At 46.6% G+C, this 133,377-nt stretch overlaps 3 protein-coding genes across 11 annotated transcripts; 1 reads left to right on the forward strand and 2 right to left on the reverse strand.

The window, feature by feature from the left end:
- Positions 1-37,383: 37,383 nt before the first annotated feature.
- On the reverse strand, positions 37,384-42,303 carry LOC135896901 (dynein light chain Tctex-type protein 2B-like). Of its 8 annotated transcripts, none has more exons than XM_065425460.2 (8): positions 42,148-42,303; positions 42,009-42,045; positions 41,536-41,669; positions 41,409-41,478; positions 41,112-41,175; positions 40,968-41,029; positions 39,254-39,426; positions 37,384-37,534 (listed from the first exon to the last, which is right to left on the reverse strand). In XM_065425460.2, the coding sequence occupies exons 1-6, from the start codon at positions 42,158-42,160 to the stop codon at positions 40,982-40,984; spliced, it is 366 nt and encodes a 121-aa protein (XP_065281532.1). In that variant the 5' UTR covers positions 42,161-42,303; the 3' UTR covers positions 37,384-37,534; positions 39,254-39,426; positions 40,968-40,981. The 8 variants fall into 8 exon arrangements, with proteins under 8 accessions (XP_065281532.1, XP_065281523.1, XP_065281540.1 ...); XM_065425451.2 differs by having other exon boundaries at positions 39,254-39,453; XM_065425468.2 differs by having other exon boundaries at positions 39,254-39,473.
- Positions 42,304-44,801: 2,498 nt separating this feature from the next.
- LOC135896891 (integral membrane protein 2B) lies at positions 44,802-80,090 on the reverse strand. Its single transcript, XM_065425400.2, has 6 exons — positions 79,800-80,090; positions 70,126-70,287; positions 66,763-66,933; positions 57,608-57,820; positions 56,758-56,908; positions 44,802-47,275 (listed from the first exon to the last, which is right to left on the reverse strand). The coding sequence occupies exons 1-6, from the start codon at positions 79,878-79,880 to the stop codon at positions 47,151-47,153; spliced, it is 903 nt and encodes a 300-aa protein (XP_065281472.1). The 5' UTR covers positions 79,881-80,090; the 3' UTR covers positions 44,802-47,150.
- A 209-nt stretch (positions 80,091-80,299) lies between these two features.
- Positions 80,300-110,159, forward strand: WDR79 (WD repeat domain 79). Of its 2 annotated transcripts, XM_065425380.2 has the most exons (10): positions 80,300-81,002; positions 81,117-81,231; positions 81,936-82,024; positions 83,511-83,601; positions 84,687-84,819; positions 87,902-87,988; positions 97,418-97,536; positions 101,096-101,199; positions 105,599-105,748; positions 109,865-110,159. In XM_065425380.2, exons 1-10 carry the CDS (start codon positions 80,776-80,778, stop codon positions 110,037-110,039), a joined length of 1,290 nt encoding a protein of 429 aa, XP_065281452.1. In that variant the 5' UTR covers positions 80,300-80,775; the 3' UTR covers positions 110,040-110,159. The 2 variants fall into 2 exon arrangements, with proteins under 2 accessions (XP_065281452.1, XP_065281460.1); XM_065425388.1 differs by lacking the exon at positions 80,300-81,002 and having other exon boundaries at positions 81,141-81,231; positions 81,903-82,024.
- Positions 110,160-133,377: the final 23,218 nt, after the last annotated feature.

Here is a 133,377-nt window from a genome sequence, read left to right on the forward strand (position 1 = left end):
ATTAAACTTCCCCTACTGTCTGATATCGTCTTCGCTGTCACGCGACAGGTCCCTCTTTATCGATGCTTCGCTGTTTATTTTTAGGTTAGCACTGTGCTAACTTCAAACCTATATTAAGTTGTGTTCTTACATAGAAATTAGTAACGTGATGTTCAGCTTATATGATGTACTCTGTGTCCTGCTTTATAGCAACTTTGGACGGTTTCTTGTAGTTGGATCAATGACAAGGACTATAGTTGTGAAATTTTCCAACTTTTCTGAGTGCCTGAGTAACTCGCAGTTGAATTGACAATAGTGAATAACGTTACAAAAACTTGATGTTGCATATTTGATTCGAAATATTACGAGCCTCACCTTACTTGTACGAGATCAGTCCTTTTAGGGACGGAAGTCGCTGCGTGATAACCGCCTCTAGCTTACGTTTAGCTGTAAAAGAAAACGACTGAGTCATGCCACCTTGCGGGGTGTGAACGATGAAGTTACTTTACGCATTTTCCTTTTCTTTGGTGAACTTGAAGCGTATGCAGCAAGCTCCATTCTACACCGAGAATAGTTCCTTACTACAGCGCGAGTACGGCCGCATACCTTTTATACGTTTGCTTGTCTCCGGCGCAGAAAGCAAGATTAATCAATGCGTCGTTCAACGAACCCCTTCCTGAAGCATTTCACAGCCCCGTCACTCCACCAGTATTCCTACGCACCAGCGCGCGAAAGACGTACGCGACTCCGTTTACAGCATTAGTCCAGCCGCGCAAGTTCTCACCTGTCAGAAACAAGGAGAAAACGCTGCAAGGGCACGGACACCAGTCAGGAGAGGCTACGCAAGACCGCGCCTCCCTCCTTCGCCTCGTCACCCGAGCGGGAGATCTACGACGCAATCCGTCTCTCGACGGCCGCTGCCTGGGCTGGGATCCCCTCTTACACTACGCTGTCAGAGTCACTCGGCTCGTCGCCATCCCGCTACGCGAAGACAGTTCGCCGCACATCATCAGGTCCACGATCACAACCGCGGGACGGCGCCGAGAGACCGAAGAGTTCGGCAACCGCACTGCTCGTGTGCCCTGCCGGGAAACGTGGCACGAAGGCGTCAAGCAGCCGCCGTCGCGCGAGCGGGATGATCGACCAAAGCGGTCGGTCGGCGCGATGGAATGCCCCAGTGCCGGACGAAGGGTCCCTTCTTTTTTTTTTCCGGCAGGTATTGGAGCTGCCCGACGAGAGGGCGACAGGGAGGTGAAGGGTGAGAATGCGTGCGGGAAGGGGCAGTGGGGGGCGGGGGGGGGGGCTGTTCTACGCGCCGACGCCTGCAGCTAGTTCAGTGAGTGGCACGACCACAGCGCGCGTTGCCAGGGGAGACGAGGCACGGAACGGTCCAAAGCCGCCACGAGCTTCGGAATCAATCGGGAACCCCCGCAGAAAGGGCTGGTGTCTAGAGAACAAGAGGCGGCTGCACGAGAGAAAGAGAGGGTACAAAAGAAAGAAAAGAAGAGAGAAAGAACGAAAGTGAGACAAGGTGTAGGGTGGCATTGAATGCCAGCACTGAGCGCCGGGAAACAACAGATAGTTTTAAATTACGCATACAACCCTTGTACGCAGAGCGGTAGGTGCGTAGAAGCCAATAAAGGAAGTCCGCAGGGGCACGAACTTCCGTTTAAAGTTGGCACTCCATTCGAGCTCACGCACTCGCTCACGCACCGCACTCACGCACAAAAAACGCCATGCGACATTCAAACACATGACGGCTGTCGTGCCCGGCGAGATTCCCGTTTACACAAATGGTGTGTTACCTTCCCCCAGATATTTCTTTTGCGTCAGTTCCTTCCGGGCAAACGAGAGCGCAGTGGCCTTCCTTTTCGCGGATTGATCCCTGCTCCCTGGAACTCGGGGCTGCCCCGGAGTTCGCTCAAGTGGCGGTCATTGCTTACGGGCCGGTGGTTTTTTTCCAGGGAAGAGTACTTGCGAAAACAGGACTATGGGCTTCACTCACATATTGCGCATTGTTTATGCAATAAACGGCGCAGGCAATAGTGCAAGGATAATGAGCTCGATGATCTTGGAAAGAAAGTTTTGTTATTGATTGATTGATTGATTGATTGATTGATTGATTGATTGATTGATTGATTGATTGATTGATTGATTGATTGATTGATATTGAACAGAACCATTTAAGATGGCGATAAGCAAGGAGAAGACACTACATGCGTTGGCTTACCAGCCAAATTTATGACATGAAAATGGTAGCGTATAGGCCCTTTTCCCGGCGATGATGTGGGCACCGCCATGTTCGACCTCGCCGTGACGCGTCCATTGTTTGCCTCAGCTGCCTCCGTTGCCTGCGCGTTTACAGTGGATGTGCATGACGCCAGTGTGGCTCAGCAAACCTCTGTTTCGGCAGATATTGTAGACGGTGGCTGAGTGGACGACACGAAGCCACAGCTTCGGAGGACATGTAGGCGCTTTCGGAGCTCATTATGCCTTGTCAGAACGGCACGAGCAGTGTATATGATGCTTGTACAAAAACCAAGGCTAGAGATGCATGCCAAGCGATCCGAATTTTCAAAATCCCGACCATCGTGTTTTGCTCTTCGTTCTCTATTTGGCAAATATTGTGAAGCAGCGGCTTGTCATGCTTCTGACTCAGCAATGTTTTTCAGTGTAGTCCCTATCTGATTGTTTATTTTCTGCCTAATCGCTCGCGGGTGTGCTCAACTGCGACAGACTTGTTCTTGCTGCGCACAAAGGCTTGAAACGTAGATGTTCTGTTCTTCGCAATAGCTTCGTACCAGGGACGCAGTATCGCTAGTGACTCGCTTGCTCTGAGCACCGTCACGAAATGTTCAGCTTCGAACATTCGATCATGTGCTGTCGGTTTAGTCGCTGTTACCCACGCTTCGGCGCATTGATTCAAGTGTGCACCCATTCACGTATTCATGATATGTTGGCGATATAGTGGGCACAAGTTTCGCTTTTGTGTTGGGATGGATGTGTGTCGATAACGTGCGAGAAACTTGCTATGCCAAGAAGCGTCTCTGCGTCACGGTGTAAGGATCGGCACTTTGTTCTCTGTTCCTTCATTCGGGAGAACCTGTTGCTATTGTTTCTAGCTACTGCGTCATATTTTATTATTTATTTTTGCTACATCCTCTGTTTTGACATTATGTTTCTTGATAAGAGTTGTTTCTGAGGTCTGCCTTTGCCTGTCGTGCGCATGCACTCGATTGATGTTTGAGAGGCAGGATATTCTTCCTTCTTATCTCGTAGAATGAGCTTCCCTGTGTGCCTGCGCTGCTTCTGTCTTGTGCGCTGTCTCACTCTAGCACGCTGGTCGTATTAAGTATTCCCCGAGCTATTTGAAAGTGTTGCCCCTGGGCAAATTAACGAAATCAGGATCAACGCTCGCAAGAACATCCTGACAATAGATGTGAAAAATTCCGCAATACTTGAGAAGTTAAAGAACATTCCACAGTTAAGCGCAATCCCCGTCCGCTCCTTTATTACTTACGGGAAGGAGACAACAACTGGAGTGATTTCCGACGTAGAGCTTGAAATCATGCATGCGGACCTCAAGAGTCTTTTGAGGTCATCGGTGCGCATTCTTGACATTCACCGCTTGGGGAACTCCCGATGTATCAAGTTAACGTTTGCTTCTTCGACATTACCAGCGTCTGTCAAAGTGGGCTACGTTATACACCGAGTACGACCATTCGTTCCGAGGCCTATTCAGTGCCGGAAATGTCACAAGATAGGACACGTGAGCGCCGTTTGTAGAAGCAAAGCCACCTGCTCGCGTTGCGGCGGAGAGCATGATACCACCGACTGTGAGGCGTCCTCATTTAAATGTCCCAACTGCACTGGCTCTCACGAAGCGACTTCGAAGGAATGCCCGAAGATAAAACAGGAGGTTCGTATCCTTCGAAAAATGGCAAGAGACCAATCTTCGCGTACAGATGCTGCTCAATCTGTTCGCCAAAGTGGCCAACGCTCGCGACAGAAGCATCACAAAACCATTCCAGGAGAACTACCTAGCGTGGCAGGTAGGTCGACGAGAGCACGCGGCAAACATTCACCTCCACCGGCTGATACAGACACGGAATGGCCTTTGCTGCCCTCTAGGCCCACGGCCTTGCCAGCGGGCACTAGCGGTCCTCTGCGCCATGAAGCCAAGAATCATAGGGCCAATGAAACCGGCGACACTACGAGCAAGCAAAGAGATGAACACAATGAGGAGAGTGTACAAAAATGCTGAAGCACCTAGTAGAATCAATGCGCATGATTCTCGGTGGTCTCGAGACTCCGGCCGCTAAAAGTGCCCTACAAGTGCTCGCCGTGCTAGAGCCGCTTATCGCAGGTCTTTTTCTATAAATATTTTGTTTGGCGCTTGTGCTGTTCACGCAGGGGAGGCCCCCACCAGCTTCGTCCTAACCCCTTTATTTTATGTTCACTCAAATTGGTGACTACAAACTTGATGCGAAGCCTGATTGTGGCTTCATGGATGACATTTGTGAATGTTTATCATCAGAGTGTTGAACCTGCTTTCGCCTTTGCGCATCTCTCTTGCTATGTCATCATCATCCCTCATCACATCTTTATGTCCCCGTTCCCCCTCCCCCTGTGCAGAGTAGCAGGCTAGAGCACCTTAGCTCAGGCCGACCTCTCTGCCTTCTTTCAATTAAATTATCTCTCTCTCTCCCCGAGCTATTCAATGGCGAAACGCACTTTGTCCGCCATTCTAGTGGAACGCATTTCATTTCACTTCCTCAGATACGTCCTCCACGGAGCTGACGTTGAACCTGCAGGGGAATACCAGAGGGTGTTAGGGTGCCTTCGGTGCACTTGAACCGAGATTGCAGTGACACCATTTCTGCAAGCACGCATAATCATCCGGCTGACAGAACAACAAGCTACACGTCCGTATTGCTCTAAGCATGTGGTGTCAGTCAGTTATCTCCCTGGATACTGTTCGAGGGTGCAGCAGCTTAGGGGGAAAAAAGCCATACGCACCTTTCCCAATAAATCACGGCCGGCCACTTACGAGGAGTGGCTTCATACCTCGTTAAAGAAGGAAGGCACCAGCACCCTAAAGCAATCGTTGGCTCTTTTGGCAAATATTGTTCGGCGGCAACCCCAACGGCAGCATACGTCATCACTACAACGAACATGCATGCCACTGGCGTTCGCTTAGATTTGGACAGCTCGACGCAAATTCGCACTCGAGGATTAATCACCACGTGAATCGTGAATCACGACGTGAAACGTGAATCGACGCATTCACCCAAGGTGAATCACAGCTTCCAACTGACGAAAGCAGAGAAAGACTGTAAGCCTTCCAATGCCACCGCGCGCAGCATTCATTCAGGCACCCACGGTTCCTCCACTGATGACAGCGCTCTTGGAAAAAATCTTGCGGGAAGATACCCGTCAGGCCGTGTCCTTCACCGCACAAGAAATTCTGCAATCCCTTTTTGGCAAAGATTTCTTTAAATTCTGCAACTCGCGAATCCCCCTTCCGTAAGCCAGTAAAAATGCATAAATATATAAATAAAAATATATGGTTGATCGATCTCCGTAACGACCGTGGTTCTTTTGTCAGTGCCGTGAGCTATTCGAATATGCCGTGGTGGATTAGCGGCTAAGCGCTGCTAAGCACGAAGTCAGAGGTTTCTATGCCCGGCCTCGGCAGTCGCATTTCGATGGTGGCAAAATAAAAAAAGATAGAGAAAGAAAAAGCGCTCGCCCACTTAGGTTTAGATGCACGTTAAAGAATGCGAGGTGCGGTGGTTAAAATTCATCCCAAGCCCGCCACTGTGGCGTACCTCATGTTCATATGGCGGTTCTTGCGCGTAAAGCTCCAGAATTTAATTTTAAAGTGAGTGCTATTTGAAGACCTTCGGCTACTATCTCGATCCATATCATTTCTCCCATTTGGTCATCCGGGATGCTGAGAACGAAAGCTACTAGCTACGAAACCCAAAAGAACCAGCGCAAGAATTACTTACCAGCACTTCTTGGAAATTCTGGCACGATCGAGCCCTACGCATGAGAAGAAAGAAAGAAAGAAAGAAAGAAAGAAAGAAAGAAAGAAAGAAAGAAAGAAAGAAAGAAAGAAAGAAAGAAAGAAAGAAAGAAAGAAAGAAAGAAAGAAAGAAAGAACCCCGCACGAAACACCGTCGTACTCGCACTTTAGAGACAAGCGTTATTTTCCTTGCGTCGTTCTTTTTTTTTTTCTCGCAACAAATCTCGCAAAATGTTTCCAGGATGTTCTTTGTCAGCTATCGATCTGATGTCGTCTCGCATTTCCATCACAAGCCACGGAGAACCTTTCGTGGTGTTTGGTCAGCAACACGCACGTTATCGCCGTTTCCTTGACCTTCTCTTCTGAATGCTTACCTGGCACGCTTCGTATACCACTTCGCCTTTTTTTGTTATTATTGGTGGTGGGGGTGTTGCTGTTTTTCGTTCTAGGAAATGAATACTTTCGCAAATGCCTCGTACGTCGGACTCCCGTCATGCTCTTTCTCCTTTCTTTTTTTTTCCCCCTCCTAGTGAAACGGTATGCATGTTGTCCACAAAACTGAAGGTTTGCTTACAACAGAATGGTTGATGAAGTTAGAAAATTTTACAATACCTTACTGGGAAGTTTTCCGATTCTGTTACCCTCCCGCTATATATATATATATATATATATATATATATTGCTGCCAGTTTCTTTTTTTCTGGTGCTCACAGTTAACGATTGCAGCAAATGTAGCAGGGTATTATTATCGCCAGATCAATATCACCTTAGGCCCGCTGCAAAACGACTGTTTCTCGGTTGCCTATTGTATTTCTTTTTGTCGACGTATGCTTCATGATAGCAACGTGCCGTAATGGCCTGCAGCGAATAACAACACAGCCACTGCCCGGTGGGAAAGAAACGGCGCGTTCTAATAAATTACGCATGCGGAGAATCGCAAACGAAGTAACCTTTCCGAGCCAACCACTATTAGCGTTTTTCGAGGGGCCCCAAATAATGCACGTAAAGAACAACCACGCAGGGCTTCCCATTTTTCGCTTGTTTTGGCCCCGTAAGAGACCATCAAGAAATTGAAACTGGAAGCTTAAACGCGGGTTATAAAACGTCTACAAAAGAAAGAAAAAAAAACGCGTCATGTCGAACGCCTAGGGTAATGTAGTCACGAGGCATTTAGAGGTCGACAGAGGGTCGAACGAAACATGGGAAAGGTGTAGAGACGCAAAAGCAATACAGAACAGGGACCGGAAAACGCGGCAAATGAAGCGGGGGAAAAAGAAAGAAGAAAGCGATGAACCCAGACACCGCGGCACTGCAGCGGGCGATGCAGCATGAGACGGCCCACAAATGACGCACTGTATACGACACAGTGAAAACTCGGAACGACACTCCCTAGTAATGGAGACAGGCGTCGCCCAGCGCACCGCAAATGACCATACATGACAATCACAGTAAGACGGAGGAGGGAGATTAAAACAGCATCTTCGTGCGCTCGTTGGTGCTTGTGCAGTACGCATTAAGCGAGAAAGCCCTCTCGTAGCGAAAATACAGCGGCAAAGCGGTATTTAGTGGGAGGTTCCTAGATGGTACGAGGCCTAGATGGTTGGCTGGGCAAACAGAACACATTAGTGAACGCCATATTAGAAGCTGCAAGCAGAGTGTTCGCGAATAAAGCTCTGCAGAATAGTTCAATATCGGCGCGCGAATCGATAACGATCAGCTTGTGCGCGCTCGTAATAAAAATTTACCAGACGTACAGTGCAAGTCTTTTCTTTCTTCTATTTTTTTTAGATTCACGAGCATTCAACGAAACGCGTACGCGGAACTTTTCGTTTGTAGGTCACCTGTTATAAATATTTTCATGTTTATCTCATCATTTCGAATATCGCCGCGCCTCTTGTCGATGTTCGTTCCCAACGTTTATCGGAAACATTTCGTGAATTAAGGAAGCTATACAACTATATACAAGAAGCATTACCTATCATCATTGTCATCACCACCACCGTCACCACCAGCATGATCATAATCAAATATTAATCATCAACATAATTTACGTCTACTTGTGAGGAAGTCCAGCGCCAGTTGACGCCATCCTATGCTTGCAAATGTTCTCATATCATCCCGTCTCCTGTTTATCTGCCGTCCACGACTGCACTTCCCTTCTCTTGGCACCCATTCTGTAACTCTACAGACCACCAATTATCTGCCTTACCCATTACATGGCCTTGTTACACTCCCATTACACTCCAACTCCACTTCTGTTAATGCTACGCTTCTGTTAATGCTATCAGGTAAAGTAGAAGCGCGAACCAAAGTAATGGAATGGTGGGACTCAAATTCAAAATTTTTCTCCTTGATGAAAACGCAAATTACTGTGATTAAAATTTTCGTGACGAAAGTTATTCTTCTCAATAATATCCGCTTTTCTGCTTATCTTTTCATGGACCACTTTAGTGTTTTAGTGACGTCTAAACATAGGCCAAAATAGCGTATTTTTCAAATTCAGCCTTTTATTTTGTAACTTATGGGCAGCACATAGGCAAAAATAAAATTTTAGAAACAGTTTAAGGGTAGTTCTATAAAAATAATTGGAGGTTTTCAGCCGTGACAGTTCTTTGTCAAAAATTTAGCAAAACGGTGGATATGAACCCGCGCCATAAATGGTCAGACCAGATCGCGTCTGAGTATATAATCACACACGCGCCACGCGCGGATTTCGCTGCGGCGACGCTAGATGGCGCATAGTGTCCGCAGGGAAGTGCCATAGCGCGTCCCGGCTGCGTACACCTTTTCATAGGTGGTGCGTTTCGGAGGTTGGAGCCCGGTGTGTCGATATACTGCTGCAATGCCTAGTCGCAGTAACGTCGACATTAATCGCGAGATAGGTTCCGCTAGACTTTTGTTTTTTTTCGTTCCATCTCTCGTTGCGTGGTCCTGAGCTTCTTCGCAAGCTTGCTTGTTAACCTGAAAGTTCCTACATGCCTCATATGTTAGTACCAGTAAAATTCAGTCGCCGTACACTTTTCAATTTTAGCGTTAAGCTGACGGTAGTGATTTGGGAGTGCTTGTTTAGTACGCCTCAACACATTGTTTTTTTTTCTGATAATTCCATTCTCATATGGAACGGGTCCCCTTTAACTAAATTGCCTATATATACATGTATAGGTATGCCTACTGTTGGACCGCCTCTATAGAGGCTGGCTGCAGGTCACGAATTCTTGTTCCCTTGCGTGGCTACCGAACATTTAGTCCTCTGCAATTAATCCTAAAAGCTTCTCTTAGGCTTTGCACTATAGTTTTCCAATTATTTGTTGCAAGTCATTTGCAATGCTGCGGAACAGGAGAATGTCGTCTAAATACCTCGTGTTGCCGAGATGTTCTCCTTTTATACTCATACCTGATTCTCCTCAGTCGAACTTCTTAAACATGTCTACCAAGCGCGCAGCGCAGCGCACATTGGAGAGGTTGTGTCATCTTGTCCGTCACCCTTGCTAATCAGTATTTTCTCACTTTTTCTTTATAGAGAGAGAATTAAGGTAGCTGTGCGACCTCTGTAGATATTTCCTGACGTATTCCTGTATGCTTCTACTCTTTAACTGCACAGCGCCTTCATGAGTGCTGATATCTCTTGAATCAAACGCCTGTTCGTATTATATATTATTATATAAGGCAACCACATTATGTGGCATTCGCATAATATGGCTTGGTTACATTAAGCCTAATCCTCCATTACCTGATTGATGATATGAGTCCGATATATCGTTGAATACAAGTTTTTAAAGCCAGCCTCCTTTTCAGATTGAGCGAAGTTAGTCTAACATCGACTGTGTCCAATGTAACTCAATTATATCAAATTTGCATACAGCGTCAAACACATCGCTGTTGCTAAAATCTAGTACCGAGTTCCCGTTCCCAATGCACTTGATTTTTAATTCATTTATTAGAGAAAAAATGAAGAAAACAATTCCCGGTGGCTTTAAGGATTAGAGGCGTGTATGGATGCACCCTACGGGAGCCTGGTTATTCATGCCTTCGTAGGCGGTGCCCAAGCAGACGATGGCCTGATCCGTTATCATCACAGACGAATTAGGTACGCTCCGACCACAGATGAGAAACACCTTCCTGATTGATGTGGAGAGGTCGAATCCAATCATCCAAAGTGGCTGACTGGATACTTCGAGGTATTTCCTTCATGATGCGCTTGAGAATTGCCTCGTACGTGTCTAGGATAATCCCGCATCGAATGCCTTGTAGTGGATAATGCTGGCGTTTTGTACACATTCCTTCGTTTTGCTCGTCACCACACAAGAGATGGCTATTCTTGGATGACATCGTTGCATTGGTGGCCAGCCTTATCAACCCGATCGCGATGGGGAATATGAAAAACAATTTAACACAAAACATGTTATGAAGGAAAACTTCAAAAAAACGTTTTCTTTAATTTAAACAGAAAAGGTGGGGGTCACGTTTCGATATAGAAATGAAACAGGGAAGTTAAAAGCAACGTTGACTACTTTCTCCCCCTTTCCCACTTTTACCACTGCGGTGCAATGAGTCCTAAACGTGTTTGAAGGTAGCGTTGGGTTGAGCATTCGCCAGCATGGCTTGCTGAGATGAAGTATGCCTGTGTAATTCACGGAAACATTCTCGTCCTCGCCACAGAGCTTTGTATATTTTAGTTCCGACAACATTCCCTTCGAATTAAATATCCCATATGACAGATATGCCTCGTATCTACTAATCTCGTACGAACACATTCAAACAAGACCGAGGTGCCATATGAAGATGGAGGAAGAGAAATTGTTGCAAAGGCCATCGAATATAAATGTCAAAGTAAGCGAATATCGGTTTCATGCGAACGGCAGAAATAAAATGAACATACTAGCGATACTTCCGAAGTACAAGGCTAGCGTCGATAACGATGTCTGAGGGCTGAATATTTTTATCGTCGACATGCTTTTAGTAGACCACGTGACAGCGTGATGACGACGTCGGTGTGACGAAGATGGACTGCACTGTTGTCATTGGAACTAGTTCAAAATTGTTAATGTAAAATTAGGCATGAAGAATTGTACTAAACGAAAAAAAGAAAGACTATACAACGTGTAATACGTACAATTATTTTCGTAATTTATCTCTAAAATCTTCTAACCTTAGCGCTTTCACTGCTATGGGCGACATTTTTCAGTACCTTTAATTAACACCAGTTCATTAAGTGAGCGCACTTGCCTTCGGCAACTAACTTGGGGTAATCAAATAATCGATTATCGTAACATCAAACGCGAACGGCCAAAAAAATACGTAATCGCACTTATTGCATTTTTTTATATGTAAATGAGATGCAAAACCACTTTTGGACGAGTTTCTTTAAACATACTATAAACCCGAAAACTCTGTGTGTCGAACACTACAGTGCGCAGCGCCACAAATGCCCGAAAACTGAAAAATGAAAAGAAAAATCACGCAGGAACTCCTCTCGGAGTTGTCTAAGCACACGTAAGCATTGTGCCACTTGCTCATCTCCACGCAGCCCGGTGTCATTATCAAAGGTATGAAACTTGATCGGACCCGTGCAAACGACAGCGCAATACGGCGACGCGCGAACTACTGCGGACGGTGGCGCAACGTGATTTGATGACGCAAGCAAACTACCTCTGCGCCAGGTGCGCTGATATGATGCTCCGGTCATTATAAGCCGTTATCGCTTTTCAGCTCCGTATCCGCCCGCGATGATCATTATCAACCGTGACCAACCGTACTCCAGCGGCGGCTGCGTATGGCGGGGCCGCGCGGGCCCTATATTTAAAGCGATCTGCGGTGGGGACAGAGTGCGCCGAGTTCTGATAGCTTCGTGTGCGCTGTGTCCTCGCCGCTTAATTCGCGTTGAAGCGAGAGGCAGCACGAAGGTACCTTGAAAGGAATTGTCTTACGTGATGGAGGGCCGGACAGATGGACGGACGGGTTTCATCGTTGGGCAGGCATAGAAATGCTTGCGCCGCATTTAAAAGTATTCTCTATTATTTCATCCTGCATCCCCTTAAAGTTATGCAAACGAAACGGGTGATAACGCAAAGCGACAGTCCGGACATGACCGGATGGCAACAGCAGTAAATAACTGCTACAGCTGCTCGTTACAGTTGCAGCGGGAATCTCGGTCATTGAACTTTCCTAACTCCATCACGCTAGAACTTCCCACATACAGAACGCTATTCTGCAAATAACGCTGTTTACATTACTCGTCTGGGCGTGATGGATACCCGTGCGACTTAATCAGAATGAAGGCGTGTCTGGCTGCCGTGAGCTCATTCACATACGCCCGACGGCTTCAGTGATGGATTGGAAACGCCGGGTCACCGTTTGAGATTTGAATAGAAGAACTCACCGAGCCCATGATGGCTAAGACTGCGATAAGAGGCTAAAATTCGCAATAACGTACGCTGTGGATGATTGGCGGCCTCTGGGCCGGAAAGGAGGGACATTGAGGAGATTAATGCTGTGGCGTTATCTGCGCTAACGTGCGTCCGTGCATGTGTGTGAACGTGTCTCACTCTCGCTCTCTCTCTGTGTCTCTGTGTCTCTGTGCTTATGTGCTTGTGTGTGCGCGTGCATGCGCGCGTGCGTGAACCCAACAATTCGATTCTTTTTATTCTGCCCATACAAAAATTTTTCTCCTCTTCTCTGCTGCACCAGTCAGAGGCAGTGTATTTAAATTTACCTTTTAATACTTTTGCAGGCCTTAAGGCCCCGATTCCCTTCTTTTGCTCAAGGGATACATTCTCTCAAGAAGCTAATAGTCACCACGTTATACTTTTCTGCTCGCACATTGATGTTACACTTACAAAGCGTTTTTGTAATGGATCCTCAACTATGTATTTCGGCGCTGGATACAGATGCTGCAACAGTCATTTGCACGGCTTTTATGCGATGAGCATTCTTCTTCTCTTTTTTTAAACGTTAAAATAAACCAATTGCAAAAATAAACAATTTTCCACGCACTTCAATATCACTTTGATTGTCTCTCCATTCTGGGCCAATTATCCAGAGTGGCTGTATGCCATTGCCAGTGAAGACAACAACAACAACAACAACAACAGTAACTACTGAGGTGAGCTGAGGTGAAACATCTAAGGTCACTCGCCCAGGTTCGACGATGCACCGCGGCCATCGCTCGAACCGTTGCGTGTGGAAAACCAGCCGGGTATACCTTCTCCGGAGCAGCGGCGGTTTCGCACCAGGCGGATGCAGCGGAGCACGCACCGTTAGTCCACGCTGGCGGAACGAACGCGGCTACAATTTATGGCGCTCCGTTGTGGACCTTGTCGAGGCCCTTTCATCGATTTCACTCTCCCCGCGTGAAATAGGCTTTCGCCTCGTCCAAAATCGTTGTTTATCGGTCACTGTCCTTTATACTACCGTGATACCGGGTTTCACGAGTGTGCATATTTAAGCAGGCTGTTTAGGCGCAACTAGTTTGCTTACGAAACGACGCGGTCAAGCCTGTCTGCGTGCGCGTGGCCACCTCCCGCTGAGAGAGCCTGTTGGGCAATGCGTAATTGCGTTTTTCCATCCTCGCGATAACTTTGCTTTTGCCGGTTGTTTTTGCGACGCTTTGTATTTTTTAGCGCGGAAGCGATTTTTCTGCAGGTCTCCCACCGATTTCCGCTTCACGGAAGATGTATCATCGCCCGAAATGGCTCAACACAGAACAGAAAACACATAAAGAGTCAGTGTATGCAGGGTGCCCCAACTATCATGCGCCAAGTTTTTAAAATACACAAATGCCACGTAGCTGGACAGAACCAAGGTAATGTTGTTTGCCGTCGCTTGGAGACCCTCAGAAAATTGCCGCCTGAATGGCCACTCGAGGCACTTTGCGTGTATTCGCGGGCTCCTTTCACGCTCGGAAAAAGACTTTTATATAGCACGTATTGAGCAACAGAAAGCTGTATCGGAGTTTTTCATGTTGCTCTACAATTTTCTCATTGACACTTTTCATCTAATTATAATATTTGAGAAACTGATTAATTAATTAAGACTAATTATGAAAATTAGGCGGAATGCAAGAAAGAATAATCTATCTCTGAGTGACGGCAAACAACATTATCTTGGTTCTGTCAAACTACGTGGCACTTGCATATTTTTAAATCTTTGTGCATGATATTTGGGACACACCATGTATAAGTATAGTCATCTGTGCAATACCACTACGAATGCGCTAGTCTTCGGCTCCATTCTCTAGAGAACGCTACAGGCCGCAGCTTCTGTTGTTAGGTAGTTTGACTCAGAAATCCAATAGTCGTTCAATCTTTCTTTTTTTGTTACTCTTTAGGGCACTACGATTTCAGATAAAACATCGATTTCACCGAATTTTTTTAGCTTCGAGCCCTTCCAGTAACACCACCACAAGCAAAAAAGATAGAACCTAATTTCCACGCGCAATGCAGTCTGCCAAAGAACGCTATTGTGAGCTGGCACGGTTTAAAGCAATAACAGGTGCTCGAACCTCAAGTACTGAGCATTCGTCACGGATATACGGATATTTGGCAAAGATTTTAAAAGAAAAATCCGGCGACTTCTTGCACTGTACGTATCCCGATCCGATCAAAGTTTGCATCGTACATTCTGCTAGACGATTTGGCTACGTGCGCCAGACTGCGCGACTGAGAATTGTTTCACAAGGGCACAAATAATTTTAAAGGTTAGAGAGGGCATCCCAAATCCAGGCGCATGAAACGATCATTTCTGCTGTATTCACCTTGTGCTTGAAGCTATAGTGACGTCTGCACGGAGGTAGCAGCACTCGTGCCCATATCTGCAGGGCTCGTTCTGAATGAATGAATGAATGAATGAATGAATGAATGAATGAATGAATGAATGAATGAATGAATGAATGAATGAATGAATGAATGAATGAATCTGTGTTGAACTTACCGGTCATAAAGCGCACTCGAACGATGGGGTTGTTACGAAGCAGACTAGCACTGCCATGCCACAACAAAAGCAATTCGAAGAACATTAGAAAGCGACTTCTACTTACTTGCGGTTAGTTCGAGAAGTTCCCGCTCAAGTCGAAACTATAGGCACGGTTGGTTGTATTTGTTTCGGCACTAGTGGAATTAATTTCGGTCGGTGTTGAACACGCACGGTGTATCATCAAGCGTGAACTCATTGCTATATTTGTGAGAACTCGTGGCTTAGATACTTAGTAGGATATACAGCTGGCATCGCGTATAGCTGATCTCACATTTGTACTAATGTCACGTTGAACAGGCCCCTACGTAAAGTCGGCACAGGGTTGCTGGAACTGGAACAAAGCAGGACCCAGCGTTGACTCATTGTCATAACACACTTGTTTATAGAAAAAGAAAATGTGTTTGACATCCGATACCCTGACCTGGCAAGACCGTCAAAAAACGAGGCCATCTTCTACTTTTGTTTGCCCAAGTACGCATTTCGCGATGCGGCTTCGGCGCGAAGAGCGGTACCTTCGTATTATTCTTCACCCAGTGAGCGCTAGCAGGGGTCCTATTTGTAGCTGTACTTCGTTTCGGCACGTGTCAATCGGTATTCCGACGCGATCCCACGACATAGCGACTCCTAGTGACGTCGACGTGACGGTCATGCCCGGGTTCCAAATGTGAGATCAAAGCGTACCTGTTTTATGTGTCGTTCTTATCTGACACTGAGAAAGCGAGCAGGCGAGTGGGATTCGGCAGCAAAGACCACGAAGCTGGGGTGTGGAAGCTGTCGAAGAGTCCGCTTTGTCCCCGCCTTTTTGTATACGACAAGCCTGCTGCTATGCTCGTCACACGAACGATGAGACAGGCAGCCGCTATGCAAAACTGAAATTTTGCCTAGTTGACCTCACGTGATAGGTAAATCGCAACGCATTAACACAAGGGGCAACCGAAGAAACAAGACACATGGAGCGCTAGCTCTACGTGTCTTGTGTTTATATTATTTTTTTATTTCGGTCGTCCCTTGTTCAATGTGCTGTGATTTACGAACTATCCTATACAGAAAAACAGATATATACCGGGTGTATTTGAGAATACTGAAAACAATTTCTGAGCGCTCAAGATTTTAAAAATTTGACATTTCAGAAACTGTATTATCTGGATCGGCAGCCGTCAAAAAAAGCAGCTTATGTGTCCCAATTTCCTCGTTAACTAGTTAATTACGGTAATGAATATATTGAATTAGCGGTGGTTTTATAAATTGATATATTTGCTGCACTGCGCTCGGAAGCGATAGCAGTGCAGAGAACACCGCGATCTGATTTCGACTAGATAAAACGAGAGCGAAGGTCAGACTGCATGCAATGCGCCTTCGTTTCGTCTATCTGCACTTATAATCAACGTCTCCTAGACAACGAAACCCCTGAGCTGTCCGATAGGGACGATACAGGGAGGCCCGTGCTCCTACAGAAGAGCACGCTTTCGTAATCAAATGAATGCGATCGCACTACGTTTCCGTCCTGCCCACCAATCAAACGGTTCAGTTAGTGGTTATTTGTAACAAGATCTCAACCTAGAACGGACCCGCATCCAATCATCCGTTAGCTACGTATAATTTGCGACGTACGGAATACGTACATACGTGCCTAGCTGGCACGCAATTCATACCACACGGCGTTTTTCTGCGAGTTCAATCCTGATTTCTTTTCTTTTTTTTTTGTTCTTTCTTTTTCATTACTTTTTATTACTTTTTTTTGTATCTCCACTTCCATATCTCAGAGCGGCACTTCTCTCTTTCGAGCGCTAATATTTGCACTCGGGAAGCCGTAAAGTTTGCCTCCAGTTAGCGGTCGCGCAAATTTCACCCCGACTTCCGGCACCACCCGTTTCTGTCAGCGCAGTTTTCTTTTGCTCAGCTTTGTAAAGCACCACGCCCCATGCATATCAGAAAAACACTGACCGATAATCGATTATGTAGTTACCGTTTGCTCATACAGTAACGCCGATATGTATTTAAAAGAAACCAAGGACACCTAAGCACTTCTTATGAGTTGTGACTGCGAAAGCATTACTCTCCAATTGGACGCCGCTCAGCAATCCGAGTTACGAACTCCTCGAGCGTGTATGGTATGGTATGGAGAACGTTATTGGGTCCTGAAGGTCAACCCTACGTTGACGTGGGCCGCTCCCACGTTGGGACTGTCAGGCCGAGCCCTTCAGCCACATCGCGGGCCTTCTGGACTGCCCGTAATTGGTCAGAGAGTGATTCACTGTGTATCATTTGCCGCCACCATTCTTGTTCCTTGTCACAGTCTGTGAAGACCGCGGGGCACTGCCAAGGATGTGGTCAAGAGTAATGATGCCATCGCACTTATGCTTGGCGCGTTTTTATTTGGCCTCAGGGTCATTCCACGCAAATTCAAGCAGCTAGCGTTTTTTCGACCGTCACAAACACAGTTGAAAAAATTGCCACGTGTTTGCTGAAGTTCAAAACTCTCACTCCCCGTTTATTTTTCTTCACAAAAATGTTCTAGTATTTTGGCGAAAATTTTGTGTTCTTGCCCAGCTGCGCCAGGACACACCAATCAGCAATTTTTTTTCAAAGGCACATTGTATGATCCAGTCGTTCAAATGGCGTGTATGGGCAGACAATTAAGGGATGTGACCGCCAAAATAATCTACACTTCGAATATTTGAACACTTCGAGTGCTTTTGGCACCGGCAAAAGCCGGCAAAATTGCAAAGTATTTTTTTTTTTTGGCGGGTGGTAGGGGGGGTGGGGGGACGCAGGAAAACGCAGACACTACAGTTTAAACATAGACTGGTAGTCCGGTTGACATAGTTTAGCCGAAAAATACTTCAAGCTTTGTATTTTTGGAAATATGTGCTCACAGTAAGAGACTCTATGGTGCAGACTCACGTTCTAAAATCAGGTGCAAGCCATGGAGCGAGTCTCTAGGCCTCCATGTAAGTCAAACAGAGAGCTTTCCTTTTGAATTTATGATTGTGCTGTGAATATTTTTATAGAAATAGCAATTATAAGGACACTCAAGCAGTGTTTTCAACGTCGCCGTGGGCGCCGTCGTACAGTCCCGAGTGGGCGGCATATGCACGGTCCAGGAAGCGAAAACCCCGTTATTTTATTTATTTATTTATTATTATTTTGTTGGTGTTGTTGGCCATCTGATATGCTGTGGATACGAGGGAAGGCATGCGAGGGCGAGTCGAGAAAGCGTATGCCTTGATGCGTGACCAATGTTGAATGTCACGTGATCAAGGCGCTGAGCCGTGTCTTTCGAGAGGCTGCAGAATATAGCGCCTCTTCTTCTCCGCAACCACTCTCTCACGTGATCGAGCCCACTCGACCGAACGCATACGCTGGATGCGGACCGTGTTTTGGGGGTCGTGTCGTCTGCTGCAGATGCCAGGGCAATAGACGACCATGCAAGGGCGAGCGGGAGAGGATGGCGGCTTCATGTGAGTTGTCCCCCCGCGTGCAGTGTGTTGGAAGTCATGTGATATGCCGAGTTTCGGAGGTGCGGCACAGATGGGTGGCGGGAGCGGCAACATGGAACGTTCCCTTTGGGACAAACTTGCGCGCTCTCCGCAGCCGGCGCTTATCATGCCTGCCGCGCTGTAATCGTGAATGCTCGTGGTCATCTAGAGAACTCTGTTCCGGTGAGTCTTTGGGCCCGTAACGCCCCACTCGCTCAGCCAGCCATTGTTTAATGCAGTTTATACTGCCCATAAATCTACGAGCATTACTTCGTGCAATAGTATAATACTATGCTATCTCTGGTCAGTGATTCGCTTTTCGAACGAAACTGCTACGTTTCTTTACTATACGTATGTTTTGATGGAGTGTCACCGGTATACAGTCTGGTGCGGTTTTATCCGCGGGAATCAGCGACAAAATAAGACCTGCCACGTTCAGCATCAATGAGTCTATATTGGCCTGAGTACACCGGTATCCGTATAAGAAGAAAATATGTGAAGAGCGTTGATTTTAATCCATATGGGTAATTTGTGTAATCTACATTCGCTGTACATAGATTCGCTGTATGCCTATACACCGTAACCAATATTCGCTCTAACCGAGCGGGATTCGAGTGGCAAAACCTCAGAGCGCAGGTTGCGTCTGTGCCTTTCCCCCACCGTTGCGTTTAGCATTATTGACCCTGCAGCCCGTCTGCAAGGAGCGTGCTCTGCCAGAGGTCGTCGAACAAGTGATATACATGCGTTTGCCTATGCGCCGCACAGGCGAGCGACTATCGGTGACACAGTATCTCACAATGTCGGCCAAACGGCTACTGTCCGAAACTGGCGTCTTCTGCGTCTGGCCAGACCATCGGCATGGTCGCCACTTTCTCAAGGCTGTCGTGAAGCTCCTGCATGACAGCGAACTGAATATAGTAGAAGACTCCACACGATGTAGTACAATCAAGCCATCGTTACTGCCTCCGTCGTCATCCTTTTTCTTTCTTTATTACTTTACTATTTTTTACCCTTCTCCAAAGCTCAGTAACATGACAGAGCTGTATGGTTGAGTCTGAGCTCCTAGATATTTTTACGCAGTAAGCCTTCACCTCTGTTTCGCTATAATTAAAACTGGTTTAAGATAGACGCTGACGAAAATATTAATTTTCAGAGATGCAGGTATCAAGTCCGAGTTGCTCACATTTCACAAATAAATATTTGGAAAAAAGCCACAAAAAAGCGCAGAACAGTTGTACAGCATGTATGAAATTACAGTAGGTAAAAAAATATCCATGGGTTCAATTGTGGTCTAGTATTGTTGGACAAGTCAATATTTTACAAAAAAAAAAGAAGACGTTCCGCATTCGTGTCATAGCGTAATGATTAATCCGTTTGCAACAGATTAACCCGTGGCTTTCCTTACGGCGTCGCAACAAACGGAGGAGATAAATCACGCGCACTAGCGCATTTGCTTCTCATTATTACGATATAATTATGCAGGACGTTCACGTTAGCGATATTGACGCAAAACTCCCGGCGGACCCATCCCGGAGGTAGCGTAATCAAAGCCGTGAGTGGGCCCATCCTGACATCAGCGCACGATGCGGCTCCTCGCAAGGGTTGCAATGCGACAGACACACGCGAACCAGAAAATCAATGGAGTGTTTAATACCGCGCAATGCGTGACGAACTGCAGTTGTTGCGCTGTTGCGTTACTGGGGGGTTACCGAGACTGGCGAGTTAGCTAGTCTGGCAGAGACGTGATGCATCATAATTAGAATCAATCGATCAAAAAGCCATGACAAGCAGCGTCACTGGATCGAAGCCGTAAGGGGTTGGTAGAGTTGCACGAGAGTACGCAAACGACCATACGAGATGAGAAAATTTCACGAAGATATCGATGAATAATCATTGAATAAGAGGACTCCTCTCCATAACGCTGTCGATCAGTATATACAGTCGCGATCAGGCGTAGCGTGATCGACTGTGAATCTTTATTCCTGTGCGACGGCACGAATTTCGGAAACTGTAATCGTTGCGGACGTCTGACCGACGAGAAACAACTTGATCGCAGACTACGGTCTCCTTTGCGCACCGGAAGCCACGCGGTGCGATCGATTTATAATTAAGAGAGCCACGCGACGTGTCCATAAAAAACTGGACACGTTCCCTGTCCAGTCCATCCCATATTGCGAGTCTCAGGGAAGAAGAAGAAGGCGCATAACCGGTGGGACGCGCTTCGCATCGGCTTCGCAGTTTTTCGATGACTGTGCCGGATCATCACCTTGTGCTACAAGAATTCTTGCACCACGTGTTCCGTGTCGTCATCAGGACCACGAGGATACCTGCCTTTAAGGTAGGGGACCATTTTTTGGGACTTTAAGGACGATTGTGTGCCCACCCAAGGCGAGTCGTCGCTAAGCCTAGGCTTCCTCCGCCGACCGCTTGGCCTAGCCGCCGCGGCCGACGGGCGGTCGCTGCTGGAACGCACATTATTCCGAACTCCACCTGCATCATGGCCACTCCCATGAGTGTTGAAATAGAGGGGGAGGATATTCACCCCGAAGAAGTAACCAGGACCCTGGGCTGGCGCATCGCCGGTGAACGCAAGTCCCGACCACGTCAGCGAGACCTAGGTCTACCCAATGCACTTCAATCAAAACCCTCCGGTGCCGGTCGTAGACCCGAGAACGCCAAAGATACGTTAATCAAGAAAGCGCGCATGCCTGCACTGCCCCGAGACGATACCAAGATCGTGGTGAGACCACGCGGTGGTCTGAATATCAGCAAGGTCGGCCATATGGAAGTTGGCCGGGCCATTTACGCTGCGGCGGGAGTCACCAAAGAAGAATGGATCCGGGACGTGATATGCCCAAATTACCAGCAAAACATCGTTGTCATCAGTACTTCAAAAAGAGAAAATGCTAACCGGTATGTTGCAGTCACCAAGATTATCGTCCAAGGAAATGAGCACGAGGTCAGCGCCTACGAATCGGCCCCCCATGGCATGACCAAGGGAGTCATACGGGGCGTCCCCCTCGGAGACACGGTTCAAGAAATCAATGAGAACATCGTCAACGAATATAATCCCACTGCTGTAGAGGCCAACCGCATCGCTAACACGACGTCTGTGGTGATCGCCTTCAATGGACCCAAAGTGCCGAACTACGTTCGTTACGGGGGCCTGCTCGCCAAATGCTCGTTATACAGAAAACAGATAGATATCTGTTATCAGTGCGGTCGCCTCGGCCACCGCATGGACGTTTGCCCTGATCCAACAGACCGGATCTGCCGGGGATGTGGTGCTCGAAATCCCGATGAACAGCACAAGTGTACCCCCAAGTGTGACCTCTGTGGAGGAGAACATTTGACCGCAGACAAGGTGTGCAGAGCTCGCTTCAAGATCCCGTACGTGGTACGGAAACGCCGGTGGGAGCGGAAAGATACCAACTACACGCCCGCAGAATCCTCCAAACCGCCACATCGGGAGGGAGCAGCTACGTCAGGGTGCCGGAATCACTCTCTTTCCTGTGAAGGCGGACGAGGGCGGAGCAGCAGCTGCGCCTCAAAGCCGGGCTCGAGAGCGTCGTCGCCGGGTGACGTGGCCGGCAGCAGCTGCAGCGGGCGCCGCCGGGAATCGCGCTCAAGGTCGAAGACCCGGAGCCAGACACCGTCGAGGAACGCCGCTAAACAGGTGGGCTGGGCAGTTAGATCTCCTATCGCTCTTAGCAACAAAGATTTCCCTCCCCTTCCCCAGACTCCCAAGAAAGATTGTGAGGAATGTATGCAACTCAAAGCGCTTGTCGTTAAGCAAAATGAGCAAATCAGCGCGCTTCTTGCGCGCATGGAGGCATTAGAAAAATCGAAAAACAGCGAGGATGTCACAAAACGCAAAATTGCCAAGAGGGACGCTCAACCGGAGCCCCCGGTAACAGCAATGGAGGCAGAGAAAATTGAATCGAGTCCGTCTGAGGAACCGGCGTGGGCCAAGCCCATTGAAGCCCTCACCGAGATGGTCACACAGCTTGCCAGCCAAATCGGCCTGATAACGTCCAAGATGGCCAAGTTCGACGCGCTAGAAGCTAATGTCAACCAGCTTATACTAACCACTCAAAAAGCTAAAAAGGGAGCCCCGTATGGGAAACCGTGCATGGCGAGTAGTCTCACGACTACCAACCTGAGCCAAGATGGCGGCCAGGCGTAAAAATAGGAAGGAAGATACAACGATCTTAGCCCAATGGAACTGCCGAGGAATTAAAGACAAAATAGGCGAATTACAACAATACATAGATAATGCGGAACACAAACCGGATATCCTTGCAATTCAAGAAACGAACTCGCGACCAAAACTCGCGGGGTACGTTACATACACCGATCCCAGTGAGAAAAGCACAGCCATCCTAGTCCGAAGCAACATTGCTGCAACGCAGCACATTACCATTCAGAGAGGGTGTGAACACGTTCTCTTGGAAATTCACAGCAGAGGCATAGGAAGCAAAAACAACATCTTTATACTCAACGGATACTGTCGGCCCTCCAAGAAGAACCTCGACATAGAGGGCACATTACTCGACAGCAAGAGAGAGGCGGGCAGCCGACCCCTATTGATATTAGGAGATTTCAATGCGCCTCACACAATATGGGGTTACAAATTTTGCTCCAAGAGAGGCAGGGTGCTGGCGAACCTCATGGATCAGCACACATTAGCTCTACTCAACGAACCAGACACTCCCACCCGCATGGGCACAAGTACAACCCGGGACACCACTCCAGACCTTACCCTGCTGAGTGGAACCTTGGACGTGTCGTGGCAGAACACAGGCGCGAACCTGGGGTCGGACCACGATATCCTCAGTATTACGATCAGGGGGCCCGCCTTCAAGGCCCGATTGGGAACAACAAAGATAACTGCCTGGGACAAACTTCGAAAAAGGCAAGCAGCCGATGAAGACGAGGACACGAACAGCACCAAATCGTATGGGGAATGGGCTAAGGAACAACTCGAGCTGGTAGACAAATACACCCAGAAAATTGCGACCACACTGCAGACACCCTGTGTGGACGCAAAGCTTGCCCACCTTTGGGAAGCACGGCACAGCCTCACCAGACGCTGGAAGAAACAACGACACAACAAGAAACTTCGCAAACGCATCCATGATCTCAACAAGCAAGCAGCTGAATACGCGTCCAAGCTGTGCAGAGAGAACTGGCTGAGCGTGTGTGATGGACTGCAGGGCACCCTTTCTACCAGGAAGACGTGGTGCCTCCTTCGTCACCTGATCGATCCTCTCGGCAGCAAGAGCGCCACTAATCGAAGCCTCACACGCACCCTCAACAACTATACTGGGGGTGCCGACAAACTCATCAAAGACCTGAAGGCCAAGTACCTGAAAACGGAGAAGGGTGATATCGCACCTCCCGACTACGCAGGACCTACTAATGAAGCGTTAGATAAGCCATTCACTGACACCGAGTTGATCTCAGCAATCTCCGAGAGCAACAGGGGCAGCGCGCCGGGACCCGATTCCATTACCTACAAGTTACTTAACAACCTCGAGCACAAGGCCCACAGACAGCTGCTCGGGTATATGAACCGGGTCTGGGAGTCTGGCAATCTTCCACACGAATGGAAAGAGGCAGAAGTCCGCTTCATACCCAAGCCTGGGAAGACACCTCACATCGACAACATGCGACCGATATCCCTCACGTCCTGCGTGGGGAAGGTCATGGAACGTATGGTACTTAAGAGGTTGCAGCGACATCTTGATGCCACCGATCAGATGCCAGAGACAATGTATGGCTTTAGGCAACACCTGGGCACCCAGGATGTTCTCGTACAACTCAACGAACTGGTAATTAAGCGAGCAACGAAGCAGGCGCCGCGAGCGATACTAGCGCTAGACCTCACAGGGGCATTTGATAACGTCACACATGAAAGTGTCCTCCGCAACCTGCGCAACACGGGTTGCGGAGTGAAAACTTACAACTACATCCGAGACTTTCTTCGTGACCGAACGGCAAGGATCAGAATAGGAGAGGAGACATCCCAACCGATCTACCTGGGGGATCGAGGAACGCCGCAAGGTTCGGTCCTTTCCCCTCTGTTATTTAACATTGCTCTCTTGCCGTTGCCCAAGCTTCTCGAATCAATAGATGGTCTGGGCCACGCATTATATGCCGACGACATCACCCTCTGGACTGCGAGGGCAGGGTCGGATGGCTGGATAGAAAACACGCTCCAAAAAGCGGCTGACACGATCAACAGCTATGTGAAGACATGTGGCCTTTGCTGTTCGCCTCAAAAATCGGAGCTGACCGTTGTCAGACCACGTGCATCAAGTACCCAAGCAGAAAATATAGAAATCACTTTGGAAGGGAACCGGATCCTCCCGGTACCACAACTCAGGATCCTGGGCCTCCTGATCCAGGCAGACGGCAAGGCAACAGCCATGATTAGAAAAATGAAGCTCACGTCAGACCAAATCTTGAACATGATCAGACGAGTGGCCAACAGGCAGAGGGGTCTGAAGGAATCGGACACCTTGCGCCTCGTTGAGGCCTTTGTTATATCACGAATCGTCTACGCGGCGCCGTACCTGCAGCTCCTCAAGAAGGACGTCTTACTACTTGACGCAATAATCAGGAAAGCCACGAAGCAGGCCCTGGGTATTCCCATACATTCATCCACGACAAAATTACTTCAAATGGGAGTGCACAACACAGTAGCCGAGCTCGTAGAAGCCCACCTATCCAATCAAAGGGTACGCCTTAGCCAGACCAAGGCGGGCAGAAGCGTCCTCCGCAAGCTAGGATGGCAAGAATCGCACTACACCCGCCACGACCAATTACCCGAAAAGCTGAGCGAGAAGTTGGAATGCAAACCACTACCACGCAACATGAACCCCACAAGGCATGCCGGACGACGCGACGCCCGCGCAAGAGCCATCTCCAGGACCCTGGAGGAAGACGACACTGTTTTATATACAGACGCCTCTCTATCGAAACGCTCCACGAGGGCAACAGTCGTGGTCACCGGGCTAGAAAAGCTGGTCACCTGCGCATCAATCTACACTCCGTCTTCGGAGGAAGCAGAAGAAGCAGCGATAGCTCTCGCACTCCTGCAACCAAACGTCACCAAGATCGTCACGGACTCACAGGCTGCATACAAGAACTACAGATCTGGCTGGGTGTCCCTTGGGGCACTAAAAATTCTTGGTAAAGCTACGCCTCCTAAACAAGCAATCGAATTAGTTTGGGTCCCGGCTCACTCCTTAGTTGAGGGCAATGAATATGCTCATCAACAGGCCCGAGCGCTAAACTCCCGGGCCAACGAGGAGGAGGCAAGGGGATGGCAACCCATCACAAACTACAGAGATATAATCAGATATTACAGGGACGGCAGGAAGACTTTCCCGCACCCCCACCACTCCTTGACCAGAGCCGAACAAACAATATACAGGCAAATCCAGGCAGGATCCTTTCCCCACCCCTGCCTCCAGAACAAAATGTACCCAGAGAGATATAAGAACACATGTCCTCACTGCAATGCATTAGGCACCCTTCGGCACGTCATAGGAGAGTGCAATTTTTCCATTGACCACCCCCCACCTATACCCATAACTAACCGCCCTGCTATCCCCACTCTTTCCGAGCGATGGGAGATCATGCTGTCCAGCCCCGCCCTGGAAGACCAGCTCCGACTGATCCACAGGGGCCAGGCGGCCCTGGAAGCATATGGAGCCCGCGAAGAGGGAGCCACCCCATCAGACGCTTAACGCATTTCAGTTCACAATGGACCAGTAAAGTTGTTTCTCTCTCTCTCTCAGAGAAACCGACAATCGGTGGCGCGCTGGATTGTTCGCTCGTTCCGAGCACGCTTAGCTGAGACGACTCGTGGAACGGGCAGCGCACTGACCACGACATGAACGAGAGATCGATTCGGCGCGGCGGTTAGTCCGGCGCCACAAGGGACAGCCAGCAGCTCAGGCGCGCGTCGTATACACAAAGCGCGCGCAGAAAGAAACGCGACACGATCGAGTGATTGTGCACTGCGCGCAGCGTTCCTTCTTTGCACATAGATATATTTTAAATTGTTGCTTTGGTGTAGTTCTCCGAGAGAAAACCGGTAGATGAAAGCTCAGGCCGGCCCACAAGGATTACTGCCGCCGAATGTCGAAAGCCTAGCTCCTCCGATCGGTGAAGCTCGTAAAACTACGGGAACGAAGAACAGCGGTAACGCCCGCGGAAATAGAGAACGCCAGTCAAAGCGCGCTGCACGGTAAAGCATTATGCGCCCTTTCGGTGATGCCGATGTGTACCATCGTTACTGTCGTGTCCCAGTTGCACGCTTTTCTATCGTTCGCCTGCTCTCTCTCTCTCTCTCTCTCAGTGGCTTGAATTATGAGCCAACATGCCCAAGCAAGTATATGCCGCTATAAGGTAAAACTCAGCGTCCGTATACACGACGTAATATTGGTCTCATAATCATCCGCATGTATATACGCGCAGAAGGGGGAAGCGCAATTACTCCCGCAAACAGCGTGACGAGGTCGTTGAACCCTCGGGCTTTTGAAACGCGACAAACGGGGGCCTGTGCTTCCGTGCACGCTGACATGACGCGTCGACATGACTGCAGCGTGCGCGGTTGTGTACGGGGCCTGCGCATAATGAAGTGCGCGTCTGTTTACCTCGTGCTCAGCAGTGAGTGCCCGTGTCGTTCCTGCACACTCGGGAAACGAGGTCTGCTGTATGTGCATAGCGGTCTGCTTTGCCGAAAACAACGCTGGCCCTCAAAGAGGCATTATGTTATGCAAGCCTCTCGCACCTAAATCGTTTCGCACTTGCTAGCATGACCTACTTTCTTCCGTCAATTCATTTGTGTGGGAAAGCTGTACCACACAAAGCGCATCCGGAGCTTCTAAGGCTTGGTCGCCGACGCCTGAGCGTAATGAACGGGAACCTCATCAATCAAGACGCAGGGAGAAAGAAAAAATTTTACGCCCTTATGTGGCCATCTTGTCCCCAAACAATTATCGTAATCTGTCTTGCGTACATTTTCTTTCTTTCTTTCTTTCTTTCTTTCTTTCTTTCTTTCTTTCTTTCTTTCTTTCTTTCTTTCTTTCTTTCTTTTAACGCTGATACCACTAGTATGCGCATTCCGCTCATGCAGACGTTCCAGCCGGCGGCGGCGGCAGACAGTCTCTCGGAAGAGCTCGTCTCTTCTTTTATTTCGCGCTGCTTTCCGCAGGAAGGAATAAACGTTTGCTGTGTGATTTTGTCTTATATAAGATCATTGGCACGCGAAAATGAATAATACTGGCTAACGGAGGTCCCAGGAGAGCCCATAAGATTATAATAGAGGGTTCATGATTACGTTGCGCTTAGTGTTACACTGACGATTTTAAGTGAAGGACAGGACGTGGTCGTACGTAGGCCAAACTACCAACTGTTTAATACTGCTAAAGAACTCGTTTATATACAAGGAGATATGGCGCGGGAGGGGGCAGATATAAAAAGATATGACAAGGCGACGACATGTGATCATACTTTGGGCCAGGCATACATCGTTCACTTGCACCCGTTCGCTCTGGCAAACTCGACCTCAACTTCGATAAGCGCGATGGACGGAGTGCTTACGCACATCTCTTTTTCTTTAGCTATCGAAACTGTCAGCTTTAGCTTTAGAAACTTTCATCAGCATGTTCAAGAAAGCGCATGAAGGTCTAGAATTCACGTACGAGACTCCTACCGAAGGTCGATGGCAGTACCTTGATATAAACAATAGGCTCAGAGGCTCCCACATCTGCTGGTGCTACAAAACTAGAGGTGAAAAAGAAATTCTGAGGTATGACTCTTGCCATTCTATGATTTGCATGAAGGTCTAGAATTCACGTACGAGACTCCTACCGAAGGTCGATGAAGTACCTTGACATAAACAATAGGCTCAGAGGCTCCCACATCTGCTGGTGCTACAAAACTAGAGGTGAAAAAGAAATTCTGAGGTATGACTCTTGCCATTCTAACAGCATAAAGAGAGCTATCGCCAATGCTTGCATCAGTCAAGCAGTTGATAAATTATGCCGCCATGCTATGGGGGAGAGCATCCATTTGCAAGTAAGCCGGGTACCCGAACAGTATGGTGGTACAAATCTGTGAAAACATGTTGCCCGAAATCAGAATCAACAGAAAACTGCAAAAAACATAGGAAAAAGAAAAATTGAAAAAAAAAGAACCCGTGGTGTTGCCTCACATCCATGGCTTGTCACATAGGACAAAAAAGACAGCCCAACGCCATGATGTTCAAGTACTGTTCTCCGCTCCGCAAAAACTAAAAGGCGTGTGCAAGAGGGTGAACGCAGGATCCAAAGAAAGCAGTCCAAACGCTACGGCCTGTCAGACTAAGCACGTGAAAAATTACGTGGAATGTGCCACTTCAGTGGTTTACCAAATCCCACTAGATTTCGGGAAAGTATACATTGGGCAAACTGGACGTTGTGTAAATGATAGGTTACGGGAGCACAAATACACGTGCCAGCTACTGACAGCACCTAGCAACTTGGCTGCACACTGCAAACAATGCAAACGCTCTCCGCTACTAGAAAACACCACAGTCATTGGCACATCAAAAACGAAAATGGGAAGCGCTTGCGATAGCTAAAGAAAGAGAGACGTGCGTAAGCACCCCGTCCATCGCGCTTAGCGATGTTGAGGTCGAGTTTGCCAGGGCGAATAGGTGCAAGGCGAATAGGTGCAAGTGAATAGGTGCAAGTGAAGTGCAAGTGAATAGGTGGCGAATAGGTACAAGTGAACGATGCATGCCTGGCCCAAAGTATGATCACATGCCGTAACCTTGTCATATCTATTTATATATCTCCCCCCTCCCCCCGCGCCATATCTCTTTGTGTATAAGCGCGTTCTTTAACAGTATTAAACAGTTGGTAGTTTAGCCTACGTGCGTCCACGCCCTATCCTTCACTTAAAATCGTCAGTGTAACACTAAGCGCAACATAGTCATTAACGTTCACCAACTAGCCCCCTTCATTGCTTTACTATATATAATAGAGGAGGAGGCGCAGGATCTCCAGGGCATCCAATGGGGCAGTGGACGGATCAAAGCTGGGACCAGGACGGTGCGGGTTCCAGCTTTGGTGGCCGCTTTGCCTCTCTGTGTCCTGGAGGCGCCGCCAGACTATACCAAACACGTTGGCACGTTGTTTACTTGCACTTGCGGCTCGATTTGCGAGCGGTGCGAAAAGAAGGAAGAGGCACGCCGGCTGCAGCGTCCTACAAAGAATTGCAGCTGCTATAACAGAGAGTCCGCTCCAGGGTGCATGGACCAATCCCGGAGTCAGTGCAATACCGGGTCGACCAGGCGAGGATGAAGCTGAGGATGAAAAATGTGGGTGACCCACCATGATTGCTCAGTGGCTATGGTTTTGGACTGCTGAGCACGAGGTCGCGGGATCGAACCCCGGCCACGGCGGCCGCATTTCGATGAGGGCGAAATTCGAAAACACCCGTGTACTTAGATTTAGGTGCACGTTAAAGAACTACAGCTGGTCGAAATTTCCGGAGTCTCCCACTACGGCGTGCCTCATAATCAGAAAGTGGTTTTGGCACGTAAAACCCCATAATTCTTTTAATATGTGCTGACAACGATGGCACGATACAACAAGCAAATGACGAACGGGCGCAGCAAATCCGGTTTAGAACTTTCACTTGTACCATATTGTGACACCTCTTACAATAGACAAGCCCCCACAAGATGGGCCCAGAGCAATTTTGCGGTTGAATCAAATTTCCCAAACCATATTCGACACAAAGTATGCAGATACGTAAGCGTAGATTCACTTACTATTGAGTTCGAATTTTATCGCCTGCTCGTAGTAGGCACATCCTTAACGAATAAACTGCATCAACATAAAAAAAAAATACAAGTGCACGCCAGTAACGTTGAGTAGCAGCTAGCTTTCATGCTCATTTCAAAGGTCGACTAGGCGTCGCAAGAACTTTATTCAAGCTAGAAACTAAATAAATAAATAAATAACACACTAACCTTCGTATGCAGACAATCACACGGAAACTTTTGTACGCGAAGGCTTAGCACTGCTAGAAATAACCCACGAGATAACTCAACAGTATTAATAATAACCAAACAGTGAGATAATAACCCACCAGTATTAGATTCCTTGACAGTATACTTTTATTTCGGGACGAGCAGGTTTACTGGAAGTACGAACCACGTGCCAATAAGCCACTGCTTCCGTACGACTCTGCTAATGCAAAACTGGTTAAGAGGGGCATTGCAAAATCATGCCTTTCTAACGCATTGTACAAGTCTTGTCCTGAACTAATGGCTGCTAACTTCAATGAACAAACCCTCTGGCTGACTGCTTCTGGGTACTGTTACGGTTGGCGTGTACCACCAACACCTCTTAGACAAGTTCCCTAGAGGGTGTTGGTACCACCCCGTGCAGGAAGGATGCTCGAAAGACACTGCTCTACCGAAACGGAAGATGGATTCCTAATTTGCTATGGTTGTCTCGTGGGGATGCCGATCTGGCAGGCGCCCCGCAGTGATGACGGGCCCCTTTGTACACGTGACCAAGGGGAGAACGCTTTCCGCGAACCAACGCCGCCTACGACCCACGACGCACGTGTAGCCGCCAGCGGAGAGAAGCACGTGCGAACGTCACCTGCGACAGGGATCAGCAGCCCATCCACGACCAGACTCAGTGCCTGTCATGTGACATTGACGTGAACACGATCCCGCCTACGATTTTAGGGGGCCTATTTAAGGGGCCCCGCAATGTACTTTTGACTTCATTCATTCTATTCTTCTTATCCTTCACCGAACTTTGAAATAAACAGTGCGAGTTTCGCACTGGAAATCGTCTCGTCCTTGCCTGGTCGCCATGGTCTACCGGACGCCTGCAGCCCGCCGACAACGCCACGCTACCCAATAGTAATGCCGGTCGAGCTTCGAGAAACGGCGTCGCAGCAGTACCCCACTCATGTACTAGTCCGTGTCGCCGAAAGCATCCTGAAACGGAGGTCGTCAAAACTACCGGATGTCTTGCGGGCTTCTGTTAGGAAACAGAAGTTTGCGGTGATTCCACGGCTTGTCACGTCGAATAAAAATGATTGGGCAAAAGGCGAATGTTCAAGTTTTTTTTTCTACTCCTGACGAGGTTCAAAAAATGTGCAAGATGAGCAATCCGGGCGCCTCGCACAAGATTGGGTGCAACAAGAAGCACAAGGACGAGTTCATCAAATTTGCGGTATCGATCGTGCAGAGTATACCGATTTCTTGTGGTAAGACAAGGCCAAAGTGGGAGGTCTGTAAATGATCGCCTCCGTGACCACCATGGAAATGTGAGGGACAAGTGCGGAGGGTTTCTTGATCTGCACTGTAGGAAGTCCGAGTCTAGTGATGATGGTAGTGCTGTTTTCAATTCCGGCCAAAGCGCGATCTCCGCTGCAATATCGAGCTGCGTGCAGATCTGTCAAGACTGCACCACCGTCACGAAAAGCAGCCGCCAACTGATGCGTGAAATTATCGAGGCAGATATAATAGATAGTTTAGGGGATAACTTTGCGTACCAGTTTTCGATTGCTTTAACATCGAAGAAATTGCGATGCTTGCAGCGTCACTTATTGTTTCGCTAGGTGCGCTTGCGTGATGTTCGGCCACAAAATGCCTTTGCACACCGCGCTTCGCGGGTCTCAATGAATTCTTGCAAGTTAGCGCTCGTGCGTCTCCTTTCACCGTAGTCGTCTGATTATGCGCTTGGAGTTTTTTGTCACCTCATACCAACACGCCCAAACAGCCCCGTTATTAAAGAGACGAAATAACTAATTAATTATTAGACAAACGGCAGACAAGGAGGTGGAGGGAAGGTTGCCATGGTGTGGCATCTTCCGCTCCCTTCGTTCCGTTTCTCTTCACGCGCCTTCCGCCATCCCCCATTTTCAACGTAACTGTCGGGAAAAACGCTCCATTTTGGATTTGAGTTTATTTGTTCTGTTTTCCAGGTATGAGCAGAAGCTAAACACTCTGCTCGTTGAACGCTCCTTCACACAGACAACATATGCTGTAGGCAAGATATCTGCTCAGAAATTAGGATGGGGCATTTTATACACAATAACAGAATTAACAGATTAAAAAAAACGAAAAAGAAACAAGGAAAATGGAGTACACTTATTACATTTATAATGCATATAATGCAAAACAAATGGATAAATCACACAAAAAGCAATCTAGGCACAACATTACTTGACTAAAAAGTTATAAGTGCAATCACAAATGTTTTGAAAAACGATTGTAACCTGTCTGAATAACTTGCACGTATACCGTCTCGTGTATATTACACGGCTTAGTTGGTGACAAACGCACACTCCAATTTCTCGATGTATTTTCCAGCCGCGTTTGCACTCCGTCGGCGCTTCCGGAATCTCGGTGACCACGGTCGTGACGTCTGCTTCAACGCCACTGGTGGCAAACACTGCGTGAGCTGGCGTGCGTGAACGCTTTTGTCTGTAATGCTAACAGAATTTATTGTTGTGATGGTGCACAGTTACGTGTATAGGCGGCTTGTGACGACCTATATACGCTGTCAGTGCCAGGAGCCGCCAGTCTGCACGTGCAATAAAAATGGAAACAGTTCTCTCTCTCTGTGTGTGTGTGTGTGTGTGTGTGTGTGTGTGTGCGTGCGTGCGTGCGCGCGTGTGTGTGTGTGTGTGTGTGTGTGTGTGTGTGTGTGTGTGTGTGTGTGTGTGTGTGTGTGTGTGTGTGTGTGTGTGTGTGTGTGTGTGTGTGTGTGTGTGTGTGTGTTTAGTCCGACCGCCTCGCGATTTACAACAGAAAATGTGCAGTACATGTGCCTGATCGACTAGCATGGCTACCCCATGCGGATGGAGGTGCTGAGAGCGGTTAGAGCCTCCGACAAAACTAGAACAAAGACAACAACGAAACCGCCTTTATGTTAATCGTCGACTCGGGTTCCGTTCCTTGATGTGCACGGTAGAAACGGCACCGCCTTTTTTTGAAATATTAACCCTTTGAGACGTTGTCTATGTGCGTAGCAGGAGAGTGCATCAATAGCAAAATCACTGATGAAAGTAATGGTGTTTAAAATGTGTTTCATACAACTTGAAACAACTTTTATTGGAACTGTGCTGCAATTTTCAACAACGTGCGCAATATTTTAGCAAAATGAGTGGGAAGGTAGACGACTGGGTGTTCTTACTCTGTGTCAGTATGATGTATGCAGCGGGTTCACTTCTTTCATTGTTTTTCACAATGCCATGTACCAGGCATAATTTTCAAGTGGCTGGATAAGTGCTTTTCAAGCTTTTCAAAACACAAAATGGTATATGTTCTCATATTTGATGTTCCTGTAGTGATTTCTCGCATGGAGTCGAAATTTTGTAACTTTGACAAAACTCGCTAAACAATCTAAAATTATTTATCTTTTCTGCAGCTGTACGCTTTCTATGATTCTGAAGATGCAAGAAATGTGATGAAAGCAAGTTTTCAATCAACGGGATAGAGTGGCGCCTGAAAGCGTTAAGCATGAAATGCTTTTCGCTCCTGTTGTCGGTGACCTTCACATCACCTTGAACCAAAAGCCAGAGTCGTCATCCGGGCACTCAAACGAGATCACCCGGGCAACCATTGACACCCTTAAAAAATGCGGTCTCTGCCCCCCAACCTTCGCACAGCACCGCACTACACACGCTACTTACTGCCCAAACAAGTTACAAAAGATATTGCTTCCGAGTTCTTCCTAATGTTTGTTCACAATATCACTCAAGCTTTTAGTAAGCTTCTATTACGCTTCTAGCAGTAACTTCTAGTACGCTGAAGTTTTATTTGTCATTTCCAATAGCGACGTTCAAAAGGCAGATACAGGGCACCATACACTTCATTGTCATCTTCTGGCGCTGAGGGCTGAAGCGTGGTATGAAATCTCGGTAGGGGCAGTTAGTCAAAAGCACAAAAAATATTTAAACTTAAATTTGTTTTCTTCCCGGCGAGCTAAATGAAAACAAATCACAAATGTACTCTCCAACACTTACGGCCTTTTGTGCAATTCACAGGCTCCAAGTGTTCAGAGCAAGCACTTCAGAGCAAGACGGAGGGCATTTTTACGAGGGCAGGGAGTGCGGGGACTGTGTTCGCCCAGTTTGTTGCAGTGCCGTAGCGCAGCGCAGCGCAATTTGGGCATAAAAGGGTTGCATGCGAAGTCTCTAACTTCGCGCACAGGGGGCCACCGCTTTCCTTCTCTCTTTCCTCCGAAGGCAGCGTGCAGCAGCGGAGAGGAAAACACTTGCTGCTGTCCGCTCCTAAACAGACCAGGTAAATAAGGTGGAAAGTTTTCATCTTTCCGGAGGGGGGGGGTGCAGGAGGGGGGGGGTGCAGGAGGGGGGGGGCCTAGGGCCCGATCAACTTTCTGAACCCCACACATAAGCAAATAAATAAATAAATAAATAACTTTTAATAACATCCGCTCTTGAAGAAACTTCGTGTACCCTTGAAGAATTGTTCACTGAAGTGACGGCCTTATAAGAGCAATTACAAGACCTCGCAGTAGGAGACAGTTCAATTTCACAGCCCGAGTCCCCTCACTCCACCAAGAGACAGGCGTCTCTTTATGAACCGTACGACAAGCGGATTCAGTGAAATACGTTGGGAAGACATGTGCTAATAGTTTTTTAGCGCAAAGAAACTATTAACATGCAATACTAACTAGCCCACCAGTCTGTTTTGAAGACTGATTTTGAATGCGTTTTGTGCGCATTAGGTCGCACAAATACACATCAATGATAAAAGCCATGTGCGTCTTCTGAAAGTTTTAATGCGCATAGATACAATCAAGAAATTTTTTCCAGAAGAAAGGTCACTTGAGAAGACAATACATAACATATATAAAAAATTACACAACAATATAATGTCTAAATAAGTCTTCTGACTAGAATTACTAGCATAAAGCAACGAAACACCATAACACAATAGTTTAATTACTTGTCAAAGCATGCCTTAGGTCATTGATTTCAATTACAGCCCGGGAGCACAATAAAGGCTTGTAGGGTAATAAATTATCAAGCATACAAATAAACAATCATATTAACAAATAAATAAACAAATAATAAGACAGCGATATCTCAAAAGTGCGAAAGGAAACGAGAGGAAGTAGGAATAGCGTGGATTGCGTTATTGAGCAGCTGATACAGCATGTGACGAATCAAAATTAATAAGGAAAATGCACAGCATTGACTAATAAGTTTTACAAAAGAGCGCAACCAAACATCTTCGCATAACCGAAAGGCCTCACTCTGCTTGCGCTGTTATGTACCCCATTTTCGTTGCTTTGTACAACTTTTTGCATTGTTTTCTAAGCCAGGTGGTTCGCGTGAAGCTTCCCTCACTGCCTCCTCTCGCATTAGCGCTTGATAACTTTTGCCAACTGAAGACCTCATGTATTCCTTACTGTAGAAGGATCATCCTCCTTAAAACTGGCGCCCTGGTACAAAACGGGTAAGAGATATGCGATAACTACCAAATTCTTTCTTCTATCAAGACTTATCGCCACGCAACTTTCATGAAGACGCACCCCTCCATTAGAACGAGACCAAACAATTTTCTGAATCCGTCAGTTACGCCGAATCAGATTCAGCCAGTTACGCCGAATCAGCCAGTTGAGCGCGTATTTTTCTCAAGTCTCTGTGTGACTGCGCTTGGCTGTCCGTGCGCCTGAGGAGTACGACATACACGGCTTGTGCGCTTCATTTTGGAGGCAATCTGCGCCGCCTATAGTGTTACGTTACCGCTGGTGCTTATGCAATGTAAAATATGTTTCCTTCTCGGCATCAGACGGGTTTTGGCGAAGTACCGATAAGCGATGAGCCCACTGTTGGCTTTGTCGTTGGTGCTATTGGTGGTGCGTTTGTAGCTCGTGCACATTGCGACGTCCGCAGCCGTGGCACAATCAAGGTCGATGCTTATTTTCGATTTCTCGTTTTATTTCTCGTCGTCACCATGATGTTCCGTATAAAGTCCAAAAGGCATATACGAAAGCTAGAGCGCACCCACACATCGCGAGTGCGAGAAAAAGCACGTAACAGCTAGTGAGGCCGAAATGTATGGAGGCTTGATAGGAATTATCTTCCCACGTGCTCGACATTCGGTTTAGTTGTAGGTCACGTGATCAAACGCGCACTTGGGAAGGAGAGTGCGCGTCTTCTCCTCTATTCCTGCCATAACTACGAATGACTGTGCACGGCTGATGCTTACGCGGCTCGCATGCCGTATCTAATTGTTGGTAATCATTGGTGGGTGCAATGATCAAGGGTGAGCTGGGATGGCTGCTAACTTCATGCGCGCTGTCTTCCTTTTCGGGCTGTCTTTCCGCGATTAACAATAAAATTTTAAGTGAAAAGGTAGAGGCAACTCAAAAGAAACTTCAAATGATGTGGGTAACAGAACTCTGGTAATAACCCCCCCCCCCCCCCCGGAAAATATTGGAGAGGGCTCGGGCCGATCGGGTGAGCCTTTGGTCTGCTTGGGGGCGGACAGCAGCGAGTGCTTCACGGTCCCGCTGCGGTACGGTGACCTCAGAGGGAAAGCGGCGGCCCGCGCGCATAACTTCGAAATATAGATTTCGCATGCAGCGCCTATGCCCAAAACATGCTGCGGTGTGGCGCCGCAATGAAATGGACGGACGCAATCACCACAAGCCAAAACAAAATATGTATTCTCAATTAAAGAAGCCCTGCATGAGATGAAAACCAAGTGCAAAGAGCGACGGCACGAGTTGGAGCCCCGTTTCTCCTCTGTCGTGACGTCACGGTGTCACGTGATTTTAAAGGCGACACCGCCGCGCCTGAGGAGCTGGGTTGAGCTCTAGTAATATGCTTCGCATAAAATGAGAACACATGCTGTGAAAGGTAAAATGTGACTATTTGAATGCCAAAGCAGTTACAGGCTTCAGCGACAGCACAGTAAGCCGCAGAACCAAGAGAAACAGAACGTTGTTTCAGAGAAGGCAGAGTGGTCAGCCTGAGGATGACTTCCTTAGTCTGCTGCTCTGTGCTGAAAGAAAGGGGGAAAAAAAAAAAGAGGCTGGTGAGGGGTGATGAATGAATCAATGAACATTTATTGAAAGCAGTATGGCACTTTGCCAGCACGATGTAGGATTTCCAAACAGGTGTTTATTTTCAAGCTTACCTTATTATTTAACCGCTATTTCTTTTTCTAGAAGACATACAGCCAGAGAATAACATGCCAATGGTGGAAAATGTAGCTTTAACCAAATGAGCGCAAGAATAATGACCCTGCATTTCCCATCGGCCTCTAAGTCACAGTCCATGAGTTCTGTGCTTTTGTATATCACTGCAACTAATTCTGTGCATCTCATTTGATTTCTTCACTTGCCTTTTGACCTCTGAAGCTAGTCGGACACTTTGAGATGCCACAGCCCAATTTCAACAAATCCTTTTGTAATTTATTTCTACTGCACTGGCAGATTATATATTATAATTCATCCTGAGTGTTTGCCCAATAACTCCCTAAATAAGAAAATAAAGGGTGAAAATATCTAGGTTGCTGTTCTTTAGCCCAGCACACGTAATTTACTGAAGACTACACAGCCTGTACTAAAAGAAAAAAAAACACTGTCATATCTAGAAGTAGGTGTAAGCACAAACTACTTTGAATAGCATCAACTCTCATTGCTGTCTCTTTCATTAGGAGAGAATATCTAACTCCTTTCATCACCTTCTGGTTCTGTGTTTACATAGATGAGTGGGCCCAGACAAACTCGATGAAGAGAGAGTACAGTGTATGAAGAGGAAAACTGCATGTTACAGTGGATGGCATGCTCATAAAAGCGATATTGTAAACAAGACATGGGTTATGCAATGGCTACTGCAGCACATCCTGCTGTAGTTATCACAGTTACGTGAACAACCTGGTGGGATGATGCTGAAGAATCATGCATGCAGAGACAGCATGCTTTGCTGGAATAGATGTCAAGCAAGGGCACACACTGCAGTAGCTGCAAAGGTGTTGGTATGGAGTTTAAGTGCATGACATAACATGCATGCATTTGTCTCTGTGACGTACGAACTCAAGGGAGACCACATATTAAATCAGGCTTGGAGATTGCTAAACTGAAATTTTCTGTTACACGCACACGCGTACAACCAACTTCTCAGGAGGCAAGTACCCAGACATCACTCTTTCCTCGAACCCATTACAAGAAACTGCAATAACATGACTAGCAGGACCATTTATTCCTCCTATGGTCATGATTATCACTTTTTCTTTCTTGCTTCCTCTTAATTTTCAAAACTGACACGTGCCTCCCTTTTTCTGAAATACACTAAGTGTTTCACAAACAGCAACACTTCGTCTATCATGCTGGCACTCATCTGGCAGTGGATATCAGGTGAGTGATCAGGTGAGTGAGGTAGTACCTGGTGAGAAATGAAATCCTGTTTGGATACTGTAGTGCAATTTTATTTCATAAGTGATGACAAGTCATGGACTACGTTTGGTGAGGCATGCTAAAGCTTGGAAACTGGCGAGACTCTTTCAGACACCATCAGGCCAGCGAGAATCTTGAGTTCAAACCTGGCTAATGTCACGTGTAAGACTCTTTTTAAAATTAACTGATGGGGGGCACAGGTGAAAGGCTTGTCTACAAGCACAAGCAGCTTAAATAAAGCAGTTTATAAGCTTAGAACTTGGCAAGCTGCATGGTAGCATTACTGAGTTGCCAAATTATTCAGCATTTAAAAAGTCACTCACGTGATGGAGGCTAAAGAATATTCTCAGTAGCATCTTGGTTGTCTCCAGTGAAGGCACGACAGATGTTGGAAAGTACAGCTAGCTCTGAGCTTGGTAGCACATGAGCATTTATACCAGTTTCCCAATACTGCACCACCCCATCCTGCTGTGGCTTGATGCATGTCAAGTGGGACCTATGCAGGAAAGGTATCTTGATGAAGCTGTGAAAATGAAGAACCAACTATGTGCTATTATTCAAGGTGTAATATACCATGGTCAAATGTGTGGCAGCAAAAATGATAAAAAGTTGATTGCATAATGCTACTCATGCATCCTTGCACATAAGTCCCATTTGTGGGAGTGATCAAACATTGTGTGCTGTTGAGCCAAACTGAGAGACATGACCTGCTGCTTAAATCCATTAATGAATGTTACCAAATTGGCACAAATATAATGCAGGTGACACATGGGCTTCCGACTGCTTAGTATATACCTAGGTATTTGATTATAACCTGAAATAATGACACCTAATGCCATAACACTGTTGCACCCATGGGTTTAATGCCATGGGCAATCTGTCACAGCTGACACCTGCACACATGCCAGAGCTCTTGAGGGAACACACTGCAGCAATGGATTGTCACATCATGCTGTTCTAGAACACTCTAACAGCAGCATCACTACAGCGATTGGGTTACTGGCCCTTATGATCCTCTATGGGCATTCTTTACTGTAGCTGTACTTTGCATCATAGCTTCCATATCTTGTTCACTTAGGTGTGGTATTCCCTATTAGCAGGCTCATGCCCCCTGCCATTGAGTGTGTGTGTATACAGTTGTAACCTCAATATAAAAAACATGAATACAATGAATTAACAGATGTAAAGAAAGCATTTTCCTTCTAGATGTTACTTGGTCGTAATGAGCTTTTATAGAAATGTGACGAAGGGAGCTAATAAAAAGAAATTAGTTTATATTTATGCACACACTGCGCACATAAATTCACACATGCTGTCAGTAAAAAGTGAAAGCAATTGAGGACAAAATATTAAGAGCATAATTTTTCTGTACTCTCAATATGTCTTCTCCATTCTGCTGAGAGACTGCAATTTGTTGAACTATATAGATATGTAATATTAGCAGAATAAAAGCCACAAATTAGTTATAGTAATCTTTATGTATAAAATTTCCTGCTAGGCACTGCATTGCTATGCTTTCTAAACATCGTTATTGTTCTTTTTGCATACATCATAGACAACTTTCATTGCGTTAAAGCAATGTGAGATGAATATAAGGACTGGGACTTGTTCCTTGGTACTGTTCTGGCATAACTACCACCCTTTGTAAATGGTGCCGACATGGAACATTGCAGCACCAATTCAATTCAAAGTCTCGGCAGCTGCTTTCATTTCTACTAGCTATATATAGAGGGTGTGAAGTTGCCCAAGACAAATTGCAGATTTTGTTGTTTAGCTTCGCAGTGGTCCCGTGCAGTACCACCAGTACAGTTGAGCACTGTGATTTTTCTACTCTTTTGTTTTACCATTCTCCTTCTAAACCATTTTCCTGCACTCACTTGCAGTGTGTCTCAGCTGCAAAAACTTGAAACAGTTGCAGCTAATCTACAGTGGCACATAAACATTTTGCAGTTTGCAGTGTGGCTTTGATGCAGTACAGAGTACAAAATTGCAGCAAAGAGAGATGGAATTATACATAGAAGGGCTGATGAAACTTACCACTCTAGCCCGGTCTAGTAGTAATATGAGGCAAGGACAACAGCAGCACAGAACAAGCTGTCCTGTGGGACAAACAGCTTCAAATTAGGTGAACGCCGCCGAATCGCACAACTGTGACAGCCGCAAGCTACCTAAAATACTTACTCCATTATAGAACTCCGAAACGCAGACGTCAGTGTCGGAATCCCAAAGGCAGCGGCAAGCCATCCTGCAAAAAGAAAACAATACCCAGTGCACAACCTCACATTGCTTCGTATACGGAATATTACGCAACAAGAGCAAATAACACAAGTTGCTAGACTTCAGTGTTGCATGAGTTAATTAAATTTGCAACATTTGCAATCTACTACAAATATCTGCCCGACATGGTCTCCGCTACACAGACCACTCTGGGCATTTATCCTGCATTGCAGCTTACTAGAGGTGAGTGTTATCACTCACCTTGCTCCTTCACCGCGTTGTTCGCTGATGACTACTTGCACCACGTACTTGTATCTTTCGAAACCCAATTCTGAAACATAATTTGGACACAAACGATACGCGTGACAGCAAATTCTAAAGAATGTACCTTGTAGTCTTTCGCATATCCTTTGCGAGGTTTCTTTCGTCCACTGTGCTACCTGACTGGAGTCGTAAATTTTGTCGTCGAACTCAGTCATCAAGGCATCTTTCAAACACTCTCGGGCCGCTTGGGCTGAAAACCTATAAAAAACGGAGCTGTTTCTCAAACAACGATATCGCTAGCACTTTAAAAATAAACAGACGATACTGTAATGTCGGTAAGGCTATATAATTAACGCAGTGTTACGAAATAAACCTACTTTTTATCAGGTGCCAAACGCAACTCGTATGTGTTGGCGGCCATTTTAGTTTGGCAAACGTAACCATGGTTGTCATGACGACGACGTTATGGATTTGATAGAGGCACCATAGTGGTTGTCCTGCTTTCTAGCCATCTGGTGGTCATCCGCTCAAATCATAGGCTCAAATGAAATAGACGCGTAGACTGAAAGTCACCCCACTATGTTACGCTATGCTCACCCGGCAGCGCCTCCATATGGCGCCTTCTCGGAAGCGCTGCATTAGGCAGCATAGTAGCAAGAGCTTGGTGGCGCAAGCCACCGCCCCGTTCCAAAGGGGACGCTCATAACATACATCCATCCATCCATCCATCCATCCATGCATTTGTTCATCTCATCTTTTTGCAGTGGCGTGTTTCGATGGCTGGCTGTGTATGTCTCGCAGTGCTGGTACAGTTGGTGCGGGGATGAGTTGAATCGGCGTTCCTAATCAACCAGCGCCGACACTATGTCGGCGACTGGCATGTTAGCCGTTGCTGTCACGCTGCTGAGCTTCGTCGTACCCTTCGCTAGCTGTCACGGAAAAGCAGAGCACTCGCAACGAGGCCGCCAACAGGAACTCGAAGTCGTCGGCCGAATCCTGAGTGTCTTCGCGAAGCAAGAGAAAGATCCGTGCATACCACGCGGGCGCATCCTAGCTATCATACGGACTGAAAAAACCAGGTTGTCTAGTACTTTGTGACGTTTCTAGCGTAGCGGGCTTTCGATGATAAAAGCAGATAAAAGCTTCAGCGTGTCCATTTGGCTACAACCGTTTCCATGGCATTTGGTGCAGTACGCTTTGCGAGCAAGCTCACAATATACATTTTCGTTTTGGACAACGCGGTATACTTACTGTAGTGCTTGCTGCTCGATGTGCGATACTCCAGAACTAACAGTTTGTGGCAACGACAAAAAATAAAAATCATGCGCCTCAAGCGATGCCACTGCATGGTTATCGCTTCGACGCGGTAATCGTGTTAACTGCAGCTACTTTGCTCCCCATGCCTTTCGAGCAAAGCACCACGCAGCTAACCTGCTTTTTGCAGCACAAAACTTGCTTCCAAAATTGCTTAACATTTGCATAGGGTATATATTTTACTTGCCCACATGTTGCACGACAGGTGACGCGGCGAAAAAATACATAAACAAGTACATCTACTTTTGAGAGCCCACGTTCATGTACCAGAGATCGGACGATCTCTGATACGAGGGTGGCGTCCATGAAATCGATCAAATCCTCACTACCTGCAAGCATGGCACCAGCCAAAGTTTATGCCAAAACGTTTTCTGGCATATTGGCACATATTATAAATATGACTGCTTTCAATGACTGCCCATAAAAAAGGCGTCTGGTAAGAACGACAACCATCTATAGTTCCACCCGAGTCTTGCAGAGGCTTTGATTGATGAGAGCACCCTACCACAGCCCCACAACAAAGGATGCAAATCATCAGGTGCCCGAAGATGTCGTTGCTTTTCGCCTCGCCACTTCCCCAAGTCGATATCAAAAGCCCACAAGAAGATGCTTCATGTGCTCATAACGATTCTCGTGTGACCATTAGGCGAGGTTTGCTATGCGGCACTGTGCACCATTCCTTCCTTTGAAATGTACCACACAGAAGCCAACATTTAGAGCCATGCTTAAACCAAGCAGCGCAAAGAATACGACTTGTTACTAAGATAAGGCCAATAACACAGGCATTCATGAAAATAACAGTATCACTCTATTTTAGTGCAAAGAACACACTTTCTCTGCTAACGTCAGAATTTGGAAGCCCTGCAGTCAAGTTTTATTAGTACTGTCGTTAAGATTTTTTATATTTTCCACAATATAACCGATATATTTAGCTTGCTTTTGCAGAGTGCAAAATACCAAAAGGGTTAAAGCATGCATCTTTGTGTTATACAGTAAAAGCTCGTTAATTCGAACTTCAATAATGCGAATTTATAGATAATTCGAACTGTACGATTTGGTCCGGCCAAGCTCCACAAAAGTCTATGCATAAAAAAGTCCGTTCATTCCAACGCGAGAAAGTTCTGCCACGGATAATTCGAACTACGCGCCACCATGCCGGCGGCTTGGAGCCTGGCACACGGCCAGAGAAACGCACCTATTGCCTACACAAAAGGCTGCGTCGCCTCCGAAACGGAGAGAATGGCGAGAGAAGGCAAAATCGGGAAAAATCTAACCGGTGCAGGATCGGCCAGAAGGCAGCAGCAGCTGTCTCCTCTCTGTTCTCAGTTGACCTCCGAGACTTCTTGCCCGTCTCAAATCTCGGCGGCTTTGCAAATCTCCTTTGCTGACTATGTCGACATGGACGAAAGTGCAGTGGTGTGTGGTGCGCTGATAGACGACACAATTTATCAGGTCAGAAGCGCTGAACCTGTCGCTGCTAATGATGAGGAGGAGGAGGAATACGAAGCGCCAGTGTGGCCCTCCGCTGCAGAGGTCATGGCTGGATTGAATGCTAGCCGTCTCTTCTTCAGTTTTGAAGAAGGCAAAGAGGAGGCCTTCAGCCACATTCGCTCATTAGAGCAAAAAGTGCTAGCTGTCACCTTTGAGGAAAAAAGGCAGACTACGATCACGGACTTTTTCAAACATTAAATTTCTGACATGTCCTAGTGCTTCCAAATCGCAGTGTACTGTTGTTCGCCTTCAATTTCATTAGTTCAAACTTTCGTTAATTCAAACTGAAGCGGCTTCCCCTTATGGTTTGAATTAACAAGCTTTTACTGTAGTACTCTTAACATGAGAAGACTTTTCAAGCTTTATTGGCAAGTGTGTAGACAGCAAGGTCTAATACTTTTCTTTGTTTCCATTCTCCCTGCACTGTCAGGTACAGCACCAATTTGTCCATCATAATGGTGTTCATATCCAACCTCGTCTTGATGTTCAACCTCTTCGTCATGGTGGTGACACGGTACCTGCGCTACGACATTCGGAACAGCATCGGCCAGCTCCTCCGAGAGGCCGCCAATGAAGACATCTCACTTGTTCCAAGCTCCTTTTATTAACCAATTAGAAAGGAGACACTGTGAAAGATTGGAACCACTACAATACAGAGGTTTTGCTCGTGCACTGCAGTTGGTGGAACTGTGTGTACAGGGTGGTAATGTGTATCATGTGCGATACCAGCAGTATAAGTAGTAGCAGCAGTTGTAATAGCAACTCTTTTTTTTTTCTTAACCTTAACAACACTCATTACCCCTGCGCTTGCGTGGCACCATTTACGCCGAACATGACAACAAAAGTTTAATAAAAAATGCAGCAACTTATTATAAAATGGTCTCGCTAATGTGTACACATAAAAATAAGAAAATATGGCATCACTAGAAATGAATTGACAAAAGCAGTGACACAGCTGAGCAAGCACTTATACGTCGTCTTTAACACTTTCCAGTTCCGTTTCTCAAGAACAGCAGCAGCTAGCTGTAACTGACTGGTCACTTTTTGAAATCTCTCTCAAAAAATACTATGTGAGATGCACACAAGTTGGTCACTTTGTTGGACATGAGAGTCAACAATTGGTGAACAAGTCACTGATTACCAGCCTTGGTGCTTTAAGTCCTCTTGTGAACCATTACTAACAAATATTGCATGCATGCTGATACCATGACCCCTTGGATGAACACAAACCATTGGTTGAATCAATCAAACCTGGCAAAAATATAAACTCGTGCTTGAACAAAGACCATGAATGCTTTTATCCTCAAAAAAAAAAGAAAAGCCAAAATGCACCAAAACCAGACAATGTATACATGTTTGGGGACGCCACCACCTTTGTACTCTCCTATTTTTCCTACTTGCCCCATTGTTGAGCAAGACAACAACATAGCATGCTAACTTGGCAACTACATTTTGTTCTCGAAGCTTGTAACTGTTCAAGAACAGAAACAAAACCAAAAAATACACAGAACAAACACGGCAAGCTGGAGTAAATATACATACAATAATTATATATATGTATATATTTATATATATAATATGCTACAAGTGCACGTTAAGCATCTCAACATGTACCATGGCACTGGCAATGCCCGAAATAGTAACTAAACTTAGCGGTTCACGTGGTGCACCCTGAGACACCCTAGCGAATGATGTTTTAGGAGCATTTCACATATGGGGGGTCTGTAAGAAAGCCAGAGAACAACTTTAACGAAATTTGCACGCTACAGCAAGTGCAGTATGCCTTTAATCATTTACGATGGTAAGACCCATACGAGCCATGCGTTGCTGCAAACTATACCATATAAAATGCGGAATTTGACAGCGAGAGAGGGACCTCGATGAACCTACTCAATCCAGTGCACTGTGCTCAGATTCAGGATCCAGCCGACGGCACAAGATGTCATACTCCCGAAGTGAGCCACTGAGATGAGAGCACAGTAAGCCTATGCTAAATTGTGCGCAGTGTTGTTTCCGACTGCTCTGGAAAGACAAGGCGTGCGTGTTCGGTCCCCTTTTTGAACCACATACTCCATGCGCACTTCAGTGCGCAAACAAAATGTGACAAAAAGAGGAGGAGACGTAGCAGCACTGCCAGTGCTAAATGATAAATCTTTTGTACGTGTTTACCTATGCCGTGTAGACACTTTTCGTATTTGTGCTAACAAGTCGGTGATGACAGGCTTACGTCAAGGAGACAGCTCAAAGACACACAGTCTTTCAACAGTGACAGGAGTAAAGAAGAAAAATGACCACTGTGAAAGATGAAGAGCTACAGACAACGTACAATTGCACCAGTCATTGTAAACCATTCATGTAAGAATGACTAGATACCCCGTCAATACCAAGCGTAAGAAGACAATACGGAATGATATGTGCAACGAAAGCACAACGCCACTGAGAGAATAAAAGAAATGCGTGCACACGTGTTATTAAATGAGCCTGGCTCAGCAGTAAATTACAAGTCTACAAAGTAGTAAAGCAGCGTAACTAGCCCTCCAAATGATGACAGCAAAGAGAAAAATAGCTATAGTAGCCAGATTCAGTACTCAGTGTCCTAGAAAATTCCACAGCACAGAAAAAGAGAGTAAACAATGCAGACAAAATGAGGAAAGGAAAGGAGGAAAAGAATGGAAAACTGCACGACATTAGTGGCTGCCACTTTTACATGGAATAAATCTAACTGCTACAAAGTGAACAAATTGGGGAGGGGGGGGGGGGAGGGGTAGGACAAAGAGAACAAACGGGGAACAAAAAATATGCCACCACAATGGCGCTTTCCTCTGTGGACAAAAACACCCAGCTCTCCAGAAGTGGGTGCACTAACTCCTGCCGTCGGCCCTCCCCGTGCTCTTATATCCAGGTGATGGCAGGTGCCATCCCGATTTTGCTGTTTCAGGCTTGGGAGCTTGTGGCTCCAACTGCTTCATCGATGTTGACTATTTCGAATTCACCGACCTTGTTGCCGGCAAACTCAACAAAAGTGGCACGATCACTTTGCCCGAGGCTGCGCTTGAACACTGCAAGAAAGAAGAGAAGAAAAAATATAAGAAAAAAGAAATAATGCTGCAATTATGCAGACTGCCTTGGTGTATTTACACCAGTTCCCAGCTCTCAACATAACTGGATTTTTCTTCGTTAATAGGCCCTGGACAGCAATAGGCACTTTGCATGATCTGTTCAACTGATTTCAATGCCAGTAAAGAGGTCACTTAAATGCTTCTCTAAACACGTGTAAGAATTTTAAAGCACTAACAGCAGCAGCAAACAAATTCTAGTGTGAACTAATCTCTTTTAATAAAATAGTATGTTGCTGTTACCACAAACATAGGTTGTTAACCAAAAAAGGTTGTTAACTGGTGGATTGCCTTCTAATCTTTCCTTACAGTGCCAAGACTGCCAAGATTGTAACTGCACGCCTGAGTTCGATGAATGCGCGATATTGTACAGGCATAGGAATGACGATACGTATCTTATGGTCAAGGCGTGGCATTCCAATAATGGTGGAAATGCGTGTGTGAGTCAGCCTTCAATTACCTTACATAAGGAAGAGATAAAATGCCTTAACAGTTACCTATCGTGTAGAACGGCACGTGGTGCTACCATTCCAGAGCATGCGCAGATGAGTTTTGTGTCTTCTTTCTTTGTTTGCCTGAGTTGGCGTTCATGTTGTCCACTTCTCCTCTCATTTTTTAAATTTATTTTATAAGGTTTTACGTGCCTAAACCACTTTCTGATTATGAGGCATGCTGTAGTGGAGGACTCTGGAAATTTTGACCATCTGGTGTTCTTTAACGTGCACCTGAATCTAAGTACACAGGTGTTTTTACATTTCGCCCCCGTTGAAATGCGGCCACCGTGGCCTGTGACCGTGCTCAGCCATGACCTCATGCTCAGTAGCCCAACACCATAGCCACTGAGCAACCACGGCGGGTTTCTCCTATCTTGTGTCTGTATCTGCACGCCTTACCCCTTCTTTGCATTATGTTACCACAAAGCTAGGTTCTGCATTCTATATATATTAGCAGTATCGTCACAGAATTTTCTCACAGGGCCATAATGTTTCGTACAAGAATTACTAGATGGAACACTGAGCGAGAATTTGAGGAACTGATGGGCTCGACTTTTTTTGTTAGTTACAACCACAGAAGCAAAAAGACAATGAAGCGAGAGCAAGCACAAGGAAAATTAACCTATTGTTTATTGTCAAAATAAAAGAATAGCAGAGCTAAAGTGTTTGAAAACATTACTTGCTGCAAGTGGAAGCCAGACCCACATCTTTCACATTAAGCAATCGGTTATTTACCATTTAAGCTACCATGGCAGCCATACACCCATCAACCTTCTTGGGTGTTTGTATATCGTTATAATATCAGCCCTAGCAGTGTTAGCCAGTGCGGCTCATGGTCATGGCAGCAGATATGGATTGCCTGTGGCTAAAACGATGTTCCACATCCACTTCTACGGCCCTGAGTGGCACTGGTTTATACTCCAAGGGCTGATCTTGTAGCCGTACACAAACAGCCAAGAAAGTTGATGGGAGGGCAACTGGCATGGTAGCTTAATGGCATTGCACCACACACAAAATGCAAAAGATGAAGTTTAGACTCCCACCTGTAGCAAGTTTCTTTCTTTTTCTTCTTTTTCATCCACTTTCATTTCTCGTTTTCTTATTATTCTATGCTCAATTAAAATGCAAAAGTTCATTTTCTCTACACTTCCTCTGGCTTCATTGTCTGTAAGCTTCTATTCTTTTACACTTCATCTTTCTCAAGCTTTGAAGCAATCATGGTTTTCTAACAAAGCAACGCAATACCGTTTCTGTGCACACACAATTATTCTCAATTGTATATATAATGCAATATTTTCTTGAAGATGTTGGACTTGCAAAGCCGTTTGAAGTTGGAAGGGAAAATCCATGTGCTGCCCATTGTTTCTGCACTGGCTGAACCCCAATACTTCCAAACTCCCTGGACACCAGCACCAGATTCCCTTCTAGTAAAGGCACCAGCAGGGAACTGCAAGATAATGACGCCCAGAAGCAATTTTAACCAAAGTGAATTCATCGATCCTTACACACAATGCAGCTATACCAATGGACATTAGAAGAGCACACAAGCTTCATACATGCTTTAAATACCTTGACTGAAGATACGAGATTTTACACCAATAAACAATATGCATATTGTAATGAAGCAGACGCGCCCCTGTGTATGTGCCGTCTGAAGAAGAAGACGAAGGGCCGTGCCGTGATCTCGAGCGACCCCGTGCTTCGGACAGCCCTTGCAGTGCCTTGTTTTGCCTAGCGTTCCACAACGTCGTGAACGAGAATAAACCTCATCGCATTTGGTGGAGGTTGCTGAGATCCTTCGCCTCGTCCTGGAGCTCCGCACTCGAACCCTGCCAACAAGATCGCCTTGCACTATGCCTGATCCCGCCACCTCGTTGCCCGCCCCACCGGCTGCCACTGTCATCTGCGCCGGCGTCCCTCGTCAGCGCGACCCACCCATTTTCAGTGGGACCGCCGAACACGACGTGGAAGACTGGCTCTCATCGTACGAACGTGTAAGTGCCCATAACCGATGGGATGACCAGTCTAAGCTGACCAACGTGCCGTTCTACCTCGCCGACGTAGCCAAACTTTGGTTCTTCAACCACGAATCAGACTTTACAAGCTGGTCCGCCTTTAAGACTCTGTTTGCAGAAGTGTTTGATCGCCCAGCTGTGCGTACGCTACGCGCTGAACAGCGTCTACGCCAGCGCGCACAGCAGCCTGGAGAAACATTCCCCAGCTACATCGAGGATGTTCTCGATTTGTGCAAGCGGGTCAATCCCAGCATGTCAGAGGATGACAAGATCAAACACATCCTCAAGGGCATCGAGGACAGCGCATTCCAGATGTTGCTGGCCAAAGGCCCAACTAGCGTATCCGTCCTCATTAACCTCTGCCAGAGCTTTGACGAGCTGCGCCGCCAACGTTCCATCGCCCGCCAGAACATCCAGCACGCCGATTCCGTCTCCAGCATCGCGGTTTCTACCGAATTCACCAACTCGACCCTCTCGCAGCATATCAAAGATTTTATCCGTGAAGAGGTGGCCAGGCAGCTCTCGCTGCTGCCTCACAGTGACGCACCTACGGCAGCTTTGCCTCCAACGCTGCAGGAAGCCATCCGAAATCACATATCTGAAGCGCTTCCTGCAGCTCCTACAACCCCCCCAACCAACCCTATGAGTGTGCCGCTGGCCCATACCAACTTTGCCAACCACCCTACGTCGCTGCCGCTCAGTTATGCAGCCGTGGTTGCACGACCACCTGCGCAGACCGCTTCCTTTCCATCGCCCATGAATCCGGCTTCATTTCAAGTTGCCCGACCGTCACCACACTTTTTTCGTCCCACCGAGACGTGGCGCACTCAAGACAACCGGCCTATCTGCTTCGCCTGCGGCATTGCTGGCCATGTGGCACGCTTCTGTCGCCGCCGCGCCTCAACTGCGTGTACCAGCTTTGACAGGCCCCGCTACGCACCACAATACGCCGCCACGCCTCCATTATCACCGCGACGTCTCGACACTGATCGCCGGTTGGAAACTCGGCGTTCCCCTTCCCCTCGTCGGCGTTCGATTTCGCCCCTGCGTCGTCGAGTTCCCACTGAAGAGGGAAACTGACTGCTGCAGTTCCTGAGGCAAGAACTGCAAATACGTCGATTTTCTCAAGACCTCAATCTTCGCCGCAAAATGTAATTACCGTTTTTGTAGAGGGAGTACCAGCAGTGGCACTAGTCGATACCGGAGCAGCCGTTTCCGTCATTCACGAGGGCCTTTGCCGCAAGCTACGAAAAGTGACTACAGCTCGCTCTGGCCTGGTGCTCGCCACTGCCAGCGCGCAGCGAATCCACCCTTCAGCTGTATGCACGGCCCGTGTCGTCATCAACGACGTTCTGTACATAATCGAGTGTTTCGTGCTCCCATCGTGCTCTCACGACCTCATCATTGGTTGGGATTTCCTGTCACGTCATCATGCTGTCATTGACTGTTCACGTGCAGAAGTGTCGCTTTTACCACTATGTGAATCACTGCCGACCAGCTCTCCTCACTTTGCCGACAAACTCACTGTTGATGCCGACACAACCGTACCTCCTGAGTCGTCGATGGCTGTTGTCTTGTCGTCTGATTCCGCATCTGACGCCACCGTAGTGTTCACGCCGTCCGATGTGTTTGCTCAACGCAAGGGCATTGTTCTTCCGTTTGCCGTGCTTACTGTAACCTCTGGCTCAACTGTGATGCTGGTCACCAACTACTACCAGTACCCGATCAGCCTACTGCGTGGAGAGACGGTAGGATACTTTCAAGCGGTCGACTACGTCGACGACTTCGATGTTCCTGCCGCCTCCCTCCGTCACCTTGACGCCATCGCTTCGGTCTCCGGCTCATCACCTTCCGTGGGTTTTGACAAGGCCATCGACCATATATATAGCCATATATATATAGTATGTTTATATATGTATATGCTAGGTGCCTCAGATTTTGGCACTGTGAAATTTATTTATACTTGCTCCCACACATACACTGCCACTTTGTGATGACCATGATGTGCGAAACAGAAAACGAGAACAGGGGCGCGATAACGCAACTCTATTCCAAACGAAAACTTCCAAATTCCAAACTCCGGCACCCGGCAATGAAAAAGGTGCCCCAGGACTTCTGCAGCACTACTGCGCGCGTGCACGGAGAATACGTAACGCCAACAAGGAATCTGCCATGCAAGTGTTTGCCGAGACGAGGGGGCTGGCTGAAAAGCTGGCATGCAGCTTCAGTAAGTTTGAGGCCACTGTTGTCGTGCTAGGCCGCCGGGCATCAAACGAAAATAACACTTTTGTCACGCGAAATGAATAAATACTGCCTGTTTTTTCCCCCTTTCATCGCACTCTCTCTGAGTTCCGTTTTCGACAGGTGTGGGCGATCTCACGCTATTTCGGTTAAACAGTACTACTGTTTAGTACATACTTTTTCCAAGCTACGGCCAACTATAGTTTAACGAGGTTTCACTCTATTCTGTAGGAGTCCACTTAGTGGACTGTCCATTTCGGCCGCTGCTGATTGGCTGAGGCCACTCGTCTCCTGCTTGCTCGTACAACTGCACCCAATCAGCAGCAGCCAAAGTGGATAGTCCACTAGGTCGACTATTACAGAATACCCCCCAGGTCTGAAGCGGCATTCATTGCTGCCATCTTGATAATCTCACAGCCATGAACCCCACTCTCACATGCCAATCCAACAGCCGTGGCACTGTGGCCATCATATTGTATTCAACCTCAAACCACTGCTCTCTCACACCAATTCATTGGCAGCCATAGCCAGCTGTAGCTATGGCCGTAGCCTTTTGTGTTTATCCACATGTTGTTCGGTTAGCTTTGTAATAGGCCATGTGATTATGTTGTGCTGCTGCACGCTCTCTTCGACATTCGCTAAGAAGCTTCCTGTTGTTTGCTTCTGTGCTCTTCATCGAAAGGATTCGCTGCTGACAGCGATGATGCCGAATATGCCTTCGTCATCTTTGCCCATGGTTTCGAAGCGTGCAAAGCCCTATCGTAGGCTGACGATGCAAAAGAAAGCTGCTATCGTCAAGCAAGTTGAAAGCTGCCAGTCACAAGTCGACGTGGGCAAGGAGTTTGGAATTTCAAAGCAAACAGTTTTGGGGTTCCATGACAAACAAGTTGAAGATATTGAAACTAACCAGAAAGCCAGCAGAAGCTCAAAAAATGAATGCGAGTCAGGGTGTTTACCCAAAGCTTCAGAAAGCATTCTTCATGTGGCTAAATACCATGATCGCGAAGCGAATCCCAGTCTCAGGCTACATCTTGAAGTGAAAGGCGGAGGCTTTTGCACTTCAAAGGAATGTTGAGAAAGTCAAGTTCAAAGATGGGGGGCTCAGAAATTTGAAGAATTGCAATGACCTCAAGTTCAAGAAGATGTGCAGGGAAAGCAGCGCTGTCAATGATTCAGCCATCTTGCGGTATCAGAATAGAAAGATAGTCTTTGTTGCAGCAGTTCGCACCTGAGAACAACTTTGACTGCGATGAAAGTGGATTGTCTATGAAATGCTCCCAGAGAAAATGCTTGCATTCCCTGGTGACCCCAGCCATGGCGGCAAACACAGCAAAGAGCGGCTGACCGTCCTTGTCAGGAGCAACATGTTGGGCAGTGGGAAGCTTTCCATGCCCGTCACAGTAAAATCTACAAATCCAAAGTGTTTCAAGGGGGCAGCCCTACCTGTTCAGTACTAGGCCAACAATAAGGCCTGGATAACACAGCAGTTATTCAAAGAATACATTCGCAAGTTGTACAGAAGGTTTTAACAGCAGAATTGAAAAGTTCTGCTGTTTGTGAACAACTGAGTTGCGCATGGCCATATCAAAGCCCTAAAGGCTATACAGATGGAATTTCTGCCACCAAACACCACAGCAATCCTGCTGCCGAAGAAGCAAGGCATGATCCGCAATCTGAAGATTCTGTACAGGTCATATGTGCTCAGGAACATGGTGCTGTGCTCAGACAGCAGCAACAGTTACACTGTTGACCTGAGGTCTGCTGCCGGCATGCTTGCGGACAGCAGACTTGAAAGCATGGAAGGCTGTTACACAAGAGACACTCCGCAACTGCTTTTGCCACGCAGGCTTCACATGGGTACTTAGATGGCCGTCTTGCCCGGAGAGAACCACAGCGTGTGATCAATCTCTTTCCATTAACTGTGTTGAATGACCTGTGTACCGCTGGCATTTTGATTGCAACCAGGATAACTTTTAAACGATTTGCCAACGCCGACAAACATCTCGAACTCTGTGGGGAGTCAGCCGACGATGAAATCGTCTGTCAAGTAAGGGTGGATTCGGATGACTCCAACACTGAGAATGATGAGCCAGCGCTTGCACAGCCAACGAGCTCCTAGTTGACGCAAGCATTGATGACGATGTCATCAGTGTACAGTGATGATATCACCATGGCTGAAATCGAAGCAAAGACCATCGCGTGCAAGTGGAACACTGCAAAAGAGGATTGATTTTTTTCTCGCACTGCTAAGGCAGTAAAGGCAGCATTGACCCAGCTGAAGATAGCGCCGGCTACATTGATGGCACGCGCTGTCCAGCAATGATGCACTGGCAGAGTTCCACAATTCTGTCCTTGACCCTCTCCATCCGAGAAATACTTTTAGAACTGTGCGTTTTTTTTTTTTCATGCATATATTATTTCGGAGCGCCCAATTTTTCGTACGTTCTCGCAATCCCTAAGGATGTCAAAAAATCGGACATTGACAGTATTCCCTCACCAAACTCCCTCTCTGCCCTCATTCTCAAGGAAAGGAGGACCCAGAGGAGACCGCCTGTGTCTGAAGAAGGTGCCGTGGGAGATGACGACGAGATTAACTGGAGCCGAAGCAGTTTGAATCAGCATCTTCCAAGAACCACGACCAAGAACGCCAAGCAATGACAGATGCCCGAGCATAAGCACAGGTGAATGGAAAGTTTGAGCAAGTCTGGTATTCAGGTAAAGAGAAGTGAACTAGGTGTTTTAGCAGATGAGTGGAGGTGCAAACATGAATGGCCAGGAAGGTGCAGCCACCTGGTGGTGCACAGATCAACCAGACAAGCACAGCTAATATTGCAGTAACCAAGTGTATTTTATTTTGCTGCTGGCGTTAATTTTTGGCAGCAACACGATTTACACTGCCACCACAAATTTACACCAGCAGCAAAGTAAAATAAACTTGGTTACTTCAATATTAGCTCTTGTCTGATTGATCTCAGTGCCACCAGGTGGATGCACCGTGCGAGGTCATTTACGTTTGTGCCTCCGCTCGTCCAGTAAGACACCCAGTCCTTGCATTTACCTGAATACTGGACACACTAAACTCCCTATTATTTCCACTTCTTGCCAGCTCATCAAGCACCCTGGAATACAGCGCTTCTTGTTGGGATGACCCAATGAAGTGTTTAGTTTGTTTTTGTTATCACTGTGTACATGTGTGTGCACACGTGCATGCACAAAAGAGTGTGCCTATGCATTGTGCTTGCATCCACACAGAGGTGTACCTCTGATATCGGTAGCACCGAGGTTCCTATGGGTGCTGGTAGGTTGGACAGTGCCCATAGCACCCAAGTAGTAGCTAGACTGGCCGGAGCGCACTGACAATGGTGATGACACTGGCTCTGTCAGGGTGCTGCTGTTAATGCTTATTAGACTGTAACGTGCAGGGGATTTTCCAACCAACTTTCTTGGAAAAGGCACACGATAGAATCTGGTAAATACGGGTAAGCATTCACTATGAACAGCCATTTTCAGTTAAAGATCTGCCTAAGGCAGGCTTTAATTTGGCACTTTTGATGGGAGATACCGTGTCTACAATGCATTCAAAGTAACCTATTGCCACCTAGACAGACACTGCAGCCATCAGGGTCACAACTGTGTTAACCATGTGGGTCGGGTGCATGTGTGCTGACGAGACATGTTCAAATTATCCAGCAAATGTCAACTTTGGGATTAAAATTATTAATGTTCTGGCTGACAGAAATCTGTAGGAATAAAAAATAATTACACAGAAAAATAGAATCTAACTTCCACATAACCACTGTGTCACAATATTGAAATGCTTAGATAAGGCAGAATGAAAGCACTGATTTAATGACATGTGAAATGATTAATGCAATTGGCTTTTGCAAGCACGTGGCCGAACACCGCACTGCTGGGTTGACACACCAGTGCGTTGTGATACCATTTGATGACTAGCAGTCGTCGCGTTGCATAACACACAAAGTCACGCCTTTCAAAGGCTAATATTTAGCTTGTCAGATGAGAGGATACTTACTTAATGAGAAAGTGAAGAATCATATTGTGATAAAGCAAAACAAAAAAATCATAGTGGTTCTTGAAGTACTTCTATGCTTTTTCCATGACCAAATTGTTGATGATTGTACTTCGATAGAGCACTCTGAAAGTGCTACTTGAGAGTATGTTGAAAATAATGAGTTGCTTTCTCGGGCACATTTCATTGCTATTTACCAAGTGAAATATTGATTTACTGTGCATGGCTACTTTACCTGCTGGTACACAATGCATTAGCCTAAATTCTGGCCTGGAGAAGTTAGCACAGGGCCGGTACAACATAAGAGTTCCTTTTGCTGAATTATATAACTTCTTTATCAACCACTGCTTACAGCTGGCCAATCTTGGTCATAATGTAAGTAGTGGGCTGCTCGGACCACGATGAAGCACAAAAAAGGAATAGCATTGGAATAAAATAGTAACATTAGAGAGTTTTAGAAATGCTGCACCGAAGCATCTTTGCGTAGCTGAAACACCACTGCCCAGCTCGCGTTTGTCTGTACTCATTTTGTGTTTTTTTGTATGCCCAAAAGTTTCTATCCGCTGATTTTGAGTTCCACGATTCCATGATTCTAAACCTTTCATTATCCCAGCCAAGGCCTGCACATGCCTGACATGCACTTACCTGGCACAGTCATGCGTTCAAGGCGATAAGTGGGCAGGGAAGAGCATTCACGGGTGATGTAGTAACCCACGTCCCGAAAGTCCAGGATGGGGGGCATCACGACGCGCATTCGCTCACGCACTATCTCCGTGTCCACGTCATAGTAGCCAGCCTAGGTTTCAAAAGAGAAACAAACGAAGAACAGATATTTCTTTTTTTCACAAAAGAGAGAAGTATTTTCTTAGTCAAGGCTTTATTTTATGGGCAGATACAAGCCTTTTCCCAATATTAAATGAAATCTTACAGCTTTACACGCCAAAACCACAATGCAATTATGAGCCACGCAGTACTCTGGATTAATTTTGACCATCTGGGGTCTTTTAAAGTGCCCCTAAATTTAAGTACACAAGCATTGTTGCATTTTGCCACCACAGAATTGCAGCCACTGCAGCAGGGATTGAGCCCGCAATTTAGACCTCGGTAGCGCAATACCATAGCCACTAAGTTACGGCAAGGGTTAAGCCTTTTCCTGTGCAAAAGGGGTAAAACCAAGAGCATCTTTGACAACCTTGTTGTCTACTCATAAGCTGCACAGCACATAAAAATTGCAAAAGAAGATAGACTGTTAGATATTGCAATATTATACGATATGATACAATAAAATGGACCTAATATATAAATTCATTTTTTAAATGTGCTTCTGCATACACAAGATATGCTGTGCACTCCAATTTAAGCAAAGCTGTCTGCCATTGGCAGATTTTGCGGGGGCTCCTCCACAGCAGTGAAATTGTAAGCTGCCATTGCGAAAATTTTATAAGGGTAGCTGAGCTATGCAGACTGTGAAGCCACACAAAGCTTAGAAGCTCACCCGCATCTTGACGATCAGGTCGAACAGCGAGTGTGGGGGCAGGACGAGGCTGCGGTTGAGTGGCATCACAAAGCACCGACGTCCCTCTACGTCCACGATACCCGTTTTGTTGGCCGCAAAGTCGTGAATGAAGCGCCCCCGGCGTCCGTGGGAGAAGTCGGGCACCTCTATCTCTTCATACTGTTCATATTCCATGTCCAGGTCAAACCGTTCCTGTGCATCAAGGGAGCGAAAGCACTATATAGCAATGGAAGATGAATCTAGATTCTGAAGAAACTGGAAGCACAAGAGGCATAGACTACCACTTTTGGAAGCAGGAGTGACATGACACCATTAGTGCAGAGTAGCAAAACTGATGTGCACCTAGCCTTTGACTCCACGAGATGCCTAAACAGTCATCTGAAGCTAGCAATGCTTCTTACTGCAACAAAAACACACAAACCCTTCGTGAATTCGATTTAGAGCAGTGCAAGAGACATGGGAAAGCACAACACAGTAGAACCTCGTTGATACATTCCCACCCCGTTAAATATGTTTTCCCGGTGCCAACGTTGGCAATTGAGAACACAAAAAATGACCCAATTGAGTTACGCTAAATTTTTTGCTGGTTTATATGTTCCCGGAAAAAAAGCTTTTTCGGCACGAATGTTCAGTACGTTGCTAAACTGCGATCGTATGACATACTTTCTGGCCACTTGATCCTATGTAAACAAGAAAATGTGCGAGGTGCACATGAACGAGAACAGTACATAGTTGCCTGCTGCGGCAGCTTCACGGCATTACTTACCCGCCCGTCTCGTGTGAAGATGCCGGCGCACACTCTGTTTCTCAATTTGGTACCACCAAATCTTCTCTGGGGTTACCGCACGCGGCATTCACAGCTATCGCCGCCAATACTATTTCAATAAGCATCTTTGCCTATCAGAAGAGTAGCCCACACTTTCAATAGGAGATAACCGAAATGCGCCGCTGTTCCCTGCTGCAGAGGGCGATCGTATACGTTTTCTGGCCATTAGGTCCCATGTGAAGAAGGAAAGATGTGAGGCGTGCGCAATCGAGAACAGTATACAGCCCATCCGCCTCACGTGAAAATGACGGCACACACAGTTTCTTATTCCAGCACCAGCAAATTCCTGCCCAGATTCGTTCACAGCTATCACTGCCAGACCTATTGCAATAAGCATTTCACCTATCTGTTTTACAGCGCATTCCGCGTAGTATGATTGGTAGCGTACTGCATGCCTTTAGTAGGCGATAATCCAAACACACCACCGTTCCCTGCTGTAGGTGGCACGAGGTGGGCATCACGTTTTGCTTTAACGGCATCCGTCATCGCTCACCAGCTTGACTTCGTTTCAGTTTCCTGTTGCCTTCTTAAAACACCACGCAATAGGAAAGCAACAAAATGCGTCTCGGGCTGCTGGAGCACCACCGGCTTCACGCACGTTGGCGTCTCGTGCCCCAACTATCCATGTGAAACTTTGCATTGCATTCAACAATGGTAGAGTCTGTCAAATTTTTTAGTTACTTTGGATCATAAATTTTCCCAATTACTACGTTTTTTATCGATTTTTTTTTCCAAAACATATGAACGAGGTTCTACTGTGCATGCTATCCAGAGATCACAGCCTTTGACTTGTGCTACATGCAGCAAATGCTTGCCAATTCACAACTCGTTAACTCAAATTTTGGATAATTCTAAGTAGCTGCCGTGGTCTGTACAACAATGTATTGAAAGCAATATGTAACACGTCCCACTAATTCACAATGAAATCCGCACTGCACCTGAAAATTCGAACTTCACACCATCGTGAATGGGAAGAGTGCTAGTGCGCAGGAGCACAGTGGCGATGCTGGCATCGCTGCACGGGTCGCGCAGCTTTGCACTTTCCATCTGCAGCCCTTTGTTTAGACCTGACTGGAGAGAGATGCATTTGCGCCAAGCCAGGCATGGCCAACGCTCTCTGTTGCAGGTCGCTTCTCTCCGTCTCTCAAGACTTTCAGGATAAAACGTGGAAGCGGCTTTGCGTGTTTTCTTTCTTTCTTTATGTGACATCTTGGAGGCAGGCTATGCTCATTCTCTACAAGTGTTCTGCTGAGGAGCAGCACCAGGTAATGTCATAAACATGGCTACTGTGACATTTACCAGCACTCGCAATACCAGAAGGCATAGCTTTTGAGATTCGTGGCTACTACTAAAGGAAAGCATCACTTGGATAAGTGTTTCGTTGACACCTATATGTGTAGTGGAACTCAGCAGCGTGCAGCCGGTGCAGCTAGGAAAGTACAACAGAGACAAACGTTGCAGCAGGTCGTGGTGCATTTTACGAGTGCTCAGCTCTTGTTCCTGCTGCAAGCCTCGGCGGCCCAAAGGCACGTTTAGTCCGACGTTTTCGGTGCGCTTCATTTGTGGCCAGTCACGCTACGCCACTTACGCTGCGCCAGCCAAAATGCCGTCCCCTCTAGACTTCGACATGCGCACCGTCAGTTGCTCTCTTCAGAGCAGGCACAGAGCGATCCCCAACCCGTGCACCACTTTGAACATTTTGAACGGCTGTCTGCGACCGTAGGCAAAGCGGCAGGGGCACCTTTTATTGCAATTATGGACACACCAGGTGCATTTCTGCTGCTGGTGTCACCGTGAGGTTCCGTGTAAAGTTCAAGGGCAATAAAATTGTCGCTGCACGCCATATGCTGTATGTGCAAGTGAAAGCGTGCGAGGGTGAACGCAGCTCAATCTTGCGTGGGCGAACGAGGAAGGCGGGGTGGAAGGGTGCCCTCTCCTGTTGCGCGTGAGGCACAGAGGTGAGATCGAACAAAAGAAGGGGGTCGTTTTTCTCCGGCAGCTGCTGCCTATGGCGCGGCCATACAGGCACCCGCGCGGGTCTCATTTTCAAAGCAATCTGCGATGTTTCCAGGGTCCGCGTAGTGCCGGTAGCTTCCTATACGCTGTGCTTGCTACATTTCATTCGCGTTGAAGCAAGAGATGTATGAAGGTCAACTTGCTCGCTGCTGCAGCCGCGATTCCTCACTCTAGAGTTTTTCAGCAAGTTTCTGCGGTCATCAAGCGAGATGTGTTCGTGTTTACCTGTGCGTGCGTGACACTGTGATTGTTCATTTAGTTAGTAAGCGAATACTTACAAGCTTATACGGCCGATAAAGCTACTATCCCTCGTACAGCTACCTACTAATTTGCAATCGCAATCGATGCTTCTCCTTTCGGGCGAAACTGCAAGATTTTTTTTTTCTCTGTGCCATGCATTGTGGGTCGGCGCAGTCGGCGCATAACGCATGGATGGACCGAGAGCCATCATGACTTCGGGCACATCAGACCACGTTGGCTGCGTCCGGTTACATTGACTGCACCAGTGCTTTGAACTATAAACATTGTTATTCACGCCGACGTGACGTAGCAAGTGCGCTGTTGTAGCTTACGGATACCACATGCGCGCGCACACTCATGCTACGTCGGACTATACGCACCTTAACCAAGCGATTTTTTTATCTGACTTTCATTCGTTCGAATTTTGTATAATTTTCATAGCATCCCCATAAAATTTGAATTAACGAGTTTTTCCTGTAGTGTACTATGCTTTGACCATAGTAGGCAATAGTAGGCAGAATAGTAGTATGTTGGCTTTGAAGTGCCACATATGTTTGTCATGTCAGAGAGCTACATGTGCGTAGCTAGAAGTACTCAGTGTTATGCTTATATATGTGCGATAGCAACCAAGGACGTTTTTTCTCTCCTAGAATATACACAGGAAAAGTGGATCAAACACTATGAAAGTCGCCACTACTTTATTAGAAAACTGAGCACTAGACACAGAAAAGGAACACAGAATGCACATGCTCACATTCAGTGTTTTTGCATAATGCATTGCCAACTAGCCCATCTACCTATGCTATGACCACCACTTCCTGGCAACACTGCTCTGTGATTGAGATTAGACTCTCTTCGTCACACTAGGCTTCAATGCTTTGTGCCCTTGGGCACTCTCTCTATATCTGTAATACTGTGGATTCAACAACATTGCAACATGATACAAAAGGTGACCAAGGAAGTTTGCTTCAAATTAGCAGACAATTTATCAGATGCTTAGTGCTGTCGTTCTTGTTCACATTTTCTGCCTAAATACACTGCCAATACCGCAAAAATCTGTTCCGTGTACGCTTATTCCGCCGCCCATCTTGCTGCGGAGCGCATCCAGACGACGGATGGAGTGAGAAGACGACCGCGCCGGAAAAATAATGATGCCGGCACTGCCCGAAGCGACTGCCGTCCGCCTCGAACCTGTCAAGTCGTCGTCATTCACTGTGTGGCCCCCAACTTTCAAACTGAAGCTTGTATTTGGTTTAAATTTGTGTCCAGAAGCTTCGACAGCAAAGTATTCATGATGAGTGGGCACCGTTTCCGATAGCCATACTCAGATTCTTGGCGTGTAGGCTTAGAGTAGCTGTATTGGCTGAACATGGCCTCCAAGATGTTGCAGCGGCCCGAGCGGATCTCAGTGGCCGTAAGTTACAAATGTTTGCTTGTTTCTACTCACTCTAGATGGCGCCATCGGTGTAATAAAAACTTTGTCATACATGTTTTTCACTCTGAATGAAGATGGAGATCGAAAGAAAACGACGGTTGGCCGCAATGGCTGCTGTTTTGACCTAATTGGATCATGACAAGTACTTGTTTCATCGAAAAAGGTAATGTTGGCAAAAGGACTATACAGTAAAACCTCGTTAAACCATAGTCGGCCGGAGCTCGGAAAAAGTACGTACTAAACGGTAGTACTGTTTAAGCGAAATAGCATGAGATCGCCCACTTACCTGTCGATAACGGAACTCAGAGAGAGTGCGATGAAAGGGGAAAAAACATGCAGTATTTATTCACTTCGCGGGACGTAAGTGTTATTTTCGTTTGATGTCGCGGCGGCCTAGCACGACGACAGCGGCCTCAGACTTACTGAAGCTGCGTGCCAGCTTCTCAGCCAGCTCCCCTCTTCTCGGCAAACACTCGCACGGCACGACAGATTCCTCGTTGGCGTTACGTATTCTCCGTGCACGCGCGCAGTAGTGCTGCATAAGTCCCGTGGCGCCTTTTTCATTGCCGGGTGCCGGAGTTCGGAAAACTTTTCGTTTGGAATAGTTACGTTATCGCGCCCCTGTTCTTGCGACGATCGCATTCACGAGGCTGACGTAACGCGCAGCTTCTGCCACTGTCGGGCCTGAATAGCCCGTGCTGTCGATTTCCGTGTCGTCCTCATCACTGTCGCTAGTTGACACTTCGGCAACAACAGCGGCAACGATGGTGAATAGTCGAACCTCGTAGCCGACATCTCTTCGCGGTCGCAGCAGCGCTGCCGAGCAACTTCGCATTCCAAATGCCACACACTGTAGTCAACAGCAGATCCATGTCACAGGCCAGCGCCGACTTCTTCGTGTCACGTTCGGTAGCACGGACGATGTCTAATTTTTCTTCTATGCTGAGCACCCGGCGTCTTTTTTATCCTAGCTTTGACATGACGCGAGTCCTCGCTTGCACGACGCCACAACGCTCTCTGGCATGGCGTCCATGTGGCGTCGAAATGATGTTGATGTTGATGCGGCTTCACATGCAAACGCACAGGGCGCTTGGAGGCCGTTGTACCGATCTCTGAGGCTTGTTGTTCTGCCGGGCCGCCCGATGGAGACGACGCACCGCCATGTTTGCGCGACGAAAAGTGGAAACGCTACGTTTTAACCGATGCGTACGCAATAAGCTGGTACGGTTAATGCGGATACAAAATACATTATGTTCAATGGCCGCTGAGTCGGGGAAGTGACTTTACTACTTTTAAACCGAAACTACTGTTTAAGCGGGTACGGTTTAACGAGGTTTTACTGTATCGACAACAAGCATCTCGGTATGCAAAACCACTTGTACCGAGAGCTGTTGGTCCATTTCGCTGGCGATGCGCTGCCAAATCGTCTCTTTCGTTCTTGTGTCCACTTAATCGGTGAGAGTCATGTCCCACAACACGGGGAACTGCTCCACGAGATGCAAGAAGAAAGTTGCCTCGTCGGTCAAGTTCACTGTAATCGCTCTTGTGCGAGTTGTGCGCGCAAACAGGCACGAATGGTGTCAACAGCGATGAAGCTGTTTCGGAAAGATCCCAAAGCCGCGCTTGTTGCCAGACTGTAGAGCATGCTAGGCTAAATCCGCAGCATTCACCCCCCAGAATCCGGACGCGAAAAATAGCTCGGCATTTTCGGCCCGTGGGGGTCGCGGACGGCATGAATCCGTGACGCCTAGTCACGTGATGGCCGTGAGTATCGCTGGCAGCTGTCGTCTGGTTGTCGCAACTCGGGAATCGAACATCTGCACACATGAGATTTTGCCGATTTTGTGCCTGTGCATGTAGAACAAGAGAGAAAATAGTACAGCCTAACCATTTGGTGGGCACTGAGCGACTACGGCTTAAGCAGTCAGCCAATACATGGGGTTCAATGAGGGCTGGGTGGGGGAATCTTCGTGACTACGTTTAAACCACAATTACACATTAAGCGGGTACGTATAAACGAGGTTTGACTGTAGAGATTTACAACAATGTACATTAAACCATGGCAGGCCAATGTAGCAAAAGTAAGAAAGTTCTTTTCCAGAGAATTCTAAAACTGAGGTAGCAAATTAGCTTTGTATTCCACATGTCATTTGTAGTCTGTAGGATGCAACTGGAGAGTTTGAGCACACAGGAAAAAGCAGTAGTACAGAAGTTCCAGAAGTTGGCAGGGGGCATGGTAGAAAAAGTTTCAACTTGGTATGGTGCTGCAATACCTTATGAGAAAAGTGAAAAATGTGTCCAGCAATAGAGGACATCACCTGGCAAATATCTTGCAACAAAATTTCTTTAAAGCATCTCATAAGTGCGGATCTATTGGCAATCAAATGCTGTCCTTGCTATGTATTCTACACTTTCCTCTAATTTGTGATGCTTCAAGTGTGCTCAAAGCTGTGTCAATGCAGAGCAATTCCTGCACTGCTCCACCAGTCCTCGTGCTAAGCTCTGACATCTGCACAACCTTCAAGATCATAATGCAAAGAAGGGGTGAGGCGTGCAGACACGGACACAAGAGAAGTGGACAACACGAACGCCGACTATCAACTGAAGGGAGTACTGAGGCGAAAAAAAAGAAAGAAAGAAGACACAAAACTCATCTGCGCATGGTAGCACCACGTGTTAATTGGGTACACGTGATCGTCTACGTGAGAGGTAACTGTTAAGGCATTTGATCTCTTCCTTATGTAAGCTAATTGAAGGCTGACTTACCCAAGCACTTCCACCATTATTGATATGCCATGCCTCGACCATAAGACGCATATCTTCATTCCTATGCCTGTACAATGTCTTCTTTCTTTCTTTTTCGCCTCGGTGCTTCCTTCAGTTAATAGTCGGCATTCATGTTGTCCACTTCTCTTGTGTCCATGTCTGCACACCTTACCCCCTCTTTGTATTACGAATCCTTACCGACTAGCTCAGCTTTCTGTCGTTCTAAGCTTCAAGATCAGTCTGTTCATGTGGCTGACTTCAAAAGCCATAGATAGCGCCAGTAGTGGTACTGTTCTCTGCCACCTAATGGCACCACCACATCATTGATCAAAAGATTTCTCCATTTCTGGCCCTGCCAAAATGCAGTCCTTAGTTGTCATGTCTAGAGGAATCTGGCAAATAGCCATATAGTTAATTAGTGCACTATGGAAGCAACAGGGATTTCAAGAAGTTTAAAGAAAGGGCATGTGGTCTTTTAAATAGAATTGTAGGCTCCCTGTTGCATGTACTGGAATATCTGGCTCAGACGTACAGGTGAGGCCACTTCTAGTGGGAACACGGGAGCTCAGAGCGTTGCTCCATGGAGCGCAAAAGCCAGCACCACGTGAAATCTTGTGGTGTAGGCACAATCAAAGCAAAAGGCAATGCGCCTTGCATGTCAAATGCTATGGTTTCTCTCCTTCGCCATGCACACTGATATCTTGATATCTGTGCACTCGCAGCTCCGAGTTATGAACGCTGCACTAGGCGCTCTGCCTACCACTGCCTGTGCAGCAAAACTTCACGAACTGCCAATGGTGGTGCTAGCAGTGGCCGCGCCTGTACACAAACAGCCCCGTCTAGCGACTAAGTAGGTTTATTCATCATGTTTAAGTAGTGTTGCAGGGATCAGTTACAAAAGTAAGTAGTAAAAAGCAATGGAAGTTGGCTTCAGTCATCTTAACCGCCAATTGCAATGAGATCTCACTTGAGCTCAATTTGTTAAAAACATTAGAAAATAAGCTGTTGGGCTAGTTGGCTTGACATGATTTTTGCAAAGGGGAGCGCAGAAGTGTTGCGAAAGAAAGGGAGACCTGGACAGGAAAGAGCATTTTTCCTGTCCAGCTCTCTTTTTTTCTGCAACGCTTGTGCACACCCCTTCGCAAAAATCATTGTTAAAGCGTGTGTTACCAGAGTAATTGCAGCAATGTCATAAGGCTAGCAGCTACACAGACCATTAATTAACAGCGTCTAGATACCCTGTCGCGGATAACAGACACTCCTTAGCAGTGTGCCACACAACTACAGATTAAGGAGAATATGGCATCAATCCCAGAATCCCTTGTGGTGCGGTGAGAGCAGTTTCAATGGTATTATTATTATTATTATTATTATTATTATTATTATTATTTTGTCTCTTAGATATATTAAAAGTTGTCCTGTATGTGGAGCCACGTGCAGCATACACTAGGTGTGTGAAGCAGTGAGCGGGCACACTGGTTCAGGTCGTGCCGAGACTTGGCTTTGCGTCACTTGCAGTGAGCAGCAGTGGTGGCATCTATTGCCCAGTTTCGGTATGAAAAGCATGCAATTTTGTGGGCTGCCTCTGATGCATCTCTTTGCACTTTGCATGAACTGGCACTGAGCCTTCCCTCCAGCTTACACTATCACTACAAGTATGTCTTGCGTGACGCAAAAGTTTGCAGCAGTTTACTTTTGACAGTCTTTCCAAATTGAAACTATTAAACACTCTTTACTGCAAAAAAGTAAAGGCCGGCCAGCTGTTGAACCCAATTACAGGATGGTTTTCACTTTTCTGGCAAGAGGATGCACATTCATAACTGCATGAAGGAGATAGACCCAGAACCTTACCTGAAAAATGTTGTTGTCCCTAACAGGGTCTACGATGGAGTTGGCAACTTCTGGTGATGAACCGTAGGCACGATTTGAGCTCTGGCGCAAGAACTCCGAGCCTGACATCACTGGCGGCATCTTGGAGTCTGACACATACGGCACACCACACCATCCGCGGAAGTGGCGGACCTGCATTTACAAATAAAATAAAATTTATTTAGGATGCTTCGCATATAAATATCGCTGGTGGCATGCGTGAACACAAGATTTTTGGCATAGGAAATATAACACAGCTAAGGAATGCAGTTGGCTATATATGGTCAAGTTATGAGAATGCTTATGAATGACTTGCCTGGCCTGCTTGATTCATTTCTCGGCTGAATTCTCAGATTTTCTAATGACGACTCACATTAATGTTTGAAGTGAATTATCACAAGCTCTATTCGACTCAAAACCAATTACTACAAGAGGAAAATATATGATTAATGACACATAAGTAAAAAAACACACACACATTCAATAGCTGCTTTTACCCAAACCTTGTTTATACAACTGTTTACAGCTCAGTTTTGGCCGCAACATACTCATTGTCACTTGACAGAACTAACAGCTCATTAAACTTTGCCAATGGCAGCAAAAATTTTCTTCAAGTGGTTCCTTTTAGTTCTCCGACAAAAGCATGTTTTTTAAGGCCATGAGCAGCAGCTTTGTACTCTTATTGCTGCTGTTTATTTGTGCATACACTATTTTACATGTTTAACTAACCTGCCCACATAGCTGTTTCAAGCAAATGGACCAATATCAGCAACATACTGGCTATATTGTAATAATATCACCACACAATAATCAGAGCATCTTGCCATGTTTGGTTAGTTTCACATGTTCATATTTTATTCATGCACTAATGTCTAACTATTCTATTTAAATGGCAAGTCATTTTTTATGCTGAGCCTCAAAGCTGCACAGTAATACTTTACAAAAGGAAGCTGACTCACTTAAGCTAGGTCAATGTGTACTGAAAATACTGACAGCCAGCCAGAAATTTAAGATCATTTTTAATTACCATCAGCATTAAACACCTTAATTCAAATTACAATAAGCTACCTCACACACACTGCCTGCACTGTGGTCTTACACCTTTGTTAAAACAAAACCACTGGCTAGGAAGACTAGGCTCACTGGAGACACTGTAACGGCTGTTCAGAATAACTAAAAAAGCAAGAAAATGTGCAAGCTCAAAGAAAGAGAGACAGAGGATGTCTTAATTGTCTTTAATTGTTCAATGACAAAACAAACTGAGAACTTCCCTTGAAACAGTATGTTTGCACTGGCTAACTGCTGGTAAAATTGTGCATTTGTCCCCATACTTGTAAATATTACGCATGACAACGGAAGATGTGTGCTATCACAGGCTGTCTGGCACATGTTAAAGCTATAGTTATAGTAACAGTGCAAAGATAGGACGTGCCAAGGCCGAAACATCACTTCGTCCACGACTAATGCTAACCCTGTCCTTTGGGTTCACTTTAATACAATAACTACTGTGTATATTTTATTGTCAAAGGCTTAGAATACTACACATATCGCATTTACTCGCATAAGATCGCACTTTCTTGTAAAAAAAAATTGATGAATAGGGTACACTTCTAATGTATCAGTGTAAACGTGGCTGCTATCGTTGCCGCTCGCGATTTGTTGCGTGCCCACGCGTGCAGACGAGAAGAATCGAAAGGCGATTCGTGTATTCTCAACATGTCATTAAGTCAGATCATGTAACAAAAACAAGCCATCATGGTACAGTTCCTGAAGCGAGAGAGAGAGAAAAGGGAAGAAAATGAACCCCAAAAGATGTACAATAGACCCCTTTCTGAATTCACACGTGAGCTTCCTTCCCTGTACTACTTATTTGGCCAACTACTGGTGGCACCAATCATGATCTAAATAATGACAAAATGCTAGCTGCACTGCTGGGGCTTGTCACTTGTGCATGGTTTCATAACATGAGCAACTCCTACACTTTCCTTGTGGCAAGACGAGCAAACTGTGCTCGTATGTGTGGACTGCGAAAATGACTGTTATTACCAGCTTGGCAGACTGCCTGGAAAAAAAACTAGCTTTACAATTATGAAGCAGGTCTATTGAACTGGGATTCTTAAATGTTGGCATTTTATTAATTTTATGAGTGCTGAAGCAATATTTAGCAAGCACACATAGAGGTTCCCAAAATAACTATACAAGTTGTGAAAGACAGCTACTTTTGACAACATATCCATCTGGGAGGTGAAAGAACCCATAACAGCGACTCCTATAAAAACATAGGGACTGTTGGGTACCTTTAGGTACATCTAGCTATATATGAGTAGTACCTAGGTACTTTCCAGCACTGGTAGATAGAGCTGCAATCGCAAGGCAGTTGCCATGGGCCACAACAGTCTTTTAATGCAGACCATGCTGATAAATCTGGCAATCTTAATGCAAATGATTACATCCAGGACATACTGCTTCATCAATGGATGTTTTTCTCATGTATACTTTGGCTGCCCTGCAATGCTTTGACCCCATAAAATACTCATATACAGACAGTGGCATAGCCAGGAGATAGCACACTGGGCACCATACTCATTCAAAGGAATTTCTGAGGATTAAAAGAAACGTGCTTTGGGGCCCCTTTAAAATTCAACAGAATATCAGTGCTCCATGGAATAGCAGGGACATTAGAAGTGCAATGAATAAGTTTGAATCCAGTTAAGCAGACACTTGAAATCAACTACGTACAAGCAAAACACCTCAAAGCAATTAATTGCATTTCCTAAAATCATCATACTATTCTTAAAGCAATGCAATGCTGACTAAAATGTAGGCATGGTTTGTTTACCTATGTGTCTCTGGAAGCAGGATACAGACATGAAGACTGTCTCCCACCAAATAAATGGAAATCAAGACTTGAAAAAATACTTCACCTGACTAACTGAGCATTGATACTTAGTGTCACATTAAAATGCTGTACTGGGTTGGCAGTGCTGTTATTTATGCAGGGCACCCATGAAGTCTAACACTCTACATGCTAAGATTTCACACCACAAAGCTGGTTTCACAATATGACTAACCTCTTTTTGATGGCAATTGTACAACCTAGCCATGAAATATGACATGCAACTGTTTACAATTATGACCTGAAACATGGCCCAGGCTAGGGTGGACAACATAGGGAGAAAATGTGCTAGCTGAGCTGCATCACACAGGGCTGCATGCATTTTTATGGTCTCTTTTTGTTCATATTTTTTTTACTGCATAGGCCTTGTGGCAAATTCCCCTAATATTGATAATAATAATAAGAAGAAGAAGAAGAACAAGGGAGGAGGAGGAGCAAAGCTGACAAACCTTGTAGTGTGTGAACTGGCGATAAAGGTACACGCCACCAACGATGCCTGTCGCCAGCACCAGGAATGCAGTGAAAAAGACGCACAGTGTTGTGGTTGTGCTTACGCGACGGGCGCGCATAGTCACTATCACAGGGCTGCCTTCCACATCGCCTTCGTTGCCCTGCAGCATTTTGAAAAGAAGGTCAGTGGGGCAGAAATGCAGAAAACATCATATGCATTCTATCGGACAAGCCTTCTTCATTATACGTAGACACAACATGAACCCCATACCAACCCTGAATCCTTTCTGCATAAGTAATATCGGAACCATAATGTATTCTGAGAATGCATCTCATTTTTGGTAGTGTGGCCAATGTCTGTTAAAATAAAGATCTAATCACATTAGATGCCTTGCCAGAGAGAGGCAGCAAATGTTTCTACCAGCAATATCAAGTTTGGACACTTCAACCATGAAAGGCTGTACAAAAGCAACAGCATCTGAAAACAAAGTGGAAACTAATAAAACCAAGAAGCAATAAGTAGTTTTCCCTAACGTTTCCTAATAACATTAATGAACACACACACACACACACACACACACACACACACACACACACACACACACACACACACACACACACACTTCTGTCACTAGTGCATCAAACTCACTGCCAGACAATAATGTTAAGGGTGTGCCAATGTGAAATCAGTACTCAAGCAATGATTACAGCAGCTGTTTGGTTTCTGACACAGCCACCTAACATTTGCTATGCACTACTCCCCTTCAAAAAACTTGCCCTTCTGCAAGTTCCTTTTAAAGTAAAAAAAGGAATTGTCATGAATATGTTTATTTATTTACCCTCAGGGCCTTTGGGACGTTACAGTCAGGGTGGGTACATGGTTCAACAAGAACAGAATCCAAAGTTGCAAATGAAATCAAGAAAAAACAAAGCGCACATATACAAAAAGCACATAGTGCAGGGCTTTAAAAAAATACACATTAAAAGTACAAAGATAAGCAAATGTGTTCAAGCTACACATGCAGAAAATTTTTCATCGCATCTTTGAAGGCCACAGGATCTTCTATGCAGGCAATGGATGGGGGCAGGTGGTTCCAATCTATTGTAGTTTTCAGCAAGAAAGAGTGCAGAAATAGGTTTGTACGGCAGAATGCAACGTGAACTCTATGTGTATGGTCAATATGCCTTGATAAGCAAGCTGGTTCGGAAACAAGTTCACCTTTTAGAAATGGTTTAGTGAAATAAATTTTGTGAAGCAAACATAGATGGGAAAGCTTCCTTCTAACATGTTATGTAGACGTAGTTCCGATTTCATTAAAGGAAACACTCGCAGTATGGGCATAGTTAGATAGAATGAAACATGCTGCACGATACTCAACTGCTTCGATATTGCTGTTTTGATTTGAACTGCTCCTTACATATTGGTTTTCACCATACATAGTCTCAATATAAAGAATGGAACCTTTCCAGATTATTTCGTAAGAAAATTGAATTTAGATGCACCTTCTGCAGCCCTCTAGTAGACGTATGTATAATCCACTACAAATTGCATTAGTGTATCTATGCTTGCTCTGTTACATTCATTTGTGTAGATATATTTGGTACAATTTTGCTGCAGGTTTCTTTACCAGGCCAAAATTTACAAGTCAAGGTCAAGGACAAGGTCAAGTATTAGCATACTGGTTAGATATTTAACTCAAAAGAAAGTGACTGAGGGTACCCCAGATCATCATACATGACTCAATCTTGTCTGCTTAACCCTTTAATGACGAGGTATATAAGTCTCCAGAAAAAAATGTTTAATTTCTATCTAAATATGCAGAACACATCAAAAATAAGCATAATCGACAAAACAACAAAATATTTAGCAAAAACTTTTTAAGCAATGAAAAAAAAAAAACAGGCAGGAAACCGGAAGTGGGATTCACCCCAAGCCACCTAAGGCTTCATTTTCAATTTGTATAGACAGCTCTCATCCTATGTGAACCATAGGTGTACATTTCATTTGCTTTACGTCACACATGTGACACCACTACAACTGGATATGCTGCATCAGCCTGTTTCCTCTGACCTTGCTTTCACAAGACAATTAGTTGCATGCCCAACTTTTTCCTCGTCCAGTGTTCCTGCTCTAAACCAACAAATGACACTTGCTGCCTGTCATTCAGTGTTGGCTGAAGACATTTAGCAAGAAACTTTTTACCCAGCACTGAAACATGGCAAGAAAAAAATTTTTTATTGGTATGGTGCCTGTAGGCAATACTCGTCAATAAAGGGTTAAGCAAAAGTGCATAGATAAGTTAGCACAAACAAGTGTGCAGTTGGAATGTATACACACCATGTACACAGCTCTACATGTGTCATCTTCTTTATGTTCCTTTTTCTTTCATGTTGTTAGATACGGGGCCATTTCCTGAGCCTACTTCAAGTTCACCAGACCACATCGAATCGCACCACAGCTAATTAAGGAGCGCAGAAGCACGGATACCACATTCCTGAGGCGCGCACGTGCAAACAAGTTGGTGGCCGCCACTTCGTGTGCCGCAGGTGGAGCTATTCACTGCTTGACTCTTCCCGAAAGTGAAGTGAGAGCCTGGCACTGTTGCAGATAAAGTGGGTCCCGAAGCAAGACAGCTGTAATGCGCCGTGAAAACCTGGCAGCGTCGCCCCCATCCATCTACTATTGTGACGGTGCATTTCAAGTCAGCAAGGCAAGACCGCAGGGAGAAGTAAACCCTCGGGCAATGGGGGACCAAGCAGCGACTCTCTTTGCCGGGTGTGACACCATCGCACGGGCGCCTACCATTGGCCGAAAATGACGACACGCGAGCGGCTCGACGATTGGCTGAAAATGGCGTCACCGGAGCGGGCTCTCCCATTGGCCGAACATGACGTGTCTTCGAGACACCGAAGGGCTTAAAAGACACAGACCGGGAGCAGCAAGAGAGCATTCCTTGATTGATCTCTTTCGAGCTTCTTGCCACGGGCCGCAGCGTCCGAGTAGCTGCCGGCCCGTAATGACTTTAAGACTGATAATTGGCTCTCACTGTAAGTAAACCTCCCAAGTTTTTCACCCCGACGTCCTCCTCAACTCCTACAATGTAGAGCAGCAGTCCAGAGACTTTAGTTTCTTAAGCCTGACTGTCATCTTCGCCTATCGTTCATTAAAGCTTTCGGTGCACAAAACTTTGGAAGCCTTTTAAAAAGACACACTGAAAATTTACAACACCAAATGGGAATTTATAATCAAGGGAGGCTGCAGAGCGCAAGTGGAAGAAATCTTTTTTTTTTTAAAATCATCACCCAAGCACTGTTCACAGATGGTTAACCAGCAAAGGTCAAATGTGCAGCCCCAGTGTTTATCACTAGGTTAATCCTGACGGTTCATTAAACGATGGCTTGGTGGGCTGCCAGGTCCTCGGTACACAAATGCTGTTTGTGCTCGGCTGCACGAGCCTATTCGTGTGCCCGGGTTGCAGCATCGGCACGGTGTACATGATCTCGTTCCCGTATGACACGTGGCCTACGTATTTCGGAGCCGGAGAGAAACTGCTGCACACGCGCTTGGCTGCGATGGAGAGCAATGACGTCACTACTGGTGCAGCTAATTTAACACCACCTTGATTGCAACAGGCCTTTTTGCTATGTTACCTGGCCCGACTACCATAGAACTTAATGGGGATGCTCCCGAGTAGGCAATAGTGATTTTGACGTCACCGCTTTTCATCACGCCAGCCTTGTCAATAGAAATTTCGGGCCACGTAGCGTGATGTCATGGATCAGAGTAAACAGGCCTTATGCTATCTAGGTGGTGTTGGCTAATGGCGAGGCTCTCCAACTTTTTTTTTTTTCACGCATGTGCATGGGGTTGATCCGGAGGAGTTTTTGGCATACAGGCGACCGACAGACGAACGCACAGATGAATTGGCTAGTCATATACAGCTTCTCCGCAAAAAGCTGCCTCTCCTACAGTACTTGATGATAAAGCACTTTCCACAAAGTTTTCTTCACGAGTTATAAAGTGCAAGACAGTTCTTGCACTGACAGACACGGACATAGAAAGTGGGAACAGGACACACGAAGCACTTTACGTACCTTGTACCTCCTTTCTATGTTAATGTCTGTCAGCACAGAAACCATTTTGCAATGCCTAACCAACTCGCCCAAATCACCACTGTTGGAGTTATCAAGTGTCATGTGCCATGACTTCCAAAATAATATCACTAGCTGTTAATAATTGGAACTAATGACAGCCCTTAGAGCAGCAGTGATAAAGAAACAAGTGCAAGTTCAGCGAGGGCAGGGCTGGATGTTCCATCAAGACAATCGGTCTAGGTGTACCGTGGCTTCGCAGACTGGCCCAAACTAAGACACTATGGTAGAGCAAATTCCACAACATGTTTTATGTCTTAAGGGGGGACGCGGGTCTTGAAATCGCGAAAAATGGTCAAAAATGGCAATTTTCAAAAATTGCGTTTTTGAAGTCTTTAATGTCCCAACTATGCCTCTACAAAATATTATGGCTCAATTCCTACTCGAAGTATAAAAAAAACGGCAATTTAGAAACGTCGGTGAGCCGAAATTGAACGCCAAGCGCGAAGATTTGCCTCATTTTCAAGCTGCCGTAGCTCCGCGCGACGCGAACCGATCGGCGCCATCTTGGTCTCGTTTGAAAGCTGGTTTCCCGCTCTCCATTCTGGCGCCCCTCGGCACGCTGTAGACTCTCGTGCAGCGGAGCTATCGGCACCCCAAGCACCCGTTCTCAAGAGCGAAATCGTCGCGAGACAGCCGCTGATTGGGTGAAGCGGGCGCCTCCCCGAGGCGCAGCCCTCTGATTGGCCGTGACGCATGCTTCGCCTGCCGCGGCCCCGCGGCCGCGTTGTTCGACTCCTTCGCGTCGTCTGCTTTCGCCGGCGCGCACGTCATTTTTCGCATTCCTCTTGTATTTTTCGTTCTGCCTTTTTCTTTATCGTTCTTGTAGATATTTTGGCTATTGAGTCGCCTCTTTTAACCACGAATTTCTTGCTTTTGCGTGCCTGGTGTCTTTGTTCCGCGTGTCACGATGGCGCGAGACGCGCGCTTGAAAGCAAGCACGCGAAAAGCAGTCAGCAAAAAGAGGCGCGCATGGAATAAGAGCGCTACATCGTCGAGAACTACAGCTTCGGTGATGCCGTAAGCTGCTGTGGCATAGAGATATGGCTGTGGCCTTGGTGGATGCGGCTGGAGTGAGCTCGCCAACAACAGCTTCGCCGGTGGACGCGGCTGGACAGTCCCGATTGGTGTCAACTTCGGTGTTACCGCAAGTCTCTGCAGTGCCGGTGGATGCGCCTGGACTAAGCCCGTCGAAAATGCTAACTTTTGAAACGCTGCAAGTCGCTTCGGATTCCGTGTCGTCGGAAGCGGACGAGCCGGCTGACCTAAGCCTAACGTCGACTTCGGCGTTTCCGAACGCCGCTTCGGTGCCGACGGACGCGGCTGAACCGAGCTCGCGTGCTCAACGCTTCGACGCGGTGTTTTGCGCGGAGTGCGCGGCGCGTGAAAAGTACGCAGACAACATTAAAACTTCATTGGCGAAGAAGTCCGCGACTTCCCGCAAGTTCGAGCTAATGAACGTCGGCGCAGCAAGTAAAGACGACTTTCTGAGCTTTTTTTTTTTTTTTGCCAAGTACCAATGCAATACAGAGGTTTTCACAATCTTTACATGAACAGATTTCTTTGAGTTTGGTGTTATTGTGTTCAGTAATGACTGGGCTGCATGCTAAAGCATTAAATTTTTCCATGTGATAGGTAAACAAAAGTGGCAGAGTAAGCAAAACTTTGAATGCAATTTTCTCAGCTTTGCTTTTTCGATCAAATGCCTTTGCCTTACAGAACTTTTCATAATGTTTGCATCAACTGATTTTATTGAATTAGATATCATTTTTTTCAGTAAAACCTCAACTACATCCTAAAGCTTTCCATTTTTCATTAAACCCATTAGACTAGCAATTAGGTCAGATGTAAGCTAATTACTCCCGCATTGTTTTTTTCTTCCTACTTTGTTATTCATTCATGACCTATATGATCACTTTTTAAAAATTTCTTTAGCTTTAGGATGTGCAGTGGGCCCTTGGAAATGACAGCCATTCTTTGAAACTAGTTTTTTTAATTAAGAAATTATCATAATGGCCCGTAAGAAAAGACCTATGTGGGATGAATTATTTTGCAATATCTTCATTTATAGATGAGATATATAAAATCTGAATATATATTTGGGATCAGCATTCAAAGATATATCTGCATGCCAGTTTTCAGGAAGATATGTTACGAAATAAAAAAAAAGTTTTCAAGACCCTCATCCCCCCTTAAGCTAAAATCCCCTTTAAAAGTCACCCATTTCGATCTACTGGCATCCGTAAAGAAAAGTTACTAGCAAAGCAGCACTGCATTACAAATATAAAGTTCCATGAAGCTTTCCTTCAGTAAAAGAGCAGACAGTCTTACTGATTAGATTCAGGAGAGAACTATTTGAAATACAACAGAATTTTCCAATTTCTAGTTAACTGCGCCCAATTTATACATTTAAATGTCAGAAGCTTTTGACACACACTTTGTAAGTGTTCTTCATTTTAATCTTCTGTGCCATGTGTGCTCAGTTGCATTTGAGAACCAGAAAAGCTTAGTTGATCTTTCACTTTACCAAAATTAGTTGCAAAAAGGAAGAGCAGTACGGTAGTCCTACATTTCACCAAATATCATCTGACAATAAAAGGGCATAACTGCAAGAAATATTAAGAAAAAAAGAAGGTGCAGCATCATGTTTGTTGCAACTATTATTCTCTTGCCAAACAATCTCTATCTTCATACTCAAGAATACTTTCCTTCATCAAACAACCATGGATATACAGTAGTTTCAAACATGCCAGGCAATGTAGCTCATTACTGATCATTATCATGACACATTGAAATTACACTTTACCTAGTTAACCAAGCACGACACAAAAGGTTGGCTGCCCTAGTTACTACCTTTCAACCAGTTAAAGTGCAAGTGCTACATTAAGGCAATGCTACATATTTTTCACCTCTGCTGCGGCCTTTATTTATTAAAGACAAGCACAGAAACCACTTCAGAGATCCAAGACTCGGAATGGTAATGCCATATTTAAATCAAACAGTGCCAATAAGCTCCAAGTTTTACATGGCCACACTGTAAGTGGCAATGATGGCATCGATCCTCTGAAGATGTGGTGGTTTTCTGTAACTAAACTTCTATTCTCAAATGTGGTAAACTTTGTCTGGCAGATGCTCGGATATACAATCAGTTTTGGAGAAAGTAATGTTGTCAATGTCTTGAAACCCTATGTTTATACAAGCTGGCAACACAGCTTGTGCTAAAGCTTTGTGCTCAGGACAATTTTGTTTTCAAGCGACAAACACATAGTTAACATTCAAATTCTGGAGTATTGCGCGCCAAAACTACAATCCGAGTATGAGGTGCATGCCATAGCGGGGTACCTTGGATTTTTTTTACCACCTGGCCAGAGTTATTTAAAAGGGCATCTGGATATAAGTAAATGGGCAGTCTTGCATTTCACACTTACAGATATGCCGCCAAAGTACAAGAAAACTGAAAATGCTTTCTGTTTTACTAAGTCCTAGCTGTGTTTTGTTTGACAGAAACTCCCCACAGATACGGTTGCTGTACAGAAAATAGCATGCTGTCTGCTTTCTTTTTCGCAAGCCAAGCAACATGTCGATTCTTTGCACAAGATTTTTCTGTTCCTTAAAAAAAATTTTTCCTTTGCAGAACTTGACAGCCACTGCTTAATGTCAGCAGTCTTTGTTTTGTGATGACAGCTCTCATATACCATTAAACTTTAATAGGCATAATGAAAACAAAAAGAAAATCAATAAAGTGAACAGATTAATCACCGATAAGTGAAGGCATCCTGGAACTTAACATGGCAAAAAAGTTTGTCACAGCTCAATTTTACATATGCAAAAATTATATTCAGCTATGCAAAGTGTTTAACAGACTGTTTTGGTGAGACTCATTATTCTATCTAGTCATCTAATACGGGTGTCACACGGCGCACTTTTGATCGCGATCAAGCCCGATCTGGATCGACTTTCTCGGTCGTGATTGGGTCCTTTGCACAAAATGCGCGAGAGAGCCAATCGAAGTCGAGAATTTCGATCCGGATCGGTCCCGATCGCGATCAGAAGTGTACATGTGACACCGGTATAAGAAACAGCACGAAGAACTGTAGTAGACCCTTTGTGTGATTCATAACGTCAGAGGATTGCGAATGCGTAACTACCTAAACAAGGAGAAAAAAGTGCAAAGTCTGACATGCACAATTATTTTGCTAAAAAGGTCGGAAACACAAGCGGAAATCCTACAGTACACCTTATGAGACACTTGCAGCAGCAGTCGTACCGTGAATTTTTTTACACACCTAACGACTGCGCATGGGAAAGACTAGCCGCAGGGTAGATTCGCGCAGCTGAAAGCTTGCCAAGGCTGATATTTGAGGCTACCGCTTAAGACACCAGAGCGCGTGATCACACTATCCGCACAGCGTTTACTTGAACGCGATCCGCCCTTTTGTACGCCTCAACGACACGAACCATCTGCATGCATTCACCGCGACATTCACGACGCTCGAGCGCCAAGTCGCTGATATGGCGCGCTGCACACGGTCTCGAAACCTGCAGACGTTGCCGGCAGCTTCATCTGCAATGCGGAGTGTGGCAAAAAAAGATATATCGCAAGCGCTTCGTGGAGTATGTGCACGGCATGTCCTGTTGGCAAGGGCGCAACACGCCGGCGACCGTGCGTTGTCGACATCGGTATTTTGGCCGTGGCGCGAGCAGTGCGGCACGAACAGCAGCAGAGCATCGCGGAACTCCTGCTGTTCTCAAAATAAGTGATACTTCACGAATGAGGCAGCAACCCCTGAGGCATCCTCGTTTTCGCCGCAGAGGCGCGACAAATGCAGTGGAGTCAAAAGAGCGGTGCCCGAGGCGGACTGGGCCACAGTCCAGAAGTGCCGGGTTCAAGACTACGCAGACAGATTCCTGCTGATCAACGTGCCGGAGTATTCGGAGCAGTGCAGGGAAACCGTCTCTGCACCACGCGCACTGGCAGAAACGTCGAATGGTCAACTCGATGCAGTGCCGTGGAAGGCCGAACAAATGCTTTTAATTTTATTGTTTTGGTGACGCAAGCTACGCTTTGAAAGGCTGACAAATTAACGGAAAAAGAGAAGAGCTCGAAAGAACAGCTGTAAGAGAGAGAGAGAGAAACTAATAAAATGCAAGCGAACACGAGACAACAGAAACCACTCCGAAAGGAAACTGCCATTGCGTTTACTTTTCGATGCAGCCTCAATTGTACGTAAATTTTGTACAATAACATTGGCGACTGGCCTGACGCACCAAGCATAGCGACAACGACAACGTGAATTGCGCTGGTCCGAAACAAACAGTGCATTCCTAACATTACGTAAGCACAGTCAGATGCTACCGCTGACGCTTCGTGCGTGTTTGCGAGGATAACGCGCAGCCGACCCAGTGCATTCGCGCGCCCACTTCCTCCGTCTGTTCAGCCAGAGCGGAAGCGAAAACCAGTCATATCGACAACCGGGGTAGCAACTGCGTCGATATCCTTTTTAGCGTAAGCCTAACTCACCGACTCGTGCTGAACGAGAGGCTTGGCCTGTGGCGACTTGGCCAGCTTCTTTTCCGTCAAAGGCTGCGTGATGATCGTCATCTTGTGATGATGCCCGATGTCAGTGCGGCACACGGATTATCGAAGCAACGAATCGGAAGGATTGGGTTACGACGCACAACAGAATGCGCTATCGACGGCGCCCAGCAGTACGGCAAACGCGCAAACTCTACTCTCGGCGCCCGACGGCGGCTATCCTCCGCTTAGATTTGTTTAGTTTTGCTTGGCAAGCACTACGCCGAACTCTCCGCTCTCCGCTCGCGGTGCTTCGCGGTTGAAGAAGCTGGATCTGTCCGCGGGAGGCGCTAAGTACCGAGAAATGTACCGAGACTAGCGCACATGGGGAAATGTAGGGAATTATGAGCGGGAGCAATGCTTTGCAACTAACGTGCGCTGCGCAAAGTAGATCCAAATCTTACAATTTCAAGTTTCTCATTTTTGTATTTTCCCTCATTAAACGCGTTGTAAGTAGGCAAGTGAAAAAAAAATGCCTTGCGTAAACTGTTATGAAGATGTATAAATAGTATAAATACTTGAAATTTGGTAGTTGGCGTCAGGATACACTAACACGCTCACAAGACGTACCGCATGCACATGAGCGCACGAGCAGCGCCTGCACGAGCCATGCACCATTTGAATGAATTGTTACACTGCCTAGAACCCTAGAACTCTAGGCACATTAGCAACTACGGTAAAATACTTGTCGCTCATTTCCGAAGGAGCGTCAAGTAGTGTTGTGTGAGAGCGCGCTATGCGATAATTGTCAGCAGCGAATTCGTTCGTCGAATATTTCATGAGTGTGTCGAGTAAGCTGTGCGTGTTTTACGACATGCCGAGGAGACCCTAGTGCACAGGCGCGAGAATCTTGTGCGAATGTACGTCCGTTGGTGGACATAAAACCCTTCGATGGATTAGACCCTTCGTTACGAAAGTCCTGATGAACAGAAGCATGGCTGATGAACCTTTGGTGGTGGAAGAGACAGACCCCACGGGCCTTGGTGATAACTCGGACTGCGAGTTGTTTGCGAGTGAGAGCCCGGAACGTGACTTTAACACCTGTCTGACCAACACAGTTGTAACAGCCTTCAACTACTGCATAAAGCCCGTTCAAGTGTGTGGTGCGTGGAAAGCATTTTCTAAGTGCATCACAAGGGGTTGTAAATGGTAAACTAGTTTGTTTTATATTTTTCTCGTCGTTTCTCATAGTTCCTTATGTATAAGCTGAACAGAAGTGGTGGTACTTCACTCGGTCGCTTTTTTTCTTCTTTCTTCATGGAGGTCTCCTGATGGATCATGCATTTTAACAAACAGCGACGATCGCTGTCTGCGGATTTTCAACCTTCCTGCGGTCCTGTGCCAACATCAGATTGACTGGAATGAAGCGGAAGAAATGGTGACATATTAAACCATGCCTCTGAGTCCGCATGTTTCAGGTTACTTTGCACCATTCAAAGTTAGGGGGGTTAAAACTTGTGCTCATAATATTTGTTGTAAACTTTACACTGTCAGTTGCGATTGTTTTGGAACAATGAGTTACAGTGCCGCACTTTTATCTAAGTTTCTGGCTACACCGTTTTCAACATACCATAAAGCTTCATGCAAAAGTATTGCTTCTGTTTACACATTTTGATTGTGTGTGAAATTCAGATTGTTTTCTTACACTGTATACATCTTTTGTGTGGCATGTTCAGATGTAATAGGAGATAAAGGAACCATTCTAATTGGCCCTCCATACATCCTATGGTACAACCAAGATCCAGCAGTTTTGTTTTGTCTTTGAATATTATACTTTCTTGCTCATTAATGAGGTGGCCAGTTCTTGGCTAGGGTGCAGAGACCCTGCTTGTGTAACCTAAACATATAGCAGCACACATTTTATTTCACACATTTCAGCAAAATGCAGTAGCAGCTTTCAACTTGCCTTTTTAGGTGCTTGACAGCAATACAGGTGCCAGTGCAACTGCAGCAGCTTTCTAGCTCACTTTAATGCTAATTCTTCTTGAATTGCATGACCAAAGTAGTTGGGGTGATAGTTCTGGAGCTTTCTCTTTCTTTTTCTACCAGGAATATTTTAGGTGATTGGAGTTGTGCTTCCAGGTTCCTGTGCTCCAGTGCAGTGAAAGTGGCCTGATATATGACTATGCTTGGTTCCCTGGCATGAGTTCCTCGGATCCGGCAACTTGTTGGTATGCCCCAGCAATCATTACGAGGATGCTTTATATATATACTGGCACCACACTTCCTGTCTCAGTGGTCATCGAATACTGCAAGGTTATCAAAGCCTTTACAGGAGACGCCCTTTGTAGGGCGGTTCAGGCCAAATTTTCTGATATGCCAAATTGTTCGTAAAATGTCTGTAATGTTTGTTGAAGTTTCTTTGGTTTCCCATAGATACAATACACTTGCATTAAGCTTCAATTCTGATATGATGAAAAAATTTCCAAAGTACCTCGAAGGGAGCCTGCAGCACCTACAGCATTGGAAGCAGTTATGGAACATCTCAAATGCCAGACAAATTGCATTGGCGACTTTTAATTTAAATACATCAGCAGTTGCAATAGTGTTTGATGAACTTTTAAAACTGCAGCTGTGATGCAGCCTTGCATATAATCTTATTTTACCTTCTGCATCTATACATTTCCCAAACAGCTGCAGTGGCACACGCTTTGAAAGTTTACTGCCATTGATACAGGGAATGAAGACAGGAATCTCATTTAAGAGGTGGAACGGGAGAAGAGAGGAAGATGGCTAATGAGACCACTAGCGTTGCTAGGAAAAGCACTCAATAAGCTAGCAAATGAGAAAGGCCTACAACAGTCAGCAGGAAACACAGCTCTGCCAGTGCTCCTTGTGCCACTGATGAGCACTGGGGCATCAAGCCCCGACATGTTATGGTATAGGGTAAAAGTGAGGGCCGTAGTGATAGATTGTGACTGCATATGGCTCCCCAGTGATCACAAGTGGTGCAAAAAGTGCTGGCCACCATGCAGTCCAATTATCACATTTGAATCGCTGAGGACTGTACAGTTGAGGCAAAGAAGGAAGTTGTCACGAAAGGGGATTGCACATTGTGTATATGCAGAGTAAGTTAGGAACGGAACAGTTACAAAAATGTATACAGCATGTGAGCTTTTTACATAGGGATAATAGTTTCATCACTAGCCATACTGATGTACAGCCACCACCAGCATAACAAAAACACATACCTTTGTGCTTCTCCAAGTGGCAGAAGCAGAGTTTTCCAGTGACTTGCTTGTAAATGCTAGCTTGGCCCATCTTGAGAGAAACATAAGTGTTGACTATACAAAGTATGCATCTGCTAAAGGAACTTTATACTCAAAAACCATATTAACTAGAGCAACCTATTATTGATAGAGCATGGTGGACATGCTGCTTTGGTAAAGCATGCTCTTTTTTGCAAGAAAATAGAACTTATGTCAAGCACTGGCATTAACTCACCCCTACTATTGGCTGTCATATAACTGTGCTTGACAGAGGAGTTGCCACGACTGATCTGTTTGTGGGCTGCTCAGTTGTTGCTGCTTTATATTAGGCGTCCCTTTCCAAGTAATGCAGCTGTTGCAGAGTAAAAGTAATCTGAGGTGCCATTGTCATGTTTTGCTTTATTTTTCAAGCTGAAATGCTTCTGAAATGTTTTGCACTTATTCGCAGCTTTGCAAGCACAAGTACAAGAAATCCTGTCCACCTTTGGGATGCATACACAGCTGAGTTGCGGTGCTCTTACAGGTCATATAATCACCTGGTAGGAATGGGTTTTCTTAAATAACCACTAATATTGGGCAAGCACAAGGAACCTCCCTAATTTTCATCTCTCTCTTGTACTCGCATTATTAAACATGTTACGTTGAAACGCATGTAAGCAAGAATAGACATTTTCAGAGTTTTATGTCTAACCCACAGAAGCTCAGTATAAGCAGATTTTTGTCTGCTCATGATTTCAGACAGTGGCTCTCAGCTCTGCCCACATGCCACTCGATTTTTGACAAACATTTTATGATCATGCATAAGCAGACCTTGGTCTCTGTGGTTGCATTATGTAGTAGCATTTCCTCATTGGCTGGTGTGATATCACTTGCTGCTTTTATCATCAAGACCTTATCGCTTTTGAAGTGAAGTTTTCTTTGCCTACTCCCTTTGTTTCCTTTCTACCCGCTGTGGTTGGTTAGTGGCTATGATGTTGGGCTGCTAAGCACAAGGTCAGGGGATCAAATCCAGGCCATGGCGGCCGCATTTCGATGGGGGCGAGATGGGAAAACACCTGTGTACTTGGATTTAGGTGCACGTTAAAGAACCCCAGGTCGTTGAAATTTCCGGAGTCTCCCACTACGGCGTGCCTCATAATCAGAAAGTGGTTCTGGCATGTAAAACCCCATAATTAATTTTTTTTCTATGTGTTTCCTGTCTCTTCTATTGATTTCCTGATGAGTAGAGTGGGCCAATCTGGAGGCAGTGTAATGGTAAACTAGGCCTATCCTGTAATCAAAACTGTGCTGATTCCAAAGTCATTACAATATCACAATTCAATACTGTCACAATGATAGCATATAGATAGGTGATGGTTGTACATTGTCATCTGCAAGTCATTGCTGCAACCACGTTGCATGCCATGTGACCATGTGAACTTGTGTGTTTACATATAAGCAGAAGGCGTAAGCAACTACAGAAGTAGGAAATGAAATACTATTGCACACGACAAGTGTCTGCGTAGCAATAAATTAAAATGAATCAAGAAAGCTTTGCTTAACATTGGTTCCAAAAAGTATGTTGGATCTGTCATAATTTCGTAAAAGTATCTTTGCTCTGAAGTTTACTAGCTTTTTTTTTCAGGATGAGCCCGTGGCAGCGCACAGTATAGCATTTGACAGTTTTGGTGAGAAGCTGTACTGTGGGTTTGACAAGATGGTGCGAGTGTTCGACGTGGCCAGGCCAGGGAGGTGTTTTGAGGAGCGGCCAACAAATGGTGACTTGCAACCTTCCGCCGTTTTGATATTAATGCAGAGCCACTCTATGCTTATGACCTCTGCGTGCTCTAGCCAAACATTGGTAACGCACCCGAGATTGTTGGAGACAATACGTTTGAATTGCCATCCTATTTTAGCTTTGAAAGCTTGAATTACCTTTAAGTAATCCCAGAAAGACTCCTCAGCTGCAGGTCTTGCTTTCGGAGACTTTCATTCGAAAAGGGAATATTGACATTTATTGGGAAATAGGCAATGTTCAGTTTATGAAAAAAAACTAAAGTTGTCTTGTTCCATCCTCTATGTCTGTTGCCCAGTTATTGCTACATCATTCAAGAATTAAAATGTTGCATTTTGCTACTGAGCACATAATCTTGGGTTTGATCGCTGACCATGGTGTCCATACTCTGATTGAGGCAGAATATAAAGGGGCTTGTGTACTTATATTTAGGAGCACATTAAAATGCCAGGGGTTGCAGGATGACAAACTTAGCTTATGATAAGAGTATTTAGGCTTGTTGCCTTTCCCAACTTGCTTTAAAATTGTTCATCCACTTGTCCTGGTTCTTAGGTTTGTTGTTATTCAAGGTATTTTAGAAGAAAGATATTGCAACTTCATGTGATGGGGGTTTCAGTGACTGTTTTCCATTATAAAAAAAAGGGGGGATATGAATAGAAAAATTTTTTGGTGGACCTGATTTACAGCTATGTCAATCACCATAAATTGTGCACTAATTACCACAAAGTCCTTAATAAGTCAACACCAGTTAGCTTCCTACATAATTACTTAAGGGAATATGATGCAATTTTGGCATTGAAGCTGGTTCATTGTCCATGGAATGTCCGCCTGTAGGAGTTGTGCAACTTCTGCCACTTTCCAGATAACTGTTCCCAAAATCTCCCACAATGTGTATTGGTGACACTTAATTTTGTTCCACGGTATACAAGGAAGGCATTCTGGCAGGATATTAAGGATAATATTTATTTTATTTATTTATTTATTCAAAATACCCCCAAAAACCCTCATTAAGAGGGTATTACATGGGGGGGGGGGCGATCACAGGCACTGCTCATAGTTTGTGCATACTAAAAACAAGAGAATGTAACAGAAGTAATAATACAGTGAAACATGGGCAATATACAAGATAATTAGGTCACAATTATTACAGAGAAAACATTAGTACATATTAGGAGAACATAAGGCAACTGCAATGAAGAACACCAACAAACATCGAAAACACTGTAAAAGTCCCAAAAAATAATAATAAGATTAGTCGATAAGTCGTGAGTGAATTAAATGTTGAAACTTAGTCAAGTCTGGTTCTGTGGCAATGACTAATGGTAAGGCGTTCCATTCAGTTATTGTGCATGGTAAGAAGGAATATGCATAATGGTATGACTGGCAGTTAATGCGTTTGACTTTGTATGGATGGTCACAGCGTGGAAATATAACTGGTGGTGACTGAAAGAAATCGTCGTGAAGTGATGGATGGTGATAAAGCTTATGGAAAAGTGCTAGGCGAGAAATTTTACGGCGAAGTGCTAAGTTGTCCAACTCGGCTTTATTCTTTAACGAGGTGACGCTGTTGTAACGTGAATAATCTGAAAATATAAATTGCGCAGCACGGTTCTGCAAGGCATCGATGTTACTGATGATATAAGTTTGTTCGGGATCCCAGATGGCAGACGCGTATTCTAGTTTAGGACGGATTAATGTTGTGTATGCTAGTTTTTTTGACATGCATTGGGGCTTCTTTTAAGTTATGTTTAATAAGTCCGAGAGTACGGTTTGAAGAGGCAAGGGTAAGATTAATATAATTATTCTATGATAAGTTTGACTCAATATTGATGCCAAGGTAAGTAGTTGCGAGTTCCACAAAATCTGTCCCCAACATCTCTCGCAACATGTATTGATAACACTTAATTTTGTTCCACGGTGTGCAAGCAAGGCATTCTGGCAGAATTTTAAGTAGAATACCAATGGCATTTCTCCACATAAGTTTCACACATCTAGAGAAGACCAAAATATTCCTGAATTCGTAGGAAAAAATAGTAAGCTGTTTAATGGCATCCATGTCCTCATGTGGATATGTAGTGTATGACAATATACCTGCTAACTCTTCGAGGTTCAATTTCTTTTGCCATGTGGGGACCCCCTGGGGTCAATTTTTTTATTGCCGATTTAAAATCTTGAGTCACGTATTTCAAGAAAAAATGATCACATTTCTTTAGAGTGACCATAAAGTGACAAATTTTTTTCCGAAGGTAAACATGCATTCTTTATGCATCAATACAGATGGGCTTGCATAAATACTTATAATGAGAATTAAAATGTAGACACACTGGAATATATTCCAATGCGGCATGATTCGTCCTATCGAAGGAATTGCCGCTCAACTCATTCGCAGAACAGCCAGCATGTGTGTCCATAGCGTAATCGAACTTTGTGTCTGAGACCACGCAATAAAACTTGAATGTTGTGTGGCCGTCAGAAAAACCGAATGAATCAGAAACTTGCAATAATTGTTCTTCCCATCACCAATGAAGGTTTCATGAGTTTTGAGAAAAGAAACACGGGCATGGCAGCATCGTTTGTATATACCAGCATCCACCTGCAAACAGATGAAATTGCTCCCCTGTGAGCAATAAACGAGTGAGCATCTAGCAGTGACCCTTTGAGAGATTAGAGAATTGGATAGACATCAGTTTTTGCGAGCAATGCAAACGAAAACAGCCTGCGAGACGAAACCAAAACTATTTGCCAACAAGCGCTTGCGCATGCATGGATGCGCAAGCGCTTGTTGACACACCAGCGTAAGGAAGCCGTGGAATTAAAACGATGAGACTTCGGAGGGGAAAAAAATGTCTTGTATCCGCACAGTTGGCATCACTTGCTGGGCGACAGAGAGTTGAAAAATTAGCGTGTTTTTCATACATACAGACAGTGATGTAAATACATGGCATCAACCATTTGGAACTTGTTCATGGCGCCATATATTTACATCGTTGGCTGTCAGAGGACGAATTGACTTCTTGTTCACCACCCTGCTTTAGTGTGTGTGGTGTTACTTCTGCCTCTTGCAGTGAAGAAGATGGGTCAACCTGGCATCATCAGTTGTTTTGCGTTCAGCCCACTTGGTGTCTATGCCGCTGGATCCTACTGTAAGACAGGTATGCACCTCCTGTATGTACAATATGGCCTATTTTTAAAGGGAAAGCTTAGCTGATGATAAAGCCAGTTCCAATGTGCTACACTGCAAGCTGGCATCACTTTCTCTTCTTAGATACCCTGAGGTTCCAGCACCACGCTCGCTCATTGCAGCCCTCGATTGAAGTGACCTATAACCTGAATCCCAGCTGCGCCACTGAGGCATTGAAATCTCCCGTGACTCAAGCAACTAGAACGCCTGCAGCAGCTAAGCAATACACTTTATGTATAGCTGAGTAAAGCGTTTCTGAAAGACATAACATTGGTGACGAGATTGAAGAAGCTGCTGTGCACATAGCCTACCTACAACTGTAGTTTCTGTGGCAGCACACATGCTCTGTTGAAGAATTTTCTGCATCTGTTTGGGTGTTGTAGTCAGGTTTCGTCAAATTTAATTTTGAGGCCAATTGCATAAAATATTACATTTCAAAGTGTGCCATTTTGCTGACACTCTGTAGGCCTCCACCTATGAGACATTGAAGGCATGGGGGCACCGAAAACGCTGAACACCATCCCTTTTTATTGATACAGTAGAACCCCGTTAACATGGTCGTGTTTTGTATGATTTTGCAGCCTCAACGTTCGTGATTGAGAACACAAAAAATGACCCATGAAGCTAGGCTTCTTTTTTATCTGTTATTAATCTTCAGCACGTCACCAAACTGCGGTTGTATGGTATGTTTTCCAGCCACTAGATCCCATGTGAACTAGAAAAGGCGTGAGGTGTGTGGGATGGTAAGTACTACACACCTGCCATGGCAGCTTCCTCACATACTCACCTGCCTGTGTCATGTACAAATGCTGGCATGCACTCGACTTCCTCTTCTGGTACTACCAGCAAATCTTGAAAACCATTGCGTACTCGCATTCACAGCTATCGCTGGCAGTCCTATTGCAATAAGCGTCTTCACCTATCTATTCCATAGCATGCGTGGTGTAGTGCCATTGGAAGCGTACTGCATGCTTTCAGTTGGCAATAACGCAAATACACTGATGCTCCTTGCTGCATTTGTGAAGTGGGTGCTGTGTTTCGCTCAGGTGGCATCCTATTCTGGCATTGCCTACCAGGTCGATTTCGTTTCACTCTCTTCTCGCCGTTTTGAACATTACGGAATAGGAAAACGACTAAGCATGTCTTCTGGCAGCATCATACTCCTTCGTTGCTCACCAGCTTGATTTTATTTTGGTTTCCTGGCGCTGTCTTTAAACGCTACACAGTAGAAAAGCACCAAAGTGCATCTTTAGTCGTTCGAGCCTTACAAGCTCAACTCATGACAGTGTATTGCGCCGCAATGATTCTCGCCAAATAGACACATCAAAATTTCCCGCCAAAATACCGTACCTCGAAGAAGCTGCTGACTCTGGCCGAATTCAAGGAGCACACACATAGAGGGGGTAAACGGGGGCTTGCCAAAGCCACAATATTGACAATGCGTCTCTTGGGCTGCTGAAGCTCCACCAGTTCAGCATGCTTCGGTGTCTTACGCTGCAACAATTTGCGCAATGCGTCACATTATGTAGATGTCAACTACAGTAGGGCCTGAAATTTTTTAGTGGCTTCAGATTGTACATTTTCCTAGTTAGTGCATTTTTCTTGTGTCCTTTTTTTTTCAACTTATGAACAAGGTTCTGCTGTGTGGCCTCCCTCTTCTCGCAGCATTTTGACCCACAGCCCTCCAAATTCTACCACAGATGCCACTTACAATGACAGAACCAGCTCCTGGATGAGCCTATTTAGAGCTTTCATAGCAAGGACACAGGGCCAAAGAATCTCGCAACCAAGCGAAATTTTGGCACTCCAACACCAGTGGCAAAACAATCACAGTTGGACAAAACACAGTGAAGTTCTAATCCCTCATCATAAATGATGCACTTGACATCATGTTAGGCAACGAGTTTGCCTGCTGACTCCAAGATGGCAGTGTTGAGCAGAGACTTTGCTGAAGAAGGCCTCACTTTCCAGAAGGCCATTGACATTGACAGAAGGCCATGGCCATTGACAGCAGAGAATTAATGCAAAGGTCCACCAACAGCACATCAAAGGCAAGGCATTTGAAATCAACAAGGCTGCAGCGAAGTCATCTACGTACTATAACACTGGGAACACACTGTCAATATGGCTCTGCTTCTGTTATGACGAACACCGAACACAGCAGGCTGGACTGCTCATAACACACTTGAGAGGTGGTGCTTCTGTGCAAAGATAAAGAGAGGCCACATGGACCAAGTCTGCTGAAAGAAAAAGTGGAAAGAATGAAGCATGACTTTTTAACAAGCAGCATGCTTTGCATTGCAAGATGCATCCTATAGGAACGCGGGAGCATCCCGAAAACACTGCAAAAAGTGAAAATGTGTGAATGTTGTGGCACTTGCCCAATCAGGCGAGTATCTCTTCATGGTCTCTTTCATGGTCTCTTCAGAAGTTGAAGGCACAAGCCTTGCATTCGGGGTTGATCCAAGAGCCACCTACTCGCTCATCAGTGAACAGATGCTCAGAAATGTGGGGACTAAAAATATGTCCACTCTCATCCAAACCAACATCGCCTCCTGACGACGGTCAGCTGAAGTCCTCTAACTTTTGGGTACAGCACTTATCAAAGTAAATTTCAGAGTTGCAGCGTGCATTGCCACTAGTTGTAATGAAGGCAACAGGCTGTAATCTCCTAAGCCGCAACTAGTTCCAGTCACTTGGCGTCTCACTAAATGACACTCATCCAATTCACTATGACAGAAATGTGACTACTGTACTTAACAAGCATGCTGCCATTCTTTTTTTTTTTAATGACGATGTGAACAGCTGCAAGGGACCACCTATAAAACTCGGAACTTCTAAAGATTCAGCATCTCCTAAGCTCTTACATGCATGACTGGCTCCATTGGCTTTGAGACAAGCTGTAGAAGAAAAGCCAAAAGCACCATAACAGAATCGGGAACACCCAATGTAGACTTGGGAAATGCTCCACTTGGACTTTGCAAGACCAGTTGAAGGCAACATTTTGTGAATGTAGATGCCTTTACCAGGGAGCATGAGGTCAGATGCTTGGCTAGCTTAGCTTTTGTCTCCAGAGATGAATTAATTTTGCCAGCGAAATGGCAACAATTCAGTGACTATCACGCCATATCACCCAACTGGAAATGGGCAAGCGGAGCACATTGTCTACGAGCTGAAACAAGCCTCATCACACGAACGAAGTGGTGACATTACACTGCACTTGGCCAGATCTTTTTAAAGTAATGTTCGAATGTATGCTCAACAACTGGAAAGATGCCAGCGCAGCTGATCTTCAAAAGAGGATTGAGATCAAACTTCTGTAGCTTGCTCCCAGCCCATTCAGCACATCGACAGAATTTGCCATTCGTAAACAAAGACTTTCCTTACAACCAAAGAAATTTTTCATCCACAAGGTTTGTCTGACAAATTCATACAGTGAGTCAGCAAAACAGTGGGAGACGGTGTAGCAGCATCGCTATCTCTAATTGTAAGGACCCAGTTGACCTCACCTTGAGGGTATGAGTCATACCTAACTGCTGTATGACAAGATAGAATTTTTTGTGTGTACTTCTTTGTGCAACCTATTTTTAGCCTTTGTCAAAATGGAGGTCAACAAACAGACAGAGCAAACGATCAGTATGAAATTTCTCGTGAAATTGGGCAAGAATGGTGCAGAAATTCATTAATAGCTTAAATACTTGAGAGGCGCTTAAGCTTCACCTTTAAGAGTGGAACGTGATAGCATTAAAGGGTCCCTGACTGCTTCTCGCATTTCCGGGCAACTGCAGATTATGTAACCATAATCTTTACCGGGAAACGCTTGCGGTGAACACACTATGCACAAAGGTCAGCTTTCTGGTTCTTTATTTTTTCTTTCCCCCACTTCGCTGCTGCTGCCGCGGATGGTAGAAATGTAGTATGCAGCGCTATAATTGGCAGAAAGCACGTGCTGCGTACTGCTCTGTGATTGGTAGAAATACGGTGTTTGCCGCATTGGGATTGGTAGACACGTTTTGCTCACGGTCAACGTGGTCAACTCGCACTGAATGCTGCAGATGGCGTGCTCACTGTACAACGGGGCCTTTCAAGCTATCGCTATCGTCTATGAAAAGGATACACTAAAGGAAAGAACTGTGTTCAATGGATCCAGTATTTTTGGGAAGGCTATGAAGCGTACGTCAAGGATGATCCAAGACAAGGGTGCCCCTGCACCTAGTACAAGGATGAAGATCTATATCGTGTTCATTTTCTTGTACTCACTGATTCCGAAATTATTGTTAGAATGATACCAAAACACTTGATTTGTGAAAGTCGTCAATTCACCAGATTTAGGCTAAAAATTTGGAAATGTAAAAGGTTTATGCCACTTTGTTGCCGAAACTTCTGACTCCTGAGTGAAAACTGCGACAAAAAGAATTTTGCATTGATTGGAAAACTTCTTGCAAAGGGTCATCATGAGTGACGAAACTTGGATTTGTAAATACCACATTGAGATGAAGTTGGAGATTTTGGAGTGGAAAAAGGAAGATGAGCCAAGGCCCTGTCCTGGCTCTGTCCCAAAAAGCGTGGAAGGACAAAGCAAAAATTAGTTATGTTGATCATGTTTTTTTCTCTGCCGTGTAATTGTGCAACACGAATTTGTATCTGAAGGTCAAACTGTCAATAAAGCATGGAGTTCCTGAAACATTTGAAAAGTTGTGTGAGCCACATGCAACTCAATTTGTCATTAGAGGGGTGCTGGATTCTGCACCACAAAGTGCTCTGGAGTTTAATTAAAAGAAATTGCACGACTGATCATTCAGAACATGGTAAATCAAAATGCACACGAACACGAGAAGCTTTGCTGGAGGTGTGAGGGTAACAAACAACACAGGCACTCTCATGTGGCATGTACGACAGTGCCCACCACGTGTGAATTTATGAGTGATGTGAAATACAAAAAAATGCACACAACAATGCACTTGGCAAACACAACACTATACAAAAATAACATTGAATGATTACTTCAAATGTAAGATTTCACGTTGTTAAGAAATTTGCCAACGATTATGTTACTTCCTAATGGAAATTTAAGCGCAGCTCTTCAGCTGTTCCGGCTTTTCAATACAGCGAGGCAAAGAATTCGAGCAAGACATGTATGTACAGTTACAGACAGCTTTTTATTCTTCAAGAAACACTCCACTATGTGCCATTTCTTGATTTTCATGAAGGAAGTTTTGTGGTCGGAGAAATAGATGGATATATGCTCGACTTGCTGCGCCAATGCCCGAGTCGACATAGTGCAACTCTGGATTCTGGCGGCGACGCTGCTGGGCCTCTGCTCGGGCAGCTTGTTTAGCAGCAGTGGCCTTCCACCAGTTGCCTCGCTCATGGCTCAGAAAGAACTGGCTAAGAATAAACTATTTATATAGGCAGACGGATTATATTGTAATAAAAACCGTCTGTGAGCCTCGGACAATCCATCTCGTGCAGAACATTTTGCACCAGCCGCTGCAAACAGAGCATAGCTTGGCACAACTGCCTTGCTTATTGGGAGGTCGTGGGAAGCAGCGCATAGGCGCAAAGGAATGTTACACGGCGAAGAGATGGCAGCGACTGACTGACGCCGCTGACACTGCTAGCGAGTCAACTGAAAGTGGCTCTGCGTTTCGGCTTGGGAAGCGCGCACTGTGATCCGCTGATACCCAGCCAGCACTTCGGCAACCGAAGACATGCTCATCGAGACACCCACCTGGAGAAGTGTTGCCCTGCTGGTTCCTTCAGGGTGTCTACCAACCGGGAAAACCGGGAAAACCGGGAATTCTCAGGGATTTTTAGTAGTCTGGAAAAAGTCAGGGAAAACTCAGGGAATTTGGGCCTCTATCAGGGAAAATTAGCGGCAATTTTACTGAAAGGGTCGAAAGTCGCGGTAATGCTGGCTCGAGTAACAGACAGGAATCGTAATGAATCGTCTTTGACGCCCTGTCGTCGGCTGGAGGAGTTGCTAGTGTACAGTCAAGGACTGACTTTCCGGATTCCCGATAATTTGGACGGCTTCGCGGCACCGTCACGTACCCGATAGAGTCAACGTATCAGAACGTGTGAAATTTCCGACGCAAGAACTGTTCGCCGTCCGATTTTCCGGACATTTTGCCGTGACGGCAGGTCCGAAACGGCAATAATCAAAGGCACCACGGCTGCCGTTTTGATTACTTCGCCACCCCGAACCGGCGATCTCGAACGCAGATCCGCTGGCAGCCGTTGCCACCACTGCGGCGACGCTAGGCCTAGCTGCTTCGACGTTCGCCATGAAACTTCTTGCCGTTGGGTGCCGAGCTTTTATTGAAAGAATTAGCTGCTGTCAGCAATGGCATGGACTCCGCCTTTGTGATCCTCGCGATTGACATAGAAAATGCCAGTTCCTGAAAATCAGCTTTGACTCTGTAAAGAAATGTTACTTGGTGAAGCATACACAAAAGTATTGCAGTGAAGCATAACAAGCGTGGGAAGGGACTATTGCCACGGAACACAGTATGTATTCCTTAATTATACACGCGTGCAGCCGGTATTTCCTGTCACATTACGTGCACCGATATGTCTAATATGTGTAGCGACAGGCCTTCAGAGCGTTTTCGAACGTGCCTGTGGCGGTTTGAGTCCCTAAGGGCAGTAAATGACACGCATTTATTTTTATGCGAAGCATATTAACGTAGGTTTCGGGCCTTCGCGCGACGCCGGACGGTGGCCACCATTGACCCCGAAGTGGGGTCAAGTGACATGACGTCACGTGATGACGTCACACAGGCTGCAGATGGGGCCTCATATCGCGCCGTCGGTCGCCTCCCGGCGGTGGCCACCATTGACCTTCAAGTGACCTTCAAGTCGGTCACGTGGCATGACGTCACGTGATGACGTCACACTGGCTGCAGATGGGGCCTCATATCGCGCCGTCGGACGTCGCCCGGCGGAGGTCTCCACGCTTCGGTTCGCGCCGTCGCGCGCGACGCGGCGGCGGCGCCACCATCGCTGCATCACGTGATATGTGACGTCACGCGAGGGATGAAGCGGCGCGCCCCCGCCGTCGCTTCAGTATCTGTGCCCGCAACCGCGCCAGCGTCTTTGCGCCGGGCGTGTATGCGGTCAACATGCCTCCAAACGCTAAGGACGTTAATAATATGAATGCAAAACGAAGGCTGCAGCGTGCTACGGAAACCGATGAAGAACGCGAAGAACGCCTAGCCAGCTTCGCATCCACTGGGCTTAACCTTGATAAGCCTCCAACTTTTTTTGCAACTGGCCGATTTTACGGACGTTTTCGCGGCCCCTAGGGAGTTCGAAAAAACCGGTCGTGGACTGTGCAACTGACCAAGATGCTTCAAATGGTCCTTGGGGCAAACGAGTGGCGGAAGGAGGACAAAACAGAAATGAACTACTCATTGAGGAATAAACGGGAAAGGAAGCTTGCTGCCGCCATTTTGAAGGAGCTTGAGCTCAAAACTTAAAGTTTTGGCTGATGCCGAGGTGCAGGTGTCCCTCATCCAAACCAAAATAAACTCTTTAAAGCAGTGAAACAAAACACTCGGGTGTCGTGCGCGGGCTGAGAGTATGTTAGAACAGTTGAGGTTGACTTACGAGCTGTTTAGAGAGAATCTCAATTGTTACAAAGTTCGGGCCTCATACCACTGAGCTTGCGATCAGTTGATAGATATTCGAAAATATTTGCGTCTATATGCATCTCCTTTTGATTCATATTTGAGAATGTCCGACTCCATTGCAATGTTTTTCGAAGACACTTTATTTGCTGTGCATTTTACTAACCACTGCCTTCTATTCTCTTTTTGAATAACATTAACACTACTCGTTAGTATTCAAATTGGATTAAGTCGCTTTTTAAATTTTTTTCATGTGCCTACTAGGGTGTGATAGCATCAGGCGACATGTTTTCAGCCCGTCTTGACATAAAACATAGTTCTGCATCACTCAGGGAAATTTGCAATGGCACTCAGGGAAAACCTGGAAAACTCAGGGAATTTGGAAATGTCAACTTGGTAGACACCCTGTCCTTGCTGCTTAAAACGATTATACGTTGTGTGTTGGTCTGCTTGCCAACTGCACTGGCCTGGAGATCTTCGGCTGAGTCCCAGATGCACCACCACACTGCCCCAACTTCCAAGCCGCTGTGCCATTTCTCACAATGACCTCCCCCCTCTCTCCTTTGCTGTGCGCCAGCTACTCACATGACAAATAGGCCAGGCAATTTAAGAAACAATAGGATAGCTCCCCACCTTCGCATAAGTGGTGCCGTTACTGCGGCGGCCATGTCGAGAGAGACACGAGTGCATGTACTTTGTGACAGTATCTGAACCATCCTCACCTGTTTCAGCAACAATGACTGAAGCAACCATATGTGTAAACCGATCCCAGGCAGAGCAGCAAAACCCCTATAGCCACTAAGCAAGTGTGTTTTGTGCTCAGCTGATTTAGCCGTTCATAAACAACTAATTTGGTGTTTCTTTTAAAAGTTGATCATACTGCACATCTATTCTTCTTTTCTTATAATAAATTGCACAACTTGTCATGGAAGAGTTACTGAAATCCTGGAGCAAGCGCATTAATCATGCTTGCATTTTGCAAAATCAAATTTTCATGAGAAAAACATGCTTCTCCATGCCGTGTCACTATAAACATTTTCACATGTAGCTCACAGAGGTGTTGCAAAGTACCATGGAAGTTCTGGTTCATTTGCTGCTATATTAGTGAAACTAGACATGTGTGACAGGGTGTGTTGATTTGAAACAAATGCTCACCTAGCAGACCTCATAGTAGAACTCACGCATTTCATTATCTCATACACAGATGGCTCCATGTCACATGGTAGCATTTCCCTGGGAGTTGTGACCTTACAAATGGCTGTAGCTGCTAGCAGTGTAGCACCTATCTGGGCTCTTCGATGTCTGGGGAAGTTGTTGAATTAAGATTGGAATTCAGATCAACACAAGAGTGTGTGTGCATTATCTGGTAGCTAACTCAGAGCTATCTGAGAAATTGGAAGAGGTTTAGGATCAGAAAGCTCCATTTATCAGTAAAAACCGTGATGTTTTTGAAAGTGGCTGTGAGCTAGTGCTACACTGGGGTGGGAAGCACTATAATTACAACTGGGATTAAAATTGGTCACCTTGCAAGTTTTGCAAATTTTCCGAAATGACTTGTTTAAATCTTTATGTGTACTCTAACTCAACAGCAGCTAAACAGGGCTGCTCTTTCTCATTTTTTCGTTGTGTCGTCTTGTGTGGGACAATTTGGCTTTGCACGCTGGAGCATTTGCTTCTTCGGCAAAGCTGCATCCACTTTGGCCATGTGTGCAGTATTATTTTGTGTTCGTTGTATTGGGGATAACCGCCATCTTACTTGCTTTCCTTAGTGGCTGTCTACAGTGAATCCGATGGGATCCTGCAGTTCATCTTGTCTGGCCACCATGGAGGTGTGACGCATTTAAACTTCTCGCCTGACGGACAGCTTCTCTACAGCGGGGGCAGAAAGGCATGTTTTTTCAGCTTGCCTAATGCATCTTGGTACCCGCCGTGGTTGCTTAGTGGCGATGGTGTTGGGCTGCTAAGCAAGAGGTCGCGGGATGAAATCCCGGCCATGGCGGCTGCGTTTCAGTGGGGGTAAAATGCAAAAACACCCTTGTACTTAGATTTGGGTGCACTTCAAGGAACCCCCAGGTGGTAAAAATTTCTGGAATCTCCCACTACAGCATGCCTCATAATCAGATTGTGGTTTTGGCATGTAAAACCCCATAATTTAATTTTCCTTAATGTGTCTTGGTGTCCGTAAGCCATTTCTGCTGCTATTTTACGAACAATAGATCTTAACCCTCTCCATACGGAAGACTAGCCGAGCTTGTCAAGGGCGTACTTGCAAAACAGACTGAACACTGTGCACAGCTCACCCAGCATAGTCTTATCTTTCATGCAGCCCAACAATTTGAGCTAGTTTCATTGCTCTGTGCTTGTAAACAACACCACTTGGCTCAAGGAGCCTGTTGAAGGACTGAAATTTTGAACGTGCAACCAATACATGCAGTGAAGGCAACTTTCGTTACAGCATAAAGAAATTCTTTTTTTTTTCATATAAACTTCATTTTTCTGACACAAACTTTTCACATGGTCTTGCTCTATACAGTGAAATCCCAATAATTTGAAATTTTTCATTCTAATTGCCAGATAATTCCAAGTGCTGTGTTGATCCCAACAAAGTTCAGTGCATTTGAATAGTGAAAAATTCCCATGAATTGCGAAAAGCTTCCAAACACCGTGCAACAGTTATTTCGAACCAAATTTGTCACTCCCATGGACCGCTTTTAAGGCAAACTTAACCAAAGGCATTGTTAAATGCGTGGCTAACTGTCATAATGTCACGAGCTGTAAAAATGACGAAGGAAGAGGTGCATGGGAAGCCAAGATCGAACCGGAGCTGGCAGAGTGGTGCACGCACTCCTTTCCTATCTGGTTTAAAAGGAGCAGGAAGGAGCCCCCAGCGGGTTCACCTTTGCACCTGCCCCCCTCCCTCCTAGCGTGTGCTTGATCACTTTGCTGCATATTTACACAAAGGCAAGAGACAGGCAGCGATGCTGTCTTGAAGTTCCCATTTCAGCTCCCCATGATGTCATGGATTTTGACAGCATCTTAGGCCTAGTTAATTTTGTATTGGTGAGATGGACGACATAGTAGTGTGATGAAAGAGCAAGAAATTGAAATGAACGAGTTTTTTTAGTTTCTTTACTTAACTACAATGACCCAAATATGAGAAATTACTTTGAGTTATGTGACATCACGCTGACATACTGGCACTGGCATTTTGCGAAATGTTAAAGAAATGAAGTTTGGCCTTCATTTCCTCATTAAGTAATGAAATTCTTACCACATGGGAAGAGTTTCAAACAATACATTATCAGTGCAAACTGATTTAATGTTTCTCTTTAGCATCCCTTTAAAGACACTTAGTTTGTACAACCTTCCTTGAATACACAGTAAACGCTGTTATGTATGTGTGCACACATACTGGTTGCATTGTGACAGCAGTTGCGTGCCCTTTCACGGAGCAGTTTGCTCTAGAGGAACGACATGGCACTTTCAGGGGTGCGCCGCATGTTGCCTCGGCAAAAGCTCAGGAATACGAAACCATTACCGCTCCTGCCCTGCTACTGTGTGATCAGCTGTAAGAAATGCAACTGGTTGTTCATTAATTAACTGTGCTCCATTCGTGCTGCAAAATGTGGAATGGTAGAGAGAAGATGTGTGCAGTGGTTAACTGTAAAAGTAGTGACTCGCATCTTAAGGAATGGAACGAATGTATGTGGCCAAGTTCACAGACCACTGCTACATAAGGACTGCTTGTGTTGCTGGCCTTTCATGATGCACGGCTTTTTCTTCTTTTTTGAGGATAAAAAAGCGTTGAGGATAAAAAGCGCCAGCTTTGTATCGCTAACCTTTAAAGAAAGGACTTCAGTCCCAGCATGTCGGCAACAATGAATGCCACTCGTCACACAGTGACAAAGGGAGCAGCACTGCTTCTTAGTATAGCTTCTCGCAAGTTTCTCGCAAGTTTCTCGTAAGTTTCTCGCGCATTATCTACACACATCCACTCCAACTCACATGACAAACTAATGCCCCTTATATTGCCAGCGTATCAAGAATAAGTTAATGGGTATACACTTGAGTCAATGTGCCAAAGCATGGGTGACAGCGACTGCACGACAGCACACGATCGAATGTTCAAAGCTGAACATTTGGTGGCGGTCCTCAGAGTAAGCGAGTGACTAACGATAATATGTCCTTGCTACAAAGCTATTGCAAAGTACCGAGCTTCAACGATTCAGGCCTTGTGCTAAGCAAGAACAAATCTGTGGCAACTGAGCACTCCCGCGAGCGACCAGGCAGAAAATAAACAATCAGATAGTAAATGCACCAAGAAACGTTACCGAGTCAGAAACATGACAAGCCGCTGCTTCACAGTATTTGCCAAATGGGCAATGCAGAGCAAAACATGCAGATCCTCAATTAATTGATAAGCGGGATATGGATAGCTTAGCATACATCTCTTGCCCTGATTTTAGTACAAGTACCATATACACTGCTCGTGCCGTTTGGACAACACGCAATGAGCTCCGAAAGCGCTTAAATGTCCTCTGAAGCTGTGGTCAAAGTTTCGTGTCGTCCACCCAAATATCTGCCAAAATAGAGGTTTGTTGAGCCACACTGGCATCATGCACATCCATTGTAAACACAGAGGCAATGGAGGCAGGTGAGGCAAACAATGTATGTGTCATCGCGTGATCGAACATGTCACTGCGCGCATAATCACCGTGAAAAGGGTCTATACGCTACTATGCGTATTTTCATGTCATAAAATTGGTTAAAATAAAAGGCCTCACGAGATGGTCTCGCAGAAGCATGGATCGCAGAAGCATGCCACTTGCCAACTCCCGAGCCCAAGAGGAACAGCCTTCTTCCTTTTCCGCTCAATTAACCCTGCCGTTATATGGCGGTAGCAGTGCAACACTCGTGCCATCTCTCGTACTACTCTGCAAGCACACCGACCGCTACTGTAAAGCCACACGGCAAAGCCAGATTACAGGAGACAGGGGCTATGCAGGGAAAACAACATCAGGGGAAGCGCGAGAGTTGCGCGTCCCCACACATTCTATCAACGTCATTCCATCATCGTCGCGCCGCCATGCTAATGAGCGACATGGGCAAGTGAGTGCCATGGCAAAGTGTGACGATACTGGAGCATGTTGCATATAGCCATAGCAACGGAAGTCTCAGAATGACCACCGCAGATGTTAAATAAACGTCACTTGAGAAATACGGTGTGCCACTACATTCCTTGAATGCTAATCGCGTTACCGTCTACAGTCATCGTGAGATGAGTTGCTGTAATTTTTTTCCTTCCCCTTTATTCCTCACTACACCAGGAGCAGCTTGATTTAACCTCTTCATCTTTCTTTTTTTTTTCTCTCTCTCTTTCTCTCTCGTAATTTTCCATCCCGCTTTTACTCTTGCTGTTGATTTTCTAATGGTGTTATTTTTTGCAGGACACAGAGATTCTCTGCTGGGACCTGCGTAATCTGGGCAAGGTGTTGTACTGCATGAAAAGGACAGTCACGACTCACCAGCGCATGTACTTCGAGCTTTCCCGGTGGGTTGTTCTGGCAGAATTGAGCTCTGTTCTTTCTGCTAATAATGCAGTTGCATTAGACTTCATGTTATTTTTTATTTTCTGTTATTTATTTTTTCTGGTTGCTCACTTTTTTATCTGTTGCAGTAGTCTGGTTAGCCAGAAACGAATGCAATGCTTATGTAGTGCTAGTGATGTGATATGTTTCCAGTGAAAATGCTTGAGTCTTAACTTGGCCTTACCTGTTCAAAATTTTACTTTGTGGGATGCGGCGCGTTGAGGTAGCTGCTGTAGCCACTGTTTATTTAACCCGGCCAGCTGTGGCGCAGTGGGATCTCAGGAACGGCCGACAGCGTGGCCGCTCAGGTCGAGTGTATTAGCATGTTCTGTTCTTGTGCTACTACCTGCACATGAGCCCATCTTCTTCGCTTGCTCTGGAGGCGATAGTCATGCCGCTGCAGTGCCTCCCTCCTTATGCAAAGCGCGAATGAATTAAAGTTTAATGGTAAAGTCCCGGTAAAGTGCGCAGATGGTGTGGTCGTTGGTAGTTTTAGGTTCACGCAGTCTGAGAGAAGTGTACCAGGTAGCACTGGTAGCATAGGTTGTAAGTGAGGCATAGCCACAGTGATACCGTAGTTCGAAATCACCACCTGCCACAAGTTCTTGTAGATGCCGGGGCTGACGATAGGCATGGGTGGACGCAGGCAATGTGGGATGACAAGACACGGAATGACATGGCAGTTCAACTGGGGAGAGCTGTTGTGGATTGAGTGCTCGAGTTGACATAGTGAGCAAGGATGGCTGCCTGCAAGTCTGCATAGACGCTGGGGCTAGGGTTGACAATCAGAGCCTGGAACTTTGTTGAGAAGGAAGTGGCTGTCCAGCTGGATGAACCAGATGTCCGGCATATTGATGTAGAATTCCCAGACACCCTACAACCCCAGGACGTCTGCCAGACTGCATGAGGCCACATCACTCGCCTTGTTAGAGTCCGTGCACTGATGCTGGCATGGATGAGCTCGTTTGTTCAGGTTGCCAGTTTGTGGGAGGTGGCACGAAGAGGTAGCCACCATAGTCACCTGTTATTTAGGCTGGGCAGCCATGGTACAGTGGGATCTCAGGAGCGGCCAACACAGTGGCCACTCAGGTCATGCGTGCAAGTGTGTTCTATTCTCACACTACCTGCATGTGAGCCTGTCTTCTTCACCTGCTTTGGAGGCAATAGTCGCACCGCTACAACTTTTTAGGTTACAATATTTTGTGCTTGTGTTGAAAGATTGCTGGGTGTAGCCTTATTAAACTAAACACTGTATCTTGGAGTTGACATAAAACTTAGAAGAGGTCCTGAATCACCCCTTGGGCTTGGTGAAAAAACACAGTCCATGGATAGCGTCCGCTGCTGTAAACATTTCGGCCAAATTTTGCTGCCGTGCACGGAGCATGGAGGTTGCAAGCGGACCATGAAGTCACCTTTTTCTTCGAACGCTTTCTTTTCAACAGAAGCCTTCCCCTCACTCTTTTCCGGCTGCTTTATTTTGTCGCATAGCAAGTTCTGATATGCAGCTGCTATTGGCCAAAAGCTGACGCCACTCAAGAAGGTTGTTTGGACCAGTGCGCTTCTTCCAACTGTTACTGTGTATATTAGCGACGCAGTTGAATAAACAGGCTGAAGTAAGTGAAAATCTGCTTTCGAATTTTGATAGGAATTAAGTTTTCTCAGAAGAAGCCGACTATTGTCTGCTCATACTCAGCCACGGCTGCCCGCGTAAGAATGAAAGTTTAGTTACCCTGCTTATCGGTCTCGTAGCCGTTAGGTCTCACTAATTTAGACTACTGTTGAATGCTCAACTAGCCTCGAACCACGTGAAACTTAAGGTCAGACCACACACATGCTTGCCAGCTTGCACTCACTCCTGCCAGCTCCTGGCTGATGCCTTGGCAGACTTTGCTTCATATTGAGCTACTGATAGTACTTAAAATTGTGCAAGTTAGATGTGGCTACCATCCGTCGGTCTAGCTGGTGCAGAACAAAGCTGGTCCGCACCATATAGCACGGCCAGACTGGAGCATATGAGTGCAAGCGTGCACTAAAGCTCTGTCATGCACAAAGAAAACACTGTGCAGAGGCACTACAGCGGCATGTAGCTATGGTCTGCTTCGATGAGTCCGCTCGCTGGGCACACTGCAGCACGCTAAGGACAACAGTGTTTGGCACATCGCAGGTTCCAAAATTGTGAATAAGTGGCAACTACATGAACATCCAACATGAAATTTAGACTGCCTGCCACGGTGACATTCAGTAGGCGGTACGATGTGGGCGCGTCCTGCTCTGCCATAGTCTATGCACTACAAGTGAAGAAGGAGCGGGAGCACTGCGAAGCGGTTCATAGGCGACTTTTGATTGAACTTCACTTCTGCTGAGTGCATTGAAGTACTTTGTTGTGGCAAAGTGTTTCTGAAATGGTCTATTTTAATTGGGAGTGCATTTCTCGACTCAATAAAAAATAGTTCAAGGCCCCTTGAATGCATAATTGTAGTTGTACTGTGAGTACAGTCGAACCCACTTATAACAATATTCAAATGCCTCAAAAATTTCGTTGTTATAACCGATAATTGCTATAACCGAGTTGCATGAAAACATCAAAATAGGGGATGGCAGAGGTGATCTGAGAAAACTATAATGGCGGGGAGGCCAGTGCCCCTCCCCACCACCTTCCTCCATCTGGCTGCTGATTGTGTTCACTCATTTAAGTACTTCCTGGGTGCTTCGATTGCGTGTAACAAGCCGCAGCTGTCGGCATTGAAGAATGGCACTGCTATAACAATGCAAAGAGGGGTCACAGGTAGCAAGCGATATGCGAGCACCGCCGAGGCATCGCTTTGGTAGCCCCAAAAGGGGCCTTTTAAAGAATGCGAGAAGGTTGCCGCAGCAGCTTGTCAGCTTGAGAAATCCAGAAGAAACACAGGCAAGATCGCCCCAAGCATCTTGCCACGTACTTCTCACTTGCTTACATGAGAAAACCCTATGACCATCAGTCTTGCGTGCTTTAAGCGAAGCTTGCCGACATCCTTCTCCAAGGCATCCAGGTGCTCCTCGTAGTGCAGCGGAAGGTTCCTTGCGTAAATGAAGCCCCAGAGGGGACTGAATCATCTTCCAGGCCTACTGTGAGGATAACGTTGAGGCAGCCTGCCCTACCCTATCATCGTTGTCGTCGTCACTGTTGCTGTGCAATGCAAGCATGTTCGCAACGATCGCCTCATCGGTTAGAAGCTCTTAGTTTCCAAATCTATATAGCGCACTTTCTTTTCACCAAGAACGTCGTGCATTGCCGATAATCAATGGGCAGATCAGCCATCTTCCGTTTCAGCGGTGAGTCAGATGAGCCTGAGAAATTACGTGGCCAGGAACGATTTCAACGCAACCAACAAAGACAAATGCAAGCGATTAAGCAGTTTGCAGAACTGCGCTGAATGAGGAGCCAGCAAGCAACATGCAAGCAATCTGGGAGCAGTGCAGTCAATTCGTGTTTTGGAGGGTGGCACAGCATAGAGCTATGGGTGCAGCCCATTCATGTTTGGAGGGGTGGAAGGGCAACAGGAGAGAGGCGTACAGCGGCTGTTGGAGCAGCAGGCCATCATGCAGCGTCTCGAATTTCTCGTTTCCTTCTTTTCTTTTCAAGGATTTCGAATTTGACTACCTTTCGGCTCGGACACCCAGCAGGCAGACATCATTATAACCGATAATGTGGCATCGAGGCATTGTAGTAAGCGAGTTATCTCACCATGGAAAAAAATACAAAAGTTCACGGGTGCAGCAGCTTCTCATTGGTATAACCGATATATAGTTAAAACCGGTATCGTTATAAGTGGGTTCAACTGTACATCATTAGGGCAAGCAAAATGCACATAATATAAAAAGTGGTGCAGCACAGAATGAACTCAGTCATTGCATGTAGATTGGCCTGAATTAGGACTGCTTCGTGTCCTGTGTCATAACAGTTGATTTGACTCTGTCTGAAGATGGGGGGCATTTTTCACAGTGACGCCAAAAATGAAAGCGTGCTATTTCTTAGATTGTGTAAAGTTCAGATGACTTTACCAGGGGCCAAATTTGTGAGTGATTCATTTCATGATTTTTCGTTCTTCTTGGCCTTTGTAATTGGCTCAGACATAGCTCGACCACCACTACACCAATCTGATAGCTGGGATTGCTCACTCGGCCTGACGCATGATGTGAAAAGAAGAATGGAAAATGCAATGTAATGTGCTAGATATGAGCCCTGGTGGCTTTGTTCTTCCACATTCTGTATTCTGTTACTCACTACAAGTCACATTGCTTTTGTGTTGGCCTGAGTTCCAGCCACAAAAGGGAGGTTGGCTTCAGATGTGGTCATAGACTTGCTTTCCTTTAAATTTTCAGGTGCGGAAACTACCTTATTTCAGGGAACAGTAATGGCATCGTTACTGCTTGGGATCTTAAAGTTGAGCCGTTAGAACTTGAGGACTGTGAGCCCCTCAAGAAACCAGGCCTCCTCTTCAAGGCCCATGACGACTGCGTAAATGGCATCAGGTGAGGTAGTCACTAAATGCTTGCTCTTGAAGCCACCTTGTACTTGTAGTGCAGTTGGTAGCTGACTGCAACACCATTAGAGCTTTTATTACATGCATGGTATATTTAACATCCATGATTGAGGAAAGTTACGAGAGGAAGGTTAGGAAGTTGGTATTATGTGGCTGATGTATGACGTTCCTTCCATTGCACACGCCACATGCTGTCAAAATGGTTGCACTATGTACACCATTTTGGGCAACAGCTGCTTGCTATCTTTAGATTAGATAAATTCTCTTGGAACTTGAGGTTGTACAAGTTGTACCGCACTACCTATTTATTGCCCAGCTCCCTTCATGAGCAGCTGCAGGCATCTCTGTTAGCCTCAAAACAATTGTGGCGGTGCAGGGGGAAACACGTAACAATAATTGGCTCGAATTTATGTCTCGAAGCCACAATTTGACTAAGAGAGATACTCTAGTGCGAGGCTTCAAATTATTTTCATCCACGAGGTGTTGTTTAATCTGCACCGAAATTTTGACACGCAAGCATTTTCTGCATTGCTCCCCCTTTATAATGTAACCATAGCACCTTGAAGCAAACCTCCTACAGCCTCATGCCCAGTAGCAGAACACCATGGCCACCTATGCACTGGTGGCTCTGTGGTCACGGTATGATGCGTGGGAAATTAAAGTAGCATAACTCTCCATAATGTCATGGCAATCATTCCAATGCTACCCACTTTTGAAAGCCACAGCACAATACCAGCAGTGTTACTTGTGCATCACACTTGACACAAGCAAGAGAGGCTGTAAACATTAATGGCTGCCTTCAGTATTTCTTGCGAATAAGCAGGCGAGAAATGAAAATATATATATATATATATATATATATATATATATATATATATATATATATATATATATATATATATATCAGCAGACTTCAGCAATTCTTCTGGCTCTGAGCTTGTTTATAATGACAGCAGGCTTTCAAAGTAGGCACTGCCATTTTCTCCAGAATAACTTATCCTTTGAAATTTCACATGACATCATTATTGTACATTACAATATTGCCTGCTATGACATCCAAAATACATACCGTATTTATTCGAATCTAGGCCGATCAGTCAGTCAAGCACTGTATTGAAGTCCTGAGGAGTTTCAATCCGTTGGAGATCCCACGCGGGGAACTCCTCCGGCAGAAACCGTAGGTGACACCCAAGTCGGGACGGGAACGTGGTGACGCTTCGCCAGTTCTTGGGCCCTCTGGACGGCCTTGAGTTGGAGTTTTGAGGTCCGGGCTTTTGAGGGCTTCTTCCCATTCGGGCTCACTGGAGAGAGGGCCCTTTGGTAACGCGGTACATTGCCATAGCATGTGCGAGAGTGAGCAATAAAGTTCTGGGCAGTCTGGGCAATTTGCCGAGATTTCTGAGTTATAGTGACTTAGTAGGCCTCGTGACGGACACGAGTCCGTTTGTAGCATTCGAAACGCGGCCGCCTGCGCGCGTTCGAGTTTGGCGTGTGGGAGCGGGAATTTGGTTCTGCCTTTCCGATAGTGGGAGGTGATCTCTTGGTAAGTGAGCAGCGGGTCATTAAACTGAATGTCCAGCCCCTCGTAGGCCGTGGGACCGTCGCGGCGGGCAAGTTCTCGCGCACGGTCGTGGGCCGTTTCATTGAGGTTAGCTTTTTGCAGGTGAATGTCTTCCCCATGTGAGCGGGGAACCAGGAGAGGCACCGTTTGCTCTCTTTTGAGCTCGCTAGTAGTATATGCACTGCTTCTTTAGATACATTGCCGCATTCGTAGGCCCGAATTGCGGCACGCGAGTCCGTGAAGACATAAGTAAATGTGGGGTCTGCCATGGCGATGGCTACGGCTATTTGTTCCGCTTTAGCGCTGGTGCTCATTTTAACCGATGCGGATGATCGTAGCGTTCCGTTGCCGTCCACGGCCGCTATTGCGAAAGTGGATGTGCTGCCGTACTGGGCCGCGTCCACAAATGCGGTGGCTTCACGATCCGCGTCGATGCGGTCGAGAATCGCGCGGGCGCGGGCCCGGCGCCTACCCACGTTGTGTTGTGGGTGGACGTTCTAGGCCGATAGTATTTTTTTTTTTTTCAAATAATCATATTCCAAACTCTAGAATCGGCCTAGATTCCAGGATTTCAAAGAACACGCCAGTTTTTCATTGAAACTGCTAAATATGCTGCATAGCTAGCGCCATCTAGAAAAGTCAGTATCACAGCCGCTACTAGCCGTGCCAGTAGCCAACTGTACACAAGCAAGGTCGCCATTTTAACCTGTGTCGTGTCTGCCATATCGGTGTGCGGCGTGGTGTTATCGCGATGGCACCAAGCAGGAGATGCCACTATAGTGCCGCAGCAAAAAGTTGTGATAGCTGCAGAGGCATCGTCGAACCTTCAAGCTGGGCGGGACTTCGGTGTCGACGAGAAAAACGTCCGTTGTTGGAGGGGACAACGACAACAGCTTTTTGCATGCACCGCAACGAGGATAGTATTTAGGGATCAAAGAAAGGATGCACCACGAAGTGGAGACAGTTCTGGCCAACTTTGTTCGGACGCAGAGAGCAGCTGCCCTTCTAGTGACAACAGAAGTGCTCCAAGCGAAAGCTAGGGAACTTTGGAGGGAGCGAGGCCTAACGCCAAAGGATTTCAAAGGCAGCTGGGGCTGGCTTCAGAAATTCATTAAGCGCTTCGGCTTCAGCCTCCTACGTCGCACTTCAATCACCCAGAAGCTGCCAAGTGATTTTGAAGAAAAGCTGATAGCTTTTCAGCGCTATGTGCCGCGAAAGAGAGAAGTGGCAGGCTACAACCTTGGGAAAATCGGCAACGCCGACCAGACGGCTGTGTATTTTGATATGCCAGTGGCGTACACCGTGAATGAAAAGGGTGCCAAGGAGGTGAAGGTGCATCCTGCGGGTTCCGAGAAGCAGCATGCAACTGTGATGCTGTGATGCACAGCTGATGGACATTAACTCCCATAAACTCAAAGGAAGACACTGCCTGCTCGAGAAACTTTCCCAAGAAATGTCATTGTGTGGGCAAATGAGAACGAGTGGATGATCGGTATGATGCTAGAAGAGAGGGTTAAGATTGTGTGGCGACAGCGTCCAGGAGCCCTTTTGACAAAGAACTCTCTCCTTGTCGTTGACTCTTACCGTGGGCACTTGACCGACAACATGAAGGCTGCACTCGCCCAAGCGAACACGGACCTCGCTGTCATACTGGGCGGCATGACGGGCCAGTTGCAGCCACTTGATGTCTGCATCAACAAACCTTTCAAGCATCGTCTGCGGAAATATTACACGGACTGGTTGACTGACAAAGACCACATGCTAACAGCAACAGGCCGCATCAAACGTGCATCGCTATCGCAGCTGGTGGGCTGAGTAGCTGCAGCGTGGGACGACATCCCAGGTACTTCGATCGTGCGCGCCTTTAAAAAGTGCAGCATATCTAATGCGCTTGACGGTACCGAAGATAGTGCACTGTTTGAAGGTGACAGTGAGAAGGAACACAGCGACGAGTCTAGCAGCGACGACGTTGAATGAGCTCTGCACAATCAGATTCAATAAAAGCTGTTTTCATTTTGTGAATGCTGTCCTCGCTTTGTTTGTTCGGCCTACATTCCAGGTAATATATGTATATATATATATTGGCTTTGGACTTTAGGGGGTCGGCTTAGAATTGGGATCGGCCTAGATTCAAGTAAATACGATATACCACTACTCTCGAGAGTCTATCTGCATGGCACACAATATTGCGCACTAATTTTTAAGTGCCAAAGCTGCACAATAGCGCATCGGTTAGTGCATCCGCTTCCCAACTGCACATTGCCTGCACATTGCATGATCCCCAGTGGAATGGTGAGCAGTTTCGTTTTGAAGCAAAGCTTCGTTAGCGCACCCTCTTGGACTTTCCTGCTGCACCTGGTTACCTAGAAATGAAAAGCATAAGAAAGACCAAATAAAAACAAAGTTTGCAACAGAATTTGCGCACCTTGTTTTGATTTCATCCTTCCATCTGTCATCTTTTTCCTAAGTAACTTCTGTAGCATGCCATTCATCCTGGTGCGTAACGCCGATTGGCCTCATTAACATTTATGCTCTTCTTTGCAGCCTCCATCCAACATTACCAATCTATGCCACAACCTCGGGGCAGAGGAAATTTCCAGAGCTTTCAGATGATGACAGCGACATTTTCTTTACCTTCAACGATTCAGACAAAGTGGACAATTCTCTCAGACTTTGGCTTATAGATGACAGACCACAGGATGTTGAACAGTTGTCATAACTACTCTGCCATTCACAGAACTGCCTTTGACACACCCTGAGCCCTGCTTTCTGTCTATGCCTGTATTTATTGTCACTGTACATAAAACGTTTTGCAAAATAAATGGCATTTAATTGTTGAGTTTCTCTGTACTCTCTTGTGTATACATTAGGGTCCTTCGTTTTCTGGTTTTATATTTTTATAAATTCAGGGAGTAAAAATCTGGTGTTGTCTTTGAAGATGAAAGCCAGTGAGAAATCGTTGCTTTCATTGTCTGGCAGCTGAAAGTTAGGGATCTTTCTTGTAACTTTTGCTAACAGTTAACACAGGCAATAGTCTACTTTTGGGCATAAACATTCTATGTATTTAAACAAGTTAAGTCACTTACAGGAACATGTAATGACAACGAAAGATGTTTGCAAATTATGAGAACTCATCCATTCAAATCCTCGTTGGTAGGCATTAGTAATACATTTAAAAGAAAAACACATCAACAAAATCAACAAATACAGATGTGCTTGAGGATTCCTTCCTTTAGTTTTTCTCTGCACTTTTTAACGAAGGAATAAAGTAAAAATAGTGTGCATGGACATGCTTTGCTGGAAGTCTGATGCCTTTCCTTAACCACAATGACCACCTTTAAAAAGGTTGTATAAGTGCAGACTCATTTTTAGACCTAGATACTTTTTTGACAATTTTTTTTTAAATACACCAGAAATGCGTATTGCATTTTTACTGATCTTGAAAAAAAAAGGAAAGAAAAGGTCATTGTGTATTGTTTATTTGTCAAAATTTCGTCCTTGTCTGTTGTCCTCTACTACTGTTTTCAGATATATGCTCTTGTGACAAGATTAGTGGAATATCAGCTAGCTGAATCAACCACCGTTCTTTGAAGTCATAGTCAGGTCCCTCCACATCACGCCTATCATACACAATTCAGAACAACATCAGTGCTATGTTTGTTTCCTAGTGCGTAACTGTTGTTTATGTGTGTTTGCCTACACAGGCATTTCTGCATTTCACCGCATCAAAATGCAGCCGCTGCTGCTGGGATCGAACCAACGACGAATTCAGCAGCACATTTCCAAAGCCATCAAGTTACTGGGGTGGGTTCAGCAACACTTTCGTGGTCCTAAATGCATTTTTGGGGGTTTGATATGAAAGAGTAAGGGGATTCTGCAGCGTGGTTGGTTCTGGTTGGTATGCATTATTCCAGCACAGCCTAAGAAGTAACTGAAAGAAGTAAAAATATATTTGACCAAGTGACAAGAGTGACAAGTTGGGAAAGTTGGTAAACAACTCCATGGCAACAGATAAACAGCTAAAGAAATGATGCTGACTCCAAGAAGAAAGGGGTGTAATCTTATGTCCCTTTCTTGTATTTGTTCGTGTCATTTTTCGTGCACTTCATCCGTTGAAGTGACACTTAACAGAAGGTCGTGTACGCCACAAGGTCTCAAGGGGAGGATGACAAGTGTGGAGTAATGTGGACAGCGCAACAAAGTTTCCAGATCCACTTGGTAGGCAAGCAAGCAAGGGTGTAACCAGGCAAGAGCATGCAAACAGCTTTCACGAACAAGAAGCCTTGAATCAGGCAAGATGATCTTCGATGCACAGCTACACCCATACATGTTAGCAATGGCAGTGGCCCCCTTCTGTGCTTGGTATGCTTCACCGCATAACACTACTGTCTGACAGTAAAGCTGACTTAAGAAAACCAGCCATAATCCAATGCATATTGCACCTATGCCGCAAGCGCACTCCTCAACACATGTCTAGACCTGAAGCGAAGTGAGTTAGGCCTACACACAAATGGTTTAGACTTAGATCTGACTTTCGCCAGCTACCTAGCACATACAGTATGATGATTTTAAGTTTTTCAGAGTTAAAAGAAAAATTGCCTGTGGCAGAAAGTGTAATCTTGAGACATTGAGCTGGATTATTGAATGAGGCCGACATTACGTGTACAAGAAAGCTAAGCACATATTGAACTAACTAAAAATAAGTGATTATAAATTACTTTATGGTAAATATTGGAATTTATTTTAATTGTAGTTTAATGCAGAGGAGGGCCAGACCTGGAATAGGGACATAAGAGCATGAATGGCGGCATGCACATACTCCTGTGCAAATAAGTTAATCCGTTAGCATCGACACCAGTTGTGTTTTTAAGAAGATGCCCTGAAAAGGTTCAGACACTACAGGTTCAAAGGTTAGGGGGCCGATATAGGTGATGGTTTCACATGCACTATGTTTTGCATACCTAGTTTGCGTTGAAGCGAGAGGAAGCATGAGAGTAATTCGCTTGCCGCTACTACTGCTCATTCATCACACCAGCATTCTGACAGCGAGTGCCTGCAGTCATCGAGTAATTCGTGTTCATGTTTGACTGTGTGCGCATAACAGTGTGCTTGTTAATTTAGTTAGTAAGTGAATGTTTGCAGCAGTTCATATGGCCAGGAGCGCCACTAACCTTACTTTGTATAGCTGTCTAATAATTTGCTATTGCACTCAATGCTTCGCCTTTTGGGCGAAACTGCAACTTTTTCGGTTTCTTTTCTATAATCAGTTTTTGTGGTGTGGTTGGAGCAGTTTCTTTCAGGAGATTTATAGCCGTGTCTGCACAATTGGGAGGATTGGCCAGAATTTCCGAGTTTCCTGGACAAATTTTGAGAGTTGGCAGGTGTGAATGCGTGTGCAGTTGTCGAAGGAAAATCTGCACAGGGCGCCATAGCTGCAGAATGTTCGTTTAGTGACGAGGTTGAATGTGAGCGTCGGGATAAGCAGACAAATGACCGGGAAAAGGACACCACAACCTATTGTTGCAAGCGTTAATATCCTGCATGTTACCACACATTTCACGTGCTTATTCCACAATCGTCATCTTCGTAGCAGGCGCTCACTTTCGAACTGTTTTCATATAAAAGATGACATGAACGATGTTTATTGATGTTTCAACTTTTGGAGGCCGCCTGAAGCCGCCTCATGGAGCTTCAACGCCAGGACAAAACCAGTCCTTAAGGAAAGAAACTGCTCAAGATGTCTGGACAACCGCTCTTACTCTTCTAAGAATTTTGCCAAAATACAAGCTTTTCATTCATTCATTCATTCATTCATTCATTCATTCATTCATTCATTCATTCATTCATTCATTCATTCCTCTTGAGTGAATGGCCAATTTCCCCCTCGTGAGTATGTCCCACCTAAGCTGAAGGTGACAACAACAAGAACAAATCTGCCCCATAGTGTGTAGGAGCCACATATATGCATGGATAAACTGGTGGAGGTGCGGGGCAGTTTAACACCCTAAGCAATCTGGACCTGATTGACGCTGCCGATGCCACTAGCTTTCTCACCCCAAGTCGTCCCAAGAGCCGTCTCCTGCAAGAAATGCCACCTAAGTTCAATCTGCTGGCAAACCTATCCAGAAGAATGTCCACCACTATGGCAGGTTGAATCGCAAGAGAGGTACCCAAACTGCTACTGTCCCACGGATTGCTTGGGCATCCCTTATGAGGCACTTTATCCCTGTTTATAATCACAAACTTTTTATAGTGTTGTCGTCAGGTGCCCGGTGCTTTGCAAAACAGCCGGCGATCGAGAGTTCACAGATGATCGATATTGGGGGCGAGCTCCACCACTGGAAAAGCTGGTGCCTCAATCAGCATGACGTGATATGAGGGATCACATGGACACAGCGGTCGCGTCAGCTGCTTCAAAAGTGCTGAAGCAAGCTGAAAGCGAAAGTTTAAAGTCCCACCTGTGCTGCGGTTCTGATTAAGTGGAAAGGTTTTTCCACTTCCGGTGTCCATTTGACAGCACTTAAAAGCACTCTAATGGGTAGCAGCTGCCTTTGAAGGCGTCCAACATGGTAGGCTACACGGCTGGGCGCCGCAGTGCCGGAAGTACAAAGTGGAGCCCGGTGTGAGCCTTCACATGTACCTGCAGGACAAGAAGCTGCGGGAAGCTTGGATCGTGAAAATTAGAACTGGCAAGCAGCCGTTAGCTACTACTCAGGTGTGCAGCAAGCACTTTCGTGAGGAAGATTTCTGATATGACGTTGGAGTTGCTATGCTCAGTGAGTAGCAGTAAGCGCACACTTAGATGCAAGTTCACTGGAATGGAAAAGGAATGGTAAAAAAGCACATTAAAAAAAAACGCACGACATATGCTCATGCTTGTGTAGCACCAAACAACGAAATGTACAGGCTTAAAAAGAAGCAGTGGGTAATTGCTCACTGAGAAGACCGATAAACATACAGTACGATGCAACTTGAAAAAGAATTGTACTGAAACACCCAAGAGATTAGAATAACAAAAATGGAATCATCCCGATGGGCCATCGCAAGTCGCCATTGTAGGCTTTGATGTCCCTATGGTTATAACAAAATTATTTTTGAACAGCGGTGATAGCATTCACGCAACAATGATTGCTTGTGTAAAAAAGAAGGATGGTGGACAGATTGTTCTAGAGGAACTGGCCACCCTGTATACGCAATGCCTCATGACCTCGAGCGTACCAGAATCATGGAAGAACGCTAACATAATCCTAATCCATAAGAAAGGGGACGCCAAAGACTTGAAAAATTATAGACCGATCAGTTTACTGTCCGTTGCCTACAAAGTGTTTACTAAGGTAATTACAAATAGGATCAGGAACACCTTAGACTTCTGTCAACCAAAGGACCAGGCAGGATTCCGTAAAGGCTACTCAACAATAGACCATATTCACACTATCAATCAAGTGATAGAGAAATGTGCAGAATATAACCAACCCTTATATATAGCTTTCATTGATTACGAGAAAGCGTTTGATTCAGTCGAAACCTCAGCAGTCATGGAGGCATTAAGGAATCAGGGTGTAGATGAGCCATATGTAAAAATACTGGAAGATATCTATAGCGGCTCCACAGCCACCGTAGTCCTCCATAAAGCAAGCAACAAAATCCCAATAAAGAAAGGCGTCAGGCAGGGAGATACGATATCTCCAATGCTATTCACAGCGTGTTTACAGGAGGTATTCAGAGACCTGGATTGGGAAGAATTAGGGATAAAAGTTAATGGAGAATACCTTAGTAACTTGCAATTCGCTGATGATATTGCCTTGCTTAGTAACTCAGGGGACCAATTGCAATGCATGCTCACTGACCTGGAGAGGCAAAGCAGAAGAGTGGGTCTAAAAATTAATCTGCAGAAAACTAAAGTAATGCTTAACAGTCTCGGGAGAGAACAGCAATTTACAATAGGCAGCGAGGCACTGGAAGTCGTAAGGGAATACATCTACTTAGGGCAGGTAGTGACGGCGGATCTGGATCATGAGACGGAAATAATCAGAAGAATAAGAATGGGCTGGGGTGCGTTTGGCAGGCATTCCCAAATCATGAACAGCAGGTTGCCATTATCCCTCAAGAGAAAAGTATATAATAGCTGTGTCTTACCAGTACTCACCTACGGGGCAGAAACCTGGAGGCTTACGAAAAGGGTTCTACTCAAATTGAGGACGACACAACGAGCTATGGAAAGAAGAATGATAGGTGTAACGTTAAGGGATAAGAAAAGAGCAGATTGGGTGAGGGAACAAACGCGAGTTAATGACATCTTAGTTGAAATCAAGAAAAAGAAATGGGCATGGGCAGGACATGTAATGAGGAGGGAAGATAACCGATGGTCATTAAGGGTCACGGACTGGATCCCAAGGGAAGGGAAGCGTAGCAGGGGGCGGCAGAAAGTTAGAAGTTAGATTAAGAAGTTTGCAGGCACGGCATGGCCACAATTAGTACATGACCGGGGTTGTTGGAGAAGCATGGGAGAGGCCTTTGCCCTGCAGTGGGCGCAACCAGGCTGATGATGATGATGATGATTGCTTGTGTGAGGTCAAGTGCTCACATGCTGCAGCCTAAAGCCCACGGCATGGTGCGAAAACGCACTCACAGTGAAAGCGAAACATTGTGCGTGGACATGCATGCCAACGCGCAGTCAGTCACTGTGAACCCGTGCGATTGCTGCATTGAGGCTTCATTCTGTTGTGCTCCATTTGGTTGCATAGACAGCCCACTTAAGAACATATTTGACATGGTTTGCTCTCAGCGATTGCCTACCTTTCACGCAAAAAACCAGTTCAGGCAACTCCATCGTACCGACCGTGAGCGGTGGGCGTTCACTGTACGTATTCGGTAGAGAGATAATGTCTGTAAACCATTCGGTGCTTCCTGTTTGCCCAAGATGATTATTTTGACATTAAAGAACTTCCTTCATTTTGAGAGTACTTACAGAAATGTCCAGTAGGGCTCCCATGTGGTGTTTCTATTGAGCGACGATAGCCAAATATATGCGGAACACGCCGCGTTATCCCTCATACTACGCAAGCGAGGTGCTTCCGACAGATGGCGACTCCGTAAGTGCTTGCCCCAAATAGCAAGTGTATGAGGCTCACCTGTAGTGCACCTCTACAGAACTAGGAGAAGTGGAGCGATATTTCTCTGTACCGATCGTGCACATATGGCAGATCGCAGTTTTCTCCGAACTCGGGTGTTTGGAGTGAATGGAGTAGAAAAGCAAAATTCTGCTGCTTCTAATGCAGGGAAAATTCAGCGACGATTACGACATTCCCTGACGGGAGATTTTAGCGCAGCTTTATGCGTGTTTTATTTCACGATCTATTGGCTGTCGTGGAAAATCTGTCTCATGCGGCACATTGCAGACGAAGTGAAGTGTGGCCCGACTGCTTTGATAATTGGGAGATTGCGAGAGGCAACGCGCGGATGATGCATGGGAGCGATTCACAGCAGCTGCCACAGACAGACCTCCACTCAAGCAGCACTTTGTTCCCATATATAGTATCGGTGCACACGCTGGCCGCACGCCTTGTCGAATGGCATCATCGACAAAGCGGGCACGTGCATATTACATGTTCTCTTAGAAATAGGTGGCTTGTTTCATTTTCACAAAAATTAACATGCAATTCATGACCAGTTAAGTGTTATGTGAGGTATATTAATTTTTTACAGGAATATGTGAGCAACGAGCTCGAGCAACTTCAGAGGAGTACTGACACGAAATTCTTGTGTCGTGCATGTTTTTCTCTATCAGATAGCTGCCCACCCTGCAACTACCCTGATGCCAGAATTCCTCAACTGTGCTTCAAATCACTAATCAGCCTTTAAAGTGACCTGCTCAAAACTTGTCATAAATATAACTTGGCTTATTGGCAAATAAGGTTTTTTTTTTTTAATAGGGCTCCTGTCGCATTTGAGAACTAATTTGATAGCTTTAAAGGACACCACGAAGACCCTGAGAATCTACAAATCTGACATGCCTATACAGTATTTTCATTTTTTTACGTCGAGCACCTTTTAAGAAAAAAAACTCACAGATACTTCTCGAATCACGTTGCTACAGATAATTTATGTGCCCAGGCAGACATCATTTGCAAGAAAAAGTTGCTGTTTTGTCCGAAAGTCGAAACATCAATTTCGATAACAGAGAGAGAGAGGTATTTGTTATGATAGAAAAGCTGAGAGGTCTGCCTAAATCAACTTTCTGACCTGCTACACGGAGTTGGGGGAAGGGGAAAGGGTGTAGAAAGAAAGAATAGAGACGAGATGAAAGAGATGACATGTAAGTAGCACTGGGTGAATGCCACACCTAGTTGTAATCTGTGCAACAAGCTTGCATTACGCCTTTTCATGTTCGGTGGTATCCGTATTTTCATCTCTGGGTCGAGTTTATGAAGGTGGGGATGACGATGACCTAGCGAGGCCCAATATACTGTTGTTTATTGCGCAGGAGTCTGTACACCGGGGCGTTAGTGTCTGGTAGTTAAAATGGGATGGACACTGGCGTGGCACTAATGTGGGGCATCTTTGCCTCCGCTTCAGCGAACTCATTTTCATGTAAGCCACAGTGTCCTGGAATCTACTGAAACCTTATGCAATGGCCAGCTCTTAGGACGACATCGTGTGATTCCATTTTGAATTAGCTGTATAACTTATTGTGCTCCCTATATATGTGCAATCAAGTGATTGTCATATGCAGGGTACCTGGTCACAAAGGTATAAAAGGGAACGCAGCAGCTGACGAAAGCACTACGTCAGTAACTTTTAGCGACACAGATGGAAATACTGTATTCCCATCCCTGCCACAGACCTAAAGCCTTTTCTACGCCATAAATTGAGGAATCATTGGCAAGGTGAGTGGGATACACAAGCAATGAATAAGCTTCACATAATAAAACCAAAACTGGGGAACTGGATAAGTGGGAAAACAGCGCAATACAAGGAAGTACTTCTTGGCCGATTAAGGATAAGCCACACATACGGTACTCACACTTATCTCTTGACTGGGGGCAATCCTCCGGCTTGTAGTAAGTGCGACAATAGTCTGACAGTACTCCATGTTCTTATTCAGTGCCCTGCAATAGAAACACAGAGGAAAAAGTATTTCCCTTCTGTATATCGTGAAAATGTACCTCTTCACCCTGCATTTTTTCTTAGCAATGAACCGCTTTTTAACATGAAAATATTAGTCTTAGAGTTTTTAGCGGAAACAGATACTCTGAAAATCATTTGTACAGGTAATTTTAGCACACGACTAACAGCCCTTCTATTCAAAGGATGTCGTGAAGCTCTAGTGTCACTATTATGTTTTGTTTTGTTCCATCATGTTTTTAATGAAACCCAATTGCCATCACCCATGTCCCTAACTAATCAGTGTCTTCATTTTAGTACCTATATTTTTACAGCAACAGTTTTTAGGCCTTTTTACAGCCATATGTCACCTCTACCATGATAAATTCACTGTCCATTCCATTCACAATACATTGTTAAAATTACCATTTGGCATGGCGCTCTTTGGCCATACCTGACCCTTGCACCATTAAACACCGCATATCGTCATCCACGTCGGCAAGCTCATTTTCATGTAAGCCACAGTGTCCCGGAATCCACTGAAACCTTATGCAATGACCAGCTCTTAGGGCGACATCATGTGATTCGATCACCTCTTGAGCAAGGACATAGTAAGGTCCTTGTCTAAAGGCAGAATCGATCACCTGAAGTGCCAGCTTGGAATTGCAAAATACAGTCCAAGTCTGATGCAGCTCCATCAATATATGACAAATTTCCTCCTAAATGGCTACAATCTCTGCAGCCGTTTAGGTAGTTTGGTAGTCGAGATGGAAGCACTTTCTGATCTTCGTATTCAGTATTACAAATGCCGCGGTTGAAGTGGTTGTTGACACCGACCCGTCAGTAAATATATGTATGAAGCGGCATATTCCTCAGATATATGGGTTAAAGTAAGTTGTCTAAGTCGACATGAAGGTATACATTATTTTTTCCTGACTACGGGAATGGATAGATTCACCACAGGTCTTGACAAAGTCCATGCTGGTATGGCCGCTGCTTTTGCTGTAGTAAAACCTGAGGGAAGGGCACTCTCATGACGCGGAAGGGGTTCCGAGAAAGTGCTGTCTGGGTGTAGAATGAGAATGGTCGATAGAGGGTGACGTTCATGGTGGGTCAATAGTCGAAAGTATGCCCTTAAAGGTTTGCATGAGAGATAAGCGTCTATAGGAGGTACACATTCTTCCCCAATCATGCCCTTTGTCGAAGTGCAGCGTGGCAGACCAAGACATGTTCTTAGTGCCTGAGCTTGTAAGCTCTACAGTGTACGTAGGCAGGAAGGGCGAATGTTTGTAATAATCGGTAAACTGTATCGTAAGTGCCCTACGAAAAGTGATTTGTATAGCTGGAGCAATGATCTCTCTCACGAGCCCCACTTCATGCCTGCTATATATTTAAGCATGTGTATGAAGCTGCTTAATTTGGACTTCAGCATCAACACTTGCTTAGACCAGGACAAGGTTCGGTCAATCATCACTCTTCGAAATATGTGGTGCGTTACGTATGGTGTAGCTGCGCCGTTAATCGTAATCTGGTAGCGGTGCATCGCCTTGCTGGTAAAAGCAAGGGCCATACACTTCGCAGGTGCCAATTGTAGACCTCGCTGCTGCAAATACTTCGAGATGACTGACGCTGCACGTTGCAGCCTTGCACGAAGTTGTGGCCACAAAACACCAGAAGCCCATATGCAGATATTTTCAGTGTGGAGGCTCATGGTTGTAGTCTCCGGCACTATATCAGCGAGTCTAATAAAGGTTACATTGAACAGCGTAGGGCTGAGTGTGCCTGCCACGGCTGATTTCATGATGACTGGTCTCCCCATCTGTCGTCATAAATATTGTCCAGCCTGTAATGTAGTTCATTAACCAGTGAAACATCCTACCTCCAATTCCTAGCTCGTCACGTGCATCAAGAATGGCGTCATGCATCAAATTGTTGTATGCACCTTTGACGTCCAAAAATAGTGCTCCTGACAAGTGTCGACGCTTCTTATCATGTTTGACGGTTGACACCAAGTCAATCATGCTGTCAATAGATGATCTTCCTTTGCGAAAACCCATCGTCATGTCTAGATAAAGGCTGTACTTTTCGAGAAACCACTTTAACCTCGTCAGCACCATTCTCTCCATGACCGTGCCCATGCAGCTTGCCAGGGCTATAGGTCTGTAGGGAGATATCGCATGAGGTGTCTTGCCAGGCTTCAGAACGACTACAATGCGACTGGTTTTCCATTTCACCGGCACAGTGCCTGAGGTCCACTATGCACTGAAGAGGGAGAAAAAAGCAGTGCGTGCATCTTGCCCCAGAGAATGCAGCACAGCATATGTGATGCCATCTGGTCCAGCCGCTGACGATCTTCGAGATGAAGCCAGTGCGGCGTCTAGTTCTTGCATTGTGAACATGATGGCAAGACAGTCTTACGTGGACGGTAGGGCTTGTCGGTCGATTGTTGAATGTGGACCAGAAGCTACAGTCACAATCATTTTGCAGTAGTCCTCTGCAGCCTTCAGCTCGCTTCTACATTTTACCACTGCCAGAGCCCAGAATGGGTACTTTTGTTGAGGGGGAAATCGTAAGTTGCGCATTACCTGCCATATTTTACAAAGTGGTTTGAGAGGATCAAGGAAAGTACAAAATCCTCTCCATTCCTTAGTGCCCAGTTTCTCAAGGTGCCAATGGACATGTCGTTGAGTTCGGTGACAGATAGTACGGTTTGAGGTAGATCTCGTTCTTCAGTAAATTCTTCTCTAAGCGGCGATGCACAGCTCATAGTTTTTCATATTCGATGTCGATGGAGCTTCTACGTGCCGATATGCATATGAATTTTGTCGTGTCATGAAGAGCTGTAGTAATAATTCGTTCTTGATCAGGCGATGAAGATTGGTCTGAACAAGCGTTGTCCACCAATGTCTGATAATCTTGTCAGTTAGTACAACGAATACGAGGTGGAAGAGCTTGAAAGAACCATTGTAGTTGTACATATGTAGGTATGTGCTCGCTACCATGCATCTCCAGATGTGTGCACCAGGTCGTTGAGGGTAGAAGGCTTCTGGACACAAATGCAAGGTCTAAGGAACTGCTATATGTCGCGCCTCAGAGAAATGTAGGGGAGCTGTCATTAATGGTCGCCAAGCCTTTGTTGTATCAAAAGTTTGCCAATTCTTAACCTCGTCTATTCATCGTAACACTGCGCCATAATGGGTGGCGGGCATTAAAGCCTCCGATGATGATATGTGGTCCAGGGCACACTTAGACAACGGAACTCAGGTGTAGGCGGTCAAATCTCACTCTCGGTGGTATGTAGCCACCGATGATCCAGAGCACCCACTGCTTATGTCTTACCATCACACAGATGTATTCATTAGAAGCATATTTCACTACCATATGTCGGGCGTACACCATGTCACGACATATGCACAGCAGCACCTTGCTTCTCGATATGTCTTTCTGTGACCAAAGTTGTAAATATCCTGATAGTCGGAAGGGAACTTGCAAACAACCACAAAAGGGAACTGATACTTGAATATGCGTTGTCAAAAATCTGAAAGGCGTCCACGCAGACTACATGCGTTCCACTGCATAACAACAGATTGACGCATGCACTCTTCAAAAGGACAAGTTCTTGTTGATAGCACCATATTGAGATTCTACTGTAGAGCCATGTGAAGTGGCTCTGGGGCATCCATAATTTGTAACGCAGCCAATGCTGATCGCATGCGTAGACTAGAAAGCACATCACGCATGTATTCATCAGTTGTCGAAGCATGCTGTGAACCTTGGCTCCATCAAGCTTGTCAGCAGGACGCATCGTAGAACCTTCATCCTCATGACCCTTGTGAGAACCTATCGATGGCAGGGAAGGCCAGGCAACCTGAGCAGCATCTTGCATGGGGCCAGTCACTGCAGGCGTTCGAGCCAGCCTTGATATACCGGCAGCAATTGCTTGGTCTTTGCATACGTTTCCTTATTCTCTTAACGGTTGTGTGGACAAGATGCGGGGCGCTTGTTGAGGCTCCGGTTCATGGTGGTCTCATACAGCTGGCACGCTTGTGCTTTTGCTGTGAGCAGCATCGCCATCAGTGCACTGATGCAGCTGCCTCTCTGTGGGAAGAATTATCTTTTGTCATCTTCCTGAGTATCCAACCTTTGGACACAACTTTGAGGTCGCGTCATGTTATCTGGCACAGTTGGGTCACTTTGGTGCATCCGCTTGACAGTCTTCCATTTGGTGACTCCCGCCACATCGCTGACATGTCCTGATGTTCTTGCAGACTGCACTCTGCTGACCTATCTGCTAGCATGTCTGACACTGTAGAAGCTTTGGCACGTATGGCCGCACAGGATGCCTCAAACAACCCACTTTTACAAGTGCTTGTAAAGAAGCTGAATCAAAGACTATCTTAATGCAATGTGACTGTCCGAAGTGATGAACATTCAATATCCGAACTGTTGATGTCACAAGTTTGGTGAGATTCTCGTCCATGATTAGACAGTCCACGTCAGAGATCACGCCAATTGAGGTATCTTTCCTAGGCACTTTCAAAGGACGCACCAGAATGCTTCCAAGTGTCTGAACTCCCTTCAAGTTCTCTAGCATGGTTACATTTGTTGCATCAACCATTATTAGTACGCTCTTGCAGGCGTTGATGCAACCTTAATTTATGTGGTTTGGTGATATGCGTTCGAAGAATTCTGTTAAGAATTGTTTATTAAGGCTGTTCTGGTTGTCACATGTTGATGTAGCCATATACCCTATTGCAAAGGACTGGGTGCCCGTAGTTGTCAACTCACGCTGTGATGATGTGCGCCATAGGTTCCTTTTCAAACCACCACCTCTGAAGAATATGAATCCATGCTCCGATTTCCTTGCCTCTTCTGTGAAGCTATCTGTAGACTCAGGGAGCCTCACACTGGCGATGTCTTCCATCTGCAGCGATATAGGTTGCGGATGGCTAACTCCAGGTAGCCTTGGGGGAAATCCTTCCCCCTTTCTAATGGAAGACGTCCTCGTGAACGTGGCAGATGACGAGAAAACACCACAAAAAACCCAGCGGGACGAAGCACAAAAGAGAACGCTGTCACTTCGTCTTCCTCTCCCGTTGTGATAACAAATTAGTACACAGCTATACAAGGTATAAGGATAGTAGTATGTACATCGTCCATATAAACTTGTAAACATTCGCTTATTAACTAAATTAACAAGCATGATGTCAGCGCGCAGAGGCAAACATGAACACATCACACTCCATGAATGCGGACACTCGCTGTCAAAACGCTGGCGTGAGGAAGCGCGGCAGCAGCAGCGAGAGCAGTGACCTTCATGCTGTCTGTTGCGTCAGCGCAAACTGAGCGGCGAGAACAGTGCAGCACGCACAAAGGTATGAGCCGTGGGCGCGCCTAGACTGCCCCCATTGCGGATCGCTTTCAAGATACGGCCTGCGCGCGCGAGAGAGAGAAGTGGTTCTTGAAGGGATAATTAATGAAAGGTTGACGCTGTTTTCTGCAGCCCTTGCGGAAGCACGGCTCAGCGTCAACAGTGGTGGGGGGAGACAGTGGGAGCAAAGGAGATAGGAGAGTAAAGTGTCGCCATGGCAGCGGCTGAGCAGTCCGGCAGGAAGGGCCGAGTGGGTCCGGTAGGAGTGGTGATCTGGTGAAAGGCCAAGGGGCGGTGATCCAGCAGGAGCCAGACGATTGGGGCAGGTCGAGTAGCCTAGAGTGGTTTAATTGTTCTGCGCGAGCGCGCAATACGCAGTTGCTGCCAGAGTACAACACCCTCGCACACCCCTTCCCCCAGTGCCTCGCGCGCGATAGAAAACATGCCGCTTTCCTGACTTGCGCGCGCGAGTTTGAGCCACGATCGTGGGCTCCCCTCGCACACTTTTCCTCGCACATACAGCATACGACACATAAGGCGACGGTGTTATCGCTCTTGGACTTTATACAGAACGTCACGGCGACGCCGACGGTAAAAATGAACCTTGAGTGTCCATGCAGTTGCTACATCGCAATAAAAACAAGCAATCACCCCAGTAATTTGACTATAACTACATGAACTAACTTCTTAGTTAGAGCTTTGCTGCATATGTTGATATTGAGAATTTGAAGGAAGTCGTCAGTCACAACATTCTCCTTGTTTCGACATTTCAAATTATTTAACTCACACACACGAACGCGCGCGTGCACACACAGTATACGACAGTGCGTGACGCCTCATTTCTTGTGATTCTTTGAAGTTAATGTCCGTGCAAAAGGAAACGGTTCATAGTCCAGTTCTAATCCAAGCGGAACTAGTGTATTCAATTGTACCGCGCGTTTCTTGCGGAAACGGGAGGCATGCGATTTTATTTTTTCTTCGAACCCATTTGCAACCCAAATGAACCGGTTTACAAAATTCTGACTCGGTTTGACATTGTTATAAGTTCCACTCTGGAGTCGAACCTGAACCCTACCGAACTGGGAAAAGTTTCGATTCGACACCCTGTGCAGGACCCTGTTTAAGATTGCGTACGTGTTCGGCCACCTTGCCGACGCACCTGAAACACCGGGATATTTACGCGCACAATATAAGCTTTCGGGCAGGACTGTCAACGCAGGAGGCCATGAAGGTGATCAAATATCAAGTCATTGACCGTAACACGAGGGACACGAGAGCCATACTCGGATTAGACAGAAGGCCTTTGATAACGTTCTCCACTCCTTTGTCTTGAACCATATTTCTAGCCTCGCGTTAGGCAAGCGCTTCAACGACTACACGAAATCGTTCTTTGCGGACAGAGAAGCCACTCTCAGGGCGGGAGACCTCGTTTCGGACTCGGTTAGGCTGGGTTGCAGAGGGACGCCACATGGGTCTGTCATATTCCCGACCCTCTTTAACCTTGCCATGATAAGTGATAGGTTTGTTGAGGAGACTCTCCGAAGTCAATGGCATTAATCACACAATCTATGCAGACGATGTCACCATTCGGTGTACCGGAGACCGTGACGGACGGGTGGAGGCTGCGTTGCAGGAAGCCATCAAGATCACGGAAGAACAGCTCAAGCCGACCGGCCTTCGGTGTTCACTGTGGAAATCAGAACCTCTCCTTCATAGGCCCAAACGAAGGGGGTCCAAACTGAAGGGTTGGATGCCGGTAGAGGACGTCGACATCGCTCTACTGACAAATGAGGGCGGTATCATCCCCAGGGTGGACTCCCTCCGGGTCCTGGGTATAACGATATAATCGAACGGCTGCAATAACATGACGGCGTCTTAACTAGCCAAGAAAACCAATGCCGTCAGACTCATACGGAGAGTTGCCAACCGGCAACAGGGACTTATTGGAGAGGACAATCTCTGGAGACTGGTGCACGCCTTTGTGATGTGTCATTTTACTTACGTGGCGGCCATGCACAATTGGCAAAGGTCGCACAGGGTGTGGGGTCTGATGTGGGATATCTCCCACCGTACTCTTGGGACAAAGGAACGACAACACAGTAGTGCAAACAATCACAAGGGCATTTATTGCACCTTTCATACATCAATGCCTGCTAGCCGAGTTGCTATCCACAAAACATGCCGATGGGCGCGCGACAAATCTAGAAGTCCGACTCACCGCGTCCTCGTGAGCGAATATGTTCGCTCCATGCTGGATCCCAACGCCTGGTCGTTCGCGTGTATAGTCACGCGAATCGTGGCGCGTTCGAAGGCGGCCACGCGAGGCGGTCTCGCAGATGCATCGGTCGCCGCGCGCTCGCGGGAGACGTCCCCCGCCGCGAGCCGACCCGCCGGGGAAGAGGGTTGCTGCACGTGCGGCACGCTTCCTGTCTCGAACCCAAGAGAGCAAGCGCCCTCCCCTCGGCGCCCAAGCAACCTCGCGGCGCCAGCCGCGCAACACTCGCGCCATCTCTCGGACTGCGCCTCAACCACATCAACCGCGCGGGCGTCACGCAGGCCACGCAGCGAAGCGGGAGAACAGGAGACGCGCCATGCGGGAAAAACATCAGGGGAGGCGCGAGGGTCGCGCATCCCCACATCCCCCCAACCTTAAATCACTTCTTATTCCGGCGAAACATGTGACACGGTCTAACATTAACCCGTGCTTCGCGAACAAGATAGTACATATAACAATGGCCGCGCCGAAGAAATGTCTACACGCTGTCCATAACATAACATGTCCATAACATCCTTGGGTACACCGCTGGCGTCCGCCGGTCACAGCAGCAGCTTTGCAGCCTCGATGGCACGATCCCAGGCCAGGACTCCGGAGACGACGACGCAGTAGTCGGTACGAGCAAGCGCCGCTCGCGCCGACTCGCCCTGCTGGCGGGAGCCGCAGTAGCTGTCGGTGACCGCCGGCTCTTTTGTCCGCCGCCGAAGTCGCCGCGCCGAACTGGCCACAGCATCACCACCGCCCGGGGTGGCTCGATCGTAGTCCGGGGCAGCAGCGCAGACGATGTGCAGGTGACGGCAAACCAGGGGTGACTCTAATCACACTGCGTAAACTCAACACACTCGGCAAACACTAAAGTAGTGCAAGGGAGAGGAATTCTGCATGCGTATCGCCCACGTGGTACGATGTTCAACTCGGCTAGCAAAAGATCGGGCAGCAACTCAGATGCTAAGTTCACGTGAACGAAGCTGGCTTTCTTGAGTCGAACGAGTAATTTCAATTCGTGCGAGGCCAACTAGAATGAGGTAAGCAAAGTGCAACACCTCAACGCCACGGTCCACCAGGTTGTGTCCCTCCACGTGCGACAGGCAGCTTCGTAAAGCCTTAGGCCTAAAGCGTCGCTACCCTGACAACAACCGGCATCCAAAAACAACACCCAAAATGGGCGCAAAACAGGCAGCCGCGAGGAGACGTCAGCTCTGTGAGGTTGTCCTACTCCGCTCGGTGCACACAGCATCCGAGTTGACGGCGCCCACCGTCCCAGACGGTGTCGGAGCGCCCGGTGCCAGGCCGCAATACCAGTCAGCCCGTAGAGGCACCCGTGGCCCGCGGCCACCCGGCTCCCAGAGCCGCGACTTCATCCGAGTCAAAGAGATAGAAGAAGCTATTTACATAAGAAATTCGGACCACCCACGAGGCTTCCGTACTCACTCGCTTCAGGCTTGGCAATGCTCCGCGGGCGCTGAGCCTCGCTCTCCCAGGATGCAGACCACGTGGCTCTCGTACCACCGAATGCCATTAAAAAAAACACTTGCGAAAAGGCTTAGCATGTTGACATGTTCAAACACACTACAGCCACCGTCACCTCGCTCAAGAAAGCACGTCGCCGAAGCTAGCGATCAAAATTCACGCTAGGCCTACGCTTCGGTTCAAACAAAGGTCTCGAACGAAGCAACACTTAAAATTATCGTCCGATGCCCCAAGAGTCCCACGTTGGGCAGCCAGATGTGGGGTCTGATATGGGATATCTCCCACCGTACTCTTGGGACAAAGGAACGACAACACAGTAGTGCAAACAATCACAAGGGCATTTATTGCACCTTTCATACATCAATGCCTGCTAGCCGAGTTGCTATCCACAAAACATGCCGATGGGCGCGCGACAAATCTAGAAGTCCGACTCACCGCGTCCTCGTGAGCGAATATGTTCGCTCCATGCTGGATCCCAACGCCTGGTCGTTCGCGTGTATAGTCACGCGAATCGTGGCGCGTTCGAAGGCGGCCACGCGAGGCGGTCTCGCAGATGCATCGGTCGCCGCGCGCTCGCGGGAGACGTCCCCCGCCGCGAGCCGACCCGCCGGGGAAGAGGGTTGCTGCACGTGCGGCACGCTTCCTGTCTCGAACCCAAGAGAGCAAGCGCCCTCCCCTCGGCGCCCAAGCAACCTCGCGGCGCCAGCCGCGCAACACTCGCGCCATCTCTCGGACTGCGCCTCAACCACATCAACCGCGCGGGCGTCACGCAGGCCACGCAGCGAAGCGGGAGAACAGGAGACGCGCCATGCGGGAAAAACATCAGGGGAGGCGCGAGGGTCGCGCATCCCCACATCCCCCCAACCTTAAATCACTTCTTATTCCGGCGAAACATGTGACACGGTCTAACATTAACCCGTGCTTCGCGAACAAGATAGTACATATAACAATGGCCGCGCCGAAGAAATGTCTACACGCTGTCCATAACATAACATGTCCATAACATCCTTGGGTACACCGCTGGCGTCCGCCGGTCACAGCAGCAGCTTTGCAGCCTCGATGGCACGATCCCAGGCCAGGACTCCGGAGACGACGACGCAGTAGTCGGTACGAGCAAGCGCCGCTCGCGCCGACTCGCCCTGCTGGCGGGAGCCGCAGTAGCTGTCGGTGACCGCCGGCTCTTTTGTCCGCCGCCGAAGTCGCCGCGCCGAACTGGCCACAGCATCACCACCGCCCGGGGTGGCTCGATCGTAGTCCGGGGCAGCAGCGCAGACGATGTGCAGGTGACGGCAAACCAGGGGTGACTCTAATCACACTGCGTAAACTCAACACACTCGGCAAACACTAAAGTAGTGCAAGGGAGAGGAATTCTGCATGCGTATCGCCCACGTGGTACGATGTTCAACTCGGCTAGCAAAAGATCGGGCAGCAACTCAGATGCTAAGTTCACGTGAACGAAGCTGGCTTTCTTGAGTCGAACGAGTAATTTCAATTCGTGCGAGGCCAACTAGAATGAGGTAAGCAAAGTGCAACACCTCAACGCCACGGTCCACCAGGTTGTGTCCCTCCACGTGCGACAGGCAGCTTCGTAAAGCCTTAGGCCTAAAGCGTCGCTACCCTGACAACAACCGGCATCCAAAAACAACACCCAAAATGGGCGCAAAACAGGCAGCCGCGAGGAGACGTCAGCTCTGTGAGGTTGTCCTACTCCGCTCGGTGCACACAGCATCCGAGTTGACGGCGCCCACCGTCCCAGACGGTGTCGGAGCGCCCGGTGCCAGGCCGCAATACCAGTCAGCCCGTAGAGGCACCCGTGGCCCGCGGCCACCCGGCTCCCAGAGCCGCGACTTCATCCGAGTCAAAGAGATAGAAGAAGCTATTTACATAAGAAATTCGGACCACCCACGAGGCTTCCGTACTCACTCGCTTCAGGCTTGGCAATGCTCCGCGGGCGCTGAGCCTCGCTCTCCCAGGATGCAGACCACGTGGCTCTCGTACCACCGAATGCCATTAAAAAAAACACTTGCGAAAAGGCTTAGCATGTTGACATGTTCAAACACACTACAGCCACCGTCACCTCGCTCAAGAAAGCACGTCGCCGAAGCTAGCGATCAAAATTCACGCTAGGCCTACGCTTCGGTTCAAACAAAGGTCTCGAACGAAGCAACACTTAAAATTATCGTCCGATGCCCCAAGAGTCCCACGTTGGGCAGCCAGATGTGGGGTCTGATATGGGATATCTCCCACCGTACTCTTGGGACAAAGGAACGACAACACAGTAGTGCAAACAATCACAAGGGCATTTATTGCACCTTTCATACATCAATGCCTGCTAGCCGAGTTGCTATCCACAAAACATGCCGATGGGCGCGCGACAAATCTAGAAGTCCGACTCACCGCGTCCTCGTGAGCGAATATGTTCGCTCCATGCTGGATCCCAACGCCTGGTCGTTCGCGTGTATAGTCACGCGAATCGTGGCGCGTTCGAAGGCGGCCACGCGAGGCGGTCTCGCAGATGCATCGGTCGCCGCGCGCTCGCGGGAGACGTCCCCCGCCGCGAGCCGACCCGCCGGGGAAGAGGGTTGCTGCACGTGCGGCACGCTTCCTGTCTCGAACCCAAGAGAGCAAGCGCCCTCCCCTCGGCGCCCAAGCAACCTCGCGGCGCCAGCCGCGCAACACTCGCGCCATCTCTCGGACTGCGCCTCAACCACATCAACCGCGCGGGCGTCACGCAGGCCACGCAGCGAAGCGGGAGAACAGGAGACGCGCCATGCGGGAAAAACATCAGGGGAGGCGCGAGGGTCGCGCATCCCCACATCCCCCCAACCTTAAATCACTTCTTATTCCGGCGAAACATGTGACACGGTCTAACATTAACCCGTGCTTCGCGAACAAGATAGTACATATAACAATGGCCGCGCCGAAGAAATGTCTACACGCTGTCCATAACATAACATGTCCATAACATCCTTGGGTACACCGCTGGCGTCCGCCGGTCACAGCAGCAGCTTTGCAGCCTCGATGGCACGATCCCAGGCCAGGACTCCGGAGACGACGACGCAGTAGTCGGTACGAGCAAGCGCCGCTCGCGCCGACTCGCCCTGCTGGCGGGAGCCGCAGTAGCTGTCGGTGACCGCCGGCTCTTTTGTCCGCCGCCGAAGTCGCCGCGCCGAACTGGCCACAGCATCACCACCGCCCGGGGTGGCTCGATCGTAGTCCGGGGCAGCAGCGCAGACGATGTGCAGGTGACGGCAAACCAGGGGTGACTCCAATCACACTGCGTAAACTCAACACACTCGGCAAACACTAAAGTAGTGCAAGGGAGAGGAATTCTGCATGCGTATCGCCCACGTGGTACGATGTTCAACTCGGCTAGCAAAAGATCGGGCAGCAACTCAGATGCTAAGTTCACGTGAACGAAGCTGGCTTTCTTGAGTCGAACGAGTAATTTCAATTCGTGCGAGGCCAACTAGAATGAGGTAAGCAAAGTGCAACACCTCAACGCCACGGTCCACCAGGTTGTGTCCCTCCACGTGCGACAGGCAGCTTCGTAAAGCCTTAGGCCTAAAGCGTCGCTACCCTGACAACAACCGGCATCCAAAAACAACACCCAAAATGGGCGCAAAACAGGCAGCCGCGAGGAGACGTCAGCTCTGTGAGGTTGTCCTACTCCGCTCGGTGCACACAGCATCCGAGTTGACGGCGCCCACCGTCCCAGACGGTGTCGGAGCGCCCGGTGCCAGGCCGCAATACCAGTCAGCCCGTAGAGGCACCCGTGGCCCGCGGCCACCCGGCTCCCAGAGCCGCGACTTCATCCGAGTCAAAGAGATAGAAGAAGCTATTTACATAAGAAATTCGGACCACCCACGAGGCTTCCGTACTCACTCGCTTCAGGCTTGGCAATGCTCCGCGGGCGCTGAGCCTCGCTCTCCCAGGATGCAGACCACGTGGCTCTCGTACCACCGAATGCCATTAAAAAAAACACTTGCGAAAAGGCTTAGCATGTTGACATGTTCAAACACACTACAGCCACCGTCACCTCGCTCAAGAAAGCACGTCGCCGAACCTAGCGATCAAAATTCATGCTAGGCCTACGCTTCGGTTCAAACAAAGGTCTCGAACGCAGCAACACTTAAAATTATCGTCCGATGCCCCAAGAGTCCCACGTTGGGCAGCCAGATGTGGGGTCTGATATGGGATATCTCCCACCGTACTCTTGGGACAAAGGAACGACAACACAGTAGTGCAAACAATCACAAGGGCATTTATTGCACCTTTCATACATCAATGCCTGCTAGCCGAGTTGCTATCCACAAAACATGCCGATGGGCGCGCGACAAATCTAGAAGTCCGACTCACCGCGTCCTCGTGAGCGAATATGTTCGCTCCATGCTGGATCCCAACGCCTGGTCGTTCGCGTGTATAGTCACGCGAATCGTGGCGCGTTCGAAGGCGGCCACGCGAGGCGGTCTCGCAGATGCATCGGTCGCCGCGCGCTCGCGGGAGACGTCCCCCGCCGCGAGCCGACCCGCCGGGGAAGAGGGTTGCTGCACGTGCGGCACGCTTCCTGTCTCGAACCCAAGAGAGCAAGCGCCCTCCCCTCGGCGCCCAAGCAACCTCGCGGCGCCAGCCGCGCAACACTCGCGCCATCTCTCGGACTGCGCCTCAACCACATCAACCGCGCGGGCGTCACGCAGGCCACGCAGCGAAGCGGGAGAACAGGAGACGCGCCATGCGGGAAAAACATCAGGGGAGGCGCGAGGGTCGCGCATCCCCACAAGGGACGAGCTCAACACGCTGATCAGGAAGACTATAAGAGGGCCCTCGGGCTCCCTATGTACACAAGCTCGGAGAGACTGATGCGTCTCGACATGCACAACACGCTGAAAGAGATTGCGGAAGCGCAGGAGAGGGCCTAGTAAGCCAGGCTGTCCACCCAACCGGGTAAGAGCATCCGTCGGGAGCTGGGGGTTCCTCCGGCGGAAATCAAGTCTTGCTTGTGCGGTCTCTTCTCGGGAACAGCGGAAAAGCATGATTGTCGCTCCAATTCCACGCAACGTTCATCCCGAACACGTCGCGGGTCGGAGACGAGATATGACCAAGGCTCTACTGGTCGAGGCTCGGGAACGGGCTTGGGATTGCTGTTTTGTTGATGCTGCCCAGTGCCCTGACGGTACGGCGTTCGTACCGGTGGGCATCGATCATGATGGGAAAATCTCGAACTCTACGACGGTTTGAAAGAAGTCGACCGAGGTGGCAGAGCAGATAATGATAGCCCTAACCCCGCTGGATGGCGGAAGGACCAAGATCCACATCAACTCGAGGACGGCTGTCCAAGCGTTCGCCAAGGGCACCGTTTCGGAGCAGATTTCGTGGATTCTACGGGACAAGGACATCAAGCCGCATATGATTACTCGGTTCTCCACACACATTGGGCATATCGAGGGCGCCCCGCCAAACTTCAATGAATCGGCCCACAGAGCAGCGCGAGGAGTCGTCGACCGCGTAGCTACCGGGTGGCGTGGCACTGAGGTTATGACAATTGGGACCCTCCCTCCTCATATAACGAATTAGCCAAACATTTTTGCATGGGACGGAGACGATATCCTTTGCCACATAGGAAACTAGGCAGACCACAGGCGTTAACACCCAAGTTACTCCAGGTTGAGGCATACCCTAACGGCACACTGTTAGACAGAATCTATCCAGACATACAATCGACCAATATTTGCATGCTATGCTCAGATCTAGCTCATTTGGAACACATGCTCTGGCGGAGCTCCGCGTTACGCGACGGCGACGCGCCACGTCGTCAAAATGGGACGCTGCCCTAAGTAG

Source organism: Dermacentor albipictus, chromosome 1, assembly GCF_038994185.2.
Source record: "Dermacentor albipictus isolate Rhodes 1998 colony chromosome 1, USDA_Dalb.pri_finalv2, whole genome shotgun sequence".
Lineage (NCBI taxonomy): Eukaryota > Metazoa > Arthropoda > Arachnida > Ixodida > Ixodidae > Dermacentor > Dermacentor albipictus.

Excerpts from the sequence above, each read along its gene's own strand:
- LOC135896901 (XM_065425432.2), bottom strand. Across the intron at positions 41,479-41,535 it reads GATATGCGAAAGACTACAAG|AATTGGGTTTCGAAAGATAC; the intron begins GTACATTCTTTA and ends ATTATGTTTCAG. Across the intron at positions 41,176-41,408 it reads CAACGCGGTGAAGGAGCAAG|GATGGCTTGCCGCTGCCTTT; the intron begins GTGAGTGATAAC and ends TTCTTTTTGCAG.
- LOC135896891 (XM_065425400.2), bottom strand. The coding sequence starts at position 79,880 with ATGACGATCATCACGCAGCCTTTGACGGAAAAGAAGCTGGCCAAGTCG. Across the intron at positions 57,821-66,762 it reads GGGACAACAACATTTTTCAG|GAACGGTTTGACCTGGACAT; the intron begins GTAAGGTTCTGG and ends CTTGATGCACAG. Across the intron at positions 56,909-57,607 it reads ACCTGATCGTCAAGATGCGG|GCTGGCTACTATGACGTGGA; the intron begins GTGAGCTTCTAA and ends TTTGAAACCTAG.
- WDR79 (XM_065425380.2), top strand. The coding sequence starts at position 80,776 with ATGAACAGAAGCATGGCTGATGAACCTTTGGTGGTGGAAGAGACAGAC. Across the intron at positions 82,025-83,510 it reads TCGGATCCGGCAACTTGTTG|CTTTGCAAGCACAAGTACAA; the intron begins GTATGCCCCAGC and ends ACTTATTCGCAG. Across the intron at positions 97,537-101,095 it reads TCTACAGCGGGGGCAGAAAG|GACACAGAGATTCTCTGCTG; the intron begins GCATGTTTTTTC and ends TATTTTTTGCAG.